This window comes from Tripterygium wilfordii, chromosome 16 (genome assembly GCF_013401445.1).
Source record: "Tripterygium wilfordii isolate XIE 37 chromosome 16, ASM1340144v1, whole genome shotgun sequence".
NCBI lineage: Eukaryota > Viridiplantae > Streptophyta > Magnoliopsida > Celastrales > Celastraceae > Tripterygium > Tripterygium wilfordii.
Genome location: NC_052247.1, coordinates 7,885,810 through 8,029,988, shown reverse-complemented (window position 1 = coordinate 8,029,988; position 144,179 = coordinate 7,885,810). Strand labels below are relative to the sequence as shown.

Genomic DNA, 144,179 nt, shown 5'->3' with positions numbered 1-144,179 from the left:
GAATCAGAGCGACATAGGGCTGAATCTCAATGGATCGTGGCAGCTAGGCTACTCTGCCACTTACAATACCCCATCACGTATTTAAGTCGTCTGTAAAGGATTCTACCCACCGCTCAGTGGGAATTGTACTTCAAGGAGGTCCCCGTGGCTCATCCATCTTGAGGACTTAGCCAAGGCACGTGCCTTTGGGGGTCAAAAGGCCCCTATTGTTTGTCGACAATTGGGCAGCGGGCATGCGCGTCGCTTCTAGCCCAAATTCTGACTTAGAGGTGTTCAGTCATAATCCAACGTACGATAGCTTCTCGCCACTGGCTTTTCAACCAAGCGCGATTACCAATTGTGTGAATCAACGGTTCCTCTGTCATCAGTAGGGTATAACTAACCTACCTCATGACGGTCTAAACCCAGCTCACGTTCCTTATTGGTGGGTGAACAATCCAACAATTGGTGAATTCTGCTTCACAATGATAAGAAGAGTCGACATCAAAGGATCGAAAAGCAACGTCGCTATGAACGCTTGGCTGCCACAAGCCAGTTATCCCTGTAGTAACGTTTCTGACACCTCTAGCTTCAAATTTCAAAGGTCTAAAGGATCGATAGGCCACGCTTTCATGGTTCGTATTCGTACTGAAAATCATTATCAAACGAGCTTTTACCCTTTTGTTCCACACGAGATTTCTATTCTCGTTGAGCTCATCTTAGGACACCTGCGTTATCTTTTAACAGATGTGCCGCCATAGCCAAACTCCCTACCTGACTATGTCTTCCACCCGGATCGGTCCACCGAGGGTAGGCCATGGGTCTAAAAGGAGGGGAAATGCCCCATCTCCAATTCACAGAATAAGTAAAATAATGTTAAACGTAGTGGTATTTTAGATTTACTGTTTCCAACTCCCACTTATGCTACACCTCTCAAGTCATTTCACAAAGTCAGACTAGAATCAAGCTCAACAGGGTCTTCTTTCCCAGCTGATTCTGCCAACCCCGTTCCCTTGGCTGTGGTTTTGGTGGATAGTAGACAGGGACAACGAGAATCTCATTAATCCATTCATGCACATCACTAATTAGATGACGCAACGTGCCGTGCTCTTCTAGCCACTGGACCCTACCTTTGGCTGAGTAGTTTCCAGGGTGGACAGGCCTTTAAACAGAAAAGATAACTATTTTCAAAGCCCTCGTCAAAGTATCCGGACTCCCTAATATTGCCTTCAGTCGCCACGTCATGGTTCAGGAATTGACTAACCTATGTGCAAGTGCCGTTCACATAGAACCTTTCCCCTCTTCGGCCTTCAAAGTTCTCATTTGAATATATGCTACCACTACTAAGATTTGCACCAACGACCACTCCACCCAGGCTCGCGCCCTGGGTTTTGCAGAGACCGTGGCACCCTCTTACTCATAGGGGCCTGGCACTGGCCCCGACGATCGGGTGTAGGTCACGTGCTTAAGGGCCATCCATTTTCAGGGCTAGTTGGTTCGACAGGCAAGTTGTTACACACTCGTTAGCGGATTTTGACTTCTATGACCACCGTCCTGCTATCTTAATCGACCAACACCCCTTGTGGGTTCTAGGTTAACGCACGATGGACACCGTAACCCAACTTTCGGTTCATCCTGCATTGCTAGTTCTACTTACCAAAAATGGCCCATTTGGAATAGGTCGAGGGCGTTGTGCCCCCGATGCCTCTAATCATTGGCTTTACTCGATAGAACTCAAGCCGGGCTCTAGCTATCCTGAAGGAAACTTTGGAGGGAACCAGCTACTAGATGGTTCGATTAGTGTTTCGCCCCTATACCCAAGTCAGATGAACGATTTACAAGTCAGTATCGCTTCGGGCCTCCACAAGAGTTTCCTTTGGTTGTGCCCCGCTCAAGCATAGTTCACTATCTTTCGGGTCCTGACAAGTATGCTCTGACTTGAACCCTTCCCATAAGATTAAGGTCGGTCGGCGATGCAGCCCTCGAAGGGGAACCCGCCAATTAGCTTCCTTGCACCTTCCACACATGTCAGACTTTTTGGTCCGTGTTTTAAGACGGGTCGAATGGGGAGCACGTAGGCTGATGATAGGAGTGCGCAGGTGTCAAGGCAGGCCGTGATGGTGCACGCTTCCATCCACGATCACAACGTCTACATTCCATGGGCGTATCAAAGGCCCACGCTTTAGACGCCATCGCAATCCTCGTCGATCCACGTCCTGAGCCGATCGGTTGACCGGCTTTCGCCATTCCATATCTGCTTCCCTCCCGACAATTTCAAGCACTCTATGAATCTCTTTTCAGAGTCCTTTTCATCTTTCCCTCGCGGTACTTGTTTGCTATCGGTCTCTCACCCGTATTCAGCCTTGGACGGAATTTACCGCCCGATTTGGGCTGTATTCCCAAACAACCCGACTCGTCGATAGCACCTCATTGTGTGACAGGGTCCGGGCATGACAGGGCTCTCACTCTTTTCGGAGCCCCCTTTCAGGGGACTTAGGCCAGGTTTGACGTTGAGGACGCTTGTCCAGACTATAATTCAGACGTCGAGGGCGACCGATTCTCAATCTGAGCTCTTCCCAGTTCGCTTGCCGTTACTAAGGGAATCCTTGTAAGTTTCTTTTCCTCCACTTATTGATATACTTAAACTCAACGGGTGTTCCCGCTTAATCTGGGGTCGCTTTGTGAGGATGTTTGCGTCAGGGACTTTTGCTCCCCGTAGATAACGCTTATCCATAGCAGTTTTTAAGAAGCTAGTGCTTCCAACCACCGCGTGCCATGACTGCCATCGCTAATGGGTTGTTTTTTAGGCCAACCACGAGTGGAAGCACACGGGAGGCCAATATCCAGCACCCCTAACTATTGCCTATGTAGGGGGTGAGGGGATTGTTGGCGACGTTGAGTGACACCCAGGCAGGTGTGCCATTAGCCTGACGGCTTTGGGCGCAACTTGCGTTCAAAAACTTGATGGTTCATGGGATTCTGTAATTCACACCAAGTATCGTATTTCGCTACGTTCTTCATCAATGCGAGAGCCGAGATATCTGTTGTCGAGAGTCGTTTCATATATAATATGGATGACGACCCAACCTTTTATGACATTGTTTCCAGGCGAAGAGAGCGCACATCTTTTTTGGTTCCTTGGAGCAATTCGCGCTGTGGTTCATTGTACCTGCGAAAGAGGAGCTATAGTTTCCCACATCCCTCCCCTTGAACTTCGAGCGATCGGCCCAAAAGGCCTATCACCCGCATTAGTTGTCACTTGTTCGCGGGTCGTTCTGCCTTGCAGGTTTCTACAATGATCCTTTTGCAGGTTCACCTACGGAAACCTTGTTACGACTTCTTATTCCTTTAAATGATAAGGTTCAGTGGACTTCTCACGATGTCGCCAATGGCAAACCACCCACGTCACCGAGATCAGAACACTTTACTGGACCATTCAATCGGTACGAGCGACGGGCGGTGTGTACAAAGGGTAGGGACGTAGTCAACGTGAGCTGATAACTTGTGCTTACTAGGATTAAGAACGAGAAGAAGGCTATGATTCCTGGTTCACGGGGAAGAAAACATTGAAACAGTTTCAAGATGAGGCTCAAATTGATATACAAAAAAACGCGGTGATAGCTCTACAAGCGCCACCTACTTTTCAAGCTTCTTGTTAGGTTGAAGCCCCTTCCATTCAGACGGAGGTTGTAATTTCTAGGACGGCTGCGACTCTCAAAGCCCTAATTGGTGGCTCAAGCCCGAGCAAGTACCTGGTTATTACTGATGGTGTGAATACTACTGATAAGGGACCGAGTTCTGCTCATGAGCGTGTGTTAGTGGAATAGTGCTCTGAGGATGAGGAATTTGAAGAGGAGCAGCTGGATTATACTCTCTCAGAGGATGGTTCAGGCGGGAGATCAAAGTTCTTCAATTATGATGTTCCTCGATCCAGTTCATTAGAGATTGGTGAAGCTAGTAATGGATTATTCTAGAATGATGTAAGCAATGGGGGAATTGTCAATACCCGTCCTATTCTTGTTAATGGTCAGAATTCTGAGATTGTTTCTATAAGACAGGGTAAGAAGCAAGCAATTGCTGAAGCTGCTCCTGGATCTTTGCATCTTTTAGGTAATCCTGCTGCACTAATTATGGGTAAATGGCGTGATTTATTTAGTAACAACAGAAGCTTAGAGAGTTGTCCAAAACTTGAGTATTTTTTTGAAATTAGTGCTAAGAGAAACTATATTTTACTTGGTGATGACTTGGATGATAACTATGATGTGTGGAATAATTGTATAATTGGTTATGTTGCTGCTAATTCCCTAGTTATAGGGCTCTGAATGGAATCATTGAATCAATCTGGAAGTGTGAGGCAGATTTAACTACTCATGATTTTGGTTGGTTGATATATAGATTTAGTAAGGAAGAGGATAAGCTTGATGTCCTTAGTGGTGGTCCTTATTTGGTTTATGGTAGACCTCTAATGCTTAGGTCTATGCCTGAATATTTTAATTTTGCTTCTGAAGAAATGACTAGGGTTCTAGTTTGGGTTAAATTTCCTAACTTACCTTTGAAATGCTGGTCTATAAAGTGTTTGTCCAAGATAGCTAGTGTTTTGGGAAAGCCTCTACAATGTGATAAATTGAGTTCCACCCTTTCAAGGCTTTCTTACTCTAGGGTTTTGGTTGAAATTGCTTTGTTAGATGATTTTCCTCACATTGTTGATATTTTTTTACCTAATGGTGCCCCCTTAGAGCAAACTGTTGACTATGAGACTCTGCCTAAATTCTGCAAAAACTATAAGGTTCTTGGACATACAATTGGTGTGTGTTCTAGACCTTCTATTGTCAAGTTTGTTAGTAGCAAGGTGGGGGATCAGTCTGGGAGAAATGTGGAAGGTGCTAAGAAGGGCAGTGTACTGGATAGGTTAGGGGATCAGCATGGGAGAAATGTTTTAGTTGACAAATTGAAAGTTAAGGCGGTAATTAAAACCCAAAATTTGATCCAATGCAATTAGAAGCTGTTGATGATGGATGGGAATTAATTAGGGGAAAGAAGAACTCAAAAAATTTTTAAAAAAACTGGTGGTTCAAAGTAGTCAGGAAGCTCAAGTTGGTGGAGCTCTGATTACTCATGAGGAATATGCTACTCTTAAGGATAGAGGTAACAAAATTAGAGAGGCTGGTTCTGAGGGTGTTAGAACAAGAAGTAGTACTAGGAATCATGCCAGGAGGGCATCTGGAAGTGGTAGGGGTTCCCCAACTCCTCCATCTCTTCAATGTTAGTGTACAGTTGGAATATTAGAGGACTCAATAGTCCTCTAAAGTAGCATGAGGTTGCTAGCCTCATGAAGATGAATAAAATGGACGTTTGTGGGCTTCTAGAAACTAAGTTAAGCTTCTCCATGCTTACTCTTTTTCACAAGTTTAAACTGAAGAGTTGGAAGTTTTTGGCTAATATAGATACTGCCACTATAGCTAGGATTGTGGTTTTTTGGAATCCTTCTATTGTAAAGGTGGACTTAATTGATTTCTCTGCTCAATTACTGTTACTTATTTGGTGAGTCAGACTAGTGTTGTCGTTGGTTTTGTCGATGGTTACAATACTGTTATTGGTAGGAGGGCTCTTTAAGAGGATCTGAGGAGATGGTCCTCCAATATTCCTTGGCTTATTTTGGGGAATTTTAATTCTATTCTGTCTCAAGCTGATAAGCATAGGGGGAGTAATGTTACTACTTATGAAACTACTGACTTCAGGGAGTGACGCTTGGATTTGGGTTTATCATATTTGAATTACACTGGTAGTCATTACACCTGGTCTAATGGTACTGTTTGGAGCAAAATTGATAGAGTTCTTGTCAACCCTTTCTGGTTTTTCCTGTAAATGCTTTGCCATGTACATTTTTCTCCTCCTGTGCTTTTTATGATCACTCTCAAGCTAGGGTTCAAATTGGTGCTATGCATTTACAGGGTAAGAGAGCTTTCAAGTTCTATAATATATGGGTGGCCCATGATCAGTTTTTGGAGTTAGTAAGTACAAGTTGGCATATCCTTGTCCATGGCTCTCCTATGTTTGTTCTCTGCAAAAGACATAAACATTTGAAAGCCCCTTTGAAGCTGCTGAATAAGTTGCATTTTAGCCACATTTCTGAAAGGGTTATTAGAGTTGCCTCTGATAAGGAAGTTCATCAAATTCAGTTACAGAATAATATGGACAATTCCCAGTTGTTGATACAGGAGCAGTTGAGATTAAATTTGGTTCACCTAAAGTCTGCTGAGAATATGTCCTTCAGTCAGAAGCTTAAGTCTAATTTTCTTAAGAAAAGTGATAAAGGCTCTAGTTCTTTTCATGCTATGATGAGTTAGAAACATAGAAGGAGAAAAATGATAAAGGCTCTAATTTTTTTAAGGAAAGTGATAAAGGCTCTAATTTTCTCTGCTATCCAATGTGATAATAGTAATCTTACTACTTCTATTCATGAAGTTGGTGGGGAGTTTGTCAAGTACTATCAGCAAATTCTGGGAACTTCTAAGCCTACTATTCCTCTGGATTTGCATGTGGTGCATAGTGGTCCTTGTCTTGATGAAGTTTCTCAGCATCTGCTTCTGGCTCCTGTAACTGCTGAGGATATTAAGGATGCCTTATTTACTATTGAGAATGATAAAGCTCCTGGGCTTGATGGCTACTCTTCTATTTTTTCCAAGAAGTCTTGGGGTGTTGTTGGTGATGATTTTTGTGCTGCTATTAAGGATTTCTTTATCTCTAGTAATCTTCTAAAACAGGCCAATCATACTGTAATTGCCTTGATTCCTAAATTTGCTAATGTGAATACCGTGGCTGATTTTAGACTTATCTCTTGTTGTACTGTTACTTACAAGGTAATTTCTAAAATCCTTGCTGCTAGATTATCTAAGGCTCTGCAATGTATTATTAGCCCTGCACATAATGATTTTTTGGGAGGGAGAAACATGGCAGACAATATTAACCTGGTTCAATAGTTTCTCAAGAACTATGGTAGGAAAAGAGCTTCTCCTAGATGCCTTATTAAATTCACTTCAGGAAGGCTTTTGACTCTGTCTAGTGGGCTTTTATTAGGCAATTACTTCTGATGCTTGGTTTTCCAAGGTTGTTTGTGCATTTAATCATGAAGTGTGTGGAAACAACTTCCTTCTCTGTGGCAGTCAAGGGGGATTTGTTTGGGTTTTTTCATGGCAAAAGTGTAATAAGATAGGGTGATCCACTTTCTCCTTATCTGTTTATTTCTTGCATGGAGTATTTTAGCAAATTGTTGAATTTAGCCTCTGCTAATCCTTATTTTATGTACCATCCAAAGTGTCTTCATCAGAAAATTTCTCAACTGGCCTTTGCAGATGATATCCTTCTGGTTACCAGGGGTGATAGGCCTTCTGTGCATATTTTACATCAACAACTATTGAGCTTTGGTAGTGTTTCTGGTCTGGAAATTAATGTTGATAAGTCCTCCATTTATTTTGGAGGAGTTGGTGACAATATTAAGCAAAGAATCCTTCAAGATACTGGGTTTTCAGAGGGTTCTTTTCCTTTAAGTACCTGGGGGTTCCTCTTAGTCCTCATAGACTTTTGGCAAGTTAGTTTTCTCCTCTTCTGCAAATATTGGAGATGGCTATTCAAAGTTGGTTGGGGAAGCATTTATCTTATATTGGTAGACTAGAGCTTCTCAAGTCTGATTTGCAAGGAATCGTTCAATTTTGGCTTAATATTTTTTCTTTGCCAAATCAGGTTATCAAGTAGATCACCTGTTTATGCAGGAACTTTTTGTGGGGTGGAAATGCCTTGAAGAGAACCTCTGCTCCTATTGCTTGGGAAAATGTCTACTTGCCTAAGCAAGAAGGGGGTTTAAGGCTAATGGAGCCGAGGGCTAGAAATAATAGTTTTATTGCCAAGCAACTGTGAAATATTCATATCAAAGCTGACTCTTTGTGGATATAGTGGGTGCATCACCACTATCTAAATCATCTATCTATTTGGCATGCTGGTCTACAAAGGAACTCCTCTCCTTTGTGGAAGGCCATTTTTTATCATAAAAACCAACTTGTGTAGGATTGTGGAGGGTATAGTAAGGTTATCAGTTTACTTCAAAGTTGGCAAAATGGAGCTCATCTTTTTTCCAGCTATGCCTATGAACATTTCAAGGTTAAGAGGCCTATTGTTAGCTAGGATAAGGAGGTGTGGGAATTATAGTCCTTGCCTAGATATAATTTTATCCTATGGCTTGTTGTATTAGGGAGGTTGAGAACAAGGGATAGGCTAAGATTTATACCTACAGACTGAGGTTTATACCTTCTGTATTTTTTGCAGACTAGAGGAGGAATCTCATGAGCATTTGTTTTTTAACTGCAGTTGGACTTCTGGCTTTTGGGGAATGATCAAATGTTGGTTGGGGATTAATAGAAAAATGGTGACTTTGAATAGTGTCATTAGAGGGTTCAAGAATGGAAGAAATGTCTCTATTGCTAGAATGAGGAGGGTTTCTTTAGGCCTTGTTGTGTATCTGATTTGGCAAGAGAGAAACAGGAGAATTTTTGAGAAAACTTGTAACCCAAATGATCTTTCAATTCATAGGTTTCAAGTGTTGTTTTTTACTGTCATGTTCTTTCATGTCAAAGATTCATCCCTCCCTCCAGGAGTTTAATGAGGTGGTTGTTAACCTCATTCTATCCTGGTTCTGGTATTATGTTTTGATGGGTAGGAGATGGTGCTGGGGGTCTCTGCTTAGTCTGCTGGTGTTGTTGGTTTGGCCTGGCTTTCTGGATCTCCTTTTTACTGGTCTATTTTTTCTATTGCTCTAGTTTGATTTTGGCTTTTCCAGCTTGACGATTGGGCTGTGTCCCTGGTTATTCTGCTGGCTTCTGTGTTCTATTTTTTGTTCTGGCCTCTGTTGGATTCTAATGCAGCTTTGCTTGCTGCTATTGAAACTTAAGCTGGATTTGCTGAAATTGCTTATCTCTGGTTTTATGGAGCTACTGTTGAGCTTCTTTTGGACGGTTATCTTTATGATTTTCTCTGTGATTGCTGGTGGAGAATTGCTTCTTCTGCTGATGGCCTTCTGTGCATTTGTGGGTTGGAGATGATTTCCTTTCTGGCTCATTTCTGGGTGTTGGTTAACCTCACGATCTTTTTTGGTTATGGTGGTTGGTTTTCTGGTTGCTGTTGGAATCTTGGTTCAGGTCTTTACCGCTGCAGATTTGTTGTTCTGGTGTTGTATTTTGTTTCTATATAGTTAGTGACTGCCTTGTGGAGTGAAGCTATGCTTGGCTTGTTTCCCTCTCTGGTGTCACCCTTCCTTCCCATAATGGAGCTGTTGATTGCCATGTTACTGTTTTGTTCTTATGGTTGTTGGTTTGGATAGGGAGGTTACCCAGAAAACAAGTTACAATGCTAGTGTCCTGGTTAACCTCTTATTGTTTCCTTTGGTAGTTTTCCTTTATAATGCTTAGCTAGTTTCTGTCTGGGTGTTTGCTCCCAATGTTGTTCCCCTGGCATGTCAGGGTTTGTTGGCTTGTATATAAACTGTCTGGATATTCTAGTTTTGTTTCACTTTTTGATTTCAATATATACTTATATTTTGATCAAAAAAGAAAGAGAGAGAAAGGAGTAAGAGCTCTCAGTAGTATTAGTGCGCTACGGAGAGAAACTAGAGAGATACGCTCTTCTTTCTCCCAAAGTTGCCTTCCCTCACGATGGCGTTGTACTGTGCTTGAGTGATTCTCTTTTATTCATTTTCTTTCTCCGATTGTAATGGATAAAACAAGGAAGAAGTCAACAATGTCCAATTCTCGGGGCAAGAAGACATTGAAGCAGCTTCAGGAGGAGGCCCAAATGGAACTATAGAAAAATATGGTGATAGCTTTGGAAGCGCCTTCTGCTTTCCATGCTTCGAACAAGATAGAAGCTTCAATTTTGGAGAAGACTCCGGTCTTAAAAACTCTAATTGGGGGTTCTAGTCTGAGCAAGTATCTGGTTAATACTGATATTTTGAATGCTGGGGATGGGTTTGAGAGTTCGATTTCTGCTCAAGAGCGGGTGTTAGTGGAAGATTGCTCTGAAGATGAGGATTTTGAAGATGAGCAATTAGACTATACTCTCTCAACAGAGGGTTCTGGTGGAGGCTCTAAATTCTTCAACTCTCTTGCTCCTCTCAAGGTTATTGAGACTGGGAAAGCCAGGGGAGGATTAACCTTTAATGGTGCTTCTTGTAATGGTACACCTAATGCCAATTCTGATGGTGCCAAGACTGCTTCTGATGCAAGGAGTCTGGGAAATGAACCTGTTATTGCTAAAAAGGGATCTCATTCCACTTCAGGTATGTCTAAACCTGTAGAGCCTATTGTTGGAAAGTGGAGAGATTTATTTAGTTCTAATAGAAGCTTTGAAAGTTGTCCTAAGCTTGAGCATTATTCTAATATCAGTGCTAGGAAAAATTATGCTCTGTCTGATGAAGACTTGGATAGTAATTGTGATATCTAGAAATCCTGTGTTGTGGGGTATGTGGCAGGCAAATTTCCAGGGTTAGGGCTTTGAATAATATCATTGAAAATTCTTGGAAGTGTGAAGCTGCCTTAACAATTCATGACTCTGGATGGTTGATATATAGATTTGAAAATGAAGATGATAAGTTGGTTGTTCTCAATGGAGGACCTTACTTGGTATATGGCAGACCTCTAATGTTGAGGTCCATGCCAGAATACTATGATTTTGCTTCTGAAGAGATGACTAGAGTCCTTGTTTGGGTGAAATTTCCTAATCTCCCTTTGAAATATTGGTCCATGAAATGCCTATCCAAGATAGCAAATGTGCTTGGGAAACCACTTCAGTGTGATAAGTTGACTTATACCCTTTCAAGGCTTTCTTATGCTAGGGTTTTAGTTGATGTAGATTTGTTAGATGATCTGCCTCACTCTATTGATATTCTCATGCCTAATGGGACTCCCTTGGACCAATTGGTGGAGTATGAAACTTTGTCTAAGTTTTGCAAACATTGCAAGGTTCTTGGACACACTACAGGGGTCTATTCAAAGACTCCTACTGTAAACAGGTCTAGCAACACAGAAAATTAGGCCAACGAAAATGTTGAGAGTACCAGGAAGGGTACTGTTATTGATAGATTGGGTCATGTTACAAATAATTTAATTGATAAGCAAAAGGGGAAAGCAGTGCTTGAGAAGCAAAGTTTTGATCCAATGCAAATTGAAGCTGAGGATGATGGATGGGAAATGATTAGGGGAAGGAAAAATAGTAAGAAGCAAAGGTCCCAAAGCAGGTTTTTGGCTGAAAGAAGTGGTACTAAAGATGCTCAGATGGGGTCTACTTTAAAGACAGGCAAGGCTGTAGCTTCCAAAGTTGAAGTTAGGAAGGAAAATTCTACTGAAGGGGCTGCTGAGGGTGTTATCACCAGAAGTGGTGCTAAGAAACATGCTAAGAGCGCATCTGAAAGTGATTGGGGATCTCTTCCCCCTCCTCCACTTTAATGTTATTGTATAGCTGGAATGTAAGAGGGCTTAACAGTCCTCTAAAGCATCATGAGGTTGTTAGCCTTATGAAGAAGAATAAGATTGATGTGTGTGGTCTTTTGGAAACTAAGCCTGGTCCTTCCAGGCTTGATTTTATGCACAAGTTAAGGTTGAAGCATTCGAAGGTTGTTGCTAATGTTGATACTGCCAGTATTGCTAGGATTGTGGTTTTTTGGAACCCTTCCACTGTTAAAGTTGATTTGGTTGACCTTTCTGCTCAGGGCATTCATGTGAATGTTACTAGTTTAGAGAATCAATTCAGTTTTGCTGCCACTTTTGTTTATGGTTTCAATACTATCACTGCTAGGAGAAGTATTTGGGAGGACTTGAGGAAGTGGTCTCTTGTTTCTCCTTGGATTATTCTTGGGGATTTCAACTCCATTCTTTCTCAAGCTGATAAGCATAATGGTGATCCTATTACCAGCTATGAAGTTTTTGATTTCAGGGAGTGTTGTTCTGATTTAGGTCTTGCTGATTTGAACTTTACTGGTTGTCACTTTTCCTAGTCTAATGGGAATATTTGGAGTAAAACTGATAGAGTTATGGTGAACCCTTTTTGGCCTACTCTGCAAATGCAGTCTCATGTTCATTTCTCTACTCTTGGTGCTCTTTCTGATCACTCTCTTGCTAGGGTTCAGATTGGTGTTAGGCAACAGTAGGGTGAAAGAGCTTTTAAATTTTGCAATATGTGGGATGATCATCCTAGGTACTTGGAGTTAGTTGGTGCTTATTGGTATTCTCATGTTTATGGCTCTCCTATGTATATTCTTTGTAAAAGGCTCAAGCTCTTGAAAGGGCCTCTGAAGTAGCTCAATAAACTTCACTTTAGTCACATCTCTGAAAAGATGACTAAAGCTACTACTGATTTGGAGTCTCATTTGACTCTTCTGCAAAATGATAGGGATAATCCTCGGCTAGTGATGTAGGATAAGCAGTTGAGATTAAATCCGGTGAATCTAAAAGCAGTTGAGAAAATGTTCTACAGTTAGAAACTTAAGTCTACTTTCTTCAAGGAAAGTGATAAAGGCTCTGGTTTTTTTCATGCTTTGATGAGTCAGAAGCACAGAAGAAATTACATCCCTACTATTTAGTGTGGTAATGGTTTACTCACTACTTCAATGGATGAAGTTGGGGGAGAATTTGTTAGTTATTATTAGCAGCTCCTTGGTTCTTCCAAGGATATTCTTCCCCTGGATGTTGAGGCTGTTCACAGTGGGCCTTGTCTTGATGAAGCTCCTTATGGGTTCCTCTTGGCTCCTAAGACTAATGAAGATATCAAGGAGGCCTTATTCAGTATTGGTAATGATAAAGCCCCTGGGCCAGATGGTTATTCTTCTGGTTTTTTCAAAAAGTCCTGGGATGTGGTTGGGATGACTTCTATCTGGCCATTCAAAATTTCTCTGTCTCTGGTGAGATTTTAAGGCAAATTAATCACTCTATCATTGCTCTGGTGCCTAAGTCTGCTAATGTGACCACTGTGGCTTATTTTAGGCATATTTCTTGTTGTAATGTCACCTACAAGGTGATTTCCAAAATTCTTGCTGACAGATTGGCTAATGCTCTTCAAGGTATCATAAATACTGCCCATAATTCTTTCCTAGGAGGTAGAAACATGGCTGATAATATCAATTTGGCGTAAGAGCTTCTAAGGCACTATGGCAAGAAAAGGGCTTCTCCTTGATGTCTCATTAAAAATGACTTTAGGAAAGCTTTTGATTTTATTCAGTCGCCTTTTCTAAGGCACTTGCTTCTAATGCTTGGTTTCCCTTATCGTTTTGTTAACCTAATTATGAAGTGTGTTGAAACCAATTCCTTCTCTGTGGCTGCTAATGGTGATTTGTGTGGCTTCTTTCATGGCAAGAGTAGAGTGAGGCAGGGTGATCCCATATCTCCTTATTTGTTTATCACTTGTATGGAGTACTTTTCTATAATGTTGAATGTTGCCTTTAGAAAGCCTGGTTTTCATTTTCATCCAAAGTGTAGTGCTCATAGAATCTGTCATCTTGCTTTTACTGATGACATCCTTCTGGTTTCTCATGGAGATAGGTCCTCTGTGCAGATCTTACACCAGCAGTTATTGATTTTTGGGAGGATCTCTTGTTTGGAAATAAATGGCAGCAAATCTTCCATTTATTTTGGAGGAGTTGGTAATACTTCTAAGCAAGTTATCTTACAAGATATTGGGTTTAAAGAAGGTTCTTTTCCTTTTAAGTATCTTGGTGTTCCTCTTAGTCCCCACAGGTTACTGGCTAGCCAATTTTCTCCTCTTTTGCACAAGTTCAATTCAGCTATTTAGAGTTGGATGGGGAAGCACTTGTCTTATGCTGGGAGGCTTGAGTTACTTAAATCTATCTTGGAGGGAATGGTGCAATTTTGGCTCAGTATTTTTCCTATACCAGCTCAAGTTATCAGTCAGTTCACTTGCATTTGTAGGAATTTTCTATAAAGTGGTAATACTTTGAAGAAGAATTCTGCTCTGGTGGCTTGGAGGACTATTTGTTTGCCTAAGAATGAAGGAGGTTTGGGCTTGTTTGACATTAAGGCCAGGAATAGAAGCTTTTTAGCCAAGCAGCTCTAGAATATCCATCTCAAAACTGATACTCTTTGGATTCAATGGGTTCATCACTTTTACTCTTCTTATTACTCCATATGGAATGCTGGCCTGTAGCGAACTTCATCCCCTTTTTGGAAGTCTATTATTTTTCTTAAGGACCAGCTAGTGTAAGAGAGTGTGGGGGGCATTCTCAAGCTATTACCAGACTACATAGTTGGCAGAATGGTTCTAAAACTTTCTCTGCTAATGCCTATGATTTTTTAGGGAAAAAGGTGCTATAGTCCCTTAGGAGCGGGTGGTCTGGGAACATTGGTCCCTGCCTAGATACAGCTTTGTTTTATGGTTGACAAGTATGGGAAAGCTTAGAACCAGGGATAGACTCAGGTTTATTCCTACAGACACTTATTGTATTTTTTTGTAGGCAAGAAGATGAGTCTCATAGGCACCTTTTCTTTGCTTGCAATTGGACCTCGCTTTTATGGAGAAAGATTAAGATCTGGCTGAGGATAAATAGGCACATGGTAACTCTGAATAGTGCCATTAGGGGTTTAAAGTCTGGCAGGAAAGGTCTTGAATCTAGAATGAGGAGAGTGTCTCTAGACCTGGTGGTGTATCTGATCTGTAGGAAAGAAACATAAGGGTCTTTGAAAATACTTGTAAATCAGTGGATTCCATGTTTCATAGATTTCAAGTTATGTTCTTTACTGTGCTATATTTTCATGTTAAAGACTCCATTATTAATGTTGGAGGATGAAAATCTTGTTGCTTGCTGATCTGTTAGCTTGGTCCTTCAGCTACTGGGAAGGGATCTGGGTTTGGTCCAGTTTGTGTCTGGTGGTTGTTGGTGTATTGGTTTGGGAGAGGGTTTCTCCTTGCTTATGGTTTCATGTTTTGCTTCTGGCTTTACGATTGTCTAGGTGGCTAACTGGTTTTTTACCAACCTCTTGTGTCTGGTTTTGTTTTGCTGGGCTGGAGTTGGTGCTGGTGCTGGTGGTTTTTGTTGTAGGTTTTTGGTGCTCTCGTGAGGAAGCTGGAGCTACTGGTGACCTTTCTGTTACTTCCCTATTGCTTGTTGTATGATGGGGAATCTTGTGAAGCTTGTTGTTGCAGTTGGTTTTCTTGGTTGCTGATGATGTTAGTTTTGGAGCTGGGCTGCTTGCTTCTGGTTTTGGTTATTGCTGGTTTTTGGTTTTGGTTATTCCTGGTTTCTGGTGTTCTGGTGGGGAAGTTGGAGCTTTTGGTGACCTTTCCTAGGTGTTTCCTTGTTGTTTGTTGATGGGGAATCTGGTGGAGCTTGCTATTGAAGCTTATTTGTAGGTTGCTAGTATTGTTAGCTTTGTTGATGGTTCCTGGAGCTGAGCTTCGGTCTCTGGTTTTTGTTGGTTTCTGGTGCTTTGGTAGGGATGTTGGAGCTGCTGGGGACTTGATTAGTTGCTACCCTGTTGTTTGTTGATTGATGGGGTTAGACTTGAAATCTACTTCTTATGGTTTTCCTGGCTAACCTCATTTTATGTTCTGCCTTTCACTTAGTATTTCTAGCTAGGTTGGTTTTCTTGGGTTGTTTTCTACCAAGCTTGGTTTACCCTGGCTAGTCAGAGTTTGTTGTTTGTATATAGACTTTCTGGACATTCCAGTATTGTTTCACTTTTTGATCTTTAATATACTTATATTTTGATAAAAAAAAAAGAAAGAGAGAGAAAGTTAGAGAGAGATGCTCTCCTCCTTTTAGGAAGTTGCTTTCTTCTCTGACGACACACCTTATTACCGAGTCAGTTCTTCTGGTTTTGCCTCTTTTTCTTTCAATGGCCAAAACTAAGAAAAAACCCCTGCCTGCTGGTTCGCGTGAGAAAAAAATCCTTGAAGCAGGTTCAAGAAGAAGCCCAACTTGGTTTACTAAAGAACACGGTGCTTGCTCTAAAGGCTCCTTCCATTGTTAAAGATCGAGTGGAACCTGTCTCAATGATCTTTTAGCTCAAATAGAAGCTCTCATAACTTCCCTAGGCTTGAACATTATCATGACTCTAGAGTGAACCAAAACTATGTTCTGTCTATGGAGGATCTTGATAAAAACTGTGATATATGGAAGAACTGTATAGTTGGTTACGTAGTTGGAAAATTTCCTGGTTATAGAGCTTTGAAGAGTTTGATAGAAGTAACCTGGAAGTGTGAAGATCTGACCATTCATGACTCAGGCTGGTTAGTTTATCAGTTTGCTAAGGAGAAAGACAAGGAATATGTTCTAAGTGGAGGTCCTTATCTTGTTTATGGTTGGCCTCTTGTGTTGAAGCCAATCCCTGAATACTTTGATTTTGATGATAATGAGATGTCTAAGGTCCCAATTTGGGTGAAATTCCCTAACCTGCCTTTGAAGTGTTGGTCAACTAGGTGCCTTTCAAAAATTGCTAGCTGTGTTGGCAAGCCTTTGCAATGTGATAAACTTACTGCTATAATGTCCTAATTATCCTATGCTAGGGTTCTGATTAAGATTGACCTTATGGGGGATTTGCCACATTCAGTTGATATTTTACTTCTAAATGGTGATCCTTTGGAACAAACTGTGATTTATGAAACTCTCCCTAAGTTTTGTAAACAATGTAAGGTTTTAAGGCATACTGTTGGGGTGTGCTCCAAAGTTTCAGTTACAAAGGCTCTTGTGGCTTAGGATGGAAGGGAAAATGGTGATGTTCCTGAGGTTGCTAAGAGGGATAGTGTCTTTTATAGACTGGGGGAGATTACTGTTCCAGTTTCTTTGAGCCAAGAAGGGTCAGGTTCTCAGGCTACAACACTTGTGAAGGGCAAAATTGTTACTGAACTCTCGGATCATACTAATGAGCCTGATTTTGACCCTATGCAATTCAAAGCTTCTGATCAGGGGTGGCAATTGGTGAAAGGAAAGAAGAAACAAACTCTTGAGGGACAATCTACAACAGTTCCAAAGAGTAAGGTTACTAGGGCTAATGGGAACAATTGGGAAAGGGTTACTATCAAAAGTAATTCTAAAAAGAAGCTTGTAGTAAATGGAAATCAGAAGGCTGGCAGGGGAGGGGGTTACCACTCCTCTTGTACTCAATGATCATTGCCACATGGAATATCAAATGGCTTAATAGCTCTCTCAAGCAGCATGGGGCTGTAAGCTTCATGAAAAAGAATGGGGTTGATGTGATGTGTTTTTTGGATACTAAGTTAAACTGTGCTAAGCTCTCCTTTATGCATAAGCTAAGGCTTAGAGCATTCAGCACCTCCATTGGCATTCCTCTCTCTTTGATTGACTGGTGGAAACGCTTCTCCTCTAGGATGATCTTATGTGTAGTCTAAGCCAATTCATTCGCTTCCCAATTCCCTTCTCGAGGTAAAAGATTGAGAGTAACTTCCTCGAATTCACCTATTAGTTGAATGGATGCAGCATAATGTGGTGCTAATGCAAGACTATTGCATTTGTATTCCCAGTCAACTATTTCACCACTAGTTGTGAATCTCTCAGTATAGTTGTGAATCTCCCAGTATACAGATGTCTTGTGCATCAAGTTCTTTCAGGATCTCCAGTATGATCAAGAGAGCTTCGTACTCTGCCTGATTGTTAGTGTAGTCAAAATCCAAATTGAAAGATAATGTGGATTTCATACCTACAGGTGACTCAATCACTATTCTTGCTCACGCAGCATTGTCAGTGCTTGATCCATCAAAGTTCAGCACCCAAGGATTTGGATTGGAATAGCATATGGATAGGACCTATTTATCTTCCGTCATGTACTCTACTGAATGGTGATCCGCCAAAAAGTCTGCAAGTGCTTGACCTTTGACTGCTTGTTGCGGCCTCCAAACTAGAGTAAACTCTATTAAAGCCAGTGACCATTTGCCCACTTTGCTTGTCATGATTGGTTTGGACAGTATGTAAGTAAGTTTTTGAAATGACATATACCTTTGCCCTGATAAGATAATGTCTGAGTTTTGTGTAGGCAAAGTATAATGCTAGACACATCTTTTCTATTATGGCATATCTGACTTATGTCTCTGTCAAGACTTTGCTCAAATAGTAGATGGCTTGCTCATGTCCTTGGTTGTTGTCTTGTGCCAGCAAATAGCCTAAGGAATCATAAGATGCTGATAGGTATAACTTCAACAGCTTTCCTTGAATTGGGGGTTCCAATACTGGTGGATTGGAAAGATAGCCCTTGATTTTACGAAAAGATTCTTCATGTTGTGGTTCCCACATGAATTTTGACTCGTTATTGAGTTTCAACAAGTTTGAGAACTCTTTTTTTTTCCTACCAGGTTAGATATGAACCGTCTCCAATAGTTCACCTGACCAAGAAAGTGTTGTAGCTCTTTCTTGTTTTTGGGTGTAGCTGCATCCCTGACCGCCTTGGATTTGTTCTTATCCACCTCCATGCCTCTTTGGTGAATCGTGTTGAGAGTGTATACTAAAAGCCCGGATTTTATGTATACATTAACTATTTTATTTTATGAATAAAATATTTTTAGTTGTATTTTCAATTGAGAATGATGAATGACATATGTGTCTATTATTTAATATAGTATATGAATTGGTAGGGCTCACCAGTTGGACTGCACCATGGGCTTTACATATGGACTAAACCCATTAAGTCCAACATATCTTTGGTGCCAACACATACAGAAGATAAATTCATAGGTTCTTATTAAATATGAGATTAGGTCACAACCTAGATGGAGTTGGACATACCATCGGTATGGTTGTGGTGCGATATTGTAATCGGTTATCTTGGTGATAGAAAGTGGGAATTGCTTTACCTTATCATACTAGAACACTTTGTGTGTCTTGACCGGACCAAATATAAATCAATTGTTCTAGCTGACTGTATGAACAATTGTACATTTGTATATTTGTTATTGAATTGTTTACGCTCTTAATTTATTGATGATTATCATTACGTGTGCATATGGTGTATGGAACTTTGATTTTTACCAAAGGATGAGGTCTAAAATAAAGGCCACTAACTCCAAGGAAGTTGGGTCACCGCATTGTGCCTAAGTCTTGCAAGCGGATTTTAATTAATCCGGCACAAGCAAATGAGTTAAGCAGATTTGCAAAAGGATTATAGATATCGATTAAATAAATGATGTCAGTGACATGTATTCAATTGATGGGTATTTGGTACTTAATGTGAGGAGGTGAATTAAACAATTATAACTTGAGGGACTCAAATTGTAATTTGAGATAATATGGGGAGTTATTCAATATTAGTTTTTTGGTGGAAAATACTAATATTCATATTTAAAAGTAAAACCTTATATGATGGGTTTGGACTTTTAAATATGGTGTAGCCCATATATTATTTCCCTTGTAGGTCCCCTGCTTAGCCCAAATAAGAATTGAGTTTGACCAAATAGGTTATGAACTAAATAAGAGAGAATTGGGCTTATTGTATTGCACAAGCTTATAACCAGCCCACTCTAGGAAACCCTACAGTGGGGGTCGGCCAAGGGTATTATAAATACCAAGCTTGGTCGGCCATACAAGAGAGACAAAAAGAAAAAGTTCTTCCAAGGTATTCTCTCGTTTTAGTTCATTAGTTTGGTGCTAATGATCTTTGTTGTAAGACCACTCTCCACATCAAGGATTGATTCTAGGGAATAAGGAGGAAGATTTACAAGTAATAGAAGTCTGAATCTCATCTACAATACACCGGATTTGGAATCAAGTTTTCAAGGGTTACAATCAATAGATTGTTGAACTCTCCTTACGGATCTTCATCCGAAAAATCCAAAAGGTATTTTTCTAAATCACATAACTAGGATTCTGCAAACTTGGGTTGATTGAATGTAGTTCTAAAAGGATCATGAACATGTATGGAGTTTTAAAAAGCTTCCGTTGCATAAACAAAAATTTTGAAACCTAAAACTCTATTTTACAAACGATTTTTCTTACAAATCGAAAGGCCAAGAAAGTTCCCAGCTTTCACTCCAAACGTGCACTTGAAAGGATTAAGTTTGAGCTGGTGTAGTCTCATTCTATCAAGACTTTTCTGCAAATGTGCAATATGATCAACAACTTTCTTGGATTTAATAACGATATCCTCAATATACACCTCCAAAAAGTGCTCGATCATGTCATGGAATATAACATTCATTGCTCTTTGGTAGGTCGCCCCATCATTCTTGAGTCTGAATGGCATTACAATCCATTCAAAGGTCCCTAAAGCTCTTGGACACCTGAATGCAGTCTTTGATACATCTTCTTCTGCAATGAAAATCTGATTGTAACCTAAGTACCCATCCATCATGGACAGTACTTTGTTCTGTGATGCATTATCGATCAGCATATCTACTACCGATATCACATACACATCTTTAGGAATAGCTGTATTTAGATCCCTGAAATCAACACACACGGATCTTATCATTCTTCTTGACCACTAGTACTATGTTAGATAGCCACTCCGTATACCGAACTAGTCTTATGAAGCCAGCTTTCAGCAACTTCTAGATTTCCTCCTTGACTTTCAACTCTACTTCTATTGACATTCACCTTGGAGCTTGTTTGACTGGTTTACAGTTATATTTGATTGGAAGTCGGTGTTGTACCAACTTTCGGCTTAACCCTAGCATTTCATCATAATTCCAAGTGAAACAATCTCGATACTCCTTCAACAGTTTAATTAACCGTACCTTGATATTGTTGTCTAGAAGTTTACTGGTGTATATAACTCGGGGATCCTCTTCCGTCCCTAAGTTGATGTCCTCTAGTGGATCCTCAACTTCAGCTTTCAAATCATCCATCTTTGGTGGCGCTTTCTTCTGGTCTTCAATCTGAATTTTGTCACCTTCAGGTGCCAACTCTTCATCTTCAAAGATCATTTTAGCTCCGTTCTATTCCCATTCTTGATTCCCTGCCGGCATTTGAACTTTTATGGTTGTGGCCAACACTATCCCTCTTTCTTCTGGAGCGAGAGGCTTCATGGGACTTCTTCATTAATAGGTACTGAGGTCAGTCTGTATGGCACAATTGCCTTTGGTCGGAACATCTCATTTGCCTTCTTCAAGATAAAGTTGAACTCTGTATTGGAGACAGACAAATACTTTGGACCTTCTTCATTAGTGTGACCAAAGAACTTTATTGGGCCCAAGTCTTCATCATAATATCCAACTTATACGTTGTTTGAATTAGCTTTGAATGGCTTCCTGTCTACCTATACCACCTCTACATCATTGTCCTTCCAAAATAGTAAGAGTTGATGCAAAGAGGACAATACACACCAATTGGTGAATCCAATCCTTACCCAGTAATCCATGATATTTGGCATGGGAATTAATAACAAAGAATACAGTCAAAGAAGTCTTACTGCCTACAGTCAGTTGAACTGGCAATACTCCTACAAGCTTGGTGACGTCTCCCGTAAATTCTGCCATTGTGACATCCGTTGAGATCAGATCATCCTCTATCAATCCAAGAGAACTCAACACTGAAACTAGCATTGTGTTGACTATTGACTCATTGTCTACCAACACCTTACTGATAGGGTGGTCATTCATTTGAGCTTGAATATACAGTGGATGGATGTGTTGGGTCATGGTGTAGAAAGGTTTCTCCAATATCTTTGAGGTTTATGCTCATCAATAGTATGATGATGATTATACTCCAACATTCTTCTACATCTTCTATTCCTATTTTAACTGGTTCGCAGTCCTCATGTGCTCGATATACATATGGCAATATAACTATATTGCACTGATATGTGACAGGAATAGTTCCTACCATGAAACAATCAAAAGTATGACTAACCTCCGTAGACGAACTACCCACTGATTCAACATCCTCAATTGCCCTTCTGCCAGGATATTTCTTGGGTTTGACTACTTTTTATCTAAGTTCATCCATCTGGATAGACTCGATTAGAGGACCCTGGTATTCCACCCTCATCAAATACTTGGGTGGACCATTCCATTCAGTTGAATGATGAACTTCTTTTGATTTCTGGTGGTAATGTTATGGATGATATGACTTCAACCATCTATCATGATGATTTGCTGCTTTCATCCTTCTGAATGACTCATCCCTGTACTTGGCAACAAGGTTCTGCCTCTACAGTCTACGCTTCTGAGTCCAGGTGAGTGACAGAGAGAACTTACGCTGATTCACCCAATGCCACTTCACATCATTATCATTTTTAGAAGGAATGAATTACCTTGGTTTGTCAGGCCTATGATTCAACATTGAATCTCTTGATTGGCGATTCTGTCTAGGCAAAATCTGCACATTATCTGGGTATTTAGGTTTCCATTCCCACCTCTGCATCTTTTCTTGACTAATCTTCTGCTCATAGCGATTTTTATTCAGCAAACTCCTCAAGTCAAGCTTGACTACATTGATTGTTGCTACAGGTGGAAACAAATCCTCTTCTACCAGCATGGTTTCTTTGTCAAGAAATCCGATAATTCCCTTCTTGATATTCTCCAGGATTATGTTTCGCAAACCCCTACAACTAACAGTATAATATGACCAGAGATCATGGTACTTACAATATTCTTTGCCTTTCAACTCCTCTTTGGTAGGTATTTTATGGCCAGCAGGGAATGATAAGAATTTCTCTACAAGCAGGAAGTCAAAGATCTCTTCAGTCTTGGTCGTATCAAAAGTATATTGCAGCCCATTGTTGGTTGGTTTCTTTGGTCCATCTTTAGGTCTGGCTAGGGATGGACATGCGATAGGTCCTGCATTCTTGACTATATCTGTAGTCTCCACGTCGTGTTGCACTTCTTGGTGGTAAGTGCCTGTTGAATTCTTCCTCCTCCGAGCTTCTTTTTTGAGCAGATCTTCATACTCTGTGAACCTTGGCTACAAGTTCATAAAAATCTTGAAATTCCATACCTTGAAATTTTTTGCTAGGCTCTATATCAAGACGTCTTTGAGCCATCTTCACATATTTAGTCTCAGGAAGGAAAATCTTGCATCGGTTCTGTATCTTTTTGAATCTAGCCAAGAATGCCTCGAAATTTTCTCTAGATCTTTGTGTCAACTTGGACAGTTCAGCAATACAAACTTCTGGCTCAGTTTTGAAGAATTGTGTATGGAAAGTCATCTTCATTTCCCTCCAAGACCCAATAGAATTTCTTGGTAATGTAGAGAACCATGTGAATGTCAGCCTTATAAAGGAATTTGACAAGAGACGAAGTCGATAATTGTCAAAATTCTCAAACTTGGCCAACTCACCGCACTGGACAGTAAAGCGTTCGATGTGCTCCATAATAGATTGTATTTCTTCTCCATAAAATAGGGCGAATTCTGGAACTTTGAATCGTTGGGGATATGGATTCTCCCGATCAATGAACTTCATGTATGGCTTGTGATATTCAGGACATCCAACCTGTCTGAGACCGAGTCCATAGAGTTCTTGAACAGCGTTTCTGACTGCATCAACATCTACATGTGGAGCTTGAACAATATGATTGCTATAGACAATAAACCCAGGAGTCTGAGAAGAACCTTCTTGGTGATTAGTGTTGATTACCTCATTCTGCTAGTAGACTGCAAGTGAGCTATTTTGATTGGTAGTTGCAAATACGTGTGACTGCACCTTTGGTGCTAGTGAGCGTCCAATACCAATCTTAACAGCAGATGGAATGCTTTCATCCCTCTTGTGAGATGGGGTGTACCTTGAGTGATTATGTTGATTATGATCATTGATAGAATCTTGATATCCAGAAACACGCCCCCCGAGTCCAGGACCTTTCATATTTTTTTTTTCGAACTTGGAAACCATCTCATCCACCTCATTTGACGTGAAGGAACGAACAATGGGCTGCATTGCAATTTGGATTGTGTTTTGCAACATGGCTATGAGATTGGCTTCAATATTATTCAACCTTGCATCCAATGCACTGGTCTGCTCGGTCTAAACTAGACTTGAAGGCCTACCTACAGTAGCATGCGGTCTTGGTGGCGAATCTTGAGAAAGTGTTTCATCTCCATAAGTTGATTGGCTAAGTCCTACAGTTGTAGGATCTCCCTCATGAAGTTCACTTCCTGTTGCAATATCTCTTTCAAATCTTCGTGTTTTTGGCGACATCTTCAATCAAAGTGACTGTGGTCCCACTAGGTGTGCTAAAAGGATGTTGGCTCTATTTTGCTGCAAGTGCCAAAAGATCAATCCTGCCCTTTATGGTGGTGAGATCATTGTGCTGATCAAACAATTGCAGGTGTGCTAGAGACTTGCAGTCAATCTCAAAATGTGAAAAGCAGATCTTGTTGGGATTGCACTTGTAATCTAACTTCTAAAAAAAGGATTGTAAGAAGAAAAGGATTAAATCATGGTCTCAACATGAAACTTCAAGGAACTCTAGATTCACTGAAGTGCGCTTCACTAGAACATTCACAAATGGAAGAAAATATCGAAATGGAATACTTCACTGATGAACGAAATATATATATGATGGGTGGAAAGCAAGTGATTGCATGAGCAAAATTGAAAAATGACTGAGTATTTGTAGACAGTAGCTGAATAGTTTGAATGCTTGAAAACTAAGATGATTTATGCTGTTGGATTGGATTTTTGTGCTGATTTTTTGTGTTCTTTGTTTTCTTCTCTTCCGCCAGCTTTATACTTCCACGAAACCTCCATGAAAACTGAATAACAGGCCATGACTGTCATGACTATCACTGTTCCAAAATTTCGTCAAGTGTGCTCCACCTTCTTCAACTGTTGTGCCAGTAACTTTGTGAGGTGTGGCACTTGCTTCATGTCTGTTAACTTCTTATGAGATGGTGGTGTTCCATGATTGTAGACAACTACCTTAATAATAGGAACCATCTTGATTCGATCTTATCTCTTATTTAACCATACATCTTGGGGTAGCTTTTTATACTAATTTCACTGCCCAATCCTCCCATTTTCATTAGGCCCAAACTGACTTCCATCAGACTGGGCCGTGACACAATGGCACAGCCCAAAACTTTCTACCTTTGTCAGGCCCAATCTTTAAGTCAGGCCCAGCCCATTTGGCCTGCAAGAATATGGTGTAAACATTACCAAACGGTAATTTTGGCCCCATCATTTCAATCAGTATAAAACGACCATTTCATTCAAATGTTACTTGTAAGAACAATTTCATTAGCATTCTAATATTTTGTACGAAAATACCTTGGCCTTGATTAAATATGTAATATAAATGTAATATATTTATATGCATTGCCCTTAATGACTTTTGGTGATTTTTTTCCATTGTTTTTGTACCCATTGTTGTACAAAATAGATATCATTCTATACTGATTTTGCAAGTATAATATAAATTATTTAAATTTATTTTAAATATGTAAAATACTTATTAGTAAAATAAATGTAAGGAAATATTTATATTTTATTTAAATATTTAATATATTTTATCTTATATTTAAATTAAAATGTAGAATATCCATGTACATCAGTTGTCATAACATTTTAAATAACATATACTTTACGAGCATAAAGTGATCCAAACACTATGAACATTTCAAACAACATATATGCTATCATTTTAACCAATATAATGCAAAGCTATGGATTGGCAAGATTTGATCTCTGTAATTTCTTTGAGGTTCTTGATAGATACCCATTGTTTCTTTTTGGGTTTCCGTTGGAATTTTTTATTGATTAATTTGTTATAGGCTTGTCTCTATAGGACTTATAAGGTCTTTCTTGACCGAGGAATGTTCACATCTTTTTAATATTGATGAAAGGCTATGACTTTGTATATCAATAGTGCTAGGTAACTCATATAATGGTAGCCTATGGGAGTCCAAGTCTCTTAAACGAAATTTTAAAACGTTTTAACTCTCAAAATACATGTTAGATTCTTAAAAAAATTACATATTCAGAATCAGTGCATAAACCTCTTTCTAACAAGATCAATTGTCGATGAGTTTTATCGGTAAAATATTAATTTCATTGTTTTTTTCAATGGAATTTCAAATTCCATTGTTTTTTCGATGGAATTTCAAATAAACAATGAATCCTAAATTAAAACAATGAATTCTAAACTGTGTTTTAAAAAAATGGAATCTATATTAAAAGATTAAATTTTGGACAATGAATTTTGGGATAAAAGGACGGAATAAAGCTATTTCATTGATTAAAACAATGGAATAAACCTGCTAAACTCCCATGTGCTACCAAACTAATGGACTACATGTCATTTTCGTTTGCATATTTAGCGCAAAAATATGTAATTTTCTTAATTAGGGCATCAATATATACAAATACAAGAATGCCATGATCCCCTTCCTTGCTATGATCAGAGAAAAGAAAATTTTAAAATACACATGAATACTACACTAAATCTTCAATATGTTAATCGTTTCAAGAATTTTTTCGGAAATTTGGAGATAAGTCACTTCGTTAAAAATTTTGCTCCATAAAGTCCATCAAGTTTTAAAAAATATTCCATAAAGGAAAAAAATTTATAAACATTTGTTTTATTGATTAAAATACCCTCATCTTCCTCATATGACACCCAATTATGAGTTTCCTCCTTTGGCGACTATTTTGGTCAGCCAATAGGTGGGAATGGTGCGCCTAGGTCTGGGTTACACTCCCGTGGTGGTGGTTTGCAAAGACAGCATCTTTGGTTGCCAGACCAGACACTTTTCCTCATGGTTGGGCGTGATTTTAAGGTCAAAATCTGGTGAAATCAGCGGCTGACGAAGATGAATGATGGCTGGGCGTTAGTCGTGGTGCTTCGACGCTTCTTTTTGATTGGTTAGCGACCTTGAACGGTGGTGAAACGACGATGGTCCATCATACCCACGAATCTGATAATTTATTATCTGTTTCATATGTTATCTGTTTCATTATATCTATTTTATTGTATATGTTTGAATACTGAAACACGAGAATTTTATTTGGTAATGTCGTCACAATGAAGGTTGAAACACGAAAATTTTGTTTAAAATTTATAATATTATCATATCCAAAATAGATATAATATCTATAGATATGAAACAAATATTATTTCTGCAGATCGAAAAAATCAAATCTAAAAACTAGAACGCTTTTCACTTATTTTACTAGATCGAGTTCTAGATTTGATGTGCCTTGTTCCAGTGAGTTGATTGGTGGTAGTGGTGGTCGCCGGTGTTGGTCGAATCGAACTATTTTTCAAGTGATCGTCGACGGTTGGTGATGATTGAGATTTGGTCAGGCTGCCATGGAGCTTCATTTTGGTGTTTTGTTATCCAGGAATAATGGATGGACGACAATCTTCCCTTATAGTGGCTCAAGAAAGGGGGAGGAAGGAGGAGAAGGAGGAGGAAAGGGCATTTTAGTAAGGTTGTAACTTTTATCCTTTTTTTTTAATGTTTTTATTTACTTGTACTTATGGAACACAACTTTTACAATATGTCCTTATGTGTGATAAGCCCAATTTTCAATTGATAGCAATCGCATCCCGAAGATTTGGGTTGTACTCCATGAACATATATATTGCGAAGAACTAGAGTAAGGTGTTTAGGACTAAAGCTATTGTGGCTTTGTTAACTGATCTCACTTGTCAAAATTGGTTAACTGATCTCACTTGTCGAACTGTGAACTGTTGCAATTTGAAGCAGTTTTCATGGTTCTTTGTCCCTATGAAAGAATTTGCTGCAAAGGTATAGCCTTTATAGAGTAGGTTTGCTATGCACACTCTCTAACTGTAATTTTAAAGTTAATTTTTTGTGCTAAGCCATCATTAGACCATAGATTTGACAACTCTAAAAAGGGTTGAAACATAACTCAATATATAAACCATATCCTGTAGTTTGGGAATTCTTTTTGACTGCACTTTGATTGGAAGATGAAGGCCTCACTTTCACACACAAAGAACAAATTTTTTTTCTTGTTTGGTAATTCTCCTTTTCTTTTCCAAGTTTGGTTATGGAAGCTGTCTCAATTACATGTTCCTTGATTAATTGCATTTAAGCAGGGTAAAATTCTCGGTGCAGCATCATACATAATTAGGTCAATGTCCAGTTGATTGTGTTTCCTCTCGTGCATTAACCAATGATTGCTTGACAAAGAGAATGACAAGTTTGATTTGCTATATCTTCTTGTTCTTTAGTGCGGCAAGTAGTAGATCAATCAATTTCTGATTCTATGTTGGAACAAGAAAACAGTGCACCTAACTTTGCACTAACTTTTACTTTTCTACATGCATGTATTTAGTCGTTTGAGTCTTTGAGAGCAACCGTAAAGAAGGATAGCTCCTAAAACATTTTTTTATATAAATGATAACTCACTGAGCTCAAACTCGGGTTGGCTAGCGCACAATCCATTCAACATGTTAGTTAGGCCCAGACTCAGTGCAAACCATATGAAAATAGTGACAACAGTTTAGAATCGAACTCCCAACCTCAGGCAAGATTCTTTACACATCAAGTCCAAAAAAATAACCAATTAGGCTACGCCAAGTGGCAGCTCCTAAAAGACACTAAAACTAGTCACCTACATTTCTTAAGTACATCATTTAGATAAAGAAGTCATTGTGCATTTTACTTTGACAGATCTGATTACTCAACCCGATCCAATTTGTTTAATAAATATAGGGCTTTTATGCATAAGGATAAAATGAGAGAGTTGTATTCCAATAAAGACAAGTAAAAAAAAACTTCAGAAATAAGGACAAAAGTTATAAATTTACCTAAATACCCTTTCTTTGTAAAAGACTAAAAGCTCTCCCCTTGCCTTGATGAAAACTCGCAAACGAACTAGACATCACGCCAACGAATATGCTCTCCCTTAGATCTCGACGACAAACCTCCGATCTGCCCTCCGCGATATCTTTCTTTGTATTCTTCTCCTTCTTCTTATTTCGCTTGTGATAGAGATCGACGATTGTTCTTCTTCTTCCTCCGTCGATCTCTTTTGTTGATCTCTTTCATCTAGATATTTTTTCTTTAATAAGATCTACGCTTCTAAAGAGAGAAAATAGAAAAAGAAAATTTGAAAATTCATCTATTAAAATTATATTTGTGTTTGTGTCTGTTGATATTATATCGGTTTTAGTATTATATTTGAAAAGACGCATCACCTTTCTTCGTTTTTTGTATTTTCTTTTTCTTCTAGTTCTTATTATGATGGATATGTTTTGAATCTACTTATATGTTATCTTTTTTGAATATGTTGAAATGTTATATGTTTGCCAAAATGTTATCTGCTTCCCCCACAATGTTATTTGTTTCATCATACTTACCTGCAAGAAACAGATAATGTATATTAGAAGTAGATAACAAATAACAAATAGATAACATATGAAAACAAATAACATACCAATAGTTCGAAATAGATAACAAATTAGCAGATTCGTTGGCATGGTGGACTACAGCCGTCCGACCCACCAAAATGAAGCGTCGGAGCACCACGACTAGCTCTTGGCCATCATTCGCCATCGTCAGCTGTCGATTCCACCTAATTTTGACCTTGAAGTCGCGGTCAACCACGAAGAAAAGTGTTTGATCTAGCCGTCGGAGACGCCGCCACCGCAAACCACCACCACGAAAGTGAAACCAAGACTTAGTTGCATCATTCTCACCCATTGGCTGGCCGAAATTGTCGCCAAAGGAAGAAGCTCATATTTGAGTGTCAAATGGGGAAGATGAGGGTATTTCTGTCAATAAAATAAATGTTTATAACTTTTTGACTCTTATGAAATATTTTTTAAACTTGATGGACTTTATGAAACAAAACTTATTAGAGTGTACTTATTGGAACAAAACATTTAACTGAGGGACTTATCTCTAATTTTCTCATAAATATAAATTTATTAAATTAATAATGATATGTGTTAATAAAATTATTTAGTTGGTTAGATCCTATTGAATCGAGTATGCATAAATCGGGACCGATCCATTACACATATATTTGACTAAATAGGTTTAGGTTTCGATCAAGTTAAAGTCTGAACTAATCCTGTTGACAGCCCTAAAATTAATTCCAAGCAGAAATCTTGTGATCCTATTAATTTGTTAATAATCTATATTCCTTTTTTACAACAGCTAATGTGGTTGCAGAAAATGTAGGTTAGTAGTAGATTAGTTGTGTATGATTAACAAAGAAAACACAGTCAAGCAATAGGAGAATCTAATCATATCTATATTCAGATATTGTTATGGAAGTTCCTTGAAAAAAGCATCTGCCTTACAAGTTGTACCAAAAACACTTTGGCATCAACCCCTAAGCTGTGCTAACTTTAGCAAAAATATCTCATTAGAGACATTTTTATTCTCATAATCTCATCGTTCTTCGGGGGTTCCAAGACAGCATAATATAATATTAATGTATATAACATAATTTTAAGATTTTTTTGATAACCGATAATTCTCTATAAAAGAAAATAACGTTGAAACTATTGGGCATAAAAATTTAATTTGTGACCTCATTTGCAAGAAGTTACCACAGTATCCCATAAAGTATTTTGTTTTCAATTAGCACTTGTAATGCCACCAATTCATTCTAAGCCGACCCATTTCTTCTTTGGATCGCACCAGCAATCAATTTCAATTTTGTTTTCCCCATCTTTTAGGTCAACACTTAGTTGGTACTCATTAATTGGGGGGATTAACATTATAACAATTTGTATAACCAAGCCACCATTTGCATTAGATCCATTTCAAAGTCAAGATTTATACATACATTGTAGTACCCGATTTTCGTCCGGCCAAACAAAACAAAAAAAAAAAGAGAAGAAAAGAGAAGAATAATAATGCAGAAATTCAAAATTCAAGAGCCCGTTTCATAGGCCCACATGCTTACAAAAAATTCAAAACTTGTTTCTTGGACCCATAAGCATACAAAAGTCCTAAGGCCCACCTCTTGGACCGTAAGCCCATAAAAATTCAAACCTAAACCCAAAAGATCTAAACCCTATAAAATATCTAAAAAATAGGACAATTAAATAAATAATAAACACAAGAAAATCCTTAAGAGAGAAAGGTGGTTCCTTTATTAGGGTTTCACAAAAATAAGGAAAAGACAAAAATGTAAGTCTTGAGGGTTTTAGAGAAAGAGAGAAAAATAGGGTTTTGGGGGGCATTTTGGGATTTTTATGAAATAGAAGATATGTTAAAAAGAGAGGGGCAGCCGCACGAAGAGGAGAAGGGATTTGGTTTCTTTAGTGAGAAAATCGGGTGAGAGGGAGAAGAAAAAAGAAAGGAAAAAACAAAAGAGAGAAGAGGGTTTGGAGAATTTTGGTGTGAAAAGGAGAAGAAGGCAGCCGGCATATAGAAGAAAAAGGGAGGAAAAAAGAAGAAAAGGGGAAGAGAAAGGAGGCAGTAGGATCAGGTGTGAAAAGAAGAAAAAGAGGAGACGGGAGGAAAGAAAAAAGAGGAAGAGAAAAAAATCGCACAACAAATTCAAGAAGAGAAAATAGGATTTGGGGTAAGAGAGCAAAATAGCCTACAAACAGAGAAGACGGAGGAACCGCAAAACAGAGAAGAAATAGGAGAAAAGGATTCTAGTTCTTCAAGGGTAATGATTCTATCACTCATCTTGAATCTGGTTCTGTTCTTGTTTCTGTTTCCGTTGGTCTATTCTGGCTTCTATACGGTTTCATTTCTAGTTTGTGGTTTCTTATTTCCTTTGCCGAGACCTCAATAGGTGATGTTATGGTTGGTTGATGTTCTGAGCTGTATGGTATTCTGTTTTTCAAATGAAATCTAGCTGATTATAGATGGATTCTGCCTGCGTTTGATATGATCTTCTTGCTGGTTGCCGATTGCGTTTGGCTGCTGTTTGGTTTGTATGGTTGCTGGTTGCTAGCTGCGTTTGTATGGTTGCTGGTTCCTGGTGGGTTGCGTTTGATAGTTGATAGTTGCTGGTTGCATTTGATATGTTGATCTAGTTGATTATAGGTTTTGCTGCTTGTGTTTAAGTTGATTTTCGTGTTGAATTTGGTATGAGGATTTCATGGTTTTGTTTGCTATTGGCTGGTTGACCTTTAACATGTTGATTATGTTTTGTATATGCCTAAGTGCTAGCATGTTGATTGATAATTTAATCTATGAATTTTTGATCCAAACTTGGTTGAAATACCATGTTGGTACAACTCGAAAATGGTTCGCGTTTGCGAGTATTTCACGATGGTATTACTTTGCTAAAATTGCGTTTGTGTTTGTTTGATTTTTGAATATGGACCGGGCTTGATTCTACTTGGGCCGAACTCGATGTCACTCGGATTGGAATACATACTCGGAGATTGGATTGGGCTTAAGTAATGGACCGGGTTTTGTGGCCATATTTGTATTTGTATTATTTATCATTTGTTATTTGTATATATTTTTATCCTATTTTTATTTGGCATACATAACCTTGTAAATGTAAGCCATGTAATAGGATAGTGAAAAATAATGAAAGTAGTGTAGAGTAGTGTAATTTATTATTTATGCATATTTAAATTGATTAGTATGCATGTTAGGGGTATTTAGTTTAGAATGCATGTTTAGAGTGTATAGTAGCATTGTGTGCATAGATCATTTCCCACAAATCCGTCAATTCAACAACCGCGTCTTTACCAAATTTTCACATAAACAAATTAATAGATACTACATTAAAGTCAATTAGGAGGAGGACTTGATGACATTCAGCTCCTGCCTAGACTTTAATTGTGCTATCCTTATTTAAACAAAATGTAAACGGTAATTTAATTTACTAGACACCTAAATTAAAGTTCATTAGGAGGAGGACTTGACGACATTCAACTCCTGCCTAGGCTTTAATTACGTTATCTTTTCAAATTAAAGTGTCATTTGTATTTCTAAACACAATGATAAATTAATTTACTAGATACCTAGATTAAAGTTCATTAGGAGGAGGACTTGATGACATTCAGCTCCTGCCTAGGCTTTAATTATGTTATCTCTTCAAATTAATGTATCATTTGTACTCGAAAACATAATGGTAACTAAATTGAAGTTAATTAGGAAGAGGACTTGATGACATTCAGCTCCTGCCTATGCTTTAATTATGTTATCTTTTCAAATCAAAATATCATCTATATTGGACAAATAACTTTTCAAGAAAAAGCACATAGATCAATCTAGGTAACCTTTTAGGGAGTTGTGGGGTGCCTAACACCTTCCCCACACTCAATAGACCCCCTTACCCATTTTCTGGTTCGTAGACCATTTTTTAGTGTCCAATTGCACTCAAATCAATTGGTGGCGACTCTAAAACATTTTTCATCCTTTCATCGCCGGTCCGCGTCGTGACCCCGGTTGCGACAACTGGCGACTCTGCTGGGGACATTGGTTTTTATACCAAAGGGGTTGAGCCTGTATGATTGATTTTCGTGCTTTTCTTGTATAGTTTTTATGTTAGTTCCCATTGTATTTGTATATTAAATTTGAAGAATTTGATGGATTTGTTCAATGTTGTAGATTTCTTCATCAGATATGGGCCTTGTGAGATTTAAATATTAGGGATATTGGTTTGTATGCCCCCGCACACACATTCACTTATCACTTCACACACATAACTCTATACCCGGGTTACTTAGTGATTAGTGAAGGTTGACCTACCACTTTCATGGGATTCACTTCCCTGTATGGGTGGGGGAAGACACCTTCCTGGATTGACGTCCTCTTATGACATTAAGGGATGGGCTTTTGTGATCCAATGGAGCAAAAGCCACCTGATCCAGAGACCTCTCGATTAGTTAGTTAAACCATCCTGTGCACCATAGATGAACTGTAGCCATGGTTCTAAACCTCCAGACATTTTTAGGCGGTATTACCCATTTTAGGAACAAATGGGGCATTCCTATCCCTAACTATTTATTTCACATGCTTATATTATGTTATAGTCTTGTACATTTATATACCATGTATCTTTATCCCTTATTTACATATTCATATGTACTTGACACATCAATTAGATTACACTTGTATACACATTTCTTAAACCACACGTGTTCATACATTTGCCATGTATATGTTAGCCTAGGTTGTACCCATGTGCATGCTTGTTAATTATCCATACATGTCCATATATGCTTGCACACTCGTTAATCATCCATACATGTACATATATACTTTTCATATACATAACTATTGCACATATAATAGATCAATTTTTTAAATCATCTTGTTAATTGTAAGGAGTACTTAGGATTTGCACAAATAATAACCACATGCATGCATGTTCTTAAAATAAAATAAATGAGGACTAATGTCGTTGTTTTCATAATGCACAGAAAAATCATAAATAATCATAGCGCCCAAGAAGCACCATCGACACCCCTATCAGACTCGCCTACAATCAAGAATTATTGAGAATATGGAGCAGGAAACGGGTGAGCATAGTCAGAATCAGGATATAGCTGAATTGAAAGAGCAGATGGTCTTATTGATGAAGAATATGGCGTTGCTAATGAAAGGAAAGGGAGTAGCTGAAAATTCTGAAACACCAGAGGTTCCTGAGAATCATTTGCACCAAGAAGTACCAGTTTACCCACCCGGGTTCACTCCTGTCCGTAACCAATCTTTGCCTGGTTTGCACCAGCATCAATATGTTTCTCAACAGGCAACGACTCAGAACACAACTTACATTCATCAAGTTGATCCTCATGGGCATGAGAATCCCTTCCCAGTCGGTGCTGATACCGCGGGAACTTTTATTGGCGGGGTAGTAACTGAGGGAGTTCAGAATAAAGAAAGTAGCTCAATAGATGCTATCAAGAAGTTGGAGAAAAGATTAAGAGCCATGGAGGGTTTCAATGCTGTAGGGATGCTGAACCCAGCCAATTTGTGCTTGGTGAAGAATTTGAATGTTCCACATGACTTTGTACTACCAAAATTCAGTTTGTTTGATGGCACTGGAGTCCCTTTGGATCATTTAACGATGTATTGTCGGCGCATGCAGCCATATGCAAGCGATGAGAAAGTGTTGATGCATTATTTCCAAGATAGTCTGACTGGGGCAGCTCAAAGATGGTTCAATACCCTTAATCCTTCGTCAGTAGCTTCGTGGGAGGATTTGGCTGAAATGTTTATGAAGCAGTATAAGCATAACGAAGAAAAGATCCCTACCATTTACGATCTGCAGAACACAGCAATGAAAAGTGGGGAAAGCTTTAGGGAATTTGCCCATCGATGGAGGGATTTAGCAGCCCAGATAATTCCACCCCTTTCAGAAAAGGATTTGTTGAACGCTTTCATTGATGCTCTCCATGAGCCTTATACTTCCAATCTGGCGGGAGGCGGTCATAGTAACTTAGCTGATATGATACAAGCAGGGGAGCGAGTTGAACGATGTATGAAGAGAGGTACTCTGTATTATCCCACCCTTGATAAATCAGACCCAGCTAAAGCAAGTAAAGGCAAGAAGGCTGAAGTGCATTCTGTGAATTTTGATTCAAATCCAGCTGTTTATGGTGTGCCTACTTCAGATTATCGCCCTAGAAGCAATGCCCCAAGGATGTCAAGCCCAGGAGCCTACTATAATCATAACCACACCCAAAATCCTTATCCACCCCGATTCAATGCACCATTACCCAATCAATACTCGCAAAACCCAAACACTTACCAAAATTTTCAAAACCCGAACACTTACCAAAACTTCCAAAACCCAAACACTTACCAAAATTTTCAAAACCCAAACACTTACCAAAACCCTCGTCCAAATTTCCAAAGCCAAAGACCCAGAAGGCCCGTTGAGCATTTCGATCCTTTGCCCATAACCTATGCTGAATGCTTCACGAAACTTCAAGCGCAAGGAGCAGTGGCTCCTGTTCCGGGATGGGTCCACCAACCTCCATATCCCCATTGGTATGATCCTAATGCCACATGTTTATATCATGGAGGTACACCCGGGCACTCAACTGAAGGATGTTTACAGTTCAAAAGGATAGTCCAGGGAATGATTGAAGCGAAATGGCTGGATCTTAGTGCAATCAATAAACCAAATGTCAACAACAATCCATTGCCTAATCATGAGAAAGAGGGGGTGAATGCCATTGAAGAATTTTGTGCTACAAAAAGATGGGTATCAGAGATTGCAATGCCGTTGGGCCAGTTGTTTATGGTGTTGAGGAAAGAAGGATTAGTCGAGGAAGTGGCAGTGGATGTGCCCGTTCAACGTGGACTTTTTGATGACATGAAGACTTGTGAGTTCCATAGAGGACAGAGGGGACATGCTATTGAGGATTGTTGTGGCTTTCAGGAGAAGGTACAAGAGTTGATGGATTTGAAGATAATAAAGTTTGAGGCGAAAGGCCAATCGAATGAAGTTAGTGTTATAGGAGGATATTATCAAGGGCCTAGGCCGAACCGTGCTCCGCAATTTGTCTTGCAGTATTATGTGGAAGATGCGCCACCAGTTGGGCCACTCAAATCAAAGATAGATCCTTTGTACAAAAATGACAAGGCTGTGCCATGGAATTATGAGGTTGAAGTTAGAGGAAAGCAAGGAGAAATGGTAGATAATATTTCTGGTGTCAGTGGAGTTACCCGAAGTGGGAGATGTTACACAAGAAATGAGCCAGAAGGGAATCCGGTGGTGGATCTTGAAGCTGAACGTATAAGAAAAGGGAAAGCAATACCTGAAGTTGAAGGATCAGGTTCTATTCCAGAAGAAGGGCTTTTTGTACGCCCAGAGGAGAAAAAGAAAGTTGTAACTGATGTGGAAGTGCAGGAGTTCTTGAAAATTATTCGGCAGAGTGAGTACATGATAGTGGATCAATTGAAGAAAACCCCTGCAAAGATTTCGATCTTGGAGTTGATAATGAGTTCTGAACCGCATCGACAAGTCTTGATGAGAATGTTAAATCAGGCGTATGTATCAGACAAGATTCCTACAGACTCTTTTAATGGCATTGTGGGAAATGTGTTGGCCTCTCATTTGTTGTCCTTTACTGAGGATGATATTCCGCCTGAAGGGATGGGGCACAACAAAGCTTTGCATATTTCAGCCATGTGTCGTGGAAAGGAATTAGCAAGTATTTTGGTGGATAATGGGTCATCGCTCAATATTTTACCAAAGGAGACTTTTGAAAAGTTGCCGATTGACAGATCTTATTTAAGACCAGTGCCGATGGTAGTAAGGGCATTCGATGGAACACGTAGAGAGATTATGGGAGAAATTGAAATACCTTTACAGGTTGCAAGCGTAACTTTCAATGTACCATTTGTGGTAATGGATATCTCACCGACCTACAGTTGCCTGTTGGGACGACCTTGGATTCACACTGCAGGAGCCGTTCCCTCATCATTGCATCAGATGCTCAAGTTTATTCATGATGGAAGGGTTTATATAGTAAAAGGCCAGTCAGAATGGATGGTTGCTAGTTTGTCTAATAGTTCTCCTATTGATGCTCCTATTGATGCTCCGGCAGAGGGGGTTGAGAGTTCATTCCAATCTTTTGAAATTGCTAGTGCTAGCTATGTGAAGGTAGGATTCTCTCCCTTAAAGCCACAAGTATCCAAGGTTACGAAGAATGTAGCAAAATTTATGTTGAAAAAGGGGTTTCGCCCGGGAGAAGGACTTGGTAAGAATCGACAAGGAATTAAGAAGCCAGTAGAAATGGTGAAACATCCAGAACGTTGGGGCTTGGGTTATAAGCCAACTAGGGTTGACAGGAACCGTGCGCAGGCAGAAAAACAGGCAAAGAGGTTTGCTCGTCTGGAAGGAAAGGAGCTGGAAGTTGAAAAGAAACCGATTCCTTGGCTTTATGACAGTTTTGTGTATGGAGGGATGCAGAACAAGATAAGTTTGGCTGATACTGGGGTAGTTTTTGGAAAACTGCCAGTTGAAAAATCGGTTGATAAAATTGGGGCAATTTTGGCAAATATGTGTGATCAGTTTGAAGACTTCCAAGTTGCTGTGGTGGAAGAGGAACAAAGTTCGGCTGCTAGACCTTGCTTTGTCATCTCGCGTCCTTCAAATTTCAAATTAGGCAACTGGACCAGTCTGGAGCTCCCAGTATCTCTCAAGAACTTGCAAGAGTAATCCCGAGTGCACTACCATCGTGGGCCCAGCTCACGGCCTTCGTTTGGGTCTTTTGTAATGAGCATGCTTTACTTTGCTTTCAATAAATTTTATAGTATGGCGATTGCATGTTCTATCTTTGTACATATTCCCTTTTCCATGAAATGAGAGTCTTTTGATAGTTATCCATATTCATGTTTCTTCATTCCCATTTGAGTTTTTCTTCTCCATTCTCAAAGCCATTTTATTCACTTCTTCAACAGGATTGAAAATGATGATAACGAAGATGACGAACTTAATGAACCAGATTTTGATGCACCCATTAGCAATGTTGAATCTGACTATGAAATAGAGGAAGAAATTGAGATTTTACCTGAAATGTTAAGACAAGTCAATCAAGAGGAGAAAATAATACAGCCACATCAAGAGGTAACAGAAGTTGTTAATTTGGGAACTGAAATGGAGAAAAAGGAGGTTAAGGTAGGAGCTGCCTTCGAAGGAGAAAACAAGAAGAAATTGATAGATTTGTTGCATAATTACCAGGATGTCTTTGCATGGTCTTATCAGGATATGCCCGGTCTTGATACAAGTATTGTTGTTCACAAGTTGCCATTGATTCTAGAATGTACCCTAGTGAAACAAAAGCTAAGGAGATTGAAAGCAGATATGCTTTTGAAGATAAGAGATGAAGTGAAGAAGCAGTTCGATGCTGGTTTTTTAGCAGTGGCTAGATACCCTGAATGGGTGGCAAATATTGTACCTGTTCCCAAGAAGGATGGAAAAGTGCGGATGTGTGTCGATTATAGAGATCTCAATCGTGCAAGACCGAAGGATAATTTTCCGCTTCCCCATATCGATGTTTTAGTGGATAATACAGCTAGACATTCAAATTTCTCTTTCATGGATGGATTTTCGGGTTACAATCAGATCAAGATGGCACCAGAGGATCGTGAGAAAACGACTTTTATTACCCTCTGGGGAACCTTTTGCTATAAAGTCATGTCGTTTGGTTTGAAGAATGCCGGTGCTACTTATCAACGAGCCATGGTCACTTTGTTTCATGACATGATGCATAGAGAAGTTGAAGTATATGTCGATGATATGATAGCAAAATCCAAAGAAGGTGAAGATCATATTGTGAATCTCCAGAAGTTGTTTGATCGATTAAGGAAGCATCAATTGAAGTTGAATCCAGCTAAGTGCACATTTGGGGCGACCTCGGGGAAGTTATTAGGTTTTATTGTAAGCAGGAAAGGAATTGAGGTAGATCCTGATAAAGTGAAGGCGATCTTGGAGATGCCACCCCCTCGGACAGAAAAGGAAGTTAGGGGTTTCTTGGGAAGGTTAAATTACATTGCCAGATTCATTTCACAGTTGACAGCTACTTGTGAACCTATCTTTAAATTGTTGCGTAAGAGTAATTCTACTGAGTGGAACGAAGATTGTCAGATTGCATTCGAAAAGATCAAGCAATACTTGAAAAGTCCTCCAGTGTTGATGCCTCCTGTAGCGGGCAGGCCGCTTATTCTCTATTTGACTGTCTCGGATAGTTCGATGGGATGTGTGCTTGGACAGCATGATTCATCTGGAAGGATAGAGCATGTCATTTATTACTTAAGCAAGAAGTTTACTAGTTGTGAAGCAAATTATTCGATGTTGGAGAAAACTTGTTGCTCTTTGGTTTGGGCTGCACATCGGCTTAGACAATACATGCTTTATCATACAACGTGGTTGATTTCCAAGATGGATCCTATCAAATACATTTTTGAGAAACCTTCTCTTTCAGGGAGGATAGCTAAATGGCAGATGTTGTTATCAGAATATGATATTTTGTATGTTACACAGAAGGCAATCAAAGGGAGTGCGATAGCAGATTATTTGGCAGATGGAGCAATTGATGATGCTCAGTCTATGGATTTGAAGTTTCCAGATATTGATGTCATGACTGTGTCGATAGAAGAAGGGAATCAGAAGGATTTGGCAAAGTGGACTATGTTGTTCGATGGGGCTTCTAATATCATGGGATGTGGAATTGGTGCAGTGTTAATATCACCCGATGAGAATATTATCCCGTTTACAGCTAAGTTGTATTTCGAATGTACTAACAATGTGGCTGAGTATGAAGCATGTACGATGGGAATTCAAGTTGCTATCGATATGGGGATTAGGAGGCTACAGGTCTATGGTGATTCACAGTTGGTTATTAGGCAATTGAATGATGAGTGGGAAACTAAAGATGACAAGCTCATTCCATATTACCAACATATCAAAAAGTTATTTAAGTTTTTTGATTGGATTGAGTTTGATCATATCCCAAGAGAGGAGAATCAAATAGCGGATGCTTTGGCGACTTTGACGGCAATGTTTGATGTAGACCCAAAAGGGGAAGTGCAGCTAATTAAGATTGAGAAACGAGAAGTTCGAGGTTACTGTTCAAATTTAGAGGGAGAGCCTGATGGTAAACCGTGGTATCATGACATTCAACAGTACATTGAAAAGAAAGCATATCCATCAGGGGCATCAGAGAATGATAAGCGCACCATCAGGAGATTAGCGGGATCTTTCTTCTTGAGTGGAAACGTGCTTTATAAAAGGAATGATGGGGTAGTTTTCTTGCGTTGTGTCGATATGGCGGAGGCTAAACTAATTATGGAGGAAATTCATGAAGGAATATGTGGGAATCATTCCAGCGGATATGCAATGGCACGGAAGATTATACGTGCAGGGTATTATTGGTTAACCATGGAGAGGGACTGTATAAGTTATGCAAACAGATGCCACAAGTGTCAGATTTATGCAGACAGAACACATGTTCCAGTTAATCCATTGCATGTGTTGACATCACCATGGCCTTTTTCAATGTGGGGATTAGATGTCATTGGTCCAATTGAGCCAAAGGCTTCTAATGGGCATCGTTTCATTTTGGTTGCTATTGATTATTTTACCAAGTGGGTGGAGGCTGCTTCGTATTCTAATGTAACGAGTAGCGTGGTTGTTCGGTTTTTGAGGAAAGAGATTGTTTGTCGGTATGGAGTCCCAGAAAGAATTATCACTGATAATGGCACGAATTTCAACAGTAAAATGGTGAAGGATTTTTGTGACCAATTCAAAATTTATCACCATAATTCGACTCCTTACCATCCAAAGATGAATGGGGCTGTCGAAGCGGCGAATAAGAATATCAAGAAGATCATTAGGAAGATGACGGAGAATTACAAAGATTGGCATGAGAAGATCCCTTTTGCTCTATATGGTTATCGGACCTCAATACGGACATCTACTGGGGAGACGCCTTTCTCCTTAGTGTATGGCATGGAAGCGGTTTTGCCTATCGAAGTGGAGATTCCATCCCTTCGAGTAGTTCTGGAGGCAGGATTGGAAGAGTCAGAGTGGACTCGAATGCGATATGAACAGTTGAATTTGATTGAAGAACGAAGATTACGAGCAATTTGTAAAGGGCAATTGTATCAAAGAAGATTGATGAAAGCACATAATAAAAAAGTTCGACATCGCAGTTTCAGGGAAGGAGATTTAGTATTGAAGATGATTTTGCCACCTCAAAAGGATCACCGAGGGAAGTGGACACCGAATTATGAGGGACCATATGTGGTGAAAAAAGCTTTTGAAGGAGGGGCATTAATTTTGACAAGAATGGATGGAGAAGAATTGCTTAATCCGGTGAATGCAGACGCCATCAAAAAGTATTACCCATTGCCAAAAAAAAAAAAAAACAACAAAAAAAAAAAAGAAAAAAAAAAGAAAAACTCGCTAGATTGAAAACCCGAAAGGGCAGTCTAGGCAAAAATTAGAGTTAAAAAAAAAAAAAAAAAAAACTCGCTAGATTGAAAACCTGAAAGGGCGATCTAGGCAAAAATTAGAGTTAAAAGCTCGCTAGATTGAAAACCCGAAGGGGCGGTCTAGGCAAAAATTAGAGCAATAAAAATCCTGCTGAAGTGAAAACCCCTCATGGGCGCTTCAGGCAAAAATTAGGGAAAAAAGAAAAGTCTCTACTAAAGTGAAAACCCTTCCTGGGAGCTTCAAATAATATTAAGATCAGAAAGGTGTGGTGAAAGCAACTAAGGAGAAGGAGGCAAAGGCCTTTCGAGGATTTGAGATGAATATAAGGAAATACAATGAATGACAGATAGCGAGGCTGTACAAAGGTGAATTGGTTATGTTTAGGGGTATGCATGATGAGTCTATGAAGGAGAAGCTTCATATGGAAGTAGTCAGATTCAATAATTGCAAAATAGGGGCGCACAAAACTGGGGCAGTTTTGTGCGGAATCAAAGTTATCTCATTTTATATCTTGTAAAAATTTCTGCTATTTCCTTTATTCCTAACCCTCTTGAATCATATATATACTTGATTAGTCTCTCCTGTTATCTATCTATTCTAAATAAAATTCTCTGAGGTTATTCAGTTCATTTCCAAATTCCTTATTCATTGCTTGTGTTCTTCACGATTTTATTGCTTATATATCTTGCCTTCAGAAATCTCGTGTAGTACAAGCATTGCCATACTATTGAATTTAGTTGGAAGTTAAATAAAGTAATAAAAGAATCATGACAAGTGTATTAGGACATTATTCTTAGCAGGAACTTGAGAGATTTTGGTGTTCTTGACTGTAAAGGAGCTAAAAGAAATCAAATGACGCTAAAAGGCATGGTGGAGCCGAAGAGATTTTGGTGTTCTTGACTGTAAAGGAGCTAAAGGAAATTAAATGGTGCTAAAAGGCATGGTGGAGCCTGAGAGATTGTGGTGTTCTTAATTCTAAGAGAGTTAGAAGAAATTAAATGACGTTAAAAGACATAGTGGGGCCCAAGAGATTCTGGAGCCGAAAAGCTTTGGGTTTGGCATTAAAGGTATGTCGGATTTGATGGAAATAAGATGGAAGTAGCAAATCGATGGAAAGACCAGACAAAAAGAGAATGAAAGATACAAACATAAGCGTAACATGGCAGATTGAAGATAGGGTGGAATCAAAAGATGCAGTCTTCTCATAATGGATGATTGTAGGATGATAGGGGTGATGGTGCTTACGACAATTAACCAAAATCAAATTTTCAAAATGATAAGAATAAAAGAAAATACAATTTTCTTCATGCATTCATCCATTCAAGGATATTTTCTTGCATAAATTCAAACAAACATTTCTGGCCAAGCCGGGAATGGCCTTGTGATCCCGTGCCCTTTATTTTTCTGCACCAACATTTGGCCAAGCCGGGAATGGCCTTGTGATCCCGTGCCCTTTATTTTTCTGCACCAACATTTGGCCAAGCCGGGAATGGCCATGTGATCCCGTGCCCTTTATTTTTCTGCACAAACATTTGGCCAAGCCAGGAATGGCCTTGTGATCCCGTGCCCTTTATTTTTCTGCACCAACATTTGGCCAAGCCGGGAATGGCCTTGTGATCCCGTGCCCCTTATTTTTCTGCACCAACATTTGGCCAAGCCGGGAATGGCCTTGTGATCCCGTGCCCTTTATTTTCTTGCACAAACAGTTGGCCAAGCCGGGAATGGCCACAGTGATCCCGCGCATTTCAGTTCCCGTACGAAACTCGGTTGACTACACCTTTGTTTGTCTTTTATTTCATAAAAGACATACAAAGGGGGGCAGCTGTAGTACCCGATTTTCGTCCAGCCAAACAAAACAAAAAAAAAAGAGAAGAAAAGAGAAGAATAATAATGCAGAAATTCAAAATTCAAGAGCCCGTTTCATAGGCCCACATGCTTACAAAAAATTCAAAACTTGTTTCTTGGACCCATAAGCATACAAAAGTCCTAAGGCCCACCTCTTGGACCGTAAGCCCATAAAAATTCAAACCTAAACCCAAAAGATCTAAACCCTATAAAATATCTAAAAAATAGGACAATTAAATAAATAATAAACACAAGAAAATCCTTAAGAGAGAAAGGTGGTTCCTTTATTAGGGTTTCACAAAAATAAGGAAAAGACAAAAATGTAAGTCTTGAGGGTTTTAGAGAAAGAGAGAAAAATAGGGTTTTGGGGGGCATTTTGGGATTTTTATGAAATAGAAGATATGTTAAAAAGAGAGGGGCAGCCGCACGAAGAGGAGAAGGGATTTGGTTTCTTTAGGGAGAAAATCGGGTGAGAGGGAGAAGAAAAAAGAAAGGAAAAAACAAAAGAGAGAAGAGGGTTTGGAGAATTTTGGTGTGAAAAGGAGAAGAAGGCAGCCGGCATATAGAAGAAAAAGGGAGGAAAAAAGAAGAAAAGGGGAAGAGAAAGGAGGCAGTAGGATCAGGTGTGAAAAGAAGAAAAAGAGGAGACGGGAGGAAAGAAAAAAGAGGAAGAGAAAAAAATCGCACAACAAATTCAAGAAGAGAAAATAGGATTTGGGGTAAGAGAGCAAAATAGCCTACAAACAGAGAAGACGGAGGAACCGCAAAACAGAGAAGAAATAGGAGAAAAGGATTCTAGTTCTTCAAGGGTAATGATTCTATCACTCATCTTGAATCTGGTTCTGTTCTTGTTTCTGTTTCCGTTGGTCTATTCTGGCTTCTATACGGTTTCATTTCTAGTTTGTGGTTTCTTATTTCCTTTGCCGAGACCTCAATAGGTGATGTTATGGTTGGTTGATGTTCTGAGCTGTATGGTATTCTGTTTTTCAAATGAAATCTAGCTGATTATAGATGGATTCTGCCTGCGTTTGATATGATCTTCTTGCTGGTTGCCGATTGCGTTTGGCTGCTGTTTGGTTTGTATGGTTGCTGGTTGCTGGCTGCGTTTGTATGGTTGCTGGTTGCTGGTGGGTTGCGTTTGATAGTTGATAGTTGCTGGTTGCATTTGATATGTTGATCTAGTTGATTATAGGTTTTGCTGCTTGTGTTTAAGTTGATTTTTGTGTTGAATTTGGTATGAGGATTTCATGGTTTTGTTTGCTATTGGCTGGTTGACCTTTAACATGTTGATTATGTTTTGTATATGCCTAAGTGCCAGCATGTTGATTGATAATTTAATCTATGAATTTTTGATCCAAACTTGGTTGAAATACCATGTTGGTACAACTCGAAAATGGTTCGCGTTTGCGAGTATTTCACGATGGTATTACTTTGCTAAAATTACGTTTGTGTTTGTTTGATTTTTGAATATGGACCGGGCTTGATTCTACTTGGGCCGAACTCGATGTCACTCGGATCGGAATACATACTCGGAGATTGGATTGGGCTTAAGTAATGGACCGGGTTTTGTGGCCATATTTGTATTTGTATTATTTATCATTTGTTATTTGTATATATTTTTATCCTATTTTTATTTGGCATACATAACCTTGTAAATGTAAGCCATGTAATAGGATAGTGAAAAATAATGAAAGTAGTGTAGAGTAGTGTAATTTATTATTTATGCATATTTAAATTGATTAGTATGCATGTTAGGGGTATTTAGTTTAGAATGCATGTTTAGAGTGTATAGTAGCATTGTGTGCATAGATCATTTCCCACAAATCCGTCAATTCAACAACCGCGTCTTTACCAAATTTTCACATAAACAAATTAATAGATACTACATTAAAGTCAATTAGGAGGAGGACTTGATGACATTCAGCTCCTGCCTAGACTTTAATTGTGCTATCCTTATTTAAACAAAATGTAAACGGTAATTTAATTTACTAGACACCTAAATTAAAGTTAATTAGGAAGAGGACTTGATGACATTCAGCTCCTGCCTAGACTTTAATTGTGCTATCCTTATTTAAATAAAATGTAAACGGTAATTTAATTTACTAGACACCTAAATTAAAGTTAATTAGGAGGAGGACTTGATGACATTCAGCTCCTGCCTAGACTTTAATTGTGCTATCCTTAATGTAAATGGTAATTTAATTTACTAGATACCTAAATTAAAGTTCATTAGGAGGAGGACTTGACGACATTCAACTCCTGCCTAGGCTTTAATTACGTTATCTTTTCAAATTAAAGTGTCATTTGTATTTCTAAACACAATGATAAATTAATTTACTAGATACCTAGATTAAAGTTCATTAGGAGGAGGACTTGATGACATTCAGCTCCTGCCTAGGCTTTAATTATGTTATCTCTTCAAATTAATGTATCATTTGTACTCGAAAACATAATGGTAACTAAATTGAAGTTAATTAGGAAGATGACTTGATGACATTCAGCTCCTGCCTATGCTTTAATTATGTTATCTTTTCAAATCAAAATATCTTCTATATTGGACAAATAACTTTTCAAGAAAAAGCACATAGATCAATCTAGGTAACCTTTTAGGGAGTTGTGGGGTGCCTAATACCTTCCCCACACTCAATAGACCCCCTTACCCATTTTCTGGTTCGTAGACTATTTTTTAGTGTCCAATTGCACTCAAATCAATTGGTGGCGACTCTAAAACATCTTTCATCCTTTCATCGCCGGTCCGCGTCGTGACCCCGGTTGCGACATACATATATATATCTTGACTCAACAGTTGGCTTATAGTCAAATCACTTGTTTTATTGATTATCAAATTTACATGGAAATGATAACAAACAAAAGATATCCAAGAAAACTGCTACAACTGGAACTAGCAGTCTCTTTAACTATTACATCAACTGTAAACTATGCCTCTATCTTATTATTTGAAAATGCCTTTCTAAATTCATTGGTCAAGAGAAAGGCTTCTGGGTCATCATCACTAGTCCTAAAACATCATAAAATCCTAAAATGGAAAAAAAAAAAAAAAAAAAGCTTCATTAATTTCTAAATCAGTAGCCATAGAAGTATTGGAACTGGCACTGGCCTAAACCGTCCACAAATACTCCTCTTCCTCCTCTTATTGCCGCATCCTCCTGTTCTTCGTAATCCATCGAACTATGATAGCACAAACAAACAAACACTCTTAAAAATATAAACTGTTATTGAATAAGTAGAGAAACAATAATAGAATACATACCCAGAACTCATCCTCGTCTTCTTCTCTGATAGAACATGCAGCCTTGGCAATCTCACCAGTTTCATTATTTCTCGTAAACCTGCCATGTTTACGTGGCTTGCTGTCTGCTAGTGTTTTACGGCAAGCATACTTGGAACAGAAAAATTAAACAAAACAAAACCAGTAAGATTAATTGCTTATTTCAGTTATGTAATGTGAAAGGGGAAGTATGTATTTTTCTTCTTGTTTTGCTCTCTTTGTGAAATGATTACCTTAATAGTCTTGTTGAAGTTCCTCTTTGTACGCTTGGCTCTATACTTGGAAATCCTCTCTTTTCTCTCTTCTGCACTGTAACGCCCCAATTTGGAGTTTGTGTCCTCCATTAGCGAAGAAGTAGTCTCCGAAGCAGCTAAAGGGCTTGAGAAAGACCTTTGTCTAGTGAGATGTTGTTTAATGTTCTAAAAACAAAGTTTTTTACTTATTAAAAATCATAATGAAACAGAGCAATTTACAGGGGAGAAAATGTGATTGAAAAGGTAATCTAATTACCTTTAAATCACCAGTGCTGCAGACCCTCCGTATGTGGGTACCGAGAAAGTTGTTTGCAGGCAAGCTTAGAGCTTGCTATTGGTAATTTGGGGACTCTAAGAAAGTATCAAACTTTGGTTGGAAGAGAAATCCAGGTTTGCCATCAAAAGACTTGCTACTGAAGCTCCTCTGCATCAGTTCTTTTGCAGTGTTTTTCATACCAAGACTGCTGTAACTGTGAGGCAACAAGGAGTGATTGTAAGAGGATTCAAAACCATCCCCTTGGCATTCCTCAGTTTTAACCTCTAAACCATCCAACCCCAAAAATTCTCCATACCCATTTGTCAAATTTGAACGATTGGTGAGCTGCTGCTGCAAATGGGTTGTCTGATAAAGGCTTAAACTCTCAATTTTCTGGGTTGTTGAAGGAGAAGAAAGAAAACCAGACCCAAACTTGTCGACAAAAAGGGATTCATCAAGTGGGCTTTGGTGGTTTGGTATGTTTGAGATTTCTTGGAAGATATCATCAACAATTGAGTCTCCAAAAGAATAAAAAGGGTCAGAGAAGAACTGAAGGTCACCACCATCACAGGACACCACTTCTGGGCTTGAATGGTGGTACAAAGAAGAACCATCAACAACAAAAAGATCAGAAGACATTCCTACGAAACCCAATTGGCGACCTGAAACAAGTAATAAAAAAAACTGTGCTTAATTGTTAAATGCTTCTCTTCTTCTTCTCCTACAACTGCTGCTATTGTTGTCGGTTGTATAATTATTTTTGTTGGGTATTTTGTCTCTCTTGTTTTTGTGTATTGACAATGAACCGGCCACCAGGAGCAGGTGATACTTTGTTTGGTGGCTAACTTTATTTATTCATAGCTTCACACAAACCTTAGAGCAATACAAAACGATTTTGAATGAAAACTGAAACTCAAATAGGGACGATTCCACTTTTGCTGTCTGCGCTATTACTATATATGAAAAACGAAACCAGTCTTTTCATATTTCTGGTCTTACCCCAATATTTCCTTTAATCACATGCTTGCCCCATTATTTTATAGATTTTCCGCAAATCTCGGTTCCACGTATGAGTTATTAAAGTTGAGAAATAAAAATAAAAAAATGATGATTAAGGAAGCAGATGAGAGGTCGCACAGAGTATTAATAGAGGAGGTAAAAACGAAGAGACGGATGACTAACCGACAAAACCAGAATTTAGGCCACCAACGATTAGGTTCATGAATGGTTCCTGATGGTACGATGGCTTCTTACCCTCAACTTCTCCATCTTCTTCTCCGTGACGAACTGACGACTAGATGGAGATAGCGAAGGGATTTTTGCTTGCTCCTCTCGCGCCGGTTGATTTTGGGAAACAACAAATGCCAACGATTAAGTTCATGAATGGCTTCTGATGGTTAGATAGCTTCTTATTCAGACTCAGGAATATATCGGATGGTCCCTCAATCCATGGAGTTGCGCCTTAGATTTTTGATAACGCCTTCAATGATTGATTTCCCGTCCATTTTCTTGCTTGCGTGATTGTTGTAGGGATTTAGTGTAGAGATGAGATAATTATGGTAATGCTAATTTGCAGAGCGGCTCTTATTGTCTTTTGGCCTTTAGATTTCGATGTGAGATGTTTATTCTAATGCTAATCACAATCTGATCTTACTCAGTCTAATCTCTTTCTCATTCCCCTTATTTGGGCCCATATGGTCAGTGAGGTATGAATTCTTTTGTTCCAATGTCTGAGTTTTTTAGCATATGTGATGGTAATGATTTGTGAAATCAAGAAACCATAGATGTTATTACACATTCCAGTCATGTTGTTGGAGCCTCAAAGCTACCTCCTGGCCCAAGAATGTCCGATGGAACAGGGGATCCATGTTGGTGAGGGGCCGACCTATCTAGGAGTTTGATTACAAACTTTAATTGGTACTTTCAGATCCTACTTGCATATTTGTGCCGGTTTAAGGTCTAGCTCTGGTCATCAGAATCTTAAAAAAGTTTCTTATGGAGGAGGCAGATGAAAAAGAAATGCTCCCTATTGTCACCAAAAAGTGGCCCAAGGTGTTGATGATTTGTAGCTGTGCCACGGATTATAGTTTCCTACACTAATTAGAATGAAATCCACCAAATGTAAATAAGATTTCTATCTGGACAATTGAACGAACCATCTTGGGACCTCAATAGTTCTAGGTTCCCAAACTCCACTGAAGTGCGCTTTGTTGAGATTGAAATGAAGAAGACTAAATAGACACCAAGAACAATTTACACAACGATGATTGGTATTGAAACTTGACAAGGAACAAATACAAAAGAATTTGGAATGAACAATATGATATTTGCTCGAAATTGACGAGGATTTGGAAAGTAATTGAAATGCTAGGAAGCTTGAAAATGCCTTTGGGCTTGAGTTTTTGTTGTCTGTTTGACTGATTGTTTGTGTGTCTCCATCTCTGTCTGTCTACCAGCTTTTATACTCTTTGTCTTGCATTAAATTCTCTCCCATAAACCATAATCCTACTGCAATTATCCCCTCTTTTGTGTCATTTCCTGTCAGTTGGAGCCATTACCACCTCTTCATACCAGTTTTCCTCATTTCTCTCATAAGCTGCCACCTGGACCACCCTGTGGTAACTGTCACCACTTCTTCCACTTTTCATGGGCCATTTCCAGCACAACTCTACCTGGACAGTTACTCATCAACTGGGCTTGACCTCATTCTCAATATAATGGGCTCACGCGCTTTAATTGATTCAAAACATAATGGATCGTATGGGCTGCACCTTGGGCCTTGTACATAGACTAGGCCTAGCCCATAATATTTTTAGTGCCAATAATTGCCCCCCCAACTTGAATTCAACTGTTCAAAGTTGAATTCCAAGCTGATTTTTCGGTCTTCTTAAAAATCCTTCTCAAATATCAGTTACTATCAAATAAAATCCATTTAAAATTCAAACTCTTCACTTACCTTATTTAATTTGAGCTGCTGCTTCTTAATCTCTCACGCCTCTTTACTTCTTCATTTATTTGAGAAAGCCTTGATCTTTTCCTTTCTTCCTTTTCAATCGATGGTGTCCTTCCTTCCTTCCAAATACTGCTCCCATTGACTCCCATCTTTCTACCGAGAAAATGACAAGCTTTTCACCACTCTCTTGTGAGGAACTCCTTGCCAATCGCGCAAATAAGTTACCGCTATTGGAACGACATCGTTCCAGGCCCAAACCACCTCTGGGATGGAGAGACTGGGTCAATCAACTTCGAATTACCTTCGGTGTACAATGGATGAAGCAGGGACTCGATCGGTTTATTGACATGACTCTTGAGCCAATTCCCTTTGACCCAGCTTTGATTTTAGCAGCCTGCTGCTTCTGGTCCCGTTCGACAAATTCTTTTGCTTTCCCCGGTGGCCATATGACCATCACACTGAGGGATATGTATGCCCTAACTGGGCTGCCCATTACAGCTCTAGATGCTCCCAACCTCTTTACTTCTGTCAGAATCGTCGAGGTAGGAGTAATTGAGGAAAAGAGAACCTTTTCCTATCAGGGTTTAAGCTCCACAAAACACCTTGGAGAACTTACCTTCAAAGAGCATGCTCTGTTCTTGTAGTGTCTACTCTACAGGTATGTTTTTGGCACCTTTGCTAATCAACCTGTCAAAGATTATCTTCCCCTTGATGCGCACTAGCTGAAGGTCATAATGTAGCTTTAGGGAGTATTTGGCTAGGCCGTATTTATCACTGTCTTTCGTTGCTCACCTTTGAGAAACCCAACTACCATCATTTTTCTGGTAGCCTTTGGATTCTTCAACCTTGGTTGTTTACTTATTTCTCTGCTTTACGTGCTCTTGGCTATCGACTACTTGCCAAATTCACTTCTTATGGACAGTCTGTTTTAGGTTGCACCAATGATAGGTCTTTTGTAGAAATCTTCAATTTCTTCTTGTCCTTGCCTTCCAATCAATCTGATTCTGAATATTTCTTGTTAACTTATACTTTGTCTGGTGGTCTTTTGATACCATTGTTACCTTCAAAAGTTACCATATCTATGGTAATGGACCATATCCTTCAAGATTTCTGGGCCAATCTTGTTACACCCCGGTACCTCCATGAATGTGCCAATATTGATAACCCCATGAACCCTACTTGTGGCTTTGAGGCCTACAATCCTCAACTTTGTGCTAGGCAGTTGGGTTATACCCAAAATGTACCTCTTAACCACCTCTCCCATTACAACCCTCCTGGAGAAGATAGGACCAGTATTCAGTCCAGAGAAAGGATTGAGAACCAGGTGGCTGCAAATAATAATGCTTTGAGAAGATTTGTGTTTCAGCTGCTACCACCTTTCAGTCCTGGTTGTACTTCTGACTTTCTATCTTGGAGGGAAAGGTATTACGCAGGTCTGCTTCCACTTGATGCACTTCCTTCTCTCAATACTGAATCTGAGGCAAACATTGCAGATGTTACGCCCAGTATGCTTTCTTCACCTCTTTTTCTGTTTGCTTGTCTGTCTTATGAGGTTCTGATCTGGTAACATACTGTGCAGCTATTCCTGCTATTCCAATTTCCTCTAGAAAATTGAACATTAAAAGTGAGCCAATCTCCCCCAAGAAGAAGCCAAAAATCAATAGGAAGGTGGTGGCTGTGAGAAGATCTCAACGATCTTCTACTAGAATTAAAAAGACCACCCAATCCAGTTCAGAGCCTGTTACAATTTCAGGAGATGATGATAGTGAAGCTTCTGAAGATGAGAGTGAAAATATTTCCACCAGCTATACAGTAGTTCCTCCATTAGATGAGCCAATTGTCACTCCCAAAATTTCTAACCAACCTTTTGGCTCAGTTACTCATCTCTCTTCTCAGGTTGATATCTTTCATTTTCTTTATTTTGCTACCACAAATAATTCTTTGATACTTATGATAGTACTTTATGTATGCAGGCAGCAACATCATTCGAAATACTTACCTCTATTATTCTAACCAGCGTGATAAATCCATTGGCAGGTCTGTACTTCTCCTTCCTAACTCCACCTCCTCTTGCTAGCAAAGTGCCAACTGAGGAAGAACTGCTGCATGCCACCAATAGGTTGGTCCAACTCTTTGAGAAAAATCTTCCAGATGTTCAAGAAGCAGATGGTAAGGAAGCTTTAAAGCATGTGAAGACTCTGTTGGCAGATCCTCAGATAACTCCTGAGAGTAAAAATAGGCACATTCGTCTGGAGCATGATTTGCATCATCTACCAACTGCCTTTCGTCAAGATTATTCTCAGGAACAAGCTTTATCTAGCAAGTTGGAAGGTTTATCTAACGACCGAGTTGCTTATGAAATTTTACTTGCCAACTCTGAAAACCTGGCTACTGAAGACCTTGGGATTCAGAAGGATATCATTGCTGCTCAAGAAGAAATTAAGGCTTTAGAACTCAAGATCCAAGGTTTGAAAGATAAGATTTTGTAGCAATATGATGCAAGAAACCAGTGTATGAGAAATTCCAAGATGCTCAGCAAAATCTCAACACTCTGGGTGCTTCCATCAAGTCAAGACTACTGAATGCTCAAGCTTGGTCTTCAGATTTGCAGCTAACTTAAGCACGCCTTCAGGCACATCAGAATACCTGGTCGGCTTTGAAGCATATGTTGAATTGATTTTTGGATTTTGGCCATTGTTTGGCCTTGGTTGGTTTCTTAGAAATAATTTTACTGCCATCTATATTCGCTTCTTTTATTCAACTGGTACTTGATTTTGGTCATTATTTGGCCTTAATTTCGGATATTTTCTTTTATAATTGCTAATCATTTATTTGTAATTTCTTTTGTGTGTGGCCTGTGGCCATCTAATACTTTTATTCATAATATGCGACCGTTAAAAAGCCTGCTTTTACATTCTTTATATCATTATAGATGTAGATTCCCAAATGCTTGGGAAATATGGCTTTAAGTATATGTCATTGATAAATCTCTTATGTGGCTGACCATCTAGGTCTGCCAGCCAATATGCGTTGCCTTTGAGAATTCTATGGACCTTGAAGGGTCCTTCCTAGTTTGGAGACCATTTGCCCAACTCTCTGTCCTTGATTCTTGGTGGTAGGATCACCTTCCACACCATTTGGCCTTCATGGAACACTTTCTTCTTCACTTTTTTGTTGTAGGCCTTTGCTATATTCTTCTTTTGGACTATCATCCTGTTCAAAGCCTCCATCCTGCTTTCATCCAACTGTTCCACCTCCATGTTCATAGCTTCTGAATATTCTTCAATAGATAGATCATGTTACTTTATGATCCTCAAAGATGGGACCACCAGCTCCATAGGTAGTACTGCATCATGCCCATAAGTGAGAGCAAAAGGGCTAGTTACAGTGTTTGTTCTCTTGGATATGCGGTAGGCCCATAATGTCTCTGGTAGTATCTTGTGCCATGCTCTGGGATTATCGTCGATGGTTTTCGGTAAGATAGAGATGATCACCTTATTTGGAGTAGATGTGAGCAATTTGACTCCATAATCTTCTAGAAATGCTTTGACCTCCCCTCCAATGAAAATTTACCCCTGGTCAGTTGTGATGGTTTTTGGAATGCCAAATCTAAAAATAAGGTGTTCTTTGATGAAATCTACCACCTCTACTTATTCGACCTTTTTCAGGGGTATTGCCTCTATCCATTTTGTAAAATAGTTAGTAGCCACCAGGATAAAAAGATGACCCTTAGATGAGGCAGGAAAGATTGTTCCAATTATATAAGTGCCTACCCTCTGAATGGCCATGGTTTAATGATAGGCTGCATGTCCGCCGCTGGTGCTTTTTGAATGTTGCCAAATTTCTGGGATTGTTGACAGCCTTTTGCATATTTAATGCAATCTTTCAGGATGGTCGGCCAATAATAGCCATGTCTCCTGATCAACCATCTCATCTTTGGATCGGCTTGATGTGCGCCGCAGATACCTTCATGTACATGTTTCATTATTTTCATACTTTCAATAAAACTAGGGCAACGAAGTAACAAACCATCAGCTCCTTTCCTGAAGAGTTCACCCTCGATCATTACATAGCTCTGTGGCAACACTTTGACCTTTCTGGATGTTGGATCATTGGGATATGTTAGATGGTTAATGATATCTCTCCTCCAATCTTCCATCTGATCATAAAGAGCTAGGCATTCAACTGCCATGTCTCTTTCTCTGATAGATGGATGAGATCGTCTTTCCACCGTGAAGATTTGTTGTACCAAACTTTCTGGAAGTATTAAACCAGAAGAAGGTTAGGCCAATCCGTTGGCCTCATGATTTTATTCTCGTGGAATGTACTTCAACTCCACCTCCTGGAAGTCATCAAGCAATTGTAAGGCTGTCCTATAGTATGGAGCCAATGTAAAACTAGCACATTTGTATTCTCCAGCCAGTTGTTTTAGCACCAATTGAGAATCTCCAACCACCAGAATATTTTTGGCTTTTAGTTCAAGCAAGATCTCCAAGCCAATGATTAACGCTTCATATTCTGCCTGGTTGTTAGTACGATCAAATCCAAATTAAAAGCTAAGGTGATTTTTGTACCTCTTGGGGATTGAATGACTACCCCAGCTCCAGCAGCCATCTCAGTGCTAGACCCGTCGAATTTTAGCACCCTTTCACCTTCATCTTCAAAGATTGGTGTAGTGTGCGCATCTATCATGCCTTGTCAGGTCTCAGGAATTTGTAGGCATGGATGGTTAACAAGGAAATCAACAAGTGCTTGCCCTTTGACTGCCTATTGTGGTCTCCATTTGAGGTTAAATTCTGTCAAGGCCAATGACCATAGAGCTATCCTTCCTGTTAGTAATGGCTTGGTCAGTATGTGCTTGATCAAATCCATTTTTGAGATCATATACATCTTAGTTTGAAGCAAGTAGTGCCTTAACTTGGCACATGCAAAATATAATGCAAGGCAGAGTTTTTCCACCACGGAATATCGCCTTTCAGTATCTGTCAACAATCTGCTCAGGTAGTAGACTGCCCTTTCTCTTCCAACATCATCATCCTGGGCCAGTAAGCACCCAATGGAATCATCAATAGCTGATATATACAACTTCAATGGTTTGTGCCTGTTGGGTGGCATGAGAACTAGGGGTTTGCTTAGGTAGGCCTTGATGGTTTGAAAGGCCTCTTCGTGTTTTGGCTCCCATCTGAATGCATCCTCCTTCTTTAACTTCAATAACTCTGAGAATACCTTGGTCTTACCCGCAAGATTAGAAATAAATCTTCTAAAGTAATATACTTGACCAAGAAAGCTTTGGAGCTGTTGTTTGTTCTTCGATGGTTGAGCTTGACATATGGCTTTAGCTTTGTTTTGGTCAACCTCCATGCCTCTCTGGTGAATCAAAAACCCCAGGAGTTTCCAGCTTTAACTCCAAATGTACATTTCAAAGGATTGAGCTTTAGTTGGTATTGCCTCATCCTTTCAAATGCAAGTTTGAGATCGGCCATATGGTCATTGGCCTTGACAATGATATCATCAATATAAACTTCCAGTTTCCTACCTATCATGTCATGAAAAATAGCATTCATTGCCCGTTGGTAGGTGGCTCCAACATTTTTTAAGCCAAAGGGCATCATTACCCATTCATAGGTACCCAATGCTCCTGGACATCTAAATGCCATTTTTGAAACATCTTCTTCTGCAACAAATATCTGCTTGTATCTAGAATAACCATCCATCATAGATAGCGAAAATCAACCCAGATACAAATTTTGCCATTTTTCTTAACTACCAGTACAATATTGGATAGCCATTCAGCATACCTGGTTGGTCGTATGAAGCTGGCCTTAACCAACTTCTGTATTTCTTCTTTGACACGCAACTCCACTTCTGAAGACATTCTTCTAGATGGTTGCTAGTATGATTTGTATCCTGGCTTGATAGACAGTCTGTGTTCTACCACCTTTCTATTCAATCCTGGCATTCCCTGGTAATCCTAAGCAAAATAATCATGAAATTCATGAAGTAAAGCTATTAGTTTTACCTTTATAGATGGATCCAAGGTAGACTTATGTAAGTAACTTTGGACTCTTCTTGCCCCCCAAGTTCACTTCTTCCAAAGGATCTTGAGTTTCGGCCTTCAAATCATCTAATTTGGCCGATGCTACCTTCAAATTATTTCTGTTCAACTCTTCTTCTTTATTAGTGGCTAAACAACCATCATCTTCTACTATAATTTCTTTTTCACTAATTTCTTCTATTACAATTCTGTCAATGGTAGCTTGTACTACAATCTTATTTTTTGTAGCCGCCACTATCTTCTCTTCTTCATTCGACCACCTCATAGAACTTCTTCAATAATTGGCTCTGATCCCCTCGGCCTATAAGGAACAATGGCCGTTGGTTGCAATAATTGTCTTGCAATTTTTTGCATCTCTTCTTTCTTGGTTGCGAACTGAATTGGTCCACATTGGGCATGGTAGTAGCGGGCTTCCACCTGATCTGATGTAGTCTTGAATGACCAAATGATTTCTACATCATTTCCTCTCCAACACACCAAGAGCTGATGCAGTGAGGATGGAATGCACCAATTCGAATGAATCCAATCTCTTCCTAGTAGAGCTTAGTGTTTTGCCTGACTGTTAATGATAAAGAAAGCTGTCATGGAAGATTTTTGCCCGACAGTCGGCTCGACTGGGAGTATACCAACTGCCTAAGTAACTTCACCTGTAAAGTCTACCATAGTCACGTCAGTTGGAATTAAATCATCTTCTTTCTTACCCAGCAGCTTGAGAATTGATCGTGGAATGGTACTGACTACAGAACCGTTGTCCACCAAGACTCTGTCAATCGGTCTGCCATTCATCTGTGCTCTGACATATAGTGGCTTGATGTGCTGTGACATTTGGATTGAAGGTTTCTCCAATATAACCCTTTTGGGGGTTTCTTCATCCACTATCTACACTATCACTGAACTGAAAGGTTGATCACCTTTCCCTAGCCGGTCAAGCTTTGGCATTTGATTTTCTTTTATGTGCTTCTTAGCCTGCCAAGCAGCTGGTAAAACTAAAGTAGTGGTAGAACATTCATATGGTACCTGAATTGCTCCCACCATGAACTCCTTTGTAAGTGGTTGACCCTTTTTCACTTGATGGTTATCCTCTTGCTTCTTCTCTTTGCGAACCCATGTCCAGCTCCTGCATTGAACCACTGGAGGTTTCTAGTGACTCCTCATATAGGCAGCATACTGCCTCTGCTTTCTCCTCAACTGAGTTCTGGTTAGAGGTGCTGGAAATTTCTTATGTTTCACCAACTGCTACTTGTTGGTAATGGTGCTGGCTGGTGGTTGCATATAGCGTGGTTCTGTCCTTTCTTTTCCTTGTAGACTTGAGAATTTTGAGAATTATGAGCTTTTGATTCCCATACTTGAGATTTCTCCTTCAGTTTCCTTTTAAGCTCCAGGTAGTCACGAAGATCAACATCAATTGAATGCATAATGGTCGCCATTGGAGGAATTGGATCTTCATCTACCAGCATCGACTCCTTATCAGGGAATCACAGGACACCCTTGTTTATTTTCTCCTGAATCATGTTCTTCAGAGTCCAGCAGTTGTTGGTGGTATGGGACCATAGGTCATGGTATTTGAAATACTCCTTCCCTTTCGTATCCTCCTGAGATGGTATTTTATGTCCAGCTGGAAATGTAACAAACTTTTCCTGCCATAAAAAATCAAAAATCTCCTCCGTTTTGGTCACATCAAAAGTATAATTGATGTTACCACCCATGGGTTGTTTCTTTACTGGCTCAGTTGTTTTCGGTTTGGATAATGCGGGACATACCCACACTTTTTTTTTGAAGTCACCTCCGCAGCAGCCATCTCCATCTTCTGGTAGTAAGTTCCCATGGAAGACTTCTTTCTCCTACTTTCTTCTTTCAACAATTCTTCATACTCTGCTACTTTTGCTGCCATCTCATAAAAGTAATAAAATTCCATACCTTGAAATTTTTTGCGCAATTTAATCTCCAATCCTTGGTGGGCCATTTTGACAAATTCTGACTCAGGTAGATAAATGCGTCATCTATTCCTCAACCTCTTAAAATGAGCAATATAAGCATCGGTGGTTTCTCCTGCCTTCTGCACCAATCTGGATAGCTCAGCCATAGACACCTCTGGTTCAGCTCTAAAGAATTAAGTATGAAATGATCGTTCCATCTCCCACCATGTGTTGATGGAATTTCTTGGTAAAGTGGAATACCAAGTAAAAGCAGCTTCTGCCAAAGAGTTTAGAAATAACTTGAGACGAAGGTCGTCAAAGTTGTCATCGTTCGCCAATTCACCACCTTGCACAATGAAACGGCCGATATGCTCCACGGTGGACAACCCTTCTTCTTCAGAGAATAAAGTGAAATCAGTTACTCTAAATCCCCTTGGGTAAGGATTCTCCCCATCCACAAAAGGTGGATAGGGTTTGTAATACTCTGGCCGACTAACCTATCTAAGGCCGTGACCATATAAATCTTGAACTAACTGTCTGAGAGTCTCCAAATCAACAGATGGTGTTTGTGGTGGAATAATAGGTTGAACCCTACGAGTAGCACCCATCCCTGCAGCAACGTTGCCTCCTGGTCCAACAGGTTTAGTAGTTGCATAGACAATTGGGTTGTTCATAGGATTAGTGTTTCCATATGCAACAGACCTGAAATTCTGACCATTACCAGATGGAAAGTGCATTGGAGGAGGAGTGTACTTACTGTAACCACCATCAGCTTGGTAGTTTGTTCCTTTCTGTGATGGGAATTGCCTCCTTGTAGTCATATCTTCAAACTTCTGCTCTAACTTTCGCTCAACCTGTTTCATGGCATCTTCAATTGTTTGGTTAGAACGTACCTCCAGATTTTTGATGGTTTTGACCAAACGTTCAAACAAAATGGCGGCTTCATTAGATAAGCCAGCTAGTCGTTCAATAAGCACTTGCTTTTCTTCAGTGCTACCATCATTAGCAGCCTCTTCCATCTCAACCAGTGGGTTTTCCTCCTACGGATTCTCCCCAGCGATTGGTTCTTTTCCTGACAAACGAGTGCACGGTGCCATGGTAGTTTTGAGATTCTTCTTTTCCAGTCTCACTGGGTGTGCCAAAAACGGTTGTTGTCACCAAAAAGTGACCCAAGGTGATGATGATTTGTAGGTGTGCCAAGGCTTATAGTTTCTTATACTAATTTGAATGAAATGCACCAAATGTAAATAAGACTTCTATCTAGACAATTATCTTGGGACATCAATAGTTCTAGACTCCCCAACTCCACTGAAGTGCGCTTTGTTGAGATTGAAATGAAGAAGACTAAATAGACACCAAGAACAATTTACACAACAATGGTTGGCATTGAAACTTGACAAGGAATAAATACAAGAGAATTTGGAATGAACAACATAATATTTGCTTGAAATTGACAAGGATTTGGAAAAGTAATTGAAATGCTAGAATGCTAGAAACCTTGAAAGTGCCTTTGGGCTTGAGTTTTTGTTGTCTGTTTGACTGATTGTTTGTGTCTGTCTTCTCTGTCTGTCTACCAGCTTTTATACTCTCTGTCTTGCACGAAATTCTCCCCCCATAAACCATGATCTTACTGCAGTTATCCCCTCATTTGTGTCATTTTTTGATAGTTGGAAGCCATTACCATCTCTTCATAACAACTTCCCTTACTTCTCTCATAAGCTGCCACCTGGACCACCTTGTTGTAAGTGCCATAACCCCCTCCACTTTACATGGACCACTCCCAGCACAACTCCACCTGGGCAGTTACTCATCAACTGGGTTTTATCTCCTTCTCAATATAATGGGCTCATGGGCTGTGATTGATTCAAAAAATAATGGACCGTATGGGTTACACCTTGGGCCCTGTACATGGATTAGGCCTATCCCATAATATTTTTAGTGCCAACAGATATGTAGGACCATAGATCCAACAACCTCTGCAAGTTATGTACATTTTAACCTTAGCATTTCGTCAAACAAGTGTTGTGCGTGATTTGGATGTGTTGCTTGCTTTTATTATGTAATTTTTTTTCTTTTAGATTGCCATGGCTGAGGATCGCTTTGTATGGTAAACAGGGCTAGGTTTAGTGTTGATGTGGATGTTGCCATTTAAGTTAAGAACTTCAACTTCCCGATCTCGACAAAGCGGGGGAAAAGATGATACAAGGCATGGAAAGGCAAATGGATTAGAAAGACCTGAAGCTTTATGCAATTGAGTTGAACAAGGCAGCGGTGCGTTGATGTTTATTTTGTGTCTTGAGCAAAAAAATGTTATGTCGAATTATATGTTAATTACTACTAATTACTTTCTGCTGTAGGCTTGGCCCAAATAAGGTTTTCGAAGAGAACAAAACAAGAGATTGACAATTTCGAACGACATAAATTTATCATTTGTGATTGGTGTTATCTTATACTGTTCCATTATGGGTTATTTTGGTACCAATTTTATCTGACATGAATTTCTCTGTCAGGATCTGTGTACCTTTTTACTTTCAATGAAACTAAGGCATTCTAGGCTTGCTTCCATGTCAAAATCAAACAGTAATAGGCATGGACACCATAAGCCAAAGCAAAAAAAGGATTTGAACTCTTCTGCGTTTGTTTCCAAGTTCATTTTCCCAATTTTTTATATTTTTTTAATTCGTTTTTCTGTGTACCCTGGCTAAGTCAGGGAGTTTAAATTTCTGCTAGAGGCAATACTTTTGTTCTTTTATATTCGTACTACAAAGAAGCCTATGAAGCGTTGTTTTCATCAAGCAGGGATTGCATACTTTCTTTTGAATTCTTTAACTCTGATGCAAGCTTTGCACACTCTGCAGTTTTATAGTGTAATGATGCAGTTGAAGCTTGCTTCTCATAATGCAGAATTTGTAGACTTTCTTTTAAACTGTTTATTTCTGATGCAAGCTTGGAAGATTCTTCATTTTAACCTGTAAAGATGTCATCATCAACGCTTGGTTTTCATCATGCACAAACAGCAAGCTGTCCTTCAAACAATCTAATTCCACCCTGCAAAGATTCTATTAATAGTTGTTTCTACTGTGCAAAATCTGTTGGAATATTGTTGGCCCAATACATGTTAAAGGGATAAGAGATATAATCCTATCTAATTGAAGGATAAGGATATAAGGTTGTGTTTATGTCCTATTAAAGGACTCAAAGGCACTAGTCTAATTCTATTTGAGAATTGAGACTATGCTCTAATTCAGTTAGAACCTTAGCAAAAAGTCTTACTCTCCCCACTATAAATAAGAGGGGTTGTAGAGGGCTAGAGACACGTTTTCAGAAACACAAAGTTCTCTTGTTTTCTAGCCTTCATCATACTCCAATCTTGGTGAGATCGAGCGTTTACTTTCTTTTGCAGTTCTAAAGGTTTTTGTGCTGTGGATATTTCAGATTCAGCGTAGTACCGTACCCAAGACCTGGGCGATCCTGTTATACAAGAAGATCAATTCCACCGATGGATCTTTGGTATTGGTATTCCTTATTATTCTATATCGGTATCGGAGCAAAACGGTTGAGCCTAACCAATTTTTTTTTTTCAACACTTTAAATTTTGATGTTTAATGTTTGTTTAGAAAAAAGCATGATAGGATTTATTTTTGAAAAATCGTGTTAATATATGCGTGTTTCTCTAAAATTATGTTATAAATATCAAATGTTATTTAAATTGTATGAAATTTTTACTATAAATACTTTGACATGTTATATGATGATCACTGCATAAATTTCGTACAAAAAAAAGCTATGTAGAAAGATATTGCCAACCCAAGTTATTTGTACCCGAAACTTGTAAAATTCTTATAAAATCGTGTAGATCGAATTAGATATTGATACTGGTATGTGTAGAAATACAATTTTATTAGCTTTCCAATGACATACAGTATGTTAATTTTGGATCTCTGCATAATTAGCTATGATTTTTGAAGTTTTGTTTCAAATCTGTTATTTTTCAAGAAAAAAAACAGATCCGGGTCTGGAAGCGGGCGGGTCCGACTAGGGCTTATGCGCCCAACAACCTCATTGGTGTGTGCGGGTCCCCACAGACCTCCAAATTTTATGATTTTTTTTTCCTTAAAAAATTAATTTTCTATTTTCTATAAATTTTTCATAATTTTTGAAGTTCGACAGATTATACTTTTAACCCTTTTTGGATACACATGGCATGCTTAGTTTTTGGTAAAATATGATAAACATTACCGACAATGTCTAGGAAGTTTTGTCTAAGGAAAGGGATTACATAATTGCGCCTTGTATTAACGAAAGGCCCACTCTTTCCACTCTTTCCTAGGAACGACCTGGTTGCTAGTTTTGTTTCCGTATTTTACAAACTAATTGTGTTGTTTTATCATGAAAATTGATTAGGTGCATGAAAGTGACAATTTAGGATAAGGGTTGTGATGTTTGCTCTCTTACACAACAAATGCTTAAAGTTGCATTTATTTTAAAAAATTCAATTAATGATGCCTATTGAACAAAGCCTAAAATAAATTATTTTATTGATTGTAGAAATGGTAAGGACAATAATGGGAGCTGTTCCTAATTCTGGATGGACTACTTGGAAGCCTAATCTAGAAGGGAATGGAAATTCTGACTCAGATTCAAGTGATGATGAGTCACAGTGATCTAGTATAGATGGCATGCAAGATGAAACTATTGACACTCCACCCCAACCTGAAGTCATGGATATATCAATATGCCTTCTTCTCTAGAAGTTATTGAAATCTCTTCTGATATTGAAGAAGATGCACTAGTGACATTTTATTATCGCTGTGTCTCGCCAATTTGACCAAATTTTGGACAACACATTTGTCCTTTCTACACATCACCAAGGCATGTGTGTCCTAGGCTACCTTAGGACAACATTTATAATTTTTGTTTAGGATTTAGTGGCTAGGATCTTTGATTTTTTTTTATATGATTTTCCATTTCAATTTTATTGAAAACAATATGGGTTGAATATTATATAAAGTATTTATAATATTTGTTTATTGCTCTATTTTGGTTGAACTATTATGGTTTGAATATGCTTATAAAAGCTGATTGTATGCTTGCATATATATTGTTTTTATAGCATATGCTGAACTATTAGGACGTTTGATTTGAAGTATGAAGCAATAAAATACGTAATACGTTGTGCAAACTCTGAACGTGAATTATTATCTCTGACTAGATGGCTGCTACAAAGAGTTTCGTCGCTAACCTAAATCAAGGTGAAAAGCTGATTGATAGAAATTGCGATATATGGTATCGTAAGATCCAGTACTTGCCTGAAGAGCAAGATTCGCTGGAAATTGTAACACACCCAATGGCTGAACCTGAACATGGTACCATTGCTCAGCATTGGAGTGACATGGAACCGTATCAGGCTTTCAAGCGCAAAGATCGCATAGCTCGCATACTGATGCTGAGTAGTATGCGAAATGACTTGATGCTTCGTTTCAAGAAGCACAAATCGGCTCAAGCTGTGTGAATGCTGTGAAACTGCAATTTGGGGGTACTTCTACCACTAGACTGCGCTAGTTGACCCTCAATTTTGGTAGGTTTGTTAAGCGGCCTCATACTTCAATGAGGCAGCACCTAACAATGATGGCTAATATGATTAGCGAATTAGGGGAAACTGGACAAATGTTGTTAGATGACAAACAAGTGCAAGTTGTCATCCGATCCTTTCCACCTTCATGGGAACACATGAGGGTAAACCTTACACCTTACCCACAATGAAAGCATCAAAACATTTGATGATGTCTCATGTAGAATTGGAGGAAGATCGCCTCCTACCTGACAAACCGAAATCTGAGGTCAATATGGCTCAGACTTTGAAACGCAAAGCTTCGGGCTTTGGCGGTGAAAAGGGTAAGGGCAAATGGCAAAAGGGCAAAAGCAATTCGCTGGGTCCCAAGAACAAGCCTTTCAAACGTGGAAAGTGCAGTGCAAAGAAGAAGGACAAGACTAAAATGACTTGTTTTAAATGTGATAAGCTGGGCCACTTTGCTCGTGAAATTAATGTATGTAGTAGTCTTATGTTGGCTGAAACTGTTCATCTTTGGACTGTAGACTCAGCGGCAACAGACCACGTAGATTATCATCGCGTTTAGAAGGGGAGTCGCAACGTCTTCATGGGAAATCATGCCTCTGCTGAAGTGTTCGGGATCAGTACTTGCAAGCTACAGCTGCGATGAGGTCTTATTTTGTATTTGCATGATGTCCTATATGCCCCTGAAGTTAGACGAAATCTACTTTCAGTTTTAGTTCTTATTAATTTGGGATTTCGAGTCGAATTTGAGGATAATTGTGTTAAGTTATTTTTGGATAAGGTTTATTATGGTTCTCGATATTTGCTTAATGGTTTTATGGTATTGGATACTATTAATAATGAGAATAAAGTTGATTCTGCATCTTATATTACTAGTTCCAATAATGTCCCTGATAATTGTGTGTTATGGCACACTAGATTAGGACATATTGGGCAAGATAGACTTAATTGTCTAGCTAAAGAAAGCCTTTTAGGCTCATTAACAAAATGTGACTTGCCTGCTTGTGAAAATTGTTGAGCTGGAAAAGCTACATGTTAGGTGTAGAATACACCTATTTTTTTGGGCTTAAAGTTGTATTTTTCTGGGTTGATTAGTGCAAAATACTACCCACATTGGTGTTTTTATACACAGGTACTGATCGAGAATAAATTCATTACTGGACAAAAAGTGTATCTTGTTTCGCAACCTGTTGCGGTCGCAGATCGCGGGGATCAGACTTGTGTGATTAAGTTGCTGATGTGGCAACGACAATTGGGCCAGTTTAGGGTTTGCTAAGCACTATATAAGCAGTGATATGCCTAGTTGAAGACAACTTTTGGGGGCTGCACGATTAAGGGCTACTATTGGAGAGAGTGTGACGGCAAGAAGGAGGAGAAGAAATACCAAGTTCGGCAGATCAATTCTCCAACAAACAAAACTTTAACTTTTCATTGTTTTGAACATTGTCCATGAGTATTTATACTGTTTTAATTATGAGCATGCGTAGCTAAACTCTTTTCTAGCTAGGGTTTGGTAATTCTTCTACCATAAACCTTGTGTACAGATTTAATTGACAATCAGACTAAGTTTAATTCTTTGTTCTCTAGATTGATTGTTTATTTCCTATTGTTATGCATGCCTGATCAACATCAAAATTTTAGGAATTGTTAGTTAAACATATTCGGCTGACCATGACCCGGTGTTTGACGAAGTAACAAGGACTTGCGTAAGATCCAAGTTTTGGGAACATAGGACATAATTGATTGGGTAATAGACCATTATCCTAGATTGTGCAACTGTCGATTTCCTAGTGCTTATGCTTGTCTTAGGAAACTCTTAGGATAGACCAACCAAGACTCCTTTGATAAGAAAAGATCTTGCAACTGGACCAAAGTCAGGATCGTTGACTTGATCGATACTTTTTATTGCAAGAAATACTTGCAACTCAATACCGACGAGTTTATCCCAATCGCAAGTGTACGTGCCAACTGACAGTATAATAGTGAAAGGGGTCGAATCCACGAGAACTGTATTAATTACCAACTATAACTAATAACAATAGTGTAAATTAAATTCAGATGCTTCTAATATTAACTAGCAATAAAATTAAACTAAATATCAATGGATGAAAAACTAGCTTGGGTTTGGCTTGTCAACTACCTCCACCTGTGCACACAGATTAATATGCAATCACACAATTTAAAAGTCTAACAATGTCAATTAAAAGGCCTTGGTCCAGCTGTAGTCAATTAGATTTCGCTAAACAACGATCCTGACTTTGGTCCAGTTGCAAGATCTTTTCTTATCAAAGGAGTCTTGGTTGGTCTATTCTAAGAGTTTCCTAAGACAAGCATAAGCACTAGGAAATCGACAGTTGCACAATCTAGCATAATGGTCTATTACCCAATCAATTATGCCCTATGTTCCCAAAGCTTGGATCTTACGCAAGTCCTTGTTACTTCGTCAAACACCGGGTCATGGCCAGCCGAATATGTTTAACTAACAATTCCTAAAATTATGATGTTGATCAGGCATGCATAACAATAGGAAATAAACAATCAATCCAGAGAACAAATATTTAAACTTAGTCTGATTGTCAATTAAATCTGTGCACAAGGTTTATGGTAGAAGAATTACCAAACCCTAGCTAGAAAAGAGTTTAGCTACGCATGCTCATAATTAAAACAGTATAAATACTCATGGACAATGTTCAAAACAATGAAAAGTTAAAGTTTTGTTTGCTGGAGAATTGATCTGCCGAACTTGGTATTTCTTCTCCTCCTTCTTGCCGTCACACTCTCTCCAATAGTAGCCCTTAATCGTGCAGTCCCCAAAAGTTGTCTTCAACTAGACATATCTCTACTTATATAGTGCTTAGCAAACCCTAAACTGGCCCAATTGTCCTTGCCACATCAGCAACTTAATCACACAAGTCTGATCCCTGCGATCCACGGTCGCAACAGGTTGCGAAACAGGATACACTTTCTGTCCGGTAATGAATTTATTCTCCATCAGTACCTGTGTATAAAAACATCAATGTGGGTAGTATTTTGCACTAATCAACCCATAAAAAGACAACTTTAAGCCCAGAAAAATAGGTGTATTCTGCACCTAACAAAATCCTCCAAACTTCAACCTTGCTTGTCCTCAACCAAGCAATCAAGAAAAAATTTAAACCATTTAAGCATCAGTTGAAAAACTTCAATCAAGAATTGGCAGCACAAGTACTATCTCATTATTTCAATGCAATCTTGACATCCGGTAGAAAATTGCACAGCCTTAACTCCGCTCACAACCACTTTAGTTTACACAATTATTTTCACACACCCTCACCATGGTACACACATAATATATAGAAGAAAATTCTCACTCAAGTGTAGAAGGGTGGTGTTTACTCTCTTATGAATTCATAACGTGCAGCCATACGCTCACATGTCCACCAATCTTACTTCACACTAAAATTCTCATTCAATGAATCAGAAGGACTCATTTGGGAGCAAAGAAAATTGGCTAAGGAAGGCTCAAGAACACACAGTATCAAAAGAAATTGGATTCAAACTAAAGTCATCATAATCCAATCACAATGAAGTTCAATGCAACAAGGATAAGCTTCAATGAATAGCATAGGTTAGATAAAGGTATGGTTTAACAAAATATGTGATGATCATGCCATATATCACGAAGTCTCAAAAATAGGCATCCATCATAAGACTAATCCTAACTCCATCTACCCCAAAACAATGAGCCAGAGTATCAGCAAACTATCTAGAACATCAGCACACAACCACAGAACATCAGGGTAGGCTCCCATCACGAATCAAATCAAACATCTCCCTCTGTTGAGCTTCAAATCGCTGCAGTGCCTCCTTCATCTCATGCATATGTGTTCCAATACTCATTTGAAGTGACTCAACTGTTGATTCAAGATGCTCCAATCGGGTTATCACCTGCCCCAGCAAACTCCCAACTTGCTCAACCTCAACACCCAAATCAGTCACTTTCTCCTCAACAGCTACCAACCTTTCGTCCAAACTACCACACCCTGCACCATCATTCCCTTCTTCAGTATTATGCACCCGAGAGTCCTCAGCTGTCCTAGAAGTTTTCTGTTGCTGCCTAACAAGCTGCACCTCACTTCTATCAAACCAAAACTTGTTAAGAGGTGCTTTCCTTTTCTCCTGAACATCACCCAACTCCTTTTCCACACTTTCAGCAAGACACAACGTAGTAATCAGCACCCCAAATGGCAGCACCTGACCAGGTTTATTATCCTCCTTCACTTTAACAATGTGATCATATATAGTACTTGCCATGCAAAAATCCAAATCACAGATAATGGCATACATCAAATAGCAAGATTTTGCATTGACAGTGGAAAGATGAGTCACAGGTTTCACATTCCTAGTCACTATCTAAGCTAGCAGTCTATAAGGCTGCATCAAATCTACATATAAAATCACATTTTTGTTCGGCTCATCACTATAGTTCCCAGTCAAAGTTTCCACCATAATTCTCCAATCAGGCCACACAGTATCAACATTCGAGGTTCCAAAATCCCTAAATTTAAAGCTAGGTTTCTTCAATGGTTCAGGTAAGCTCAAAACAGATGAAACCCTTCTGGGGTTGAAAAAGAATTGCTTACCTCGGACATATGCCATACAATGGTTATCACTGACTATTAAATTGGCGTAAAACTCATATACCAGTTGTCGAATAGCCACACCTGGAACACTGGTGATGCCGAGCCACCCCCTCTCCTTCAATTTGTAATACCAATTAACCCGCTGGAAGTGCTCCACCACCACATGACGTTCCACATGCAAAGCCCTCTTTGACCACACTTCCTCACACTCGATCTGCACCTCAGGAGATATGAATCGGTCAAAACTTTCTTCTTCTTCCACAGGGGCATCCGAACTTGCACCCACCTTTCCCTTCTTCTTACTCGCTAACTCCTTCTTCCTCTTTGCACTTCTTGTAGCCATTGGTGAACCCCGTATTGTTGCCAAGTACTCTTTTTTTTTTTTGAAAGGTACCTCTTTTGGATAGAGGAAGTAAAAGATTAGGGATTGCAGCCGTGGGTAATGGGCACCAACCCTTCTCCGTATATATATTTTTCTTTTTTTATTTTTTTTTCTTTTTTTTTTGCGGACATGGGTCACTGCTTATTTGTATATGCTTCAGGCTACACTTATGTCACAAAAAGGCTACAAAGTCCCCAGAACTCTGCTTATACACTTCTCTCCACTATTCAGACTTATCTCCCTTCAACACCACACTTGAACTCCTCATCACCTTCTCAATAACCTTCCAAACACTTCAACCATAGTCTCATGATGGATTCTATTTTCGTGACTTAGGACACATACATAATACATCAAAAAGATGGGAAGGTTTATCGCAAGAGAATAATATTCAATCAAAGGATTGGGAGCAAAGACAGGGTTCAAAGTAGGCCAAAAATTAACAAAGAATGCCTTCATCACTTTCAAAGAACAAAAACATAGCATTTACTTCAGATGGTCTAATGCAAGTTCTAGCTATACAGAGTCATGAAATTCATAGCACACAAAATTTTCTGAAGGCTCCTCACAAGTTAATTGGTGTTGCAAATAATGTGTAAACTAAGTAGACATTCATTGCAAAAGATTATGCAGATAATCACACCATCAATCTCAAAAGCACTTCATAATAATTAAGCATAAGTATGCCAATTCTCTTCTCAAAACGATTTCAAAATTTTTTTTTTCTTTTTTTTTTTCAAAAATTTTCGGCAAAAGCAAATTCCCTCTCCCCCAAACTTGAAGTTGACATTGTCCTCAATGTTTAAAAAGAAAGAACAAAACGAAAATTTGTGATGACGAAAATAAATAACAAAATTAAGTGAAGGAAAAGGAAGATAGACTTAGCTGATTTAATTGTCAAAATGGTGCTCCTCTTCCACATGGGTTACCTCCCATGAAGTGCTAAATTTATTGTCTTCAGCTAGACATAGCCTTAGATTCGGTCAGACATCAATAGAGTGGAGATATACCACTTCATCCACAGGAACTTGTACATTCTCCCAATAAGGCTTCACTCGATGGTCATTAACCTTAAATGTCCGATCAGAATCCTGATGTTTTAACTCCAATGCACCATGAGGGAACACTGCTTGGATCATATACGGGCCATGGCACTTGGATTTGAGCTTTCCCAAAAACGATTTCAAACGAGAGTTATACACCAGCACCTTCTGTCCAACAGAAAAAAATTTCCGTACAAGCTTCTTGTCATGGTACTGCTTTGCTCGCTCCTTGTATAACTTGGCAGTCTCATAGGCTTCATGCCATAATTCTTCAAGCTCGTTCAGTTGCAAGCGACGCCTGTATCCAGCTGCCTTTATGTCAAAATTGAGCTTTTTAATAGCCCAATAAGCTCGATGCTCTAATTCAACCGGCAGGTGACACTCTTTCCCATAAACTAATCGGAATGGAGACATCCCTATTGGTGTTTTGTAAGCAGTTCGGTATGCCCACAAAGCATCAGTCAAACGAAGAGACCAATCTTTTCTATTTGGATTCACCGGTTTCTCAAGAATGGTCTTGATTTCTCTATTGCTTATCTCCACTTGCCCACTCGTCTGAGGATGATATGGGGTGCTCACCCGGTGAGTGATCCCATATTTCTTCATTAGTGCGGAACATGCATAATTATTGAAGTGCCTGCCACTGTCACTAATGATCGCTCGTGGCATCCCAAAACAAGAGAAAATATTGTCCTGCAAAAACTTCACCACCACTCGATGATCATTAGTTCGTGAGGGGACAGCCTCGACCCATTTGGACACATAATCAACACCAACTAAAATATATTCAAAGCCAAAAAAGTTAGGAAAAGGACCCATGAAGTCAATTCCCCATACATCAAAAAGTTCAATGACCTGAATATTTGTTAATGGCATTTGATCCCTGGCAGCTATGTTCCCCGTCCTTTGGCATCTATCACACTTCTTGCAAAAAAGTCCAAGCATCTTTAAAAATAGTAGGCCAATAAAATCCAGCTTGGAATACCTTAAGTGCAATTTTTTTAGGCCCAAAGTGGCCTCCACATGCATAGGCATGACAATGATTCAAGATCTCTTGTTGTTCACTTTGTGCTACACATCTGCGAATAATTTGATCCGGGCATATCTTGAAAAGGTAAGGATCATCCCATATGTAATTTTTAGCCAATGAAATTATTCGCTTCCTTTACTGGTAAGACAAATCAGTAGGAAAAGAATTAGTAACAAGATAATTCACAATGTTGACATACCATGGCAGTGTGTTTATGGACAGGAGCTGTTCATCCGGAAAAGAGTCCCCCAAAGGGAATTCTTCATGTTCACTCTCTGGTAGCAGCCGAGAAAGATGATCAGCCACTACATTTTCGCTTCCCTTTTTATCTTTAATCTCCAAGTCGAACTCCTGCAAAAGAAGTACCCAACGTATTAGCCCTGGCTTTGCATCTTTTTTTGTCATTAAATACCTCAACGCAGCATGGTCCGTATACACAAAACTCGTGAGCCAATGAGGTAAGATCTGAATTTTTCCAATGCAAAAATCACTGCCAATAATTCTTTTTCCGTTGTTGAATAATTCAGCTGAGCATCATTCATGGTGCGAGAAGCATAATAGATAGCATATGGCGTCTTATTTTTCCGCTGGCCCAGAACAGCTCCCAGCGAATAATCACTGGCGTCACACATTAACTCAAATGGCAGCTCCCAATCAGGTGCTTGCATAATAGGAGCTGAAGTGAGTGCTTGTTTTAACTTATCAAATGCTGTCCGGCAATCATCTGTCCATACAAATTCAGCATCCTTTGTCAGCAATACGCACAAAGGTTAGGAGATCTTGGAAAAGTCTTTTATAAATCTTCGGTAAAACCCCACATGACCAAGAAAACTCCGCACACCCTTTACTGTGGTAGGATGAGGCAGCTTTGATATGACTTCGATTTTTGCCTTGTCCACTTCAATGCCACGGCTGGAAATCAGATGACCCAACACAATTCCTTCTTGCACCATGAAGTGACATTTTTCCCAATTCAAAACAAGGTTGGTTTCTTCACACCTTTCTAACACCAACCTCAGATGCTCAAGACATTCATCAAAATCAGCTCCAAATACACTGAAATCATCCATGAAAACTTCAATAAACTTCTCTACCATGTCAGAGAAAATACTCATCATACATCTTTGGAATGTAGCTAGTGCATTGCACAGCCCAAACGGCATCCTTCGGTATGCAAAAGTGTCATATGGACATGTGAACGTGGTCTTCTCCTGGTCTTCAGGTGCTATGGCAATCTGATTGTATCCACTATAGCCATCAAGAAAGCAATAGTGACTATGCCCAGCTAGTCTTTCCAACATCTGATCAATGAATGGTAGGGGAAAATGGTCTTTTCGTGTTTCATTGTTCAACTTCCTATAATCAATACACACTCTCCATCCCGTGGTCATTCTTGTAGGTATCAACTCATTATTTTCATTCTTCACTACAGTAATGCCACTTTTCTTCGGGACTACATGAATTGGACTGACCCACTTGCTATCTGAAATCGGATAAATTACCCCCACATCAAGTAGCTTGAGAATTTCAGCTTTGACAACCTCCTTCATATGTGGGTTCAACCTCCTTTGCGCCTCTCGGGTAGGCTTTGCATTATCTTCTAGAAAAATCTGATGCATGCATCTTGAGGGGCTGATTCCTTTTATGTCTGCAATAGTCCAACCAAGGGCTGTTTTGTGCTGCCTCAATATCCGGATCAATTTTGCCTCCTCCCCCAAACTTAGATTCGCTGCCACTATCACGGTTAAAGTATTATGCTCACCCAAGTAGATGTATTTCAAGTGACTAGGCAGCTGCTTCAGTTCCAAATTAGGGGCTTTAACTGTAGAAGGAACAAGAGATGCATTAGTAAGCGTCAATTGCTCAAAGGGAGGAATATTCTTACCACCATAAGGCCGGTCCAATTGGAATGCTTGGATGGCCTCCTCTATTAGGTCACCCTCCAACTCTCCCTCCAAAATTGTTTTCTCATTCAACCCATACGCCACTACTGCTACAATTGGCTCCATACTAGTAACCGGAAAAGCCTCACTCACAAGATCATGCGTAGTATCAACATCAAAACAATCACTATGATCATCATGAGATTTAAGAGCATCAAACACACGAAATTCCAACTCTTTGTCATTTACTTGCATAGTTACAGTCCTTTTTCTCACATTAATATTCATATCAGCAGTAACCATAAAAGGTCGTCCAAGTATGATAGGTAAAGATGAGGATCTAGGACTATCCTCCATATCCAACACAACAAAATCAACAGGCAATATCAAGTCATTTACAGTCACCAGAACATCCTCTAAAATCCCCTTGGGTCTTTTGACACTACGGTCAGCTAGTTGCAATATTATAGAAGTCTCTTGGAGCTCTCCCAACCCAAGTTTTTCATAGACAGAGTAAGGTAACAAATTAATGCTTGCTCCTAAGTCTAATAGTGCCTTTTCAAAAAATTGATTTCCCACTTTACATGGTATAGTAAAACTACCAGGATCTTTAAGTTTTGGTGGGAGTTTATTTAACAACACAGCACTGACCTCTTCTTTCAAAGCAATTTTTTCATGAGCAGCAAATTTTCTCTTTTGAGTACAACATTCTTTAAGAAATTTAGCGTAAGATGGAATTTGTTTAATAGCATCAAGCAATGGAATATTAATTTCAACCTTACGCAAATTCTCAAAAATATCAACTGCCCTAGAATCAATTTGCTTTTTGGCAAACCTTTGCGGGAAAGGTGGAGGATCTCTTTCCCATTCCTGTGTCTCCACTGGTGCAGTTTTGCGGCCTGTTTGTACCCTGTCTGTAGCTTTACTGCCATTTGTGAACTCTGTTTGCAGCTGCTCTGTTTTGTTGATTTGCTTGCCACTTCAGAGAGTTGTTACAGCTTTCAATTGCTCTGGTTGCCCAGCTGGGTTATTCAAGGGCTGTGAAGGTAATTCTCCCTTCTTCCTCTCACTCATCTCCTTAGCCATTTGTCCCACTTGGGTCTCTAACTTTTGAATGGCTTGAGTTGTTTGCTGCATAAATTGCATCATTGTGGTCTCCAAGTCACTCCTCCTTGATGGTTGTTGTGCGGGAGCTGTTGTTTCAGCTGAATTCTATTCATTCCTCCATGAGAAATTTGGGTGATTTCGCCATAGGTAAGATTGATTTCTCATGTTGAAATTTCCTTGCCCCAAGTAATTGGCTTGATCTTGGTCTGTCATAGAAGTCAATGGACAGGCTTCAGTCACATGGTCATTATTTGAACAAATAGCACACACAGTAACTGGCTTTGCTGGCACCGAAGTTTTCATATTCATTCCCTTCATGGCTTCCACAATCATGTCAATTTTTCGATTGATATTTCCCATTTCAGCTTGTACCATGGTATCAACACTTACTTCTTATATGCCTTGCTTCCTTGTTGAGCTCCTACCCCGTGTAGAAAATTGTTGAGAGTCTTCACTCAATTCTTCGAATAGCTCCATCGCTTCCTCACTACTTTTCTGCATCAACACTCCATTACAAGCTGAGTCAACCTTCATTCTATTAATCTCATTCAACCCTTCATAAAAGCGTAGCACAACATCATCCTTATGCAGATTATGAGTTGGGCAACGAGTTAAGCGGCTCTTGAAATCTTTCCAAGCCTCATAGAATAAATCACCATCTTTTTGCTGAAAATTTTGAATTTCTCGCACCAGCTGCTTGGTTCTATAAGCTGGAAAAAATTCTCTTAAGAATTTGGTAGCCATTTGCTCCCATGTGCCAATAGTACCTGCTTCAATAGAGTTGTACCACATCTTTGCTCCTCCTCTAAGAGTGAATGGGAAGAGTACCAGTTTCAGATTATCAGTAGACATCCCTGTCATGTGTTGAGTACGACAAAGATCGGTAAAATCCTTTAGATGTTGGTGTGGATCTTCATCGAACCGCCCCTTATAATGTGGTACAAAATTCAGCAATTGAGGTGATAAACTGATATTAGCTGCTCCAGTAGGTTGATATGTAATACATGATGGCTGGGCAATGTTCTGCGGTATATATCTATTCATCATGGGTATTCGCACATTACCCTCAGCATTCCCAGCACCACCAGCAATTTGAATCTCTCGATTGGGTGGATTTTCAGCCATGTTTCTTTGTCTTAATGCTCTAGCTGTTCTCTCAATTTCTGGGTCAAATTCTTCTAATGGTTGATGTTGAGAACGAGTGTTGACCATGCAACTTAAGAGACAATTCTGACCTGCACAAGAAATTTTTTTTTTTGTTTATTTTAAGTAAGAAAAATAAACTAAATAAATAAATACACACTACTGCCGTAAGAAACAACCGATAATGAACTTAACAGTCCCCGACAACGGCGCCAAAAACTTGATCGATACTTTTTATTGTAAGAAATACTTGCAACTCAATACCGACGGGTTTATCCCAATCGCAAGTGTACGTGCCAACTGACAGTATAATAGTGAAAGGGGTCGAATCCACGAGGACTGTATTAATTACCAACTATAACTACTAACAATAGTGTAAATTAAATTCAGATGCTTCTAATATTAACTAGCAATAAAATTAAACTAAATATCAATGGATGAAAAACTAGCTTGGGTTTGGCTTGTCAACTACCTCCACCTGTGCACACAGATTAATATGCAATCACACAATTTAAAAGTCTAACAATGTTAATTGAAAGGCCTTGGTCCAGCCGTAGTCAATTAGATTTCCCTAAACAACGATCCTGACTTTGGTCCAGTTGCAAGATCTTTTCTTATCAAAGGAGTCTTGGTTGGTCTATCCTAAGAGTTTCCTAAGACAAGCATAAGCACTAGGAAATCGACAGTTGCACAATCTAGGATAATGGTCTATTACCCAATCAATTATGTCCTATATTCCCAAAACTTGGATCTTACGCAAGTCCTTGTTACTTCGTCAAACACCGGGTCATGGTCAGCCGAATATGTTTAACTAACAATTCCTAAAATTATGATGTTGATCAGGCATGCATAACAATAGGAAATAAACAATCAATCCAGTGAACAAAGAATTAAACTTAGTATGATTGTCAATTAAATCTGTGCACAAGGTTTATGGTAGAAGACTACACGAAAACCATTGAGCCAGTCTTCCTTTGCAATTGATTCATTCTGACATCTATGGCCCAATGAATGTAAGGGCCAGACACAGTGCCTCATATTTCATCACTTTTATAGATGATTATACCCGATATGGTCATATCTACTTGATCTCCCATAAATCAGAAGCATTGGAATGCTTCACAAAATATTTAAAGTTGGTTGAGAATTAATTAGATAAGAGCGTCAAAACTCTTAGGACTGATCGTGGTGGTGAATATCTATCGGAACAATTCAAAGAATTATGTGATGAAAAAGGTATAACTAGACAACTAACTGTTCCATACACTTTGCAACAAAATGGTGTTGCCGAAAAGAGGAACATAACCCTTTTAGATATGGTTAGATCTATGATGGCGCAAAAAAATCTACCAATTTCATATTGCGGAGATGTATTGTTAACTATTGCCTACATACTATACCGTGTGCCAACAAAATTTTTCTAGTCAACCCCACATGAATTATGAACTGGTCGAAAACCCAAATTAAAGCATTTACGACCATGGGGTTCAGCTGCCTACATTCATACCCCTATTTCTAAATATGGAAAGTTGAGTGTCCGAGGTAAGAAGTGTATCTTCATAAATATAGTAATACTTCCAAGGGGTATGTCTTCATTGGAGAAGATGAAACTGGTAGGGTGACAGAAATTGAGTCACGAGATGTACCGTATCTGAGACCTGGGCGATCCTGTTGTACAAGAAGATCAATTCCGCCGGTGGATCTCTTGTATTGGTATTCTTTATGATAGGAATAGTATGCTAAATGCCATTATTTTATGTAATATTCAAACTCGATTTATTTATTTGAATAAAATATATTTAGCATTTAAAATGAGAAAAGACATATTGGCATCAGTGTCTTTTATTCTATATGGTATATGAATTGGTGTGTAGAGTCTAAGCTTGTACACGGAAGATCAATTCATAAGTTCCTATCGAATAAAAGTAAGCGATCACAACTAAGACGGAATTGGACAAACCGTCGGCTTGGCTGTGGTATAGTATTTCAGTATACCTATCTTGGTTACGGATAGCGACAAAGCTTGAACTTACTATACCAGTACACTTGGAGTGTATTTATCAGGACACAGTGTGAGTCAATTTTCCCAGTCTCACTATATGGAAAATTGTACACTCACACAGACGTTATAGAATTGTTCATATTCTTAATTTATTAAAGATTATTAGTACATGTGCATTTAATGTACGGGATTTTGATTTACTAAAGGGTGAGATCTTTTTGTACAGGCCAACAAACACCAAGTAAGTTGGGTCACCGCATTAAATGTACGATGAAAAACAATCTGTTAATAAAATTCACGTCCAATTATGGATTGATGATACCCTCTTGAGAGTGCTTATAGGATTTGAGATTGTGTCAAAACCCTACAGGTGGATTTTAATTAATCGACACACTCAAATAAGTTAAGCTGTAAGCTCAAGGAAATATTTAAAGATGTCAATTAAATATTATATGTCAGTGGCATATTTAATTGACGGGTATCTGTAACTTAACGTGAGGAATTTTATGAACAAGTATAATGAAAGGCTCAGATTTAATTTGAGATAAAACGGGAGTGCAATTATAATATTTTAGTAGAATATATTATAATTATGTCCATGGGTTTGGGCTGATAATTAATTTCATAGGAAGCCCATGTTTTATTTTTCCTAGTTGGTCCCCATGTAGACGATACAGGAAAACCAAAACGAACCGGAATTAGGAGAGGGAGAGGCTTAGGGGCCGGCCCACTTAGGGAGAAAACCCTAGGTGTGGCCGACCCTATAAATACACACATAGTGTGTGTTTTGACGACACAAGTTTTGAGACACCAGTTGGCCTCTCTACTCTCTAATCGTTTCCACTAGTTTTGATTTGTATTCTTCAGGTTCTTGGAGAAAAGAGACCACCCTCTCAATCCAAGTTTGGGAATTGGTGCATACGGTGGAAGATCTGTAGGTTTGAGCTTAGTATCAAACTCGCTGACTCCGTCCTTCGTTCCTGATTATTAGAGATCAAATCAGAGAGATCTCAAGGTATATAATCTAATTACAATTAATTGATATATGGTTTATGCTATGGTGATTAGTATTTGATAAGAAATTTTTGAAACTTGTCTAGCTATCATTTATGTCTATGAGATCCTTATACGTTTTCGCGAGTTGCATGTTTCCAACAATTGGTATCAGAGGCTGGTCATAGATACGTAATCGATGCTAAACAAAATCAAAAATTTATCAAATTTAATTTGTTAGTATAATCTATATTTCTCGGTGTTATTGCCAACTTGTTTTTGCAGGTTGAAATTCTAGCTATCATGGTCTAGTTTTTTTTAATTCTGACTTTAGAATTGTTCACTCCGAATAAAGGAGTAGGAATTTTTGTAAATCGAATTTTTAGTTTATGAACTCCGGTTTGAAGGAGGCTAGGATTCTTTTTGTAAAAACAGATGAAGAAACGAAGAGACAAAAGACACCGGCAGCCTTGCTGCCACTACCGGCTACTGCTGCCAGCGCAGGCAGCAAGTGCTGGAAGCTGCTGTAGCGCATCCGGCAACCAGCGGTCACCGTCGGAAGCTGCTGGACAGATATGGGAGGCAGGGGGCAGATCGGAGAGCGGGTGCGGGGCAGTTTGGGCAGTCCGGGCAGCAATGTTTCGAGCAATTTCCAAACAAGGATTTCTAATCTAGTAGAGATTCGGGCTTAATTGAAGACCATGATAGCTAGGACTCTTGATTGATTTGGTTTCCTATTTTAACTATGTCTTCTATTTTAATTGCATGTATGATTGTAATTAAATGCCATGCTAGATTAGGATTCCTATTTATTTATGAATGTTATCTAAACATGGAAATTAAAATATTAATCACCCAAAAATAAAATATTAAGTGGGAGAAGGGTTACACATCACCCTACGGTCTCCATCATTGGTTCAAAGAAAAATATGTAATAATAAAATTCAAAAATTTGAGATATTAAATGTGACTACGGTATTATTTTGGGAAAATCCGTTTTTAACTTGAGATTCTTTTCGGAACCAAAGTGTGCAATTCCGACCCATGCATTTAAGTATTCTAATTTTATGATTAACAATGCAATGTCTAGAAAGTTATGTCGAGGATTGAGATTACTTAAATGCGTGCCGTTTTTCGGAAAGCCCCCTCTTTCCTGGGAACGACCTGGGTGTTAGATTTTTTAATCGTTAAATTGAAAACCTTTGGTGTTGCGATAACGGTTTCACTTAATGGAGAAAATCCGTAACGAATCTCGGTTTTGGGCGGTGATACCAAAATGCGTAAATTCTGGTCAAAGCATTTTTAAAGATATCTCAATTCCAGGAGTTTTGGAATTACAAAAATATTTTTTAAGTTGGATTATTGCTAAGAAAATTTAATAGAGATGTAATTGAAAATATGTGTTGGCATAGACCTTCCTCCCTATCGGAAATTTTCAATTACAAATATCTCATATTATTAGTTTTCTTGATAGTCATAATGGGTAGTCATTTATTATAAAATTATTTCCCCATCGGAATAAATTTTATGAAGATGGTGAGATTATGATCAAGTGATGGTTATACCACTTAACTATAAATTATGGAAATATTTCCCATCGAAATCAATACCACTATTTATAGGACCAAAGCAAGTAAACTAATTAAATTTACATTTGACACGGCGTGTTGTCTAGACAATGAAATTTAATGTGAACTAAATTGCATGGAATTTATTCTCCCATCGAGATAGGAAAAAGTGTTTTGATTGTTAACGAATTATATGATTGATTATGGGTGCAATGTTAGATAATTCGAATCATGTATGCCATAAATTAATTTCTGAATATGTCATTTTTTAGTTTTTCAAAATGCCTTCTTTCAACCCATTATCTGTTATACCGAAAGACCATAAGTTGGAAGGAACAAACTATGTCAACTGGAAAAGAAATTTGGATATTGTGCTCACCTCTGAAGAGTACAAATTTGTGTTGACTGAAGCATGCCCTGAATTGCCTAAGGAGGGGCCACCGATGAGCAACTCAGTGCTCACAAGAAGTGGAAGAAGGCTGATGAAATGGCTAGATGCTACATGTTAGCATCAATGTCAGACGTGTTGCAAACACAACACCAGAATATGACAAGTGCCTATGACGTCATTTATAGCCTAAAGGAGATGTTTGGTGATCAAGGCAGAGCCGCAAGGCAGACTGCGCTTAAAACCCCCTAAACACCCAGTTGAAGGAAAGAGCAATTGTAAGTGAGTACACTCTTAAGATGATGAGTCTTTTGAATGAGCTCGAAGTACTTGGTGCTGATATTGATGGTGAAAGCTAGATCGATATTGTACTTCAATCTCTTCCTCATAGCTATGAGAATTTTTGGCTGAATTATAACATGAACAAAAGGCTTTATACCTTGCTGGAACTTCTCAATGAGCTTAAAGGAGCAGAGAAACTTCAACCTAAGCAAGCTAAGGTCAATCCGAATGAGAAAGGATCTTCTACAAAATCGAAAGGTAAGAAGAAGAAAAAGACTCAAAAGAAGAATAAATCAATCGACTCCAAGGGTATTCAAGGTGGAGTGAAAATGTCGAAAGGCAAGTGTTTTCACTGTGGCCAGAAGGGACATTGGAAAAAGCAATGTCGGACATGGCTAAGCAAGAATACTCAAGGTAACTTTCTTTTATTTGTTGTCGAAACACAATTAGCGATTGTGTCTACTGGATCTTGGTGTGTAGACACTGAAGCCACTAATCATGTTTGCAATTCGTTGTAGGGATTCCAGGAAACTAGACGACCAAATAAAGAAGAGAGTTACGTGCTTTTGGGAGATGCAACAAGACTAAGAGTAGAAGCAGTAGGCATTTTTCATTTGAGTTTTCGTAGTGATAGGACTTTAATTTTGAACGATTGTCTTTACGTACCAGCTATGAGACGAAATTTACTTTCAGTTCCCTCTTTAGCTTTGAATGGATATTGTTTTGAGTTTGATAACTCTATTGTTATCAGGTACAATAAATGTTTTATCTGTTCTGGTACTTTGATAGATAATCTTTACATTATAAGTCCAAATTCTGCTATATGTAAAGAATTGAATAACTCAACAATTTTGCCGTCAAAGAGAGGAACCTTCGAAACCAAATCAAACTTATCTTTGGCATCTACACTTAGGTATATAAATCTAAACAGGATTACTAGGCTGGTACGAGATGGACCTTTGAGTTCATTAGAAGTTGAGGAACTTTTAGTCTGTGAATCATGTTTGGAAGGTAAGATGACTAAGAGGTCATTTTCGGCCAAGGGGTATAGAGTCAAAGAATGTTTGGAGTTGGTACATTCTGATGTGTGTGGTCCAATGACTATCCAAGCAAAAGAAGGTTATGAGTACTTCGTCACTTTCATAGACGATTACTCAAAGTATGGATACATTTTTCTAATGCATCGTAAGTTTGAAACTTTTGAGATGTTCAAAAGTTATAAGGCAGTTACGGAGAAACATTTAGGAAAGAGTATCAAAACATTACGATCTACTCGTGGTGGCAAATACCTCTCAGGAGAGTTTATGGAATACTTAAACGAAGAGGGAATTTCATCCCAGCTGACTACGCCAGGCACACCTCAACAAAATGGTGTGGCAGAAAGGAGGAATAGGACTCTTATGGAAATGGTAAGATCGATGATGAGTTTTTCTGAGTTGCCTAATTTCTTCTGGGGCTATGCCCTAGAAACAGCTGCCTACATTCTGAACTTAGTTCCTTCTAAGTCAGTACCAATTACTCCTACTAAATTATGGACAGGGTGAAAGCGCAGCTTGGCCCATATACGGATATGGGGTAGTCCGGCCCATGTGCTGGTAGGGAACACTGGGAAGTTGGAATTAAGAACAAAAGTATGTTTTTTTGTTGGATACCCTCGTGGTACCAAAGGTGGTTTGTTTTATAGTCCTAACGATCAGAAGGTCATTGTCAGCACCAATGCCCGATTCTTAGAAGAAGACTATTTGATGAATCACAAATCCAAAAGTAAGATTGTTCTTGAGGAATTAAGGGGGGAAACACAAGGAAACCAAACAACTCAAGAAACACTAGTTGAGGATAACGATCCAGTACCACATAATAGTGGGAGGATTATGGAATCCCAAATTGATTCTGTTCAGAGGAATGATCAGGATATGTTGGGGAATTAACCAGATCAGCGTGAAGATCCTGATACAAATCGAACATAATCATCACACCAAAATACTCCAAACGAACAAATAGGGCCTCGTTGTAGTGGGAGGGTAACTAGATTACCTAGTCAATATGCTCTATTGGGTGAAGTATATGAAATGATCCCAACTGAACAAGATACTGATCCCAGTAACTACAAAGAAGCTCTCCAAGATAAAGATGCAATATCTTGGAAGAAGGCTATGAAATCTGAGATGGAGTCCATGTACTCAAATCAGGTATGGGAACTTGTAGAACCATCGAATGGTGTAAAACCCATTGGTTGCAAGTGCATCTACAAGAGAAAGAAGGGGGTGGATGGGAAGGTTGAAACCTTCAAAGCTAGGCTTGTTGCGAAAGGGTACACTCTGAAAGAAGGAATCGATTATGAGGAAACCTTTTCGTCGATAGCCATGCTTAAATCTATCATGATACTTTTATCCATTACAGCATCTTATGATTATGAAATATGGCAAATGGATGTCAAGACAGCTTTCCTAAATGGAAGTCTTAACGAAAGCATTTATATGGTGCAACCAGATGGATTTGTAGCAAGAAACCAAGAGCACCTATTGTGCAAGCTTAAGAGATCCATTTATGGACTCAAACAGGCATCCAGATCTTGGAATATAAGATTCGACCAGACAATAAAATCCTATGGATTTGAGCAATATCCTGATGAACCTTGTGTCTATCGGAGGAGCAATGGAAGTGTGGTGGTATTCTTAGTACGTTATGTAGATGATATATTACTCATCGGAAACAATGTAGCTATATTATCTACTATTAAAGTCTGGTTGAGTAATCAATTTGAAATGAAAGATTTGGGAGAAGCCGGCCACATTCTTGGGATCAAACTACTAAGAGATCGAAAATAAAGAATGTTGTGCCTATCTCAAGGAGTCTACATTGACACCATCCTGGCAAGATTCGACATGAAAGATTCCAAGAAAAGATTTCTTCCTTACAGATATGGAGTCACTTTATCTTGAGATCAGTGTCCTAAGGATGTTGATGAGATAAAGAAAATGAGTCAAGTACCATATGCTTCGGCAGTGGGAAGCCTCATGTATGCCATGATGTGTACTAGACCAGACATATGTTATATGGTTGGTCTAGTTAGTAGATATCAGTCTAATCCAGGTATGGAACATTGGATTGCTGTAAAGCACATACTCAAGTACCCAAGGAGAACGAGAGATTATGTGCTAGTTTACAAGTCTGATGAGCTTATACCTACTTGGTATACAGATTTAGATTTTCAGTCAGACAAAGATTCCAGGAAATCAACTTCAGGGTATGTTTTCACATTGGGAGGTGGAGCCATTAGTTGGAGAAGTGTCAAGCAATCTTGTATTGCTGACTCCACTATGGAAGCTGAATATGTAGCAGCCTCTGAGGCAGCTTAAGAATCAGTGTGGCTCCGAAACATTCTTATAGACTTGAATGTGGTGCCTACAACTCTGTCACCTATTACACTTTACTATCACAATAGCGGAGCAGTTGCAAATTCGAAGGAACCAAGGGCTCATTCAACAGGAAAACATATTGAACGCATGTATCACTTGATACGAGAGATCGTACGAAGAGGTGACGTCGTAGTGACAAAGATAGCATCAAAGGATAACCTGGCGGATCCATTCACCATATGCTTACCTATAAAACCATTTGAGGGACACTTGGAGGGCCTGGCAATAAGATGTGTATCATCATGGCCTTGAGCAGAAGTGAGAGATTGATAGGAATAGTATGCTAAAGGCCATTATTTTATGTAATATTCAAACTCGATTTATTTATTTGAATAAAATATATTTAGCATTTAAAATGAGAAAAGACATATTGGAATCAATGTCTTTTATTCTATATGGTATATGAATTGGTGTGTAGAGTCTAAGCTTACACACGGAAGATCAATTCATAAGCTCCTATCGAATATAAGTAAGCAATCACAACTAAGAAGGAATTGGACAAACCGTCGGCTTGGCTGTGGTATAATATTTCAGTATACCTATCTTGGTTACGGAGAGTGACAAAGCTTGAACTTACTATACCAGTACACTTGGTGTGTATTGCGCAGGACTACGTGTGAGTCAATTTTCCCAGTCTGACTATATGAAAAATTGGACACTCACACAGACATTATAGAATTGTTCATATTCTTAATTTGTTAAAGATTATTGGTACATGTGCATTTAATATACGGGACTTTGATTTACTAAAGGGTGAGGTCTTTTCGTACAGGCCAACAAACACCAAGTAAGTTGGGCCACAACATTAAATGTACGATGGAAATAATCTGTTAATAAAATTCACGTCCAATGGATTGATGATACCCTCTTGAGAATGCTTATAGGATTTGAGATTGTGTCGAAACCCTGCAGGTGGATTTTAATTAATCCGACACATTCAAATAAGTTAAGAGGTAAGCTCAAGGAAATATCTAAAGATGTCAATTAAATATTATATGTCAATGGCATATTTAATTGACAGGTATCTGTAACTTAATGTGAGAAATTTTATGAACAAGTATAACCAAGGCTCAGATTTAATTTGAGATAAAAGGGGGAGTGCAATTATAATATTTTAGTGGAATATATTATAATTTATGAATTATAATTATGTCCATGGGTTTGGGATGATAATTAAATTCATAGGAAGCCCATGTTTTATTTTTCATAGTTGGTCCCCACCGTAGCCCAAAAGCTCAATACTAGAGATACAGGAAAACCAAAACGGACCTGAATTAGGAGAGGGAGAGGCTTAGGGGCCGGCCCATCTAGGGAGAAAACTCTAGATGTAGCCGACCCTATAAATACACATATAGTGTGTGTTTTGACGACAAAAGTTTTGAGACACCAGTTGGCCTCTCTACTCTCTAATCATTTCCACTAGTTTTGATTTGTGTTCTTCAGGTTCTTGGAGAAAAGAGACCACCCTCTCAATCCAAGTTTGGGAATTGGTGCATACGATGGAAGATCCGCAGGTTTGAGCTTAGTATCAAACTCGTTGACTCCATCCTTCGTTCCTGACTATTAGAGATCAAATCAGAGAGATCTCAAGGTATATAATCTAATTGCAATTAATTGATATATGGTTTATGCTATGGTGATTAGTATTTGATAAGAAATTTTTGAAACTTGTCTAGCTATCGTTTATGTCTATGAGGTCCTTATACGCTTCCGCAAGTTGCATGTTTCAAACACTTTATTATTCTATAAAATCAACTATTGCTAGCTCCTCTCGAGTTCAAGATTGACAGGAGAGAGGAAAACACAAAGAAGATAAAATCTCTTGAAATTATATGGCATGGGTCCAAGACTTTTGGTTCATCTCAGGTATCGTAATGCAACTCTACCATTTTTTTTTTGTTTATATCCTTTTTGTTGGAAATTGGGTTTTAAATATGGGCCGCCCATGAGGGCTTGACCCAACCCAACCCATATTAGGTTTGTTATTGAGCAGTTGTCTTGGAGACAACTGCTGGTAACCTACGTCAGTTACAAAAATGTAACTGACGTTGTTTTCTCTTTAAAAGAGAGAACTTAGTACAGAGAAAGTCAACTCTGTAAAATCTTCCATACCTTTTTGATTTTGTAGAACAAAAGGCTCACAAGCAAAGAAAGGTGTTCGTACTGTGGAATCATTCTTGGTTCTAGTAATCAAGTTACAAATCGATCCTCGTTTACTCGTACCGATCAGGAAATTAGTAAGTTTTCGATTTCTTCTTCAAATTTCTATACTTTTATTATGGTTTTTGTTTTGCATACAATTCACTTTCTGGTACTTACGCAGATTTTCACCATGCCTTTCCCGTTCACCATGGTCTCCCTAAATGGTTTCCATTTGTAAGTGAATGATGAGTTTATGACAGTCAAGTTTCTAATATCTATTATCTATCACTTAAACAATGTTTTTTCATTTCTCTACTATGTAGGTGGTAAAGTCATGTTTCATTTTCTGTGAAAATTTCAGTTTTCATTGATAAATTAGACATAATGTTGATGAAATTGTAGATTTTGGTGGGATGTGATGGAGTACATTCCATGGTGGCTTATTGATTGGGGCTTAGAGAGGTTGCCGATTCAAACAGATTTGCTGTTTGTGGAATAGCTGTGAACCATGAAGGGCATGGTCTGGAACAAAAAAGTCCAACAGTATCTAGATGAGGGAAAGAGAGGGTGGATTTGCTCCTCTCAAAGAGAATGAGCATTATTGGTTTTCCGCTTCTCAATCTCCGCATAATGACAAAGTAACTTTTGGTGATTTAAACCTGGAATTCATGAGGCATAATTAATAAGTGTTTTGCGAGATGATTGACAATGTTGGTTTTAGTTTCCAGGGGGAAAATGTTAGCAAAGTCAGAACTCAGAACTGATGCAAAATAAATTTTTGCAAGATATATTCGTAACATTCATATGCCTAAGCCCTTGCCCTTTTGACTCGGGGGATCAAATGCAGCCAGGGTTATAGAAGGCGACAAGAGATCACAGATAACAGAAATTCACATCCCTCTCTCGGTGGATGGAGAGAAAGAGGCGGGAGTGGGAGGAAGGGATCAAATGTTTGCTGGTGAAGGTTATGACTTGCTCCTGATTATGTGTTTTTGGTTTCCTTTATTTTTAGGAGGTAACCCATTTGTATTATTTAATTGGACTGTCCCCTACCTCAAATCCTCCCTGCTTGTAGTTGACCAGCAGATTCTTTCATTTCTCTTATCCAGCTTATAATTTACTATTTTTTTAACTCAATTGTGTTTTTTTAAAAAAATATTTTTATTGTTACTTTACTTTCTCTTTTTTTAGCTTTTATCTCAAGTGATCTTATTGAATTAAATAATATATTCGTAGGTTATTGGGATAAACAGCCAGTTTCGGACCAATTCTAAATGTGGTTGTGTAAAACTGTGTTACCTTCATTGAGCCTACGCGTTACATTATATAGTGATACAATCACCATTGAGTATAATACAAAGTTGATAAGAATATCACAATGATAAGGAAACTAAATCAATCTAACTAATGTAATTATAATCAAGAGATTCAGTTGACTTCTTGTATATGCGGATATCACGGAGAGATTACGGTATCCCTAAAGTTAAGCTCTATCATGCCCCCGCAAGCGCAAGGATCCAGGAAGGATACTCAGCTTGGAGCGAAGTACCTTGCGAGCAACTTGATCACGACAAAGTGAAAATCAATAGCGATGTGCTTCATCCGAGAGTGAAATATAGGATTGGAGCAAAGATACGTGGCCCCAAGATTATCACAGTATATGGTCGGGGGATACTTACATGGAAGACCAAGTTCAGCCAATAAATGAGTCACCCAATTTACCTCTGCCGTTGTGGAAGTAATAGCTCTATATTCGGCTTCGGTGGAGGATCGGGAGATTGTTGACTATTTCTTTGAACTCCAGCTAATGGGAGTGGAACCAAGGAAAACAACATACGCCGAAGTGGAGTGATAAGTGTCAGGATTTCTGGCCCAGTCAACATCAGCAAAAGCATGAAGTTGTAACGGGGAAGAAGCCGAGATAAAGAGCCCATAGTGAGAAGCATGAAGTTGTAACGTAAAACACGCTTGACAACAGTCCAATGGATAGCAGATGGACGGTGCATGTACTGTGCAAGTTTGTTCACAGCAAAGCTTACGTCCGGTCTAGTAAGAGAGAGATACTGAAGAGATCCAAGAACCTGGCGATACTCCGTGGGATCATGAGGTGGTGAGCCATCATGGAGTTTAAGAGATTCAGTTGATGACATGGGAGTGCTTGTTGCCTTTGCATCATGCTTATGAGCCTTGCCGAGAAGATCATTTATATATTTGCTTTGAGACAAATGGAGACCGGTGGTAGTGCGTGACGTTTCCACACCCAAGAAATAGTGTAAAGGACCAAGGTCTTTCAGAGAGAAGCGTTTGGAGAGTTGCACCGTAAATTGAGCAATATGCTTAGCACTGCTGCCCGTTAATATTATGTCATCCACGTATACCAGAAGATACATTATGGTGGAGACAGTGCGATGTATGAAGAGAGACGCATCACTCTTGGAGATGATAAAGCCACAAGTAAGAAGATAATTTTTAAGCTCAGTGTACCAAGCACGAGGAGCTTGACAAAGTCCATAGATAGCCCTGTTTAGGTGGCAGACATGCGTTGGAAGCTCGGGATTAGTGAAACCCGGAGGTTGCTGCATGAACACAGTGTCAGATAAGGTGCCCTGCAAGAAGGCATTATTCACGTCGAGTTGATTCAAAACCTAACCACGAGAGACTGTAATACTTAAAATAATCCGAATGGTGGTAGGTTTGACAACCGGACTAAATGTCTCTGTAAAGTCAATGCCGAGTCGTTGATGAAAGCCTTTGGCAATAAGGCGAGCCTTGTAGCGAGCAATGGAGCCATCAGGGTGTCTCTTAATCCTGTACACCCATTTGCAACCAACAATATTTTGTGTAGGGGAGAAGGGGACAAGTATCCAGGTGTTATTTTTTTGGAGTGCTGAGATCTCATCTTGTATGGCAGCATGCCATTGGGGTAGTTTGGTGGCTTGAGTAAAGGAGGTGGGCTCGGTGAGAAGGTCATTTGGAGATGCCGAAGATTGGGTGGTTAGGGAAAATGGTTTCTTTGGCTTATGGATGTTATTTTGGGGTCTGGTAATAATGCGGTTGGGAATGGCGTGGTGGTGGTGGTGCGATAGGAATGGATGAAGAGGAACTTACCCGTGAGGTGTCTGTAGAAGGACCATCCGAGGTGGACAAGAGCGGAGATGTATCTACATGAGTGGACCACGAGGAAAAGGGGAGGTCAGCAAGGGTTGAACTTGTTCGTGGTATGACTGGGGGGGAAACTGTAGTGAGGGTTGAAGTTGGTTATGGTATTGCGGAATTGGGAATTGGCTAGGAAAGTTGATGAGGTGACTCAACTAGGGAGGACTGGGACGGGTTGGATTGTGTGATTTGAGGAGGTGTAGAGGTATGGAAGGGAACGGAGTGTGGGGGATAAATATCATTGGTGAAGATAGTGTGGAGATCAGGTTGTGATTGGTGAAAGGAGGAGACATGTTGAAACGGAAAATGATCTTCAAAAAATACAACATGTCTAGAGATGAAGATTTTGTTGGTTTTGGGGTCAAGACATAAAAACGCATGGTTGGAGATAGAGAATCCAAGATAGACACATGGACGGGAGCGGGGTTGAAGTTTATGACTGTGCGTAAGGACGAAGCCAAGGATAACACAAGAAACCAAAAATACGTAGGGAAGTGTAGGTGGGTGTGTGGCCAAACAGTTTATGATATGGAGTGTCATGTTGGAGATTTGGTGTGGGTAGTCTATTGATGAGGTAAGTGGCAGTTTGGAATACAAAGTGCCATAAACGAGAAGGGTGATGCTTGATGGAGAAGTGTGAGACCGATCTCAACTATGTGGCGGTGTTTTCTTTCAGCAGATCCAACATGTTCAGGAGTATATGGAAGGGATGTGAGGTGTTGAATACCAAGTTTGGATAATAGAGATGATAGTGCCTGAAATTCACCACCACCACCGGTATATAGAGTTTGGATTGTAGTATGGAAATAATTGGAGATGAGACTATGGAATTTCTCAAAAATCGAGATAACATTAGATTTTTGTTTTAAGGAAAAGAACCACGTGTGTTTTGTAAAATAATCAACAAAAATAACGTAGTAGCGATATTGATAAGAGGATATAATAGGCGCAGGCCCCCATACATCAAAATAAATAAGTTGGAACGGTTTGTCACAAATTAAAGACGATTTTTTAAATGATAATTTATGAATTTTATTGCAAAGACATGAGTTGCATACATGAGAAGAACGAGAATCAGATGCAAAAATTTCATTGCTGGAGAGTAATTTTTGTTGGATAGGTTGTGAGGGATGACCAAGTCTTTGACGCCAGATTTTAGAGGTGACTGCGACGAAGGTTGAAGGAGATAATTGCTAGAGGAAGTTGATGACGGCCACTCATATAGAAGCAATAATCTAATAGTAGATGGTGTATGTATGTAAGCAATTCCTCTATTACGGTCCCACCCAAACATAAGGATCTGAGGCGTTTCAAGTTACCAATACCAAGTGGAAGATTCCTAAGCCTCTCGCATTGAAAGTAATAATCGGACAGAGTATACTCCCTTGAAAGTCTCACTGAACTAATGGAATTGGATTGAAAGTAATAATCGGACAGAGTATAAAACCTTGAAAATGCATCCCAAAAGCCCAAAGTAAGATTCCATGTACACATAGAAGCAATACAAAAAAAAATCGAAGAACCCATCAAGAATAAAGAATTAGATTACATACCCATAAGTTCAGACGAAGGAGAAGCTAATTTGCTTCGACGACGAAATCGCCATTTTTTTGTATTGCTTCTATGTGTACATGGAATCTTACTTTGGGCTTTTGGGATGCATTTTCAAGGTTTTATACTTTGTCCGATTATTACTTTCAATGCGTTTTAATTAGTTCAGTGAGACTTTCAATTGATGAGGGCAATTCCTCTATTGCGGTCCCACCCAAACATAAGGATCTGAGGCGTTTCCATTTACCAATACCAAGTGGAAGATTCCTAAACCCTAAATCCTAGGATGCCTCCGTACCAGATCCTTCACAAGAAAATGGTTAGGGAAAAATTCAACAGAGGTATTATTATGCTTGCAAAATTGAGATACAGATATGAGATTTTTTTTAATAGAAGGGGCACACAAAATATTGTTAAGTTGAAATGAATGAACGGAAGAATTAACAGTAGATGAGCCAATATGAGAGATAGGAATGCCATTACCATTGCCAACTATAACGTCTTCGTTTCCAAGATAATCTAAGTGCATGGAAAGATTCTGAAGATCCGATGTGATGTGGTGTGTAGCGCCGGAATCAAGGACCCAGTTATTATTGCTATGGACACTTGATTCACTATCAACAAAGTTTGCTTGTGCCCGAGAATTGTGTGAGAAGGGCAGAGGCTTTGAGCAACAGCACTTTGCACTATGACCAGCCTTGTCACATAGTTGGCAAGTGATACGAGGTGGTCCCTGATATGGATTGAAATTCCAAGTATGTGAGTTAAACTGTGAACTCAAGTTGGAACCTATACCTGAGGAGGAAGGAGGTCAGCCCTGAGTGAGGGGAGGCCGAGTTTGATTGGGACTGCCATAGTTGGAGGAGTGGCTGAGGTATTGTTAAAATGGCCAGAGTTGTCGCGGTTTGAGTGAGAGTATCCACCACGGTTGCCTCGGCCGCCTCAGCCTCAATAGTTGTTGCGTCGTTAAGTAAATTGCGCTATTATTGGTATATCATCCTCCTTAGGTTCTCCACGATTACGAATTAATTCCTCATCTAGAAGTTTGTTGTAGAGATCTTCAAAGGAAATAGGTGTGTCACGGACACGAATAGCTGCAGTTAAGTCCTTGTATTCATCTGCTAGACCGTTGAGTGCGTGACCCAAAATCTCAGTGTCACTCATTGTGTGCCCAATGAGAGCAAGGTCATCGACTAGACCTTTGATCTTTGTCATATAGACAGTGACAGTTTTGCCGTGCTTTTTTGTGTTCATGAGAGTGGACAAAAGGGTAAGCATACGAGTGTTGGACCGGTTTGCAAAGGTAGTTTCAAGTTTGGTCCAGACTTCAGCAGCAGTTGAGTAATTGTTAATAGTAGGACCAACAGTATTATGCACGGTTGCTTGGATGACAAGGAGTATCAACCGATCTTGACGACGCCAGAGTGAGATTTCATGGTCGGTTTGGGTTGGACATGGTAGATTTCCATCAACGTATCCAAGGAGGTCATAACCGAATAGAAGGTTACGCATTTGAGATTTCTAGGAGGCGTAGTTTCCGCCATGTTTGGCTAGTTTGGAAGGAATTTGAGAGAGATAAGTGGGCTAGTTATCGAAGGAGAAGAAGTGTGAATTTGTGGGAGAGACGTAAGAGCTGGAAGTGTGGTGAGGTCACCGGTGATTGGGGAGGTAAATTCAGGTGAGGAAGAGGTGTCAAGGGTAGTAGTAGGAGGTGTAGACATAACTATTTAGTTGAGAAGAAGAGCAGGTTGTTGTTTGCGGATAGATGAAAGAGGAAGAAGAAGGGTAGCTAAATGTAAGAGAGAATTAGGGTTGGCAAGGAATCGAATCTGCTCGTTGACGGACGGGCTTCGATACCATAAAGAAGTTGTGTAAAACTATGTTACCTTCATTGAGTCTACACGTTACATTATATAGTGATACAATCACCATTGAGTATAATACAAAGTTGGTAAGAATATCACAGTGATAAGGAAACTAAATCAATCTAACTAATGTAATTACAATCAAGAGATTCAGTTGACTTCTTGTATATGCGGAGATCGCGAAGAGATTACGGTATCCCTAAAGTTAAGCTCTATCAGCTACCAACTGAATGTAGTTGCATGTCAATGTTAGGAATGAACTTGATGAGCCATTACTTATCACATGTTATGTCATTATGATCTATAGAATTATGGTAACCAAGAAGCAACAATGACATTATTGGTTGATGTTGATGCAGGAATGGCATTCAACTCAGAAAGAGTTCTTGGATCGAGTTTTAGGAACCAAATGCCCAATTACTGCTGATTGGGATTGGACTTATGAGGTCAAAGTGAAATATCAGATAGAGAGTTTCTTCTACTTCTCCACTCTAAGTTTACAGAGAGCTGCTAGTGGCATTCTCATTATCTTTGTCTCAATAATGAGATGAATCAGTGGCAGTACGCCTTGGTTTTGACGATTGCGTTCATGGAAACAATAGAGATGTTATTTTATGGTGGATATGGGATAATTATTGTAAACAATAGAGATGTTATTCCGCTACCATTTAATGTGCCTGATGGAGATATCACTATTGTCAGTACGGACGCGTATACTGGGAGTCGTAAGGTTAGTTTAAGTCCTGCTAGGGTTTATTTGTTTAAACGATACAGGCTGGTTGGTTAGACAGTAATGACAATTTTTTTTAGAAATATGAACGAAGGTAAGATATTGAATATGGAAAGGACTTTGGCGTTCCAGCTAACATTCTCATTAACGTGATAGATTGGTATCATTAAGTAATGTGAACGCTAACTAATTAAAAGTATCTACCAATAGCTATATCAGGCTTCCTCACTCTTAAAGTGTGTTGGGATTGAGGGATTTGAGGGGAAGGGAAGAGGAAGGAAGAGAATGAAAGGGAAATTACATTTCCCTCTCGCATGTTTGGATAGATAAAAAAAGAAAGAAAAGAAAAGTAGTTTAATTTACTAGTTTATCCTTATTTTTTATGTTTAAGTGTTCTATCCAAGGGTAAAATAGGTTTTTAACTTATAAATAACTTAAATAGTCATCCCTTCCCTCCAAATGACTCCATTTTGGGAGGAAAGAATTTTTGACAAAAATTTAATAAAATCTTCCTCTCAAATCCCACCCCGTAATTTTTTCTAAACTATCCAAACAAGGGAATTGGATTGAGGGATTTGGAGGGAAGGGAAGAGAAGATAAGGGAAAGTGAGTTTCCTTCTAATTCCTTTGTTTAGATAGTTCATAAAAAATTAAGGGGAGGGATTTGAGAGAATTTGGGAGGAAGATTTCATTAAATTTTTATCAAAATTTTTTCCTCTCAAAATGAAGTCATTTGGAGGGAAGGGTTGACTATTTAGGTTATTTATAAGTTAAAATTTATTTTACCCCTTGTACATAACACTTTAACATAAAAATAAGGATAAATTAATAAATTAAACTAATTTTCTTCCCCTTCTTTTTATATATATCCAAACATGGGAGATGTAAAGTATTATTCCTTCCCTTTATCTTCCCTTTCCTTCCCTTCTCCCCAAATTCCTCAATCCAAACACACTCTTAGTATGATTAGAATTAAAATAATAAATAATTTAATTATACTAGTAGTAAAATATGTCATACTAATATATTATAAAAAAATTGAAAAACACATGGCGTAAAGTATCCGACTTTGCAAATGATTTTGAGAGACGTCCTTGCTATTCCAGTTTACACAATGGCATTTGAATATGCTAGTATTGGGGGAAGGATGGTCAATTCACATAGAAGTAGACTCCATAAAGATAATTTGAAAGCATTAATGTATTTACAGAGTTAATTACAAAATAAAACAGAAGGTAACAAGATAAGTTTTTCAATTATTCTTTATGCATTATTTCCTTTTAATTTACTTAACTTACCTTTTGCAAACAAAAGGCACAAAAATCAATCACAGGTGAATTTGTATTTTGAGCATTGAGAATGATTTGGCTGAAGAAGAGCAGCGCTAGACCACATGCAGCCCAGCGTAGGGCTGCTCAATTGAAACCAGAACCCGGACCGAAACCGGAAATCGGACCGGTCGGGCCGGTTTGGATCCGGTTTTGACTTTTTCTGGTCAAACGGTTATTATAACCGAGAATAACCGTCTTAGACCGGTCCGGTCAGTGGTTTCATATATTTGAAACCATGAATAACCGGACCGGACCGGTTATATACACATATATAATATTTAATTATATATAATATATATAAAATATATTTTAATATTTTATTTGTTATGGATGATATTAAGCTGAATGGTAGACAGCTAGATATCCATTCATCCACTATTAAAATTAAAATATTAAACTTAAAAACATAAATGTATAAACTAAACTAAATTACTAAAAGTCTAAATTAAAATTTTAAAATACTAAACTGCAGCAAATCAAGAGAGAGTTTGAGTCTTTGAGAAAACCTAAAAATATTATCTAAAGCACGGTCGGCACTCACCACTCGGCACTCACCAGTCCAGCCGCATCGCCACCACGAGGGACGTCGTCTTCGACTCTCCTGTTTTGTTACTCCATGTTTCGCCAGTCTCGCTAAGGAAGGACATCGCATGTCCCGCCGCATCTCCTGTTCGGTTTCCAACTTTCCATATCTTGCGAACAGGTATTGTTCTTCATTTTTTGTTTAACACGGTTATGAGTTGATCTGTTCAGTGTTGACTACTTCACTTCACTTCACTCACTCTCTTTTGATCTATTTAATTTCGATCTCTCTTGATAATTTTGAATTTTTTATTTAGGGATTCACTCTGTTCAGTATTATGTTACTCTGTTAGTGTTGCTAATTTAGTAATTTGTTTGATCTATGTTTAGTTCTCTTGTTTGTTACTCTTGTTTGATCTCTTTTGGAATGCATTGTTGAACCATTGGTGGTCCTGGTCCTTCTGGATAGTGGACACTTAGTTATCTGTTTCTATTAGTTGGTTGATGAGTGCTGGACTTTGACTTGAATTGGTCCGATCTGGAGAGGTCTAATAGACTAATAGTATATTATTATATGCTTGCACTTCTTTTGTGATTTTGCATTTGCTTATTGTTTAAGAGCTCATATCCTTCCTTCATTTGTAGATTAACCATTAAACTAATTGGAGTAGCCTGCCTGATGGTGTTAAACTAGTTAGCTTGATAATTCCTTTTTGCATTAGATGAAAGAACGAAGAAAATTGTTCTTGCCTTTTCGCATCTCACTATCGTAGTTTGCTTTCATCTTATTCACTATGATGGAATGATTGTTATTGAATAGTTTCTTGAAATATTAATTATTGAAATAATTTCAATCTTTTATGCAGTGTTTGACATACTATTTTTTATGAAGACTATGGAAGAGGGTAGTTCCCAAACTCCATCCACTTCAACACCTCCAAGTGTATCTGAGAGTGGTATTGCAGCTGTAGGGACAACAGAACCAGAGGATACATCAACTGAGAAAGAAGTTGAAGCTGCAGGGACACTCCCCCCACGTCCTGGTAAGAAAAAATCAATTGTATGGGATCATTTTGAGACAATGGTGGTAAAAGGGAAGGGGAAAAGGGCAGTTTGCAATCACTGTAAGCATGATTATGCATGTAACACAACAGTCAATGGGACTTCTACCTTGAGGACCCATTTGCTTCATTATTGTCCTAATTCTCCAATTAAAGAGGACAAGAGCCAAAAAACCCTTTCATTTGAGGGCAAAGGTAACCTAGTTGCACATTCATTTAGCAAGGAGAGGAGTACTCTAGCATGTGTGGAGATGGTTATAATTGATGAGCTCCCATTTAGGTTTGTGGAAGGGATAGGGTTTAAACGATTTATGAAAGAGGTCCAACCTAGATTTGATCCACCATCTCGTTCAACTGTTGCTAGGAAAGTTTGGAGTGTTTATCTAGATCGTAAGGCTACCTTTAAAAGTATCATCTCTAGCAACAACCAAAGAGTCTCTCTTACTACTGACACATGGACTTCCATTCAAAATGTCAACTATATGGCTCTAACAGCCCATTTCATTGATGATGATTGGAAGTTGCATAAAAGAATTCTGAACTTTTGTCAAATTACCAACCACAAAGGTGATGCCATAGGGAGACTTATTGAGAGGTGTTTGAGTGATTGGGGTATTGAAAGAGTGTTCACCATTACGGTTGACAATGCATCGGCTAATGACGGTGCTATTAGGTATGTTGCTAGACAATTGAGGCATTGGAAAACTTTGCTATTTGAAGGGAATCTTTTACACATGAGATGTTGTGCACATATCATTAATCTAATTGTTTCAGATGGGTTGAGTGAAATGCATAGCTCAATTAAGAGTATTCGCAAGGCTTGTAAGTATACAAGATCCTCTCCATCTTGGTTGGAAAAGTTTCGACAATGTTTAGTGTTGGAGAAGATTGATAGCAAAGGTCTTATGCCTTTAGAATGCAAAACTAGATGGAATTCCATTTATCTTATGTTAGAGGCGGCGTTGAAGGTGCAAAGGGCATTTGAGAGATTGGAGGAGGAGACCACTGATTATGTGCGTTATTTTGATAGTAATGATGATGATGATGATGATGAGAATCAGCAGAGTAAAAGAAGAAGGGTTGATGATGTAAGGAGGAAACTCATGCCTCCCAGTGCCTCAGATTGGTCTTATGCTAGGGTTTTTGTCAAGTTCTTAAAAAAATTCTATGATGCAACTTTGAAACTTAGTTCCTACAAAACGGTGACAGCTAATGTGCCTTTCCGTGAGATTTATATGATGGCTGATGCATTGAAAAAGGCAATGAGAAGTGATGATGAATTCTTAAAGAAGGTTGCAACTTCAATGAAAACAAAGTTTGACAAGTATTGGGGTAATATCAAAGATGTCAATCAAGTTGTGGTTCTTGCAGTGGTCCTTGATCCTCGTTACAAAATGGATCTAGTCCAATGGGGATTTGAATTCTTGGAAGATGAACCTACAATGATTGAAGGGTTGGTGTTTAGAGTGAAAACTCTCTTATTCAACATGTATGAAGATTATAAAAAGGATACTCCGGGAGTTGCTCAATGGAGTATGGATGCTACTAATGAGAATGAGGGGGATGTAAATGAAGAGGAGGGAGATGCAAATTTGGAGATGTTTATGAGAAGAAGAAAAGAGAGAGATGGGGTTCAAATTAGAAATGAAGTTGATAAGTATTTATTGGAGGCGGCCGAGAATCCTAAAAATCTTGCATTTAATTTGTTGGATTGGTGGAAAGAAAACCAATTAAGGTATCCAATTCTATCCAAGATTGTTAGGGATATATTTGCTGCTCCGATGTCAAGTGTGCCTTCAGAATCTGCATTTAGTGCTGGGAAGCGAGTTGTCAATCCTTTTCGGGCTTGTTTGAGTCCCAAAACAGTGGAGGCACTCATTTGTTGCAATGATTGGATTTGATGCGAACCTTTCGACTTTTACAAGGAACCAACTGAAGATTCGATTGAATTATATGAATGGTGCGAACAAATAGAAAAAGGTTTGTTCTAAATTGCTAATATCTACTAATTCTATTGTTCTATTAATTATTATCATATAATGTTCTACTTAATCTCCAATTTCTAATGTTCTACTGTAGAAATGGAAGCATTGCAAATTTCTGCAAGTAAAGAACCTACTAAAACTGCCCTTGCAAGTTCAAAGTGAGCCAGTGAGGTATCATAGTATCATTCTATAATTTTACATACTGGAAGTTCTTTAATTTCATATTTGTAAATTACTGTCTACTGATACTTACAGCTTATTGCCCACTGCAGCACTACGTCACTGCCCAATTGCTGCCCACTACAGTACTACTGCCTACTTGCTGGCAGCTGCTACCTACTATTGTTTACTACTTTACTTGTTTGATTTTGAACCTTTTTGTTTTGGAATTTGGATGACTGTATTCACTGTAATATTATACACTTTGTTTGATACTTGAGTGTTTTGATACTTTGATACTTGGTGGATAGTTGGATGACTGTAATTGATAAATTGTGTTTGTGTTTTTAGTTCACTTTGAATATTGGAAGTTGGAACAAATATTAGTTATTATAGCTTTGATAGTTTGATTGATACACATGGATTTGTCATTTGTTTTTGCACTTACAGAATACAGATTGCATATTTTATTGGAAACCATAACCGGACCGAAACCGGACCGGTTAAGCGGTTAACCGTAGTTACTGGATTTAATGGTTTTGGTCTGGTTTTGGTTTCGGAAAATACAAATCCGTAAATTCCGGATTGGTGATGGTTTCACCTGCATGGTCCGGTTAATCGGACCGTGCACAGCCCTAGCCCAGCGTGTCACATTGGGCCACGAGACCCAACGCACAGTGCTGGACTTGTGTCCAACACTATAGGCCTTGGCCTAGCACTGGGCGCAATCCCATGGCCATGCGCCAAGGGTAGCCCAATCCCTCTTGGGTATGAGCACACCCTCTCGGACCTGTACGTATCCTGATTGATTCTTAAGTCCTTTGTGATACATAATCTTTCCTTGAGATTCTCAGCAGTCAGCATAGCCAAGTGACTCTTGATGTTTTTGTTGATCTTCCTTTAATAAGATGAGAGACTAAAGTGAGACTACCAAGGGGACTCTACAAGACATACATGTCTAAGCTTCTGGAACATTATTATTTACTGTTAAGCCCTATGACTAGGAGTAATGTTTTTTATCATTGTTCATCTAACACCACTTTAACTATGGATGAACTCTTACAAATGCTCGATTCTTACATTGAGACTTTCTATTAGAAACCTATCCTTGACATGTGAGATGTGTATTAAATAAATCCTCCATGCCTTATTTGATAGTTGGAGTGAGAGTTTGTGTACTATCAAATACTCCAAAGTCGATATTTCTCATGAACTCTTGATTCCCGTCCATCTATCCACTAAGCATACTAAATTGACTCGTCAATCAATTTAAATATCAACATTTGATCCATAAAGATCACTATGCATAGTTTCAGGATAGATTAATTTGAACTTCTCAGATGGGTGCTTACACTTTCGTGATCGAAAATACATGAATGACCATATTGTAGGTGTGATCCCACACCCTAGTGGCATACGTCCAATTCATTGAGCATATCGACAATAGTGCGTGTCTCACTCAATACTGATGAATCAAAATGCACATGCTATGATTGCAGGAGTATTGACCTATCAGGGTTAAGAGATATCATACTCTCAGTTATAGGATGAACAACTCATTGATAGTACTTTTCTAGTTGTCCATTGCTATGTAAGTCCGTCAATGCATGACCTCACATACACTAGTACACCAAACTGAGAATCATCTCTAGTGATCAAGACAAACCATTCCCCTATTTGGAGATGTCAATGCATTACATCCTATATGAACAAAGTGATGGAGTGTGCGATGCGAACTAAAGGAAATTCACAATTGTAACTAGGGCTCAGCATCTGACTGGGCAGGCCCGGCCTGGCTTTTCAAGACCAGGCTCGACCCAGGCCCAAGCCCAGTATTGATCATTGGGACGGCTCGGGATGGGCTTGATTGGGGAAATGCAATCCAGGCCCATCAAGGTCGGGCCTTCTACTTTTGGGCTCAGGCTTGACTTTTTTTTTGAAATACATATTACAATTGAATAATTGTACTAAAATTTTATTACAATTGAATAATATTAAACTATATTTCATAGTGGGTGAAAATTGTATTATAGATATATTATATATACATCCCAACTAGATTGAAATAGATTTTCGTATAAGAACCATAAAAATGTAAAGGATTTTGACATTCGTTAAATATCCGAGCCATTGTGTTCCCTACTTACAGCATCATAATTTCTCTGTCCAAGCAAGAAAGGTATACTAACAATTACTATGGACAGTTTTGGTGATTAGCATGTGATAAAAATTCACTTGAGAAGAATGAAAGAGCATTCAAACAAAAATTGTCCAGCTAATGAAGCACAAATGAGGGTTAGTACCCACTACTAGTCCTATAACATGGCATGGGCCCACTAATACCACTTTATGCTCCATCTGATGCCAGTAACAACAAACTATATACATATATATACCGTGTAATGTATGCACTTTAACAGTTTAAAACTAAAAAAAATACAACTGGCAGTCTGGCACAATACAATCCTGACAATTGAAGCAATGAACAACAAAAAGACATGATAAATTAGTATAAATAAAACAATCTGGGTCCTTGTTGTCGTGGGGTTGCTTTCTCATTGTTCTTAATTAATCTTATCAGACAAGAATTTCAATCTCCTCCTCCAAGAAGACCTCCATGCCGTGTCTGTTTCAGAGTTTATGTTGTTTCCGTGACTCCTCTCTCTATCTTTTCCTTCCCCATCTCTGTCTCGTTAAACCGCCCAGCCCACGCTCTTGTTTTTGTTTTGTTTTGTTTTCACAATGCTGCCTTGAACACTAAACGACAAATAAAAACCCACACATATCATGGCAACCACCACCACTACTCGCCTTGAACTCCAACCCAAGAAGCCTAAACGCCGCACATGCCGTGAAACCACCATCTCCTCCTCTGTATCTGCTATCAACGATACTGACCCGCGGTTCACCGGGTCCTTGCCCCGTAACCCAAGCCGGAATCTTGACACACCTACCGTTGTCTCCTCAGACAATTACTGGTGTTGTCCGGCTTCTAAACCCCTACATTCAGCGAACACGAGTTCAAAAGAACTCGATTCCCCGTCTACAGTGAAGATCCGATTCTCTCCTGGCAGTCTATCACCGGCAATGGACTTCACCGGCACCACCACCTCCACCACTATGACGTTCAGTAATGGACATCACTCTCCAAATGATTCTTCATCGTTCCCTTCGAGCTTCTCGAAGTTCAACTCTGCACTCACTGCGGGTCTCCTAAACCCGATGTCCCCTCCGCCTCCGTCCGACAAAATGGCCCGATCCAGCCCGACCCTTTTCGAAATGATGGCAAGCGAGCCCGATGTACAGCCCAGAACACACCAGATCCCCACAACCAACCCCTCTCGACCGCCTCTGCCACAACAAATTTCAGCTCAGGACAAGCAGATATTGATAATGCAGCGAATAACGGATCTATTGGTGAGTAGGAGTCCCGGGAATCAGTTCAACGATGCGAGCTCCAGTGATGTTAAATTGATTCTGAGTTCTAAAGATGGAATCAGTGTTTCCATAAATGTGCACAGGCAGATCTTGCTGGTGCATAGCAGGTTCTTCGCCATGAAGTTTTCGGATCGGTGGGCCAAACAACAGAGAGGGTCGTTGCCATACGTTGTTGAGATTGCGGATTGCGATGATGTGGAGGTTTACATGGAGACTTTGAGGTTGATGTACTGCAGGGATCTGAGGAAGAAGCTTATGAAAGAAGATGTTTCTAGAGTTCTTGGTATTTTGAAAGTGAGTGTAAATGCTCTGCGTTTTGCTTGCGCTAGCTATTGATGACTGAGAATAGAATGAATGCATTTCAAATAATTCATTGAATCTAGAGGTTTAAACTCTATTATATGTTAATGAAATCATAAAATCGACAACATTATTCGTTTTTTCCAAAATAGTTTTTTGGCTGTTTGTTGTTACCTTTGGAACCTAATAGGATTTTTGTTGAATATTTCCTGTCAATTTGGTGAGGGATTGTTGAAACTTGGAACTTGGACAAGGAATTTAGTTTAATTTTAGGGCTTTTAAATTTTGGGAAATTCAACTGGTACTGAATTGGTTAGTATTCTGGTGTCTGTAGGTTTCAGCCGCTATTGGATTTGATGCTGGGGTATTATCTTGTCTGGAATTCCTTGAAGCTGCACCATGGACCGAGGATGAAGAAGAGAAGGTGGCTTCACTGTTATTGGAGCTGAGGCTTGAAGGAGTTGGGGCAGGAGAGGTCTTAAAGAGAGTTTCTGTTGATGTAAGCAATGGAGGTGAAGAGGGTAGTGACAACGAAGGAGTTCTTCTCAAACTTTTGCATGTAGTACTTGAAGGCAAAGATGAGAAGGCCCGGCGTGAGATGAAAGGACTAGTGTCAAAACTGCTTCATGAGAATTCTTCTCAGACTGATCTCCGCAAGGAGCCCTTGTACTCAGCTTGTGATGGGTGCTTGAAATTGCTTCACCACAACTTCCTTGGGGCAGCAAGAGGGAATTTGGAGGATGTTGGTCAGATTGCACGGCAGGCTGATAATTTGCATTGGATTTTGGATATATTGATTGATAGGGAGATAGCTGAGGATTTTCTGAATAAATGGGCTTCTCAGTCTGAGTTGTCTGATGCACATTCAAAAGTTCCAGCTATTCATCGATATGAGGTTAGCAGAGTTACAGCAAGGTTATTTGTTGGTATTGGAAAGGGGCAGATGTTGGCTTCCAAGGACGTGAGGTGCTTGTTTCTACAGACCTGGCTGGTGCCATTTTATGATGATTTTGGGTGGATGAGGAGGGCATGCAAAGGTCTTGATCGGCACTTGATTGAGGATGGTCTTAGCAGCACAATTCTCACCTTGCCTCTTGCTTGGCAGCAGGATATTTTGCTTGCTTGGTTTAATCGGTTTTTAAATTCTGGTGAAGATTGTCCAAATATACAAAAAGGATTTGAAATCTGGTGGAGGAGAGCTTTCTGGAGACGTAATGGTGAGCAGGAACGGACACGGCCTTTACGAATAATGACTGCGACCATTGAGAACTGATAATGCACTAGATTCCACGACGCCAGATATGATGGTGCTTGATTGGTTAGTCTATCATTTCATGATCTCTCAGGCCTCAACTTGAGAACTATGGTTCTTTTCTATCTTCTTCCTTTCTAAACCAAGATTGAAAAATTCTGCGTGGTTTGTCAAAATGCTGTGAGGGGAGTCAAAGTGTCGGGAAGGTGGTTCATTTGTTTGGTATACTAAAGATATTGCCAGGTTTAGCCTGGAAAAAGATAGATCCCCTTGAAAAACTTCTATACATTTTGTTGAAGAGAAGCCTCCAATCGATATACCAATTTAGCTTTGATGATGAAGTAAATGCTTTTCTGTATATGTTAAAATTTCTTTTCTTATTATCTATGCCCATCCTTCCAAACTATCCCTCACTAATGGTAAGAAAAATTAATGTGTCCAAAGCTGGTGAGATTTATTATAGGGGTAAGTATTAGAAAAACCCATCTACTTTGCAAAACAGTTCAGCTGAACCCTCTTATTTTTTTTAGGTCATTCAAGCCTTCGTATTTTGAAGAATGGGCTAACCGTTAAAATCATCCCATGTGTCAAATTTTTTTCATGTGGCTTTTTGAAGAGGGTAGTGATACTCATACATAACTTTAGTATCCATAGAGATACATAATGAGATGGCTTGCCATGTAAGATGCTGACTGGACAATTTCAAAGTTTTCAAAATTTGAAAAACAAATCCCTAAAAGCAAGCTACCCGGCTCAACCTCTCAAAAATTGAAAAATAGATCCCTAACCTCACCCCATATTTCTCCCTAAATGTCGAACAAAGCTCTAGATGCCGGACAACGGAGATCATCTTTCGGCAACTATTTTTGACAATGAATCGTGGCGTCGTCGCACATACCTCTCGTCTTTAACGGTAAGATTGAGCAGAGAGGCGGTAGCAACGCAACCTCCGTAGCAACAATCAGTCGTAGCCATTGATGAGAGGAGGTTTTTGTTGATTTTTGTGGAGTTTTGTTCGTTTCGTCACTATGGTGGCACTATTTCTTGATTTTTCAGAAATGAAACTAGATGCCGATTTCATTCCAATGGTATCCGTTGCTTGTTTTGTTGGGTTGGTTAGAGTGCTTTAATCAGACTTGACCGAGTAGATCATGTTGGGTAGAAATGTTTCATAGTAGAACTTTACAACCACTTAGATTTTGTCTTGATAATATGTTTCTTGGGATTTTATTTTATCTGTTAAAGCATGTGCGACATTTTGTTGATTCATTTCTCTCTTTTGTGGCTGTTTTGATTGTGTTTAGGATTTAGGGAAATAAATTCTTGGTGGATTTCGGAAAATAAGAGTGACAATACAAAACTTCAGGGGAAGAAATTTGGTTTCGATAAGGGAATTCTACAAAAAGGATGGCAAGGAATTTCCTTATATTGATGGACAAAGGAAAAAGGTAATTACACTGTTATGGGTATGCACACGATTAAATACACTGTCAGTGTGTAATGTAGTTAAGATTTTGGTCTAAATTCATTTTTGATACATGGTCATTTTGATTTATAATGTAATAAGATTTTGTAGTGCAAATTTGTTTGAAGGTCTTGGTTAAATTGACTGGCCAAGAAAATGGTAAACACACCGACAAAATCATACCAAATTTCTCTCAAAATCGACAATCCCGACTTCGACAGAGATACTATTCCGGCGATTGTCCTCTATCACATATGGCAATGGCTTCGATTGTATTTAGTTCTTCGGCACCATTCCATGTTTTTGTTAGTATTTACAAGGTTTTAAATGTGATTCTGATCCTATGTTAGAGCTTCTCTTCTCTGTTATTGTGTTTAGATCTTCAAGTAAACGCAATGTTATTAGGTTTTCGACATAGATTTGGGTTACACTATCATTTGGCTTTCTACATGTAAGAAGATCTGCAATTCTAAGTTGTTTTAAGGTAAATACACTGGTAGTTTGTGCAATGTAATTAGTTTTTGAACATTGATGTTTGTTACACTGTCGTTTGGATTTATACAGTGTACTAGTATTTGCACTGTGAAGTTCTTTTAATGTGTAGATTATTTCGAATGACTTGTTTCAAATTTTGGGTATACACAATGTTAAATACACTGTCTGTTGCACAATGTAAGTGGATTTGGTATCAATTTTTGGTTGAACACACATGTAAATACACTGGAAGTATGAACAATGTAATTTTGTTGTTTAAAGGCTGATCTATACTTTTTATCACCAGAAATACTTGTAATTCAATACCGATGGGTTTAACCCACTCGCAGGTGTACGTGTCGAAAGACAATAAATGGTGAATGGGGTCGAAACCACGAAGACTGTATTAATTACCAACTATAACTACTAACAATAGTGTAAAATAAATCTCAAATACTTCAAATATCAACTAACAATAAAATTGAACTAAATATCAATGGATGAAAACTAGCTTGGATTTGGCATGTCAACTACCTCCACCTGTGCACACAGATTAATACGCAATCACACAATTGAAAAGTTTAACAATGTCAATTGAAAGGATTTGGTCCAGCTGCAGTCAATTAGATTTCCCTAAACAACAATCTTGACTTTGGTCCAGTTGCAAGATCTTTTTTTATCAAATGAGTCTTGGTTGGTCTATCTTAAGAGTTTCCTAAGACAAGCATAGGCACCAGAAAATCGACAATTGCACAATCTAAGATAATAGTCTATTACCCAATCAATTATGTCCTATGTTCCCAAAACTTGGATCTTACACAAGTTCTTGTTACTTCGTCAAACACCGGGTCATGGTCAACCGAATATGTTCAACTAACAATTCCTAAAATTATGATGTTGATAGGCATGCATAACAATAGGAAATAAACAATCAATCCAGAGAACAAAGAATTAAACTTAGTCTAAATGTCAATCAAATCTGTGCATAAGGTTTATGGTAGAAGATTTATCAAACCCTAGCTAGAAAAGAGTTTAGCTACACATAATCATAATTAAAACCATATAAATACTCATTAACAATGTTCAAATCAATGGAAGAATTGAAATTTGCCGAAGGGTTGGACTGCCAAGCTTGATGTGCCTCCTCTCCTCCTCCTTCTTGCGGTCACTCTCTGTCCAATATTAGGTTTCTGTTTTTCTTCAATAATAGCAGCGTCCTCTCTCCAGTACATAAGTCCCTTTATATAGCTTTAAAATCCTAAGATGGCCCAGCTATATTTGCCACATCAACAACTTAAACGTGCTGATTGATTCCCGTGTTCTACGGCCGCAACAGGTTGCAAAACAGGTTACAAATTTTGTCCAATGCCAGCTTTACTCTCCAACAATACCTGTTCATAAAAATAGCAATATGGACAGTATTTTACACTAAACAACATAGAAAATAATAACTTAACCCCAGAAAAATAGGTGTATTTTACACTTAACAAAATCCTCCAAACTTCAACCTTGCTTGTCCTCAAGCAAGTAATCAAGAAAAATTTTAAACCATTTAAGCATCATTTGAAAAACTTCAATAAAAAATTAGCATTACAAGTACTTTCTCGTTATTTCAATGTAACATTGACGTCCGCTAGAGAATTGCACAACCTAAAATCTGCTTACAACTACTCCAGTTTACACACTTATTTTCACACACCCTCACAAAGGTACACACATAATATATAAAAGAAAATTTTCACTCAAGTGTATAAGGGTAGTGTTTACTATCTTATGAACACATAACCTGCAGCCATATGTTTGCATGTCCACTAATCTTACTTCATACTATAATTCCTCATTCAATGAATCAGAATAATTTTATTGGGAGCAAGAAAATTGGCTAAGGAAGGCTCAAAAATATGCACAAGATCAGTATAAATTGGATTCCAACCAACGTCATCATAATCCAATCACAATTAAGTTCAATGCAACAAGGATAAGCTGCAAGGAATAACATAAGCTAGATAAAGGTACGGTTCAAACAAAACATGTGATGATCATGCCATATATCACAAAGTCTCAAAAATAGGCATCCATCATAAGACTAATCCTAACTCCATCTAACCGAACCAACATAATACAATAACAAGAGCTTCCACTCCTCCAAAATAACAAGTCAGAGTATCGCTAAACCTAGTCAGAACATCAACATATCAACCAAATAAAATCAGGGTAAGGTCCAGTCATGAATCAGATCAAACATCTCCCTCTGTCGAGCCTCCTTCATCTCATGCATATGCGTTCCAATACTCATCTGAAGTGACTCAACAGTTGACTCAAGATGTTCAAGCCGGGTTACCACCTGCCCCTGTAAAATTCCAACCTGCTCAACCTCAACACCCAAATCAACCACTCTCTCCTCAACAGCTTCCAACCTCTCTTCCAAACTACCACGACCGGCACCATCATTCCCTTCTGTAGTGTTATGAACCCGAGATTCCTCAACTGTACCAAAAGTTTTCTTTGCTGCCTAATGAGCTGCACCTCACTTCTCTCAAACCAGAGTCTGTTAAGCGGTGCCTTCCTTCTCTCCTACACATCACCCAGCTCCTTTTCCACATTTTCAGCAAGACATAAAGTCGTAATCAACACCCCAAATGGCAGCATCTGATCAGGTTTGTTGTCCAACCTTACCTTAACAATGTGATCATAAATAGTACTGGCCATACAAAAATCCATATCACAGATTATTACATACATCAAATAGCAAGATTTTGCATTGACAGTGGAGAGATGAGTCACATGTACCACATTTCTAGTCACAATCTGGGATAACAATCTATAAGGCTGTATTAAATCAACATATAAATAACATTCTTATTCGGCTCATCACTAACATTCCCAGTCAGAGTTTCCACCACAATTCTCCAATCAGGCCACACAGTACTAGCATTTGAAGTTCCAAAATCTCTAAATTTAAAACTAGGTTTCTTCAGCGGTTCGGGTAAGCTCAATACAGATGAAACCCTTCTTGGGTTGAAAAAGAATTGCTTACCACGAACATATGCTACACAATGGTTATCTTTGATTGTCAAATTTGCATAAAATTCACATACCAATTGTCGAATAGCCAAACCTGGAACATTGGTGATGCCGAGCCATCCCCTCTCCTTCAACTTGTAGTACTAGTTAACTCGCTGGAAGTGTTCTACCACTATATGGCGTTCCACATGCAAAGCCCTGTTTGACCACACTTCCTCACACTCAGTCTGAATTTCAGGGGATATGAATCGGTCAAAACCTTCTTCTTCTTCAGCTGGGATATCCGAACTCCTAACCGCCTTTCCCTTCTTTTTGCTTGCTAACTCCTTTTTCCTCTTTGCACTCCTAGTAGCCATTAATGAACTCTGTGTTGTTGCAAGAGTCAAGAGAAACAACCCAAGTCCAATTTCTCAAGAGATTGGACTTTCTCCTTTATTTGGGTGAAAAAGGTAAAGGAATTGTGTTTTGCGGCTGTAAAAAGGGGTTACCAAACCCTACTCCATAAATACTTTTTTTTTTTTTGAATTAAGGATGTCGGTCACCGCTTTTTGTGTATGCTTCTGGTAGCACTTAGGTCACAAACAAGTTGTAAAATTCCCAGAACTCTTTTATACACTTCTTTCAATATTTAGAACTGCCTTCCTTCAAACACCACACTTAAACTTCTCCTCCCCTTATCAATCACCTTCCAAACACTTCAAACCATAGCCTCATGATAGAGTTCTATTTTTATGACTTATGAAACATGCATTACACATCACAAAGATGGGAAGGTTTATCGCAAGAGAAGAATATTCAATCAAAGGCATGGGGACAATGGCAAGGTTCAAGGTAGGCCAAAATTTTCAAAGAATGCCTTCATCACTTTCAAAGAATAAAACATAGCATGTACTTCAGATGGTCATGCAAGTTCTCGCTATAAAAAGTCATGAAATTCATAGCACACAAAATTTCTGCAGGCTCCTCACAAGCTAATTGGTGTTGCAGATAATATGTAAACTAAGCAGCAGACATTCATTGCAAAAAATCAAGCAAATAATCACACCATCAGTCTCAAAAGCACTTCATAACAATTAAGCACAAGTATGCCAATTCTCTTCTCAAAGCAATTTCAAAAATTTTTGCCAAAAGCAAATTCCCTCTCCCTCAAACTTGAAATCGACATTATCCTCAATGTTTAAAAAGAAAGAACAAAAAGAAAATTTGCGATGACGAAAATAAATAACAAAATTATGTGACGGAAAAGGAAGAGAGACTTAGTTGATTTAAGTTATCAAAATTGTGCACCTCTCCCACATGGGTTACCTCCCATGAAGTGCTAAATTTATTGCCTTTAGCCATACATAGACTTAGACTCTATCTGAGATCAATAGAGTGGAGATATACCACTTCATCCACGGTAACTTGTACATTCTCCCAATAAGGCTTCACTCGATGGCCATTAACCTTGAATGTTTGATTAGAATCTTGATGTTTTAACTCTAATGCACCATGAGGAAACACAGCTTGTATCACATACGGGCCATGCCACTTTGATTTGAGGTTTCCCAGAAAAAGTTTTAAATGAGAGTTGTACACTAGCACCTTCTATCCAATAGAAAACTGTTTTCGCACAAGCTTCTTGTCATGGTATCTCTTGGCTCGCTCCTTATATAACTTTGCATTCTTATAGGCCTCATGCCGCAATTCTTCAAGCTCATTTAGTTGCAAGCGATGCTTATCTTTAGCTGCCTTCATGTCAAAATTAGCTTTTTAATAGCCCAATAAGCGCGATGCTCTAACTCAACTGGCAGGTGACACTCTTTTCCATAAATCAATCGGAACGAAGACATCTCGGTGTTTTGTAAGCAGTTCTGTACGCCCACAATGCATCATTCAAATGAAGTGACCAATCTTTTCTGTTTGGATTCACCATCTTCTCAAGAATGGTCTTGATTTCTCTGTTGCTTATCTCCACTTTCCCACTCGTCTGAGGATGCTATGGGGTGCTCACACTGTGAGTTATCCCATATTTCTTCATCAAAGCGGAACATGCATAATTATTAAAGTGACGTCCACCGTCATTAATGATGGCTCGTGGCATCCCAAAACGAGAGAAAATATTGTCCCGCAAAAACTTCGTAACTACTCAATGATCATTCATTCTTAAGGGGACAGCCTCGACCCATTTGGACACATAATCAACACCAACTAAAATATATTCAAATCCAAAAGAGTTAGGAAAAGGACCCATGAAGTCAATTCCCCATACATCGAAAAGTTCAATGACCTAAATATTTGTTAAGGGCATTTGATCTCTAGCAGCTATGTTACCGGTCCTTTGGCATCTGTCACAACTCTTATAAAAAATCCATGCATCTTTTAAAATAGTAGGCCAATAAAATCCAGCTTGAAATACCTTAAGTGCAGTCTTTTTCGGCCCAAAATGGCCTCCACATGCGTAGGCGTGACAATGCTTCAAAATTTCTTGTTGTTCAGACTGTGGAATACATCTACGAATAATTTGATTTGGGCATATTTTGAAGAGGTAAGGATCATCCCATATATAATCTCTTGCCCGTGAAATTATCTACTTTCTTTCCTGATAAGAGTAGAGTTTTGTTTTCTAGCTTGTAACGTTCTGGAAAATCAATCCCCTTCTCCAAGGTAGGAGAAGAATATTTATATGAAAGTGAGGATTGGCCTCGAGAATTGTGTTGCCCACTTGTGTCCTATTGGATAGGACTGCATAGTGTAAAAGTACTAAAGTCAAGTATCTCAATTATATCAAGGTTGACAGACAAAAAGTAGAATAAGGATATAGAGACATATGAAGTGACTGTGGCACGTGTCGGTTGGAGTATGGATAGTATTGTGGGCGACAATTAATGAATGAATATTTGTATGGCAGAAGGTCATACCTGGGGATCTGTGCTTGTCACATCCACGAATGTCGATTGTAAACAGGTTTGGATGATGCTCCTTTAAGGAATGATCATACGATGAGTTGGCGCTCAGACATGCCAGCGCCTTCGCTATAGTGGCGCCATCGTGCAGACGCCAATACAATAAAGATACTCCGAAACATAGTTCCTATCTAAGGAAAAATTACTGTGAACACAATCAAGTAAATATCCAATGAATATATTAACCGTTAGAGTCAGACATGGTGTCAGACATGCTTTGTGTGACTGTTACGTTACTTAACAATGACTCAAAGATCGCACGTGGGTCTCAGAGTGGGCCTTAGTGTGGGCCCAAATATACTGGTTAGGCTCGTGGACTTGGGTAGTCCAGCTTGGTTTTGTCGCTACATGGCCCAGTTGGGCCACACAATTTTTGGTAACTACACAACCAACAAAAGAAGAAACCCTTTAACTATAAAGTCTATACTAAAAAATCAGATCCCATCAATTATAACATTACAGATATCCCAACAAAGTTCCAAAGCAAAACAATGCAACATTATATGGATTTTACAAGTTCAATCACAACATTTGAGTAAAATTCACGGGTGCTACAATTCCAAATTGTAATTGGAAGTAATCATTAACCAAGACAGGCAACATAGTAGATAAGGATTATATACAAAGGAGTAATGAGAGAATGAAGAAGAAGGTAAGAGATAGAGAGAATACCCACTCTCTTGCAAGACATGAGATGGGTCGAATAACTCTGTCATTCCAACGTTGCCCACATCTTCAATGAAAGAGGGCTTTTCTACATAGCCCATATACATGGTGGACAAGCACCTGCTGCTTCTGGATTCACAGGCACATGCACACACACACTCTCTCTCTCTCTCGATTTGTCGATTCTCTCTCTACAAAGTTTATCAAATGATGGTTTAAAATAGAGAGTCCAACCACCAGAGATAATCGAACCACAAGATCTATGAAGAAAAAGTCGGATGGGCGAAATTAAGTCGAACTATTACCAAACAACAAGTGATCGCAGGAACCTGTAACTTTGATTCTATGGAGAGAGACGAAAAACAGTAGAACCAGGTACAGGGCAACCTCAGAGAGAGAAGCAGGAACCTAGGTGAGAGAAGTGGGAAAACAATCATGACATTTAGGGTTTTGTGGGACTTAGTCTATGTGGCATGCTTAGTTGGCATGCCACATATATTATGGATATTATGGACACCTAATTTTATGGAACTATATTATTTTCCTTTTGAAGAAACTAATAAAAAATGGGTTCTAAAAATTGACATGACAAAGAAAGAGCCAAATCACTCTCTCTTCTGCAATTTTAAGATCTGAAAATTTTCAGACAGATCGACGATGGGACCAAACACCGGATCAAAAGTGAACCTTCAGCAACATGGTTCAAATTCAGAATTAGAAAGTCCTATTTGAAACCCAGGAAATCGAATCGAAGTCCTATTTGAAACCCAGATTCTTCATTGTCTTTTACTAATACTTCCTCTTCTGTTTCTGAAATTGAACAATAGTAAGAAGATGTTACTACGTGCTTGATCATGCTTCAAAGTATGACAAACGCAGATTTTCATTGTCTTTTACTAATTCTTTACTAGTCTTGGAGTTCATCAAAAACCCTCGTTCTTGCGCTCTGCCTCTCAGCGTAGCCGTCGATTAATTTAAGATCTAGGGTTCCTAGAGTTCCAAAACCACCACCTAGGGTTCCCGACAGCAGCATATCTTATACGATTAGGACGGGCTTTGATGCTTTCAATGCTAGGTAGGAAATGAAAATGTTAAAGCACATTGACGGAGATGGAGCTTCCATGGCTGCTTGGAAGAGGAGAGAGAGGACACGTGTCCAATTTTCAATGGACAAAGACACATGGCAGTCCATTAAGCAAATAGCAAATAATTCAAAAAATCGATCTCATTACTTAATGGCCACATCAACATAGTTACAACATAAGCTAGCATGAGGGGCTGTTTTGACCCATTCTTGCAAGTAAAGGGGCTTGGATGATCTAAGAAAATAAGAGGGCTTAATTGAGCCGTTTTACAAAGTATAAGGGCTTTTTCGGTACTTCTTCCTTTATTATATCTAGCTTCTTTATGGGATTTCCTGTATATTGTCCCTGTGTTGACGATATCTTTTTTGGTAATGATAGTCAAACATACGAATTAGGGTCCATAATGACATGGCATGCTGACTGTGCAGTTGACTGGGTAATTTCAAAATTTGAAATAAAAAACCATAGAAGGATGGACGAACACGCTTTTCAGTTTTCGAGACAGAACTTCATCCTATTTTCTCCCAAATTTATCCCAAACCTCATATCTAAACCTCCGACCTAATCTAGACCGTTGTCAATGGAGATACTACTCCGACGAATTTTATCTATCACAGACGACGTTGACTTCTAGTGTATTTAGCAAATCCAGCACAAATCAAGCTTTGTTTGGTCTGGTATTCATAATGCTTGGATTTGATCTCAAAAACTGACAGAAGCACAATGAAAAAAGGTGAAACAATGACTTTTGTTGCCATTTTCAATGGATTTTGTTTGGTCAGTATTCATATTGCTTGGGTTCGATCTTCAATGGATTTTGTTTGGTCTGGTATTCATAATGCTTTGGTTCGATCTTCTGGCATGTATTTTTAATTTTTTGTTGCCATTTTCAAGGTGAATAAATGGATTTTCTGAACAAGCAAGGTAATGGTAGCATTAACTCAAAATCTTTTTGCCATACAAAAAGAAAAACTCAAAAATTTTCTTTAAAAGTGTAAAACATTGTTGCTATGTCAGATCAGGTTTAATGTAATGTTTAACAAAAAAAAAATTAGTTGATTGAACCTCTTATGGATTATTTGTGATGCTTGACAATGGGTTATTACACTATCATGACTTAAAGTGTAATTATCTGAAAAATGAACTGAATTGGGTGGATAGACTAGAATCATTTTGCTTTTTTTTTTTAACATAGTGTAATAGGATGATAGCATTGTTTAAGACAATGCATTTAGCTTTTTCAGTTGGTTGAACGTCTTATGGATTACTTGCGAAGCTTGATAGTGGGTTCTTGCACTGTCATAACGAAAAGTGTAATTATCTAGAAAGGGAACTGCGGTGGGTGAACTTACTGGAACTATTTTTCTATTTTTTTAAACATAGTGTAATACGATGATAGCATTGTTTAAGACAAGGCATTTAGCTTTTTGCAGTTGATTAAACGTGTTATGGATTACTTATGAAGCTTGACAGTGGGTTATTACACTCTCATAACGAAAAGTGTAATTATCTAAAAAGTGAACTAAGTTGGGTGAATCGATTAAAACCATTTTGCTATTTTTTTTCCAGTGTAATAGGATGGTAGCATTGTTTAAGACAATGTATTTACCATTTTTATTTATTTATGTTGCTTGTCAGAGTAGTATTACATTGGCCAGTCAAAACAATGTAATTAGAATTATGATGGACTAATGGTTGCCTAATTATTTCACATAGGTTTTTAAATGACCACAACTATTATAACAAAGCGATATAGCATAAAATTATCTTATTGCATTGTTGATTAATAGGAGTATAATTATTTGATATCTCGTGATTCTTTTCAGGATGGCAAAAACAAGAGCTAAGAAGCGTCAATTTCAACCAAGCAAAATATCGATCGAGAATCGTAAGCATAACTTCCTGCAGTACATATCAAACTTGTTAGGGATAACATCCCTAATAAGAAGCCTCAGGTTGAAGAAGAGATGTATAATGTGTCTGTGAATGTAATTATGTTAGAGAAGATCTCACAATGTAATTGGATTATTAGGGGTTAGGGTGATGGTAGCATTAACTCAAAAAATTTATTTATTGGGTTATAAGTGTAATCATATTGTTGCTTTTTAAGTACATGTTACTAATTATACTTTGAGGATGAACAAAGTAATAAATAATTGAGGTAATTGCACCACCAAGTGTACAGGGTAATAGACTATTTTACTAATTACACTGTCAAGTGCACAATGTAATAACTCATTGTATTAAATACACTGTCAACTGCACAATGCAATAACTCCCTAGTCTAACGACATTGTCAGATTTCATTGTCTAAATAACTCACAAGGGTAAACACACTGCCAATTTCACAGTTTATTACCCCACTGAGAAAAATACACTACTAGAAATAGCAAAGTAAATAAACAATAAGAACAAATATATTGGCAAAATATCAAAGTGTAATAGTTCACATCGTTTAAATAACCCACTAAGGTAAACACGCTGCCAATTTCATAGTTTATTACCCCACCAGGAAAAAATACACTATCAGAAATCGCAAAGTAAATAAACAATGAGAACAAATATATTGACAAAATATCAAAGTGTAATAGTTCACAGCCTCAACAATATATAAATTTGAAAGCACTGATTTTACCTAATAGTTGAAGTACCAAAATAAAAAACACGACATATAAATTGTCTGCAAACATTAAGAACAAAAGTGACAACATTAAGAATAAATTTGTCATACTGCTGATTCCTTACATTCTTCTTGAAAGTCTTTTTCTTCATCACATAGAAATAAATACTCCACCAATAATTTGGAAATAATCATTAACCAAGACAAGAAACAAAGTAAATAGGGATTATATACAAAGAAGTAACCAGATAACGAAGAAGAAGGTAAAAGACAAAGAGAATACCCACTTTCTCTTGCAAAACATGAGATGGGTCGAATAACTCTGTCATTCCAACTTTGCCCACATCTTCAATGGAAGACAACTTTTTTGCATAGCCCACAGATATGGTGGACAAGCATATGTTGCTTCTGGATTCAAAGGCACAGGCACACACTCTCTCTCTAGAGCTTTCAATTCTATCTCTACAAAGTTAATCAAAAGATGCTTTAGAACATAGAGTCAAACCACTAGATCTAAGAGAAAACAAAGTCAGATCGACAAAGCGAAGTTCGATTGTTACCGAGCAATAAGTGATCGCACCTCGTACGATCTAGAGGTCACCCATAGCTTTGATTATGTGGAGAGAGAAGAAAAACAATAAAACTAGGTATAAGCCAATGTTAGAGAGAAAATAGGGAACCCAAGTGAGAGAAGAGGGAAAACAATCTTGACATTTAGGGTTTTGTGAAACCTAATCTATGTGGCATGCTTAATTGGCATGCCACATAAGTTATGGATATTATGGACCCCTAATTTTATGGACCTATATCATTTTTCTATCTTTTTTGTAAAAAAAACAAGAAAAAAAGAATGACGTGTTGGACCATGTTGACTGCATATAGAACAGAGAGCTCATTTTGTTACTTTGTCAGAGATATTGGCATCATAATTGCTAGGGAGTACTTTGTGCATACGTGTTGCGTTAGAATGCTATCCGTAAGTTCTGTTATTGTTGTCCTTGTGGCTTTTGAATCAAATTGTTAGTGGTAAAGGTGTTTAAATAGCAACTGCTGGGCAAAACGAGAAATTATTATGTGGGCCGGACCTATCATGTGGTTTGTTGATGTGGTGTGGCCGGACCAATTAAATGACTACAGATCAGTTGTTAATGACAACTCAGCTCTAACGGTGATGGCCACAATTACAATAAACGAAACTTAACTTTCCATCTCTTTTTGAAATTCAAAACTTAAAACAAACCCTTATTTTTTTCACCGCCCGCTTGCTTTTTAAGAAATTCAAAAACTAAAATACACCTAAATTTCGTGAAATCAATCATTCCCCTTTCCTCTCCCATTCTCTTCCTCTTCTCTCTCTAAATGTTCTGAGTCTCCTGCTATTCCTCTCTTCTTTCTTTTCTCTTCCTCTCCTCCTGTCTCTTTGAAGACCGGAGGGCTGCCGATAGTGAATATTTGAGGCCATGAGTGGATGGTTTTGTCATGTCGAAGCTCACTGGAAAAGAACCAGATTTATGGGAAGGTCTGCAGTGGATTGGTCTTGGATTCTTCGTGAAGTATATGTGGCTTTTTGGTGTTTTTGGGTCCGTAATTTTTTGGTATTTTGGGTCTCCTTAGTTGATTAATGTTTTATTGTTTTGCTTAGTGTTTGGGGATTTTAATCTAATATGTATCATTCTTCTCATTCATTGTCCTCAATATGGGATAGTAGAGTTGAAATCGTGACTTCTGGAAACCGCAAAATTCTTGTACAATATTAAATCGCGCAAATGGTGAAGTTGAGTTCTTTTGATCCCAAAATAATATTTGTGAAGGGGCTTTTTAGTTGTGTGTTCCCGATTTGGGGCATTTTACTTGGAACTGTCCATAACTATCTACTCTCTTTCATCTATGTATAAATTAATTTGTTACAAGTCTTTGATTGTATCATTTAGATTAGCATGGGAATGGGAACTGAGAGGAAAGGTGATGTAGAACATATTGCAGCTGAATCCAGAGGGAGTTACGGGGCCCATAATATGTTTTCGGAAAGGGAATTCTATGCTCTACACAAATTACTGAGACTTTGTCTTTCGCAACAACAGGGTTCGGGCCCTAATTCACATGTTTAAGGGGTCAACGCGACACTTTTATATTATTGCGCATAATTTACGTTACTTCCTTATTTAGTTTGGTTTCCTTTTTCTATTGGTTTTCGAGTTTGTTTTCTAGTATAAATACTTTTTTAAGTTGTAATTTGAAGGAAACTAGACCAACCATATAACATATGTCCGGTCTAGTACACTTCATGGCATACAGGAGGCTTCCCACTGTCGAAGCATATGGTACTTGACTTATTTTATTTATCTCATCAGCATCCTTAGCACACTGATCTCGAGATAAAGTGACTTCGTATCTATAAGGAAGAAATCATTTAATCTTTCATGCCGAATCTTTCCAGGATGGTATCAATGTAGACTCCCTGAGATAGGCCTCACATTCTTTGTTTATGATCTCTTAGTAGTTTGATCTCAAGAATGTGGCTGGCTTCTCCCAAATCTTTCATTTCGAATTGACTATTAAACCAAACTTTAATAGTAGATAATATAGCTATATCATTTTCGATGAGTAATATATCATCTACATAAAGTATTAAGAATACTACCACACTTCCATTGCTCCTCTGATAGACAAAAGGTTCATCAAGACATTACTCAAATCTATAGGATTTTATGGCCTGGTCGAATCTTATATTCCAAGACCTGGATGTCTGCTTGAGTCCATAAATGGATCTCTTAAGCTTGCACAGCAGGTGCTCTTGATTTCTCGCTACAAATCCATTTGGTTGTACTATATAGATGGTTTCATCAAGACTTCCATTTAGGAAAGCTGTCTTGACATCCATTTGCCATATTTCATAATCATAATGTACTGCAATGGATAAAGTATCTGGATAGATTTAAGCATGACTACCAACGAAAAGATTTCCTCATAATCGATCCCTTCTTTCTAAGTGTATCCTTTCGCAACAAGCCTTGCTTTGAAGGTTTCAACCTTCCCATCCACCCCCTTCTTTCTCTTGTAGATCCACTTGCAACCAATGGGTTTTACACCATTCGGTGGTTCTACAAGTTCCCATACTTCATTTGAGTACATGGACTCCATCTCAGATTTCACAACTTTTTTCCAAGATATTGCATCTTTATCTTAGAAAGCTTCTTCGTAGTTACTGGGATAAGTATCTTATTTAGTTGAGATCATTTCATACACTTCACCCAACAGAGCATACCGACTAGGTAATCTAACTACCCTCCCACTACGACGAGGCCCTGTTTGTTCGTTTGAAGTATTTTGGTGTGATGATTCTGTTCGATTTGTATCAGGATCTTTATGCTGATCTGGTTGATTCCTCAACATGTCCTAATGATCCCTTTGAACAGAATCAATTTGGGATTCCATAATCCTCCCACTGTTATGTGGTACTGGATCGTTATCCTCAACTGGTGTTTCTTGAGTTGCTTGGTTTCCTTTCTTAATTCTTCAAGAACAATCTTACTTTTGGGTTTGTGATTCATCATATAGTCTTCTTCTAAGAATCGGGCATTGGTGCTGATAATGACCTTCTGATCCTTAGGACTATAAAACAAACCACCTTTGGTACCTCGAGGATATCCAATGAGAAAACATACTTCTGTTCTTGATTCCTACTTCCCAGCGTTCCCTACCAGCACATGGGTCGGACTACCCATATCCGAATATGGGCCAAGCTGGGTTTTCGCCCTGTCCATAATTCAGTAGGAGTAGTTCGTACTGGCTTAGAAGGAACTAAGTTCAGAATATAGGCAGCTATTTCTAGGGCATAGCCCCAGAAGAAATTAGGCAACTCAGAAAAACTCATCATCGATCTTACCATTTCCATAAGAGTCCTACTCCTCCTTTTTGCCACACTATTTTGTTGTGTACCTGGCGCAGTGATCGTAATATATTTTATATATTTTTATACCTCACTTTTACATTTATTTTTGTCTCTATTTATTTGAATGGACATGGATATTACATAAATACTCTTAATTTTGGATTGCAGATTAATTTGTACAAAAGTAAAAAAAGGCTTCTTTAAGCCCATCAGATAAACCCATGTTCAATGCTTGCTTTGAGATGAATCCAATACAAATAAGGAATGAAGAATACTTGCAGATCAAGAAAGAGAGAAGGAAGGAAATAAATAAAAGAAAGCTTTGGTGTGAAGTTGAAGGAAATACTTTGGCAAGAAATAAGGAAACAAGGAAAACCGAATCAGATTGAGAGAAGGAAATCAGAGAATGATTTGGAATTGGCATTGATTGAAGGAAGCTTTTGTCACTATAAAAGGGAGTCCTCTAGCACAATAGAAAACACGAATTGGAGTGCCACATTCTCTAGCTTTTGTTCTTGTTCTTGTTCTTGTCTCTAGTTTTCTCTTTGTTTTTGTTCTTGGTTCATGATGTTCTCATATTTAGTTTTCTTGTGTTCTTATAACATGAGTAGCTAAACTTCTTTGCTAGGGCTTGATGTAGCCTAGTATGATTATTGCAAGTACTTCAATTAATTGAATGCATAATTTTGGTTCATGATTCTTGTCTTTAATTTCTATGCTTATAATCTATTGTTTGTTTGGTTGATTGGCCACCAATTGAATGCTCAATTAGATTCAACTAGCTAGGACTAAGGAACGAACCGAATTCACGTGTCTTAGTGGAACTGGAATTAAGGAAATCAATTGTCGAATGCCATGAACAAGGTTTAGGGGATTGATTGGTTGTTATAGTTCTTTAGATCGTAATGAGTTGTTAGCCTTGGGTTAAAAACTGCGAACCGAACAGGATTAATCCATTGTTAATAATATTTGTTGGCACCGCGAACGAACGAACCAACATATTTAAGAAAGAATCAACCCTTGAATCAGAACCATAATTGTGTGTTTGTTAATTAGATACTTGTGATAGGATTACTAGGTGAAATCATTGCCCTAGTGTTCTTTTCTTATTGGATACTAAATCTGAATTTTATTTCTTTGTTTTTATTTTAGTTTATTTACATCAATCATTCTTCTTCTTTTTCCCCAAATCTCAATCATTCATCAAGTTAGGTACATTAATTAGATTAACTAGTCTCCGTGGGATCGACCTCGTACTTGCATACACTGCACTATTCGTAGACTCTTGTGCACTTGCGAGAATTATTACATCAAGTTTTTGGCGCCGTTGCCGGGGATTAGTTTAGTTTAATTGTGTACTTAGCTTTCTTTTTAAATTTTTTTATTTTATTTTATTTTATTTTCAGGTTGTAAGTAATGGCGGTGGTTGTGCAAGCCGAAACGATGGGTGATCTTGACATCCCCACCATTCCAGAATCTCCATCTTGCATCGTACTTCCGACGGCAGCTAGGAACTACGAGCTTAAGACTATACACTTTAACATGATGCCTTCTTTTCATGGTCTAAGTTCGGAGGATCCACTTAGTCACATTCGTGAAATTTTTAATATGGTTTCCAGCATGTCTTTGTCTACAGGAGTTACTGAGGAGCACTTGAGGTTGAAGATCTTCCCTTACACTATGAAGGACAAAGCAAGGACATGGCTTAATGGTCTGAGGCAGGGTTCACTGGCGACATGGACTGAGGTACAAAATAAATTTTTAGAAAAATTTTTCTCAACTCAGAAAACTGATGCTCTTAGGGATAAGATCATGCAATTTGAACAACAACTTGATGAGTCGTTTTCTGAGGCGTGGGAGAGGTTTAATAACCTGTTAACTCAGTGTCCCCATCATGCTTTGCCTTTATTAGTGTTGATGCGTATTTTCTACAAGGCACTGACAGTTTCTAGCAAAGCTGTAGTTAATAATTATGCAGGGGGATCGATTAGGAATATGACTCCGACCGAATGTCAAACTTTATTTGAGAGACTTGCTATTGAGACACAACATTCGGAAGTAAGAGATAAGCGAGCAGGTGTGTATGAAATTTCCAATTTTGATTCTTTTGCACCAAAATCACAGGTTGATGCCATCTCTACCAAGTTGGACATGCTTCTAGCAATGAATGGGCATACGACTCAAGGAGTGGATTTCCCAGAGTTTGTGTAAGAGCAAGCAAATATGATGAACTCCTATAATCGGAATCCACGGTTTGATCCCTACTCTAACTCCTATAATCCAGGTTTTCGGGCACATCCAAACTTTTCTTGGAAGAATACCCAAAACCAAGCCAATCCACCAACCACCACATTGGAGGACATGCTGCGGCAGTTGGCAATTAACCATCAGAAATTGGAGGCACAAGTGGGTCAAATCGCTGAAGCATTGAGTCAAAGGGAGGCTGGAAAGTTTCCAAGCCAAACTGAGATCAATCCGAACCATAGGGAGCATGCCATGGCTATCACACTTTGTGATGAGCAACAAAGCCGAGTTGCTACAAAGTTGGAAGAGCACAAAGTTCAAGCACAAGAGCAGCCGCTTCAACAGTCGCGTCGTGCAATCATGCATGGGTTGCCTGACCCCGATAAACCTGCTCCACCTGTGAGACCTTATGTTCCTCCGATCCCGTTTCCTGGGCGTCTTAGGAGAAATAAAGAAGAAACACCATCAGTACAAAAGACAACCCCAAAGACGGATGTGGAACCCTCTGTTGTTGAAGAAGAGAAGAAAGTAGATGAGAACGAGGTGGTCCAACTGACTGAAGAGTGCAGTGTCATATCACAAAAGAAGTTGCCACCAAAGCTTAAGGATCCAGGGAGTTTCACTATACCTTGTTGCATAGCCAATAAAAACTTTGAACATGCTTTATTGGATTTGGGTGCATCAGTTAATCTAATTTCTCTCTCTGTCTTTGAATCTTTGAATGTAGGTGCACTCAAAAAGACCTCTGTGGGCATACAATTGGCTGATCGATCTATTCGATATCCTAAAGGAGTACTAGAAGATGTTTTAGTTAAGATACATGGATTAATTTTTCCGGCTGAATTTCTAGTACTTGATATGCGAGATTGCCAAGGTCATGGAGAAGAAATTCCATTGATTTTGGGGCGACCATTCATGAAGACTGCAAAGATGACAATTGATGTGTATAAAGGCACGCTAACAATGACAAATAATGAAGAAACAGTGACCTTCAAGCCTAAGGTAGCACAAGGTGAGAAATCAATGGAGAAAGTGCTCACTATTAAAGATTACATTGTGGAGAAAGGAGGACATCCAACTGAGGTTGAGTCTATGAATCGACCTAGAGTCATGCCATACGAGAGAGGTAAGCATACTCCCGCCATTGAGTCCTTTCCTTTATCTACTAACAAGTTGTTCCCCTTAATTGTGAAAGTACCTCAAGATAAAATCCTCCAACAAGTGGTTTTTGGAAAAAGGGAAAAAGGATATTCAGATCCTTTTGAGGAATCGACTGCTCTTACAATTCTGAGTAACAAAAGGCATACTTTGGATGTTGAACTGGGTGTGGTTAGAAGAAGGCGATGGCTACAACCCAATGAACTAAAAGTGGGATTCCAAGTTCACTAATTTAGCTACTTGAAGAGTTACGTCTCGCCTAGACGTTAAATAAAGCGTTTGGTGGGAGGCAACCCACCCGGTAAATTCGTTCCTTTTTATTGTAGATTATTTTAGTTCATTATAGAAGAGCACTCATCCCACATTGAATTAAATTGCTATTTGTGCATCAAATGCAGAAAGGAAAAGTTGTGCCAAAGCGCTGGATTGAAATAATTTCTGGGACAACTCAGGACGAACTAGAATGCAAGCCATATATGTACGGAAAGATACGGATGTCTAGTTTCTGCAGAATTTTACGGTTCGTGAATCCGAGCTGAGATGAAGGATAAATTGATGATTTTACGACAGCTGTGCAGTGCAGAATTCTACGCGGGAATTATTTTCCCAAATGTTTTTGCAGTCAGGTTGTATCACTCTAACTCAGTACTTTTTCTCCACGTTATTTTTCACATTATTTCATGCACTGAGGACATTGCATAATTCAAGTGTGGGGGTGAGAATAGCTTGTTTTGAAAAAAAAATTTGAAAAAAACAAATTTAGTTCCTTCCAAAGCGATGATGAGACATAAATTGTTTAGGTCTTAAATTAGTTTGTTAGTAAAGAAAATTTTCACTAGAATTGAGCTTGAATTACAATTTTTCATGGGCCAATATTAACATGATATGTTGATTGAGAAAGAAGCATGTTTAAACTTGATGTAGACTTGCATAATTACCCTTGTGAGTTTTGAGCCTATATGATTGATACATTATGCATATCAATCCAATTTCTTTCTTGTGTGCTCTCATGATTACATGTTTCTCTAGAACTTGCTTTAAACCTTTTTGAGACTATATTGATACATGTGATGACATGAATATGATTGAGGCATTAGGATGATACCTCTATAGCCAAATTGCCTATACCCTAATGTATTTATCCACTAGAAAGCCCCTTTGAGCCTAAATAAGCCTTTTTATTCATGAAACTTATCTACTTGACCCTTTAACCCGAAAAACAATTACTTACCTAATTCTAAGGAATTAGTAGAGCATACCATGAGATTTTTCAAGTGTTGATGGTGTTCAAGTATGTTGAGTTTGGTGATGAAAAGATTAAGTGTGGGGGAGTTCTTGTTTATTTTGGGATGTTATTTGGTGGAGAATAAATGTGATGTCGAACACATGTGCATTAATGTGTCGAAAAAAAAAGGAAAAGAAGAAGAAGAAAAATATGTAGTATGATTCGACATTGTTTTGAAAAAAAAAAATATAAAAAAAAAAAAATAAATAAAAAAAAAAGAAAAAAGAAAAAGAAGAAATTTATGTGCATAGCGAAAGAAATCTTGAAGTTGTGAAGAATTGATGGAGCATTGAATATTGAGGATGAAGATTGGGCCGACAAGATGATTTATGCCTTAATTTTTGTGTGCTCTACTAGTTCTTTAGAAATTTTGTGATTTCCTATACCACTTTTTCTTTTTACCTTCACCCTTGGCCCCATTACAACCTTGAATAAAGACCTCTTGATTCATGAAGTTACATGTTTTTAATAGTGTAGAATGGGTGGACAAGCAAGCATATGGTATGACTGTTTTCATGAGATTAATTGAGTGCAAACACTTTACTACCACTAAATTGAGTGAATCTTGAGAGAATTCCTTGTGAGAAGTTGAAATTGAGTTTGAATGTGCACTATTTCGATTGAGATATGTTGTGTTGATATTGGCCTAATTCTAAACATATATATTTGAGCATGATTCTTTGTGAAATTCTTTAGCTAATGACTAGTTTATAAGACATCTTTGGTGCTTGAGCGAGATTGGAAGGACTTTTTTTTAAATGTTTGTGGGTATCGTTCTGGTAAACCCTCACGAGACTATAACTCGTCCACTAGGGACACCTAGGGGTTTAAAGGCTTGTGTCACATGCTGAGTGCCGCCGCGATTCCTGCGAAAGTGAGTTAGGTTTTTTTTATTTTTTTTTTATTTTATTTTTTTATTTTACTCGAGGACGAGCAAAAGCTAAGTGTGGGGGTATTTGATCGTAATATATTTTATATATTTTTATACCTCACTTTTACATTTATTTTTGTCTCTATTTATTTGAATGGACATGGATATTACATAAATACTCTTAATTTTGGATTGCAGATTAATTTGTACAAAAGTAAAAAAAGGCTTCTTTAAGCCCATCAGATAAACCCATGTTCAATGCTTGCTTTGAGATGAATCCAATACAAATAAGGAATGAAGAATACTTGCAGATCAAGAAAGAGAGAAGGAAGGAAATAAATAAAAGAAAGCTTTGGTGTGAAGTTGAAGGAAATACTTTGGCAAGAAATAAGGAAACAAGGAAAACCGAATCAGATTGAGAGAAGGAAATCAGAGAATGATTTGGAATTGGCATTGATTGAAGGAAGCTTTTGTCACTATAAAAGGGAGTCCTCTAGCACAATAGAAAACACGAATTGGAGTGCCACATTCTCTAGTTTTTGTTCTTGTTCTTGTTCTTGTCTCTAGTTTTCTCTTTGTTTTTGTTCTTGGTTCATGATGTTCTCATATTTAGTTTTCTTGTGTTCTTATAACATGAGTAGCTAAACTTCTTTGCTAGGGCTTGATGTAGCCTAGTATGATTATTGCAAGTACTTCAATTAATTGAATGCATAATTTTGGTTCATGATTCTTGTCTTTAATTTCTATGCTTATAATCTATTGTTTGTTTGGTTGATTGGCCACCAATTGAATGCTCAATTAGATTCATCTAGCTAGGACTAAGGAACGAACCGAATTCACGTGTCTTAGTGGAACTGGAATTAAGGAAATCAATTGTCGAATGCCATGAACAAGGTTTAGGGGATTGATTGGTTGTTATAGTTCTTTAGATCGTAATGAGTTGTTAGCCTTGGGTTAAAAACTGCGAACCGAATAGGATTAATCCATTGTTAATAATATTTGTTGGCACCGCGAACGAACGAACCAACATATTTAAGAAAGAATCAACCCTTGAATCAGAACCATAATTGTGTGTTTGTTAATTGGATGCTTGTGATAGGATTACTAGGTGAAATCATTGCCCTAGTGTTCTTTTCTTATTGGATACTAAATCTGAATTTTATTTCTTTGTTTTTATTTTAGTTTATTTACATCAATCATTCTTCTTCTTTTTCCCCAAATCTCAATCATTCATCAAGTTAGGTACATTAATTAGATTAACTAGTCTCCGTGGGATCGACCTCGTACTTGCATACACTGCACTATTCGTAGACTCTTGTGCACTTGCGAGAATTATTACATCACGCAGTCAGCTGGGATGAAATCCCCTCTACGTTTAAGTATTCCTAAACTCTCCAGAGATGTATTCACCTCTACGATCAGATCGTAGTGATTTGATACTCTTTCCTAAACGCTTCTCCGTAACTGCCTTATAGCTTTTGAACATCTCAAAAGTTTCAAACTTTTGGTGCATTAGAAAAATGTATCCATACCTTGAGTAGTCGTCTATGAAAGTGACGAAGTACTCATAACCTCCTCTCGCTCGGTTCGTCATTGGACCACACACATCATAATGTACCAACTCCAAACATTCTTTGGATCTATACCCCTTGGCCGAAAATGGCCTCTTAGTCATCTTACCTTCCAAACATGATTCACAGACTAGAAGTTTCTCAACTTCTAATGAACTCAAAGGTTCATCTTGTACCAGTCTAGTAATCCTGTTTAGATTTATATGACCTAAGCGTAGATGCCAAAGATAAGTTTGATTTGGTTTCGAAGGTTCCTTTCTCTTATATGACAAAATTATTGAGTTATTCAATTCATTACATTTTAGTAGAATTTGGACTTATAATGTAAAGATTATCTGTCAAAGTATCAGAATAGATAAAACATTTATTGTACCTGATAACAATAGAGTTATCAAACTCAAAACAATATTCATTCAAAGCTAAAGACGAAACTGAAAGTAAATTTCGTCTCATAACTGGTACGTAAAGACAATCGTTCAAAATTAAAGTCCTATCACTACTAAAACTCAAATGAAAAATGCCTACTGCTTCTACTCTTAGTCTTGTCGCATCTCCCAAAAGCATGTAACACTCTTCTTTATTTGGTAGTCTAGTTTCCTGAAACTCCTACAACGAATTGCAAACATGATTATTGGCTCCAGTGTCTACACACCAAGATCTAGTAGACACAACTGCTAATTGGGTTTCGACAACAAATAAAAGAAAGTTACCTTGAGTATTCTTGCTTAGCCATGTCTGACATTGCTTCTTCCAATGTCCCTTCCGACCATAATAAAAACACTTGCCTTTTGGCTTTTTCACTCCACCTTGAATACCCTTGGAGTCGACTGATTTGTTCTTCTTTTGAGTATTTTTCTTCTTACCTTTCCATTTAGTAGAAGATCCTTTCTCATTCAGATTGACCTTAGCTTGCTTCGGTTGAAGTTTCTCTGCTCCGTTAAGCTCATTTAGAAGTTACAACAAGGTATAAAGCCTTTTGTTCATGTTATAGTTCAGCCGAAAATTCTCATAGCTATCACGAAGAGATTGAAGTATGATATCGATCTGGCTTTCACCATCAATATCAGCACCAAGTACTTTGAGCTCATTCAAAAGACTCATCATCTTAAGAGTGTGCTCACTTATGTTGGCTCCTTCATTCATCTCGGTGTTTAGGAGTGTTTTCATGGCAGTCTGCCTTACGGCTCTGCCTTGATCACCAAATATCTCCTTTAGGCTATAAATGATGTCATAGGCACTTGTCATATTCTGGTGTTGTGTTTGCAACACGTCTGACATTGACGCTAACATATAGCATCTAGCCATTTCATCAGCCTTCTTCCACTTCTTGTGAGCAATGATTTGCTCATCAGTGGCACCCTCCTCAGACAATACAGGGCATAGTTCAGTCAACAAAAATTTGTACTCTTTAGAGGTGAACACAATATCCAAATTTCTTTTCCAGTTGACATAGTTTGTTCCATCCAACTTATGGTCTTTCAGTATAACACATAATGGGTTGAATGAAGGCATTTTATAAAACTGAAAAATGACATATTAAGAAATGAATTTATGGCGTACATGATTCGAATTATCTAAAATTACACCCATAATCAATCATATAATTCGTTAACAATCAAAACACTTTAGCATGAAATTTCCTATCTCGATGGGAAAATAAATTTCATGCAATTTAGTTCACATTAAATTTCATTGTCTAGACAACACACCATGTCAAATGTAAATTTAATTAGTTAACTTGCTTTGGTCCTATAAATAATGGTATTGATTTCGATGAGAAATATTTTCATAATTTATAGTTAAGTGTATAACTATCACTTGATTATAATCTCACCATCTTCATAAAATTTATTCTGATGGGAAAATAATTTTATGATAAATGACTACCCATTATGAATATCAAGAAAACTAATAATCCGAGATATCTGTAATAAAAAATTTTTGATACGGAGGAAGATTTAAGCCAACACATATTTTCAATTACATCTCTATTAAATTTTCTTCCCAATAATCCAAACTTAAAAAATATTTCCGTAATTCTAAAACTCCTGGAATAGAGATATCTTAAAAAATGCATTGACCGAAATTTATGCATTTTGGTATCACCGCCCAAAATCCAGATTCGTTACAGATTTTCTCCATGAAGTGAAACCGTTATCGCAGCGCCATAGGTTTTCAATTTAACGATTAACAGATCTAGCAACCAGGTCGCTCTTAGGAAAGATGGGGCTTTTCAAAAAATGACGCGCAATTAAGTAACCTCAATCATCGACAGAACTTTCTAGACATTGCATTGTTAACCATAAATTAGAATACTTAAATGGATGGGTCGGAATTGCACACTTTGGTTCCGAAAAGAATCTTAAGTTGAAAACGAATTTTTCCAAAATAATACCGTAGTCATATTTAATATCTCGACTTTTCAAATTTTATCATTACATATATTTCTTTGAACCAATGATGGAGACCAAGGGTGATGTGTAACCCTTCTCCCACTTAATATTTTATTTTCGGGTGATTAGTATTTTAATTTCCATGTTTAGATAACATCTATAAATAAATTGGAATCCTAATCTAGCATGACATTTCCTTTTAGATAACATCCTAATTAAATATGAATTCTAATCTACTCATGGCATCCAATTACAATCATACATGCAATTAAAATACAAGACATAGTTAAAATAGGAAACCAAATCAATCAAAAGTCCTAGCTATCAGGGTCTTCAATCAAGCCCAAATCTCCACTCGATTAGGAATCCTTGTTTGAGTTGAAAACTACTCGAAACATTGCTGCCCGGACAGCTCGAACTTCCCCACACCCACTGCCCCCACCGCCCACATCTGTCCGACAGCTTCTGGCGGTGACTGTTGGCTGTCGGATGTACTGCAACTGCTGCCAGTGCTACAGTCCTTCGCTCCCCAAGGCAGTGGCTGGTGGTGTCCTTTGTCTCTTCGTTTCTTCATCTGTTTTTTACAAAAAATCCTAGCCTTCTTCAATCCGGAGTTCACAATCTAAAATTTGATTTATAAAAAATTCCTACTCCTTAATTCGGAGTGAACAATTCTAAAATAAAAATTAAAAAAAATAGACCATGATAGCTAGAATTTCAGCCTGCAAAAACAAGTTAGCAATAACACAAAAACAACATAGATTATGCTAACAAATCAAATTTGATAAATTTTTGATTTTGTTTAGCATCGATTACTTATCTATGACCGGCTTGGATACCAATTATTGGAAACATGCAACTCGCGGAAGCGTATAAAGATCTCATAGACATAAACGATAGCTAGACAGGTTTCAAAAAATTTCTTATCAATTTTAATCACCATAACATAAACCAGATATCAATTAATTAATTGCACGTAGATTATTTACCTTGAGATCTTTCTGAATTTATCTCTAATAATCAATAACGAAGGATGGAGTCAGCGAGTTTGATACTAAGCTCAAAGCTGCGGATCTTCCACCGTTTGCACCAATTCCCAAACTTGGATTGAGAGCGTGGTCTCTTTACTCCAAGAACCTGACGAACACAAACCAAAACTAGTGAAAACAATTAAAGAGTAGAGAGGCCAATTGGTGTCTCAAAACTTGTCTCAACAAAACACACACTAAGTGTGTATTTATAGGGTCGGTCATACCTAGGGTTATCTCCCTAGGTGGGCTGGCCCCTAAGCCTCTCCTTCTCCTAATTGCAGTCCGTTTTGGTTTTCCTGTATCTTCTAGTATTGGGCTTTTGGGCTATAGTGGGGACCAACTAGGAAAAATAAAACGTGGGCTTCCTATGAATTTAATTATCAGTCCAAACCCATGGACATAATTATAATTCATAAATTATAATCTATTCCACTAAAATATTATAATTGCACTCCCCATTTTATCTCAAATTAAACATGAGCCTTTCGTTATACTTGATTGCACTCCTCATTTTATCTCAAATTAAACATGAGCCTTTCGTTATACTTGTTCATAAAATTCCTCACGTTAAGTTACAGATACCCGTCAATTAAATATGTCACTGACATATAATATTTAATTGACATCTTTAAATATTTCCTTGAGCTTACCGCTTAACTTATTTGAATGTGTCAGATTAATTAAAATCCACCTGCAGGGTTTTGACACAATCTCAAATCCTATAAGCATTCTCAAGAGGGTATCATCAATCCATAATTGGACGTGAATTTTATTAACAGATTATTTTCCATCGTACATTTAAAGCGGTGACCCAACTCGCTTGGTGCTTGTTGGCCTGTACAAAAAGACCTCACCCTTTAGTAAATCAAAGTCTCGTATATTAAATGCACATGTAATAATAATCTTTAATAAATTAAGAATATGAACAATTCTATAACGTCTGTGTGAGTGTACAATTTTCATATAGTTAGACCGGGAAAATTGACTCACACGTAGTCCTAATCAATACACTCCGAGTGTACTGGTATAGTAAGTTCAAGCTTTGCCGCTCTTCGTAACCAAGATAGGTATACTGAAATACTATACCACAGCCGAGCCGATGGTTTGTCCAATTCCGTCTTAGCTGTGATCGCTTACTTATATTCGATAGGAACTTATGAATTGATCTTCCGTGTGCAAGCTTAAACTCTACGCACCAATTCTTATACCATATAGAATAAAAGGCACTGATGTCAATATGTCTTTTCTCATATTAAATGCTAAATATATTTTATTCAAACAAATAAATCGAGTTTGAATATTTCATAAAATAATGGCCTTTAGCATACTATTCCTATCAGAATGAGGGTGCTATTATCTAAAAATTTACAATATCAGCCACAACAAAGTTTCTATACCAGATAGAAATTTACAATATCAATATGTCCAAATAGAGAGTGGCATAGACCAAAATATAGCCAAATACACCTTCAGTAGGGTGAGAAACGATTCAGAAGTCAGAACAACTACAAAAGGATGGTGAAATCCCATTCAAATACAAAACAATTTCTATGTTTGAACTCACCTCACAGTACCACAGTTTTATACCTCACAGCACCACAATTTTATACCTCACAGCATAGCACATCAGTTCACAGCACTCCCAAACGGCTACAATATCATAATACAAGATGTGTTAATCAGTACAAAATCTAACTACCCCAGGTGCTATTATCTGGCAACAAAGTCAGATTTAATCAAACAAAAAGATAGAAATCGTGAGGTCATGCTCCAATTTCACACCCAAACCCACACGAAAAACCCAAAATTTCAACCTCAATTCGTCCATTTATCTATTGAACACTCTCATTCCCGGTAAAACCCTATTTCGTCGCCGACTTCAAACTCATGTTTCAAGCCAACATCTCGGCATCCTTTTTTCATGGTACTTAATATTGCATAGTACTTGAATTAGGCGTTGATTTAGACACTCTATAGGCTGATATAAGGCATCTTCTTCAGACCAAGGAAAGGGAGAGAAGAGAGAAGGAAAAGAGGAGAGAGGAAGAGAGGGAGAAAGGGAGAGAAGCTTTTGGGTGGAGCCATGAGTGATTGAAAGGGAGAGCGGAAGTGGAGGAGAAAAAGAGACACTTCTGGCGGAATTCACGAAAATTGGGCGAAACAAATTTTGAGTTTTGTTGTTTTTATTTCGATTTCTAACGGAAGTTTTGCTCCGTTAGAATCCACGGTGAAACACTCGGTCTAATAAATTTCTTCCTCTCCAAGTCCTCCAACTGTACCTTCAACTCCCTTAACTCTGCTGGAGCCATCCGATACGGAGCAATCGAAATTGGCTTCGTATCCGGAAGCAAATTTATGACAAACTTTATCTCCCTCCGTGGAGGTAGACCTGGCAAATCCTCAGGAAAAACATCCATGAACTCCTCCACTACAAGGGTCGGGCAATCACCTCGCCACTAGGTGTAGAAGTAGTCAAACTCACCACTGAACAATCAGCGTAGGAGGGGTTGTCCAAAAAATGTGGACAAGGAACACCCCTCGATCCCCTCAATTGAATCACCACCCTGCCAGGCGTATTTAAAGTAATCCTCCTCTCCCAAAAGTCTAAAACTGCTTTTTGCTCCGTCAACCAATCTACTCCCAAGATTACATCAAAATCTTGGAAATCAAGAACATACAAATTAGCGGTCAACTCGATATCACCAAACCGACACATGCAAATGCGATAGCCCTAAATACGAGTGAGCTGTCCGAATGGCGAGTCTACCACTATCGTTCATCTCATCGGTCTCACCTCTATCCCCAAAGCCAATGCAAATGAAGATGTGATAAAGGAACTAGTGGCACCCGAATCAAATAAAACTCTAGCCCAACAATTAGAAACAAGAAACGTACCCCCAAAAAAATTCGGATGCTCTGGTGCTGTCAGGTGAGTAAGAGCAAATGCTCGTCTCTGAGTCAAAGTCTGCTGCCGCTGTGACTGCTGCTGCTGCTGTGGCTACCTAGCCGATGGTCGTCCCCTCCCTGATGGTGTAGATGTAATAGGGGGCGCAGGGAGGGCCGGACGAGCTGGTGGTGCTGGTAAGTATTGATCCTGCTGTCCTCCTCGCTTAAGCTGAGGACAATCTGCCATCCGGTGGCCAACCCTACGACATCGAAAACACTCCACCCCCGGAACTGTACACTGTGCTCTCAAATGTCCAGGACGTCCACATCGATGACAAATCCTCTGCCCCTGATGTGTACCTCTGCCACCTCGTGGCCTCTGATCTCTACCTCGACCTCCAATATGTCCCTCCTGTCTCTGCCCATCAGTCCTCTGTCTCTTCTGACCTCCTCTAGAAGAAGTACCTGCCACAGAAGCTGTTCGACCTCTATGCGTATCCCAGTACCTCCGAAACTCCCTGAAACTCATCTCATACTGTAAGGCCGTCTCCACCATATCAGCATAAGTCTGCAACCTCAATCCCACTAAATGTGTAGCTATAGCAGGAAGCAATCCCTGTCTGAACTGCTCTGCCTTGCTCGCCTCATCTGGTGCATACCTCCTACCAAATTTGTATAGCTCCTCAAACTTCCTCTCATACTGACTCACAGTCATATCCAGAGTCTACTGACATGTCAAGAACTCATGGGCTCTATCCATACGATAAGACTGCGGTACAAAATGCTGCATGAACAACTCATCAAAGGACAACCATGTCATAGTCTCTCTCCTCTGATCCAATGAATCACACCACTCATAAGCTGCCTCCCTCAGATAATATGAGGCTAGCAATGCTTGCCTCTCATCCGGAATCCCCAGAGTCTCAAACCGACGTGACATCTACCGAATCCACTCATATGCACGTGCCACATCCATATCACCTGTAAAAGTGGGTGGATCAGTCTTGCGTAGCTGATCCAACTCTGTCAACTCCCGTCTAGGTCTTTGCACACCCTACTCATCTCCCCGTACCCCTAAAGTCTGTCCCTCACTACGGACCTCTGGTGCTCGTGCAGTCTGAGTCTGCACCAGTCGAGTAACAATCCCTATCATCTCTGACATTCTCCTCATGGACTGTTCCTGCGCTGCCAATGGTGGAGCAAGTTGCGCTGCTATTGCAGGCTGGGTAGGTGCTGGGATCTCCTCACTTATCTCATGCACGAGTGTCGGCTCATCTCCAAGCTCCTGGCCTAAATCCTCCTCCTGCATTGGAGGATCCATCACACTCAACTCTGGAAATAAATGTGTGTCCAGCCTAATCGACTCGGCTGTTCCGATCCCCGATAATCCCCTGACTATTTGGTCCTCGGAAGACACGCGTCCCTGCTCTCCCCCACGTCCCCCATCGCGGGAACGAATAGTCCTACGTGTGTTCATCTGTAGCACAGAAGGCGCAACTTTCCATCAATACAAATACGATTCGAGGATTTACGGGATTAAAGAAAACATACCGGATCAGCAGAGGTCGTGATGTGGCCTGGAGAATCATATATAATCACAACACAACAAACACACTCACACATGCATACTGACCCACTCCCTAGGTCCCAAAAAGAGCCAACCTGGCTCCGATACCAAATTGTCACGCCCCGATCCGCGGAGCGTGAAGAATACGACAAATACGCAAAAACCCTCACACCAAACACAATCACGTGCATCGCACATGTTACGTCCCAACCCAATATAAACTTTACCAAAAATTTTGGCAGCATCTCCCCATAAATTGAGGAAACCCACCTGTAATCAGATCACATACAAGAAAAAAAAAACACTTCTAATATCATCAACATCAACCGACCCGTAGGTCCACCATCACACACATACCCCATCATCATCATCAAACACACACTAGTCACCGCCACCACTCCCGGCCAACAAAAACAACACCATACATCAATCCAATTATAACCATACTACATCCATGTACTTAAACTACTAAAACGTACCAACATCACACCATACATATATACAAATCCACACACACGTGTCACACAACCACAAAAGTCCAGGCCACCTCTGTCACGCATCCTCCTGTTGATCCGTAACCTGTGCACTAGATCCTGTCTCACCTGTGGGGAGGGAAAATAGATAGGGTGAGCAGAAGGCTCAGTAGGGATAACTACTAGAAGACAAGTAAAGAATAATAAGGTTGGAGAAGAAACATCGTTTAATTAATGCAACAAAATGCAATGCAAACTAATGCACTTGATCAACCCAACCGAACCTCCATATCCTCCACCAATGACACTAAAGCCGGCGAATCAGATTCCCGCCCTGCGGTGATAAGCCGATGAGAATCCACCGCACTACCTCTCTCTCTAGCATCCAATCAATGCCACAATCGCATATTCATCAATCTCAAACCGCTAGAGAGAAGGTTGGCACCCATGTGGTCACAACCACTCACCGTTGGCCCCACGATGATATCTCAGCCTGCCACGCCTGGCCTAGCATCAAATAACTAGCCAGCGTGCAGTAATAAATACCACTACGGGAATCCTATGGACTAGGACCCTCACAAGGCTCCTATCCATCATCCACGCACGTGCCCAAATAACATCCAACACCTAACGTGAGCCCGGGACCACCCTCGGAACCCACCATGCATCTAATGTAAATTCTTATTATTTATGTCATTCGTGCAACACACATAGATAAAAACATTCATTCATCGTGATGCATGAAGATTTACATAATGCTCGATCTATGACCAAGCATTCCAAGGTTATATATCCATCAAATTAAATCACCAATAAATTGACAATAATGCAAAGGAACAATGGTAAGCATGCAAGGGCTTGTTTCCCCTCGGAAAAGATCGAGACGGAAACCAAACTTACCATTCAAGCAATTTGGTGGCTTGAAAGTGTTTTGAAATAAAAATAGTAAGAAATCCCTACCTCGAAGTAAACACACAATCCTCACCAAGAAGCAACGTATACTTCAGGCCAATTCGCTAACCTATTCATTAAGATAAGCTCCATTAATTTTCCACATTCACCAATCCTTTCAAGTCTCACATTCCCTACTATGCAATATCCCCAATTTCACTAAATTCATTTCCTACCTTAATTCTCTAAGGTTAAACAATTAAATTCATATCCCAATATTATTTTTCATCTTTACTGGCCGGAGAAGTCGCCGGAATGCCGCCGGAGGTGGCTGACCGGAGGTGGTGAAGTAAGGAAAAGGGGCTGCCCGTCTTCTCTGTTTTGTTTTTTTTTTTAAACTTACGGGTGAAGGTCTGCGACCTTCACCCCCTTTAAATCTTTTTTTTTTTTAAATATTACTTTTAGTTGTTTATATATATATATATATATATATATATATATATATATATATTTTAAATCATTTCCTTTTATTCTTTTACTCACTTCACCCTAACTTTAACTCTAATATTCTTTTAACCCTCCCAATAATTCTTTTTACCCTACAATTTATTCTTTTTATAACTAAATCCAATTTATTCATTTTATTTTTATTATTGTATATTTTATTCATTTTTATTTTGGGACGGGATATTACAATGAATGACTCTCAAGGTAAAGTTGGAGCTCTATCTTATGATTATTTAGCTGGTAATAATCTTGAGAACTTACTTGAGCTTCAAAGTGCCTATGGTTGATTCACGACCATCAAGCTCATTGACTGTCTTTGTTTTCAGTGTTAGGAAAGCCGGATCACGGGAGAGCAGTTAGCCAAATAGTCCAAAGTTGCACAAGGAGGTGTTCGGCCAAGTGGTGTGTAGATTTTGTTCCCTATTTTTTGGAGACCATAGTGGGAGACGATCAGTTTCCATGAAGACACAAGCTAGAATCTCAACAAGACAACCATAAGATTTGAAGTTGGATTAGAAGCAGGGGGAGCAATCTCCAAGAACGAATAAGCCACAAAGAGGATGGCCATCAGGTTGCTAGCATAGATGCAATTACACCTACGGTCAACGTGATCGCAAGAGGAGCGCTTCCAACGGAGGATTAGGTAGAAGCGTAGATTTGGCACCCAACAGAGTATCTAAAGTCGTTGCATCAAGGACTCACTGAAGAAATGCGAAAGGAAAGTCCCCCTAGAAAGCCCACCTCGAGAAGTGGACGACCAGGCGTCCAACATAGGAGTTTGATCTTGTTTTGAGCGAAGATGCTCACCAAATAGACATTCACACACGAGGAAGGAGTATGAAAGGCGAACCTCAAAGAGGGATCCACTCTGAGATGAGAAGCGTGGAAGAGATTGACACTCCTATCATACTGAAAGCAAACCCCACGAGACAAGGCATCGAGATGAGAAGCTGATTGGACCTCTACTTTGAGGTTCCACTGTCCTTTAATTAGGATTTTCAAACACTTAGCTAATGTATTTTATTATATTTTAGCTTAGTTTTACACTTACAAATGTTTTCCCTTGGTTTTGTAGGAATCGGACCTAATTCGGACAACTTAGAGCACCTTTTTGGGCATTTTTGTAGTGAGGTGTCCGGACAACTTCTTTGAAAAGTGAAACATAGCCTATGACGATAAATTCATGAAGCCCAAGTGTTCGGACACCTTTAGAAGTTGTCCGGACACCTTGCCGCGAACCAACAGCTGCAACATAGATTTTTGAAGGGTCTTTCAGGTATTTCTTAATTGTAATCAATGGGGCTTGATCTTGTAAGGGTAGTTAGGTATTTTCATTACCAAATATGGTGTTTTAACCCTAAGAACACCGTTCTTGAAAGGATCTTTCCTTATGGGGGGAGTAGCCTCCATCCTATTCTCTCTCTTAGGTTAGCATATTCTCTCAAGTTTTTGTTAAGCTTTCTATTGATTTTACTGTAAACACTAGTAATTGGTTGTTTATCTTCAACATCATGAGTGGCTAGGTTTGATTTCTAGTTTCTAGTCCGGAATGGTGGATGTGAGTTTAGATTGCTTGAGGTATGTTTAAAGAGTCGTAACTTCGATTAGTTATGTATTTGAGTGCAAGAGAATAGCATGTTTTATTTTGTTTCTTAGACTCGAAGTGTGAATCGGGTTCGACAACAAAGCTAAGTCCCAAGGGGGAACATTAATACATAAGAATTGGTGTGTTGTGTTCTTTGTATTCTTCGTGTGGTAGAATAACTTGATTTAACATGCTTGATTAGGAATTGTTAATACCCAATGCATGATTTTCTCAATTGATTGAGTTAAATTGCACAATCATTAATTGTGTGTATTGATGATGGGATTTTGTGGAATTTATAGAATATGCATGGGAGAGTTATGGTTAATTGGTCTTTGAGTGTGAAACTAGAGTGCTAGCAAAGGCATGCCCCAAGGGAGAACATTAATCCATAACACTAAGTGTCTACCCCTTGCGTTCATCATAGACCAAGAGGCCCGATGGCCTCCATGTAGGAATCTTCATGCCCAATTTCCTTTGCATATGCATAGTTAATGGTATCGCACAATGCATTGTGTATGGTTGTGTGTGTCTGCGATAATACCTTGAGTATGAGAATGTGATGTAGAACATGTTGAGGACATTTTTATGAAGCAATTGGACCACTATAAGAAGAATAAGAGGGCCCGGTAGTTTTATTTGTTTTTTTAGAGTCCTGGTTCTAGTATTTCTAAGTTTCCATGATTGTTTAGGAGTCATAAGTCCTAGTCTATTTCTGATTAGTATTATTTGATTTTAGGAGTAATAATCCTAGTTAATTTCTTATTTTAGGAGCCTTATAAAAGGGCCACCTACTGTAACTTTTTATGAATGCTTTTATTATTAAATTTTCTTCAGTGAAACTGATTCACGTTGTAACTCTCTGGTAGAGACTCTGCTTGATTATTTTTTTGGTTTTGACGTGATCAAATCCCTTCTTATTAACTTCCGTTCTGCATCAGAATGAGTAGCCACCGGACAAATTAGGAACTAGGTTTTTAATTAATTGTTTTAAATCCAATTCGTGCCTACTTTGATTACAAAATTGCTCATGCTACCGAGTCATTCGGCCCATTTCATTTACTTGCTTTTATTTTATATTCATTGTGTTTATTAGTTTTAGCAGTCATTTGCATATCATTCATCACCAAATTTGCATTGCTTCCTCGTGGATCGACCCGGACTCACCAGTTTATTACTTACCGATACCCTACACTAGGGGTAAGTACACACACACTCTTGTTTTGGTCAAGTTGTTGGAGCCGTTGTCGGGGAAGCAAATTTGAAGATGGAGGGTGGCTTATAGACGCTTGTTTGTAGACGCTTTTTGCCATCAAATAAGGAAGGTGCTCGGTCACGCGACAAGGGTAACTTCGTTCCATCTTTTTACTGCCTTTATAGTGTAACTTAGTGTAGTTGAAGAAAAAGTGAGAAAATTCAAAAAAAAAAAGAGTGAGAACTTGGCGGATGAGATTAACTTAATTTTCTGTGGGCGATGGATGCCACCTTGCTTGCTTTGTGGTAGTGGAAACGTTGTTTGAGAGAGATTTGCGCATTTTGTGATTCCCTATTACTTTCTTACATACTTGGTGTGGTTATTTATTCTTGAAAAATTGTTGTTGATGCCTTTGATTATTGACCTAAATTCTTGCTTTGAATGTGCCTTTGGTTGAGACCTCTTTACTTGAAACTATTTGATTGCTATCTGGCACTGCTTGTGCTTAATTGAAACTTTGTGTCAAAATGTCATTACCTAGGGGAGTAGTATTCATGCTAATGATGCGGGGAGTGGTCAAGGGAAAAAATTGATTTGAATACATTGCGTTGTTTATTGCAAAATGTGAACATAAAGGAATTGTTAAATCCTAGGCATGAACCAAATGCCCAAGGAGGTAATGTTTTGCAAAATGTGCCAAAAATTGTTCAAAATGATAACCATTTACAAAATGTGACCATAAATGTTCCACATGATCATGTATTTCAAAATGCACCCCAACATGTTTTTCAACCTCTCAATGTACCACCCATGCATCATATATTTCATGTGCCCCAAGTTCCCCAATATGCATATTATGGGCATAATGTGCATGCTCCTCCTCCTCCCTTTGACTACATTCAAGAACACGAGTACCAACCCGCTAGGCAAGCACAACCTCCACCCCAAAATATAGCTCCACCATCTTACCAACCATGCACCCCACCCCCAAAAAGATCACTTGAGGATACACTTCAAATATTCATGGAAGCTCAATTGGATGTGAATCAAAGGACATTTGAATTTCATGAGCAAACCAATAGAGCCTTGGAAGATTTAAGAAGCCAATTAACAAAGCTCACCCAAGCATTAGAATCTCAAGGCAAAACTTCGAGTGGGGGATTGAATGTACATGAACAAGAACAATCCATTACTACCTCAAGGAGTGAGAGAGTAGTTGACAAAACCATGACTCCTAAGAGAAGTGAGGATGAGAAACTAGTGGAAGAAGTGGGTGATGAGGTGGAAATACTATAAATGGGGATAGAGCATGTGGAGATAAGGAAAAAATCAAGTTGAAAAGATTGAGGAAAAGAGAGAGGAGAAGAAAAGTGAAGAGAAAGAGGAAAACAAAGTGAGAAAAAAGGGGAACAAGATAGACCTTGGGAGGGCAATTGAGTATGTCCCTAAGCTTTATATTCACTCTCATGTTGAGGAAAAATTAAAGTTGACACTAGCAAAGGATTCAATTGAGGGTGTGTTAGTATTGATTGAGAAAGGTAGTCAACTTTTGATTAAAGGAGATGTTATGAAAGAAGTTTTGAAATCCTTACCTATTTATGGTGTGTGACATTTGTCCCCTCTTTTAAGAGTATTAGAGCCCTCCGCACTCAAAGTTGAAACATACCAAAAGTATCCTCCAAAGCTGAAAAAGATATGTTTGCCAAGTGGATTTAAAAGTCTTCTAAACGCCACTTCACACATAAAATCTTTACCAAAATTAGAAAAATGTGGCACCCCAAACTCTGGTTAAAATTCCTTTTAGGTGAGTTTCGGGAAAAGAGGACTGAATCATGTGTGGTCCGCCACGTTCCTTAACATGGGAGTGGAAGACTTTTGTTCTTCTGCTTGGAAACCGCATAAAAAGTGTGTGTGTCTCCCTAAGCTCAGCCCCCTCTTTTTATATCCCTAGAAGTCTCGAAAAAAACCTAATTTTGGTATATTTCGGAAATCAGCTCCGTCAACTCCGCTCTAGCGGTGATAGCCGCTCGATTGGTCAAAGATGTAGCTTCTGGTCCAATAGCTTCCTTCCGCTTTGCTCGATCTCTGCTGGGCGCTCGATCGGTTGGATGGCCGCTCGATCGACTATGGGTGCTTGAGAGGAGTCTCTTGAGGGTTCTGTGGTAGAACGCATGTAAGGGGCCGCTCGAGTGGCCATCTGTGCTCAAGCGGTCCATTTGAACTTTTGAATAAATGAATAGTCTGCTCTTAAATTCTCTAGGTGAGACAGGTGGCACTAGATTTAGGAGTTTATGTTATAGCCGAACATGAGGGAAGGATCATTTATAGCGAGACTCCTCGGTCCACAGAGACAAAATTAGGACTGATGCCAACTCTTCGTTAGTTGGGGAAAGAATCCGCACGAATCGGATTCTTCATCGATCTAGTGGCCGGTGAATCACTGATCAAAGAGCGAGCAGCCGGAGGACTCAATGATTATTCGTTCGTTGGATCTTCCAATATCAATAGGTTGATTCTTTCACTCCTGTATCTTCCAAAAGGAAAAAAGATCTCTGAGAGCGGTTTCCTAGATCCGAAAGAGAGTACTTGGGTTTTTGATGATTGATGCCAAAAAGACGGGCTTTCCTTCCTTCTTCTTTCGGATTCCCAACAAAAGAGGTGGTTGGTAAGGGAGAATTAGTGGTTGTGGTGCAGGCAGGGTGAGGGGTTGAGTCGGGATTTGAATAAAAACTATATTTTTGGGTCAAGGGAATCGGGCCTCGGCGTCATCCCAGCTGCGATTTCATCCAACTCTTTCATTCGTAATCCGCTCCCCGCTCTCCTTCAATAAGAACATCAAGAATTTATGTATTACCAACTCAATTTTTATTAAAATTACCAATAACGAACATAGAACTATGCACAAAAGTGGATTAAATATACACATATCAAATACCCCGCACTTATCTTTTGCTTGTCCTCGAGTAAATTACTCCGTCGTTAATCTCAAAAATTCGTACCACTGTAATCACTCCAAAGCAACTTATCCAAATCTCAACTCAAAGATTCAATGAAATTAGAATAAAAAACCGTCATATCCATCTCGAAATTTACAACTAGGGATGGCAAAAAAAACCGATCCGAGCACCATCCGCAGGATACCCGATCCATTTAAAACCCAAAAACCGATCCTATAGGTTTTGAAAACGGTTTTGGTTTTGATTTTCAAACCCGTCATGGTTTAGGGTCGGGTTTGGTTTTTGATGCCGGGTTTAGGGTACCCGAACCGTTTAATAAAAAGATTCATTATAGTAATAATATTATAAATCATCTATAAAGGCATACTACTAGGATACTAAATTATAACATGATAAAGCATATTAAAACATATATATTTATAGAAGCATACTAATAAAACTATAAATTAGATTAATTTGAATTATAAAATCATAATTAATATAAACCATACTCAAATGGAAATTTAAATGGTTTTTTAAATGGTTTTGGAACGGTTTTGGTATAGAGAATCTTAAATGAAAACGGTTTTGGTATTTCCTAATTGGAAGGGTACCTGACCCGTTGCCATCCCTATTTACAACTGTAATCATTCATCACATAACGTTTAGCTTCAACTTCAAACCTCACAGGTAATTCACTCAGAACAAAAATCACGCTGAAGTTGGCTAAAATATTCTCTCAAGTGTACGTGGACGGAACAATGTAAAGAAGATAGCAAAATACCACATACAATTCATGAAGAACGCTATTAAAGGAAATAAAAATTAGATCTCATCAACGGATACCACTCACCAAGAATCGTGAACGTCTCAAATCACTTCTCGAAATCAAACCAAGTCATTCTCAAGATCAAGTAGGACTTTTTAGGCTTAAGGGTATAGTGTAGGTAAAGGCAAATATAAAGGTAGATGAGAACATAAAATTCAAGAGAACCACCAAAGTTTCAATAGATCAATTCAACACTTCTCAAATTTTTAGTTCCCAACCAACTCATAATAGACCCACACTTTTCAATTCTTTGAACCTTATCACCCTACATTAACAATATAAGAGCAGCCAATAATAATTCTTTTGAAATATATATTTTTTTAAACGCATGCTCTTTCTTCCTCTCCCTATTGATTTTTTTTTTTTTGCATTCCACTTCTTTTTTTTATTCTTTTTCTTCACTTCTTTGCAATACCCCCACACTTGACTCCCTTCTTTCATATACCCAACACACTTTACATCAAACCCATCAAAGCACATTAACAACCACTTCTGAAGCAATTTTTCATTCAACTCAATAGTTCTCACAAGAAAGTAGAAAATTCAATTTCTATTGAGCAAGAGAACCTCAATGCAAATAGGATAAGTTTGATTGGCTATGAACAAAAAGATTAGTGTTTAGGCTCAAAAAGGGTACTAGCGATGTAAAAATGCAAGGGTAGGCTAGAAAGATAAACAAACGAATCAAAGAATGCCTACTTTCATCTCTCGAGATCAACAAGTCATCATAAGAAAAGATCATCCAGACAAAAATTCACAGAGATGTATTCTTGACAAAGTGATCAAAACAAGGAATATGAGATCTATTTCAAGAAAATTTAAGCACGAAAGAAATTATGGAGTAGAAACAAAATCCCTAAGAATAAAACGATGGGCTCAAATCTCACCGGGTATAAGTCTCCACAATTATGTATGTGATGAACGACACTATGCAATTTTTCAACTTCACATGCAAGTTAATAATTCATGACATATTTAATCTCCAAGTCAAGAATTCAAGCAAATTATCTTCAATACAATCAAGTGACACAAATCAATTTCATCATTGCGAAGGAGTTTAGGAATCCAAAATTCTCAAATAAAGACTCTACCTAATCCTAATAGCCCGTTGTCGTAGGGAATCACGATGGTATTTAGCGTATACCACAAGCCTTTAAACCCCTAGGTGTCCCTAGTGGACGAGTTATAGTCTCGTGAGGGCTTACTAGGACGATACCCACAAACGTCACAATATATATTTTTTTCACACTACCAGATACTACTAATTTAAGAGATCCGGATACATGCCCATCGAAAGAAGATAGCAATTAATACATATCAT

General features: G+C 38.6%; 4 protein-coding genes, 2 non-coding genes and 2 pseudogenes across 9 annotated transcripts in view; 3 read left to right on the top strand and 5 right to left on the bottom strand.

Moving 5' to 3' along the window:
- The window catches only part of LOC119981549, a 2,658-nt pseudogene extending 2 nt beyond the window's left edge, over positions 1 to 2,656 (bottom strand).
- Positions 2,657 to 2,879: 223 nt separating this feature from the next.
- Positions 2,880 to 3,035, bottom strand: LOC119981553. The gene has a single exon (XR_005464165.1). It is a non-coding gene; the product is annotated as a 5.8S ribosomal RNA (ribosomal RNA).
- Positions 3,036 to 34,739: 31,704 nt separating this feature from the next.
- On the top strand, positions 34,740 to 44,790 carry LOC119980745 (the record flags this gene model as incomplete). The annotated part of the gene is made up of 4 exons (XM_038823541.1): positions 34,740 to 35,378; positions 36,675 to 37,334; positions 38,328 to 40,333; positions 44,625 to 44,790. Coding segments are annotated over 4 exons (3,471 nt in total), but the record flags the coding sequence as incomplete, so codon positions are not given.
- Positions 44,791 to 70,507: 25,717 nt separating this feature from the next.
- On the bottom strand, positions 70,508 to 75,103 carry LOC119980744 (annotated as a pseudogene).
- A 20,862-nt stretch (positions 75,104 to 95,965) lies between these two features.
- LOC119980743 (zinc finger BED domain-containing protein RICESLEEPER 2-like) lies at positions 95,966 to 98,032 on the top strand. Its single transcript, XM_038823540.1, has one exon. It carries the CDS (start codon positions 95,966 to 95,968, stop codon positions 98,030 to 98,032), a length of 2,067 nt encoding a protein of 688 aa, XP_038679468.1.
- Positions 98,033 to 100,795: 2,763 nt separating this feature from the next.
- Positions 100,796 to 105,183, top strand: LOC119981158 (BTB/POZ domain-containing protein At1g63850-like). 3 transcript variants are annotated; one of them, XR_005464054.1, is made up of 4 exons: positions 100,796 to 102,007; positions 102,348 to 103,331; positions 104,570 to 104,713; positions 104,859 to 105,183. XR_005464054.1 is itself a non-coding variant. In XM_038824199.1 (3 exons), exons 1-2 carry the CDS (start codon positions 101,063 to 101,065, stop codon positions 103,284 to 103,286), a joined length of 1,884 nt encoding a protein of 627 aa, XP_038680127.1. In that variant the 5' UTR covers positions 100,796 to 101,062; the 3' UTR covers positions 103,287 to 103,331; positions 104,570 to 104,894. The 3 variants fall into 3 exon arrangements, 2 of the variants coding, with proteins under 2 accessions (XP_038680127.1, XP_038680126.1); XM_038824199.1 differs by having other exon boundaries at positions 104,570 to 104,894; XM_038824198.1 differs by lacking the exons at positions 104,570 to 104,713; positions 104,859 to 105,183 and having other exon boundaries at positions 102,348 to 103,606.
- Positions 105,184 to 121,228: 16,045 nt separating this feature from the next.
- LOC119981571 lies at positions 121,229 to 121,336 on the bottom strand. Its single transcript, XR_005464181.1, has one exon. It is a non-coding gene; the product is annotated as a small nucleolar RNA R71 (small nucleolar RNA).
- Positions 121,337 to 143,888: 22,552 nt separating this feature from the next.
- LOC119981471 overlaps positions 143,889 to 144,179 on the bottom strand; it is a 2,357-nt gene continuing 2,066 nt past the window's right edge. For both annotated transcript variants that reach the window (XM_038824601.1, XM_038824602.1), the window contains exon 2: positions 143,889 to 144,179. This exon is cut by the window's right edge and continues 1,170 nt beyond it. The gene's annotated coding sequence lies outside the window, so the exon portion shown is untranslated.

What these genes read in the sequence shown, in the direction of transcription:
- LOC119980743 (XM_038823540.1), top strand. Translation starts at nt 95,966, where the DNA reads ATGGAAGAGGGTAGTTCCCAAACTCCATCCACTTCAACACCTCCAAGT.
- LOC119981158 (XM_038824199.1), top strand. Translation starts at nt 101,063, where the DNA reads ATGGCAACCACCACCACTACTCGCCTTGAACTCCAACCCAAGAAGCCT. An exon ending in GAGTTCTTGGTATTTTGAAA is followed by an intron (nt 102,008 to 102,347) that starts GTGAGTGTAAAT and finishes TGGTGTCTGTAG; the next exon opens with GTTTCAGCCGCTATTGGATT.